This window comes from Vulpes vulpes, chromosome 14 (assembly GCF_048418805.1).
Source record: "Vulpes vulpes isolate BD-2025 chromosome 14, VulVul3, whole genome shotgun sequence".
Taxonomy (NCBI): Eukaryota; Metazoa; Chordata; class Mammalia; order Carnivora; family Canidae; genus Vulpes; species Vulpes vulpes.
Window position 1 is genome coordinate 106,786,633 of NC_132793.1, and position 141,527 is coordinate 106,928,159.

At 49.5% G+C, this 141,527-nt stretch overlaps 5 protein-coding genes and 2 long non-coding RNA genes across 8 annotated transcripts in view; 5 read left to right on the top strand and 2 right to left on the bottom strand.

Moving 5' to 3' along the window:
- Positions 1-741: 741 nt before the first annotated feature.
- LOC112922735 (epididymis-specific alpha-mannosidase-like) lies at positions 742-46,983 on the top strand. Its single transcript, XM_072735174.1, is given in 20 exon segments — positions 742-760; positions 1,538-1,590; positions 2,158-2,304; positions 4,259-4,364; positions 7,383-7,555; positions 8,329-8,417; positions 9,787-9,961; positions 14,448-14,597; positions 14,599-14,647; positions 17,248-17,438; positions 17,501-17,553; positions 19,501-19,692; positions 20,186-20,438; positions 21,575-21,685; positions 21,765-21,967; positions 23,509-23,627; positions 25,523-25,635; positions 26,462-26,582; positions 27,850-27,942; positions 46,610-46,983. Coding segments are annotated over 20 exon segments (2,784 nt in total).
- On the top strand, positions 46,824-48,943 carry LOC112920849 (MORF4 family-associated protein 1). Its single transcript, XM_025999858.2, has 3 exons — positions 46,824-46,953; positions 47,074-47,507; positions 47,881-48,943. The coding sequence occupies exon 2, from the start codon at positions 47,112-47,114 to the stop codon at positions 47,493-47,495; it is 384 nt and encodes a 127-aa protein (XP_025855643.1). The 5' UTR covers positions 46,824-46,953; positions 47,074-47,111; the 3' UTR covers positions 47,496-47,507; positions 47,881-48,943.
- A 30,711-nt stretch (positions 48,944-79,654) lies between these two features.
- MRFAP1L2 (Morf4 family associated protein 1 like 2) lies at positions 79,655-96,201 on the top strand. 2 transcript variants are annotated; one of them, XM_072737520.1, is made up of 2 exons: positions 79,655-80,241; positions 95,988-96,201. In XM_072737520.1, the coding sequence occupies exon 1, from the start codon at positions 79,852-79,854 to the stop codon at positions 80,224-80,226; it is 375 nt and encodes a 124-aa protein (XP_072593621.1). In that variant the 5' UTR covers positions 79,655-79,851; the 3' UTR covers positions 80,227-80,241; positions 95,988-96,201. The 2 variants fall into 2 exon arrangements, with proteins under 2 accessions (XP_072593621.1, XP_072593620.1); XM_072737519.1 differs by lacking the exon at positions 95,988-96,201 and adding an exon at positions 81,006-81,733.
- On the bottom strand, positions 81,130-107,850 carry LOC140595485 (uncharacterized). The gene is made up of 2 exons (XR_011997138.1): positions 107,341-107,850; positions 81,130-85,483 (listed from the first exon to the last, which is right to left on the bottom strand). It is a non-coding gene; the product is annotated as an uncharacterized lncRNA (long non-coding RNA).
- Positions 93,647-96,201, top strand: S100P (S100 calcium binding protein P). Its single transcript, XM_025999846.2, has 2 exons — positions 93,647-93,920; positions 95,988-96,201. The coding sequence occupies exons 1-2, from the start codon at positions 93,783-93,785 to the stop codon at positions 96,135-96,137; spliced, it is 288 nt and encodes a 95-aa protein (XP_025855631.2). The 5' UTR covers positions 93,647-93,782; the 3' UTR covers positions 96,138-96,201.
- A 3,599-nt stretch (positions 107,851-111,449) lies between the features above and the next one.
- Positions 111,450-112,747, top strand: BLOC1S4 (biogenesis of lysosomal organelles complex 1 subunit 4). Its single transcript, XM_025999837.2, has one exon. It carries the CDS (start codon positions 111,465-111,467, stop codon positions 112,191-112,193), a length of 729 nt encoding a protein of 242 aa, XP_025855622.2. The 5' UTR covers positions 111,450-111,464; the 3' UTR covers positions 112,194-112,747.
- A 27,526-nt stretch (positions 112,748-140,273) lies between these two features.
- The window catches only part of LOC140595486 (uncharacterized), a 4,792-nt gene continuing 3,538 nt past the window's right edge, over positions 140,274-141,527 (bottom strand). The window contains exon 2 of the long non-coding RNA XR_011997139.1: positions 140,274-141,527. This exon is cut by the window's right edge and continues 2,800 nt beyond it. This is a non-coding gene — a long non-coding RNA (uncharacterized lncRNA).

Consider the following 141,527-nt stretch of genomic DNA (forward strand, 5'->3'; position numbering starts at 1 on the left):
GCCAACTCCTCAGCACCCGGGCCTCTTGGCCACCCCACCCAGCTCCCTGGATCACTCTGTTTTTCTGCCCCATAGCCCGTGACCCTTCCATCTTCCTTCCTGGACTTGGAGGCACAGTTCCTTCACCCCCTTGTCCAGGTAAGCCTCTGCGATTTCCAGGAGCCCTCAAATAACTGGAGCAGCTCCCCCGTGGGCAGCACCAGGCCAAGGCCTGACTTCCACCACAAGGGCATCCTGAGCAGCACATCTCCTGTTCTCTGGCCTCCCAACCCAGAGCCTGGCACAGAAGCAGGAAAAGGGTTTATTAAGGAATAAAAATCTAAAAATATGTCCAAGGAGCAGCCAGCCCCAGAGCCCAGAGAGGGGAGACCTGCTGTTTGTTACTGAGTACACATGTTGACTCAGACACAGACGGTCACTTTACTTTCCAGATGACTTAACAAAACCTCCAATAGACCAAAACATCTCCATTTCACAGGTCAGAACCCTGAGGCTGTTAGGCAGCAGGGGTTGTGCCCATGCCCTGATCAAGGTGGAGTGAATTGATTCTATGAGGTGACAGGTGGGGTTGGGAGGTGTACTGGACTGAACTTCATACCTTGCACACTGGAGACCACTCAGGTCCTCCAGGGAACAGGGGTCACAACCATGTCATACAATCACCTTCACGTGCACTTCAGGGAGAAAGGCAGAGCTCCTCCTCATTCAGGTTTGAATCCTGCAGCAGCCCTACAAAGCCTCATGGCGGGCCGAGCTGTGGGTGAGGACGATGTGAACCACACACACATAATAGTGTCTAACAGAGTGAATGCTATGACGCAAGGGTGGGAAGCCATGAAGGGGTCTCTGAGAGCCTTTCAGCAAGACAGAGAGGGAAACAGGTGCTTCCCAGGCAGGGAACAGCATGGACAAAGGCCTGGGGTGGGAAAGGCTGGAGGTGCTTGGAGAATGTGGCCAGGCAGCGCTGGTGGAGGGAGGAAGCTGGCTCACTGCAGCTGGATGAACCACAGCAGCCAGAACACGGCAGAGGGAACGGGTCATGAGGATGGGGAGCAGTGGGACCCAACAGCAGCTGCCGGAAGGAATGGAGTCCAGGGGGTGGGGGCTGAGGCCTCCGATTTCTCCAGGATACTGGGCTGGTGACTTGATATTGACACCCAGGCCGCCTCCAGCTCCTTTGTGGGAAGAGGCAGGAAACCCAGTAGAGAACAAACAGTCTCTGGGATTAGGGATTCGGTAACTTTCTGAGGTCATTGCTAAGTGGGCAGCTGGACTCATCAGGAGAGAGAGGCAGCAGGAGGATGTGACTCTGGGCAGTGGGGGAGTCTGGTCCTGGACTCACTGGGCAGCCTCTGGGGGACACTTGTCTGCCTGTGGAGATGGCTTAAGGGGGGAACGAGCTTGCACCCCTCAGTTACAGAGAAGGAAACTGAGGCCCAGAGAAGGTTGGTGACTTGCCTGAGGAATGACCAGGAATGACACGCCCCCCCACCCACTCCTGAAGCCCCTCAGCCCAGGCCCATTCACTCCTTTCAAGGAGCAGGTCTGGGCACCGCCGTGTGCCAGCCTGGAGACAGCTATGAGAAACAGGTGCGGCTGCATCCTGGGAGCCCCCAGCCAGGGAGGGGGGGTGGGCAGGCAGGTGCCCAGGACCAGCCAGGGGGCCAGGGGCAGCTCTTTTCAGCTTCTGGTATCAACACCAGCTCCCCTCATCTCAGCCCAGGCAGGCCCCGAGGGCACCCTAGACCCCCACCCCTGTCACCCCATGGCTGCACTGCGCTGTCTCCACACCCTAAGGGCCCCCTCGGGAAGCTGTCCCTGATCCCTGGTTCAGGCTGGCACATCCTCCCGCCCATGTCGTGTGTCATGGTCTGGAACGTCACCTCTGTCCCGAGAACAGCAGGATCTCAGCAGAGGTGGGAGGGTCATGAGGCCCTCTTAGGCCCAGCCGGCACTGGGTGTCCAGCACCTACAGGGCACCCGGGGTCCTCCATGTGAGCAGCAGAGGAAGAAGCAGAGGAAGAGCCCTGGGCGCATGCCTCCAGGGGGTGGCGGGGCCCAGGGACACGATGTCACTCTGGAGTTTGCTCCTGGAGCCTTGGGGCAAGAGTCCGGGAGCCTCCCCAAGGGCTGGTGTGACGGCAGCCCCCTCCCCAGGAGAGCCTGCGGGCCTATGCTGCCAACGTCTATACCACGGTGGTGGAGCAGCTGATGCTCCAGAAGCAGCGCAGGTTCATCGCCGTGGAGCAGGAGTACTTCCGGCTGTGGTGGGAAGGCATCGCCTCCTACAGGCAGAAACGCCAGGTACCCCCACCTGCAGGGGCCTCCTGGGGGAGGGTGGGGTGCCAGGGGCTGTGTGACTTGAAGCTCAGGCCCAGACACACTGGGCGGTTCCCAGGCTTGTTACCTCAGGTTTGTGCTCAGACCCTTTCCCCAGGACAGGTTGGGGGTTTTTTGGTTTGTTTTCTTTTGTTTTGTTTGTTATAAATGTATTTTTTATTGGTGTTCAATTTGCCAACATATAGAATAACACCCAGTGCTCATCCCGTCAAGTGCCCCCCTCAGTGCCCGTCACCCAGTCACCCCACCCCCCACCCACCTCCCCTTCCACCACCCCTAGTTCGTTTCCCAGAGTTAGGAGTCTTTCATGTTCTGTCTCCCTTTCTGATATTTCCCACTCATTTTTTCTCCTTTCCCCTTTATTCCCTGTCACTATTTTTTATATTCCCCAAATGCATGAGACCATATAATGTTTGTCCTTCTCTGATTGACTTATTTCACTCAGCATAATACCCTCCAGCACCATCCACGTCGAAGCAAATGGTGGGTATTTGTCGTTTCTAATGGCTGAGGAATATTCCACTTACACATAGACCACATCTTCTTTACCCGTTCATCTTTCAATGGACACCGAGGTTCCTTCCATAGTCTGGCTATTGTGGACACCTGCACCCCGATGTTTATAGCAGCAATGTCCACAATAGACAGGTTGGGTTTTAATCAGCCTCGTGGTGATTGGTGTAAAGTGTCAGCCTGGCAAGCCAACCGGGCACTCAGCTGGTGCTGAATGGGGTCACTTCTGACCTCAGCACTCCGGAGGGGCCCTAACCCCACCTCCTGCGTCACTGACCCCACTGACCCCTGGCCCCACGGGCACGCAGCTGGCTGCCCTCCCAGGTGCCACAGTCCCTGAGTTAGTGGGCTGCAGAAGGCATCACAGGCTGCAGGAGGCATCACAGGCTGCAGGGTCACAGAGGCCTCACCCCACAGGGAGGCAGCCTGGGACCCGGCTCCGCCTCAGGCAGGGGTGCACGCTGTGAGCTGGGGGGCCCGCCTGCGCAAATGGGAGTGACCTCCCCCTCCTCGGAGTGGACAGGCCAGATGATGCAGGACAGGAACACCTGGGAGGACGCTGTGGACCTGGTCCCCTCCCTGCCATTCACCTTCCTTCAGAGCAGTCACCAATCGTGAACGTCAGGGAGGCTAGAGACGTGCCCAGGGTAGTAAAGCTGAGAAGGCAAAGCAGAGAGTCAGTCCCCCCAATCAAACTGGGGGCTCTTCACCCTGCAGCCTGTGGAATCCCGAGGAGGAGCCTCGCAATCATGGGCGCGGGCTCTGCTTCTCACACTGGATTAGCTACACTGCTGCATCCGTGTCAAATGTCCTATGTGCAGCCTTACACTATGTTACACTATGGTTATAAGCACCCTCTCCTGACAAGCACAGTGAAGGACCTGGGCCGAAGGCTGCTATGTCTAACTGGTAATTTCAAATGGTTTAGAGAAAACCCTCCCAGGGTACAAGGAGATGGGGGAGCGCTACGGCAAACAGGTGAAGAAGGTTCACAGTGAACCAATCTGCGGAAGGGCTCAGATTACCCGGGAGCCGCTTGCATACTTCTTGCAAGTCTTTCAGAAATTTCAAATTATTTCCACAGCGAAAAGGTAACAGATGTAGATACAGACATGGAGACACAGGAAAAGATAGACAAGGAGGTAGAAACAGAGGTAGAGAAAAGGTAGACATGGATGTAGAGACAGAAGTAGAGACAGAGGTGGACACAACAGAGATCAAGTACAGCCAAGGGCCAGGTGCCGGCGCGGGGGGTGGGAGGCAGTGCTGACCTGCGGCTCTTGCAGAATGAAGGCACGGGAGGACTTTGATGGAGGACACCATGAGACGCTGGAGGCATGTCCCCACAGACCCAGCCCTACTGTGGGGTTCTATCCTGGCTTCATTCTCTCTGCTTGTCACCAAGGTCCGCCATCTCCTGGCCACAAGACGCCTGGAGTTTGTCATCGGGGGCCAGGTCATGCATGATGAGACCGTGGCCCACTTTGATGACCAGATCCTACAGCTCACAGGTGAGGTCCCTCTTCCCCATCCCCCGGATCTCCTGGGGCCTCCAATCAGTCTGGGACTGGGTGTCTGAGCCCAGGTCTGAGCCCCGATTTCCCCTCTGAGCAGGACCCTGAGGCCAGTAGAAACAGGCATTGGCAAGTGGTGTCCTCCTGCCAGTGTTGCTGAGTGCAGGGGTGTGGACATGGACTAGAGACCACATGGCCTGGCGCTGTCCTGCCTCTGCCCATTCCCAATCCTGTGACCCAGGCAAGGGACGTCACCTCCCTGGGCCTCTGTTTCCTCATGACTTAAATGAGTGTGATGGCACTGCCTACGTCCCAGGGTAGTTGTGAGGATCAAATTCGGACAATTCATTAGAGCACTGGGAGTGGAGTCTGTGGTTCCCAGAAAATGAGTAGTGAGGTTAGATGCCATTGCTGCCTTCCCCACCCGTACATACAGGGCCACAGCTCCAGCACGGCCACCTTCAAGCCTTCTCTATAAGCACTGCCACCACACCCTGAGTACCTCCATCACATCACCAGCTCCACTGCCACTACCTGCATCACCGGCCAGCACCGTTCACACCGACAGCGACAACCCCCTGATCCCACGTGTTCCCCTGACGATATCAGGATCATCACTTCACCACCAGCTCTGTGACCGCACAGCCCCATCCACACTCCACGAAACCACGCCACCGCCCCTGCCATGACCATCCCCCCTCTGGGACTTTGACGGCTACCATCATTGCCCCTGCCCCTTGCTTTGAGGCACCTCTTGGCCACGACCAGCCCCCTCTCGTGCCCGCAGGGCCGGAGCATCACCCACCCGCCCTCCCGACCTCCTGCCTCTGGCTGCCTCCCACACCACCTTACTCTGGACCTGACATCTCTCTGCGGGGAGTGGCACCTGCCCGCAGCACCTGGGCGACCAGGAAATGCTGAGTGTGGCCACAGCCCCGAGGATGGCAGCCCTCCCCCCCACCGCTGAGTGGCCCGCTCACTCAGCTCCGCAGCTGGGATCCTCACCGGGGCGGGACCAGGCGCAGGCGCCCAGGGAGAGCTCCACCCCCAGGCAGTCACTGGTGCGAGAGAGCCCGGCCAGGGCTCCGGGCTGCGATGCCACCTGCAGCAGCAGAGGGAGCGGAGCGAAAGACACGTCTGAAAAAACCCGGGTTTTCCCGCCCCAGCACCCCCTCCTCGGAGCCCCTACCCCTGCGGGTACCTCTCTGCCGCAGTGCACGCTGGGGGATGTAGTCCAAAGCTCCTGCTCCTCTCTCATTGGCCAGGATGTGATCATGTGACCAAGGCGCCCTCTAGGGGTGCGGAGGAATTCAGTCCTTTACTGGGATCACAGCGCGGGGGTCGGCGGGGAGGCACGTGCGGTGGCGGCGGGGCCGGGGGCGGCGGGGCCGTGGGCGGCGGGGCCGAGCCGAGCGGCTCTACACCTGCCGAGGCTCAGGGGCGGCTGCGCCCGATCCTCCCAGTAACGGAACACCGTGCCACGAACAGTTAGCACTTCTGTTCACTGGTCTCCTCTTCATTGGAGTCAGGATGCTTGTGCTGGAGGGCCCGGGACCCTGAGCAGCAGCGACTTGACACGTCTTGACCTAAGCACGTCCCATTTACTACACTAGCTGGGATCGGTTTGGAGTCTGGGCAGCTGCTTCATGTTTCCCTGGGTCTCCTGCGCCTCCCCTCCAGGCCCCAAAGGGTGGCCCAGCTCCAGGCATCACATCACCATGTATCCACACTCAAGGCAAGAAAAGAGACGAAGGGTCTTCGTCCTGACTCCCTCTTTTTTTTTTTTTTTAAATTTTTTTATTTATTTATGATAGTCACACAGAGAGAGAGAGGGGTAGAGACACAGGCAGAGGGAGAAGCAGGCTCCATGCACCGGGAGCCCGACATGGGATTCGATCCTGGGTCTCCAGGATCGCGCCCCGGGCCAAAGGCAGGCGCCAAACCGCTGCGCCACCCAGGGATCCCCTGACTCCCTCTTTTTAATGCAGGTGGGAAATCTTTCCCAAAAGCAGACCAGGCTTAACACACCCATCTTTTGGGCTCCACCCGTGGTCCATGCCCACCTCGAGATTCCAGACAGGCTGAGAATGCAAGTATCTGGCAGAAGGGAATAAGCTTGTATTGAGCAGCTGAGTCCATGACAATCCATCCCTTGGGGTGCACATGGCACCCCCTGAACAAAATAAGGATTCTGTGAGTGGACGGGAAGGGGCCACTGAACAGGCATCGTCAGGCGTGGCCTGCTCTGGCTCCCTGTCTGTGGAGAGGGCTGTTCCTCAAGCTGCCTGCCCTCAATGCAGTGATGCTATTGACCATTCCCTCATAATCCCAGGCCCCACAATCCCCAGGTCTTCCCTCCCACTGCTGCTCCTTCCTGGTCTCCTCTGCTTCCTACACACCCACCCTCTGCCTCCTTCCCCTGCTGACCCAGGCCACCAGTAGCTCCACACCAGGTCTATGCCCCCTGGCTAGTCCTCATACCCTCCTGCATGAATCAACCAGGACTTCCTAGCCACCCACACCTGCCAGCAGGCACCCCTCCTGACTTGGCCTGGCCTCTGGTTTGATCATGACTCTTTCCCACAACCTGGGGTCCTGTGGGCCAGCGCCAGCGTCCCCAAGCCTGGGAGTGAGTAATGAGAGGCAGTGTGACATTCTCTTACTCCAGGAGACCTGGTTTCTCTCCTTCAAATGCAGACTGGAGCCCAGGCCCTGGGTTTGCTGACATAGCCCCATAGGTGGGAGACCTGGGGAACAAAAATAAATGTCTGGCATTAGTCTGGAATTTCTTTCCCCTGCAGCACTCAACCTGACATCAGACTCATGGGGTGGCTCTACAGTCGTGAATGAGTACATGGAACATCGGGTGATCCTGCTGTGGCACTCTCTGTGTTAGGCCCTCTTGCAGCACACCCCAGGATGGCACTCCAGCCCCCTGGAAAGGCAGGGGCCCTGAGTGAGCAGGTGGGGAGGGACCACCCTCCTGTCACCAGCAAGGCAGGGCTCTCTTTGCAGAAGGACACGGCTTCCTGTACAAAACCTTTGGGATCCGGCCGAGGTTCTCCTGGCAAATCGACTCCTTTGGTGCATCTGCCACGACCCCCACCCTCTTTGCCCTGGCGGGCTTCCATGCCCACGTCATCTCCCACATCGACTATGCTCTGAAGGACACCATGCAGAACTCGCAGGTGAGCCGTGAGCCACATCCGCTGCTGCCTCTCACCCCTGGTCCTTCCCTCTGTGTGCAGGGCACGTTACCAAGCCCCTGCTGTAGCGAGTATCGTGTCCGGGATTACTCGGGTAATAACGCTCTGGGACAAATGCTAGCTGCGGCCCGCAGCGGTAGACAAAGGTGCAGGTGGGCTCTAGCTGGGCAAGAGGAGAACATGGTCCTGAGCCCCACCTCATGCCACGCTGTGCGTAGAGTTCACTTCCCATGTCAGCTTCTTTCTGCCGCTGCTGACTCTGTGAGCTGCGTGGGGCCCTCCCCATTCCTCCCATGCAGAAACCGAGTCCCGGGGGACTCAGGGAACGTGTGCATCGTCCCAGAGCCAGTGCCTAATAGAACCAGGATTTCCTCCTGCTTTGTAACCCTGAGCAGGTCCCAGTCATGAGAGCAATGAAGAAACAGACCAGAGGATTAGTGAGAGGTGAGCGGCTCCTGTGCCAGGAGGTCGTCAAGCAGAGCCAGAATGAGCTTCGCTGGCAGGCCTTGGTAGAGAGGGTCCTTCCCTGGGGCGGGGGGTAGGGGTGGGGGGCAGTGAGCAAGCAGGCTGGCTCCGACTAGAGGGCAATTTCCACAAACATGGGTGTCTTTGGGGGGTCAGAGGGAATCTAGAGGAGGCAGTAGAGGGGATGGCCCCTGGAACCACTGAGGGAGACCCAAGTGGAGCTGGGGGAGGCAGAACCAGGGCCACCGTATTGCCCCTGGACCATCACTCTGTTCCCTCCGGGTTTGCAGAGGCTGCAGTTTGGGTGGCGAGGTTCCCCATCCCTGTCAGCTCAGCAGGAAATCTTCACGCATGTCTTGGACCAGTACAACTACTGCTCGTGAGCACCTTCCTGGGGAGCCCTGTTCTTAAAAAAAAAAAAAAAAAAAAAAAAAAAAAAAAAAAGATTTTATGTATTTATTCATGAAAGACAGAAAGAGAGAGAGGCAGAGACAGAGACAGAGGCAGGCTCCATGCAGGAAGCCAGATGTGGGCCTTGATCCCGGGACCGCAGGATCATGCCCTGAGCCAAAGGCAGATGCTCAACCGCTGAGCCACCCAGGTGCCCCCTGTTCTATGTAGTCTCCCTGTATTACCTGAGAAACGACTCACCCTCCCATCCACCCTCTTGGGAGTTGATCTAGCTTACACAAAGAGAAACTGAGGCAGGGTCACTCAGCCAGGATCCCAGGGTCAGGTTGGTTTGGACAGCCTGTTCCGAGGCCTCTACATCATGGGTGCAGCCAGGCTGTGGGCTCCTGGGTCCAACCCACTCTGGCCCTTTACCTGGGAGGCTATGGGTAAGCCGGCTCCCTGTCCTTGAACAGGGGAGATAGCAGGCAAGGTGAATGACTGCAGGACCTGGCATTTGCTTCTGTCAGGTCCACTCTGTGCCAGGCAAGGTCTCCAGGGTTTTCCACTGATGTTCTTCATTGATTCTTCATGACAACCATCAGGACATTTATGGATGAGGAGACAGAGGCTCTGAGGATCCAAGTGGCCACTCCTGGAGGCTGGCATGGGGTACCCCTATGTCACCTCATACTGCCCTGAGTGAGGCAGTGAGGACCCCCACAGTTGATCGTAGGGTCTGTGTCATGAGACCGAATTAGAGCCTGAGACAAAAGGGAAAATCTGAATACTGCCCTTGCGCTTGGGGGAATGTTGGTATTCTATTCATCACCATTTGTTTTGCATTAATTCTGAGTTTTGAAATATGACACTGACTTATCTCTATGTCACCTCCTGAGACTGGGCTCCCCCTTACAGTTCGTGCCCCCAGGGCACTGTGCCTCACTGCCTCACCTGCTCCAGCCCTGCTCCAGGCTTTGGACTCGGGTCTGAGGGCACCGTGGTGGCCCCAAGGTCCAGAGATCAAAGGACTCTTCGAGATCGCCAGTGGGAATGCAGTGGGAATGCAGACTGTGGGCTCCATGGAGCGGGGGAGGCAGTGTGGGCCCAGGGAAGGGGCCGTGTTCCAGGCCCCATAGCTGGCAAACTGTGACACATGAATTTGAGCCCCATCTGTCAGCAGAGCTCTTGTCAGCCACCACTGACCTGCCCATCACACAGGGGTAAGAAGGAGGCCTGAGCGCCGGTCTGTACACCCTGAGCTGCCCTGTGGTCTGGCCGCACCTGCCTGTCCTCCTGGACCCCGAGCTGGCTCCCCTCTCAGGGCGGGGCTCCGCTAACGCTTCTCTCCCCTACAGGGAAGGCTTTAACTGGGACAGCACTGCTGTCTTCCCAGAGCCACCCCCAAATAGGATATACCCGAACATGATGGAGCCTGTCACTCAGAACATCAGAGACTATATCGTGGCCCTAGTGAAAAATGTGAAGGCGTGGACCACCTGGTTCCGGACACCGCACCTCCTCTGGCCCTGGGTTAGGCGGGATCCCAGGCCTCAGTGTCCTGACCACAGCCCTGGATTCCTGTCCAGTCTCACCCAACCACATTCTTTCCAAAAAAGTGGGAGGGCCATTGATGGGGGTTGAGAAGGGGCCACTCTGCCTGGGCTGGGCTCAGCCTATTTGGGGAGCCAGGAATTTCAGGAAAGCCATCGGAGCGGGCAGGGTGCTGCTATTGTGCGGGCCATAATTCGAGGCGCCCAGGTGACCCATGTGAACAACTTCACCAGGCTCAGGCTTCGACTACTGTCAACAACTGCCGGCCTCACCTCCTCCCAGCCAGACCCCTATCACTCACATGTGTTCTACAAAACTTCATTTCCTATCTTACTCTCCATGGCAAACTTTCAACAAGGACAATTTAGAGTTACCGTGACTGTTTGGGGCGGGGGGGTGTCTTGTTTTAATGCTACAACTCTCGCTTTTTTATTGAGATAAAGTTCACATATCACAGTGTATTAGTTTTAGGCATGCAACATAAGCATTCCATTTTTGTCTATGTTGCAAAATGATCCCCACTGTAAGTCTACTTAACATCCATCAACATACACAGTTACAAAGTATTTTTCTTGGAATGGGTGCTTTTAAGATCTATTCTTTTAGCAACTTTCAAATACATAATACAGTATAATTAACTAGTCACCATGCTGTATGTTACATCCCCAGAACTTACTTATCTTCAAACTGGAAGTTTGTACCTTTTGACTCCTTCACCCATTTCACCCACTCCCCATCCCTAATTCCACCTGTAAGTGAGATCACATGGCATTTGTCTGTCCTTGTCTGCCTTATATTACAGAGCATACTGCTGTCAAGTTCCATCCGCCTTGTCCCAAAACTGAGATTTCCTCCTTTCTTTGCTGAACATGATTGCCTTGCATATATGCACCACATCTTCCTTATCCACTCATCCACAGATGGACACTCAGGTTGTGTCCAAATCTTGGCTATTGTGAATAATGGGGTAAAAGAACATGAAGAGAGGCGACAGGGTGGCTCAGTGGTTTAGGGTTTGCCTTTGGCTCAGGTCATGATCTCAGAGTCCTGGGATCAAGTCCTGCATCAGGTCCCCACAGGGAGCCTGCTTCTCCCTCTGCTTGTGTCTCTGCCTCTGTGTGTGTGTGTGTCTCTCTCTCGTGAATAAATAAATAAATAAATAATCTTTTTTTAAGGGAACATAGAGGAGCATGGAAATGAACATGGGGGTGCATACATCTTTTCAAATTAGAGTTCTCAGTTCCCTTGGGTAAATACTAAGACTCGGATTGCTGGATCATAAAGTCGTTCTATTTTTCAGTTTTTGAGGGACCTCTGTACTGTTGTCTGTAGTGGCTACACCAATGCACAGTCCCACCCACACCTTTGCCAACACTTGTTCTTTTTAGTTGTTCTGACAGAAGCCATTCTGATGGCTGTCAGGTGATATCTCATTATGGATTTACTTTGCATTTCCCTGAATGGTGAGTGATGTGGATGGAGCATCTTGTCATGCAACTGTTGTCCATTTGGAGGTTTTCTTTGGAACAATGTCTATTCAGGTGTTCTGTTTTTAAATGGTTTTTTGCTTTTGGGTATTGAGTTGTATGCGTTCTTAGATGTTATGTATATTAATTCTTTATCAGGTATTTGATTTTCAAATATGATTTCAAATATTTTCTCTCATTCATTAGGTTGTCATTTCATCTTATCAGTGGTGTCCTTGCAACACAGAAGCTTTTTTTATTTTTATTTTTATTTTTTTAAAAGATTTTATTTATTTATTCATGAGAGAAACACACACACAGAGCATGACGTGGGACTCCATCCCAGGTCTCCAGGAGCACACCCTTGGCTGGCGCTAAACCGCTAAGCCACTCGGGCTGCCCAGAAGCTTTTTTTTTAATGTTTAGTTTTGCTTTTGTTGGTTTTACTGTTGGTGTAAAATTGAAAAAAAAATTATCACTAGACAGATGTCAAGGAATTTTCCCCTTCTGTTTTCTTCTAATAGTTTTATGGTTTTAGGTGTTACATTCAAACCTTCAATCCAGGGCAGCCTGGATGGCTCAGCAGTTTAGCCCTGCCTTCAGCCCAGGGCGTGATCCTGGAGACCTAGGATCAAGTCCTGGGTCAGGCTTCCTGCATGGAGCCTGCTTCTCCCTCTGCCTGTGTCTCTGCCTCTCTCTCTGTGCTTCTCATGAATAAATAAATAAATAATTTTTTAAAAAATCTTCAGTCCATTTTGAGTTAGTGTGTGTGGTGTATGATACATTTCATAATTTTGCATGTGGCTGTCCAGCTTTCCCAACACCATTTATTGGAGAGACTGTCCTTTCCCCTGTGTATACTCTTGGCTCCTCCATTTCAAATTATCTGACCATATATGCGTGGGTTTATTTCTGGGCTTTTTATTCTGTTTTGTTGATCTCTATGTATGACTTTATGCAGATACCATTTGGTACTGATTACCATGATTTTACAACGTAGTTTGCGATCAGAGAGTGTGATGCCTCCAGCTTTGTTCTTTCTCAAAATTGCTTTGGCTCTTCAGGATCTTTTGTGGTTCCATGCAAATTTGAAGATTGTTCTATTTCTGTGAAATATGCCATTTAAATTTTAACAGGGATTTAACTGAATATGTAGATTGCTTTGAGTGGTAGGGACATTTTAACAATATTAATGCTTCCCCTCCATGAGCACAAGATATCTTTCTATCATCTGTGGCTTCTTCAGGTTCTTTCATCAATGTCTTACAGTTTTCAGCATACAGGTCTTTCATCTCCTTGGTTAAATTTCTCCCTAGGTATTTTATTCTTGGGATGCAATTATACATGGGATTGTTTTCTTAATTTCTCTATCCGATAGTTGATTATTAGCATACAGAAATGGAACTGATTTTTGCATGTTGATTTTTTATCCTGCCACTTGACTGAATTTGTTCATTAGTTCTAAGCATGTCTCAGTGGAGTCTTTCAGGTTTTTTATATACCATGCCATCTTCAAATAGTGACATTTATTTCTTCCTTTCCCATATGGATGCCCTTTGCTTCTTTTCCTTGCCTACTTGCTCTGGCGAGGCCTTCCAATGCAATGTTGAGTAAATGTGGACAACATGGGTATCCTTGTCTAGTTCCTAATCTCAGAGGAAAACCTTGCAGCTCCCCACCATGGAGTATGGTGCCAGATTTGGGGTTGTCATAAGCAGCCTTTCTTATATTGAGGCATGTTCCCTCTACGCTCACTTTTTGAGAGTTTTTATCATAAATGGCTGTTGAATATTGTCAGTTGCTCTTTCTGCATCTGGAAGAGCATCATAAAAGTTTTATCCTTCATTTTATTAATGTGATGCATCCTGTTGGTCCATTTGTGGATGTCAAACCATCCTTGATTCCCTGAAATAAGTCCTACTCTATCATGGCATATGATCTTTCTGACAGGTTGTTGACTTCAGTTTGCTAATAACTGTTGAGGATTGTTGCATCTGTGTCCATCAGGGACATCAGCCTCTAATTTTCCTTTATGTGGTTTTAGTAACAGGATAATGTTATTTCTGGAATATGAGTTTGGAAATGTTCCCTATTTTTCTATAACTTTGGAAGAGTGTGAGAAGGATAGGTATTAATTCTTCTATAAATGGTAGAATTCACATAATAATTGGCCTGTTGAGATTTCTATTTTTTCTTGATTCCAGTCTTGGTAGATAGATTATTAGGAATTTATCCATGGTGTTTGACTTTATCTCTTTTTTTTTAAGATTTTACTTATTTATTCATAAGAGACACAGAGAGAGGCAGAGAAATAGGCAGAGAGAGAAGCAGGCTCCCTGTGGAGAGCCCAATGCAGGACTCAATCCCAGGACCCCGGGATCACAACCTGAGCCAAAGGCAGATGCTCAACCACTGAGCCACCCAGGTGCCCTGACTTTATCTTTTTGTTTTGTTTTGTTTTTGACTTTATCTTTTTGAAAGTGAGTTCAAGGTCAGTAAATGTGAGTTGTGGCTGTCATCACTGTCATTCATAATTATCATATCATTAAAATTAATGATGTCGAAAATTAGAAATATAGGTATGTGTTAAGAAAAGCCCAGGAGTGAAATAAGTTAGACAGACAAATGCCCATCCTATGTATTCTCACACATATGTGGGATCTAAGAAAACCAGACTGATGAAAATAGGGATTAGATTTATAATTGCCAGAGGTGTGCGGGTGGGGAGGTGGGGGAATTGGGTGATGGTGTTCAAAAGGTACAAACATCCAGTTATAAGATAGACAAGTACTTAAGATGTAAAATGTGATGAAAGAAGGAAGGAAGGAAGGAAGAAAGGAAGGAAGGAAGGAAGGGAGATGGACACAAGGATGTACTCGGGAGCTGGTGGGGCCTCTCCCAGGCAGAGCGGAGGGCCCTGGATGGCCGAGGGGGGCCGCTCCGCCTGGACTGGGTTCAGCCCCGCAATCACGGGGGTCGCGCTATGGCCCGGCCTGCAGGACTGTGACAAGCAGTTCTTCAACGCGTTGCTGCAGTTCTCCAACATGGACCCGCTGCTGGACTTCATCAACAGTAACTCGCCCAAGCTCGGCATCTCCGTGGAGTACGCCAGGCTGGCCGACTACTTCGCGCCGGTGCAGGCTCCCAACTGTCACATGGCGCGTCCACACCCACGGGGACTTCCTGCCCTATTCCTGAGGTAGGAGCCTGGGCAGGTTGAGATGCAGATCTGGTGCCGAGGAGGGTGCCCACCTCCGTGTCTGCTCTGCCCTGCCCTGCTGATGGAGCTGGTGAGGGTCCCTGGGGCTGAGATGATCCCTGCCCCCACCCCGACCGACATCCTAGCTGCCTCCACACTTGTGCCCATCACGTTGAACCTCTTGCTATTGGCTGCACACAATAGTTTCCAGCTGAGAGTGCTCCACTCCCACTACCCCTATTCTTCCACCTAAATCCTACTTATCTTGCAATGTCACCTTCTCCTTTCCTGACATCAGGCCTAGATCAGGTGGGTTCTTGGTGTCCCGATGGTTATCTTTCATAGTATTTTCAAAATTGTTGGGGAGCCCCACCTGCTTCATGCCTATGTTATTGAGGCAGGGACTGTGCTGGCTCTAGACAGTACAGCCCAAGGGTGAAAGGGACCAGTCTTGGAGTGAGCCTACTCCCTGGCTGCATGCAAGTCCTGGAACCAAACTGTGTCAATAAAATGGAGAGGTTCATGGTGCTCAATCCATTGAGTTGTAAAAATGAAATGAGGCAAGAAAAGCCCTTAGCCTAGGGTCTGCCACAGAAGAAGGGCAAGGAGATATAGCCATTCACAGTTGTGTCATCCCTAGTCCTGTTGGGACAGGTCCTGCCATGCAAATGATCGGTCCATCCCTGTGAGGAGGCTAACTGAGGGCCTGCAGGGTGCTGTGAAGGCAGCCTAGCAGCACTACTCCCAGGCCTGTCCCAACCCATCCCCCATGCTAAGCTCCCTGCACACCCCAGCTCCCTGTCCACAGTCCAAGCTAGAATTAGAATCTAGATCTAGAATTAGATCAAGAACAGCATGACACAGAGCTGAGGGAGCAGAGAACACCATCCTCACCCCACCCCTGTCCTGGCAAATCACTGGGGAACAGTGTTGACCAAACCATTGACCTTCTAACATCTTTATTGCATAAAATGGGAGAGCCCTGGAAGGGTTTCTGTGGTCCTGCTCTGCTCCTGACAGAAGGAGAAGCCAAGGGGATGTGGGGATGCAGTGAGGTAGAGTGGTAAGGGGCCAGGACAGCTTAGGGAGCTGATGTAGCCTCTACTCCCAGCCAGCTACCCCCAGTAGGCCATGGGCTAGTTGGAAAGGTTGCTTAGGACAGGAGGGTTGAGATGTGTGGCCATACCAATCAGACAGGTGGAAAACCAAGGCTTGGAGGGGCCCTCGCATGCTGAATGTTCACCAGAAAAATGTCTGGAGGGGAGTCTGGTCTGCAACACTGACCAGCAGCCAGAGTGCCTGAGGAGGGCCAGCCAGGCAGTGGCTCAGACCCATACCTGGGTTCGGATCACAGTCCCTTTCCTCACAAACTGTGTGGTTTGAGGCAAGTGATGTTACCTTTATGAGCCCAGTTTTGTCATCAATGAAGCGGGTTCTCGAAGGTTTGTGGGGACAGCCATAGGAAGTAGCAGTGTCCACTGCCTCAACCTTGGTGTCCCGCCCACACCCTAGGGTGTGGGCGGGACACTTGTAGAAGGACTCCTCAGCTTCCATTTGCTTATCTTCCCATTTCCTTCCCCTTCCAAAGAGATGCTATGGTGGGCCCTGATACAGGTGGATCTGGACAGGCACTGCCCTGGTTTGCCCATAAGTTGATTTGTTGTCTGTGTGGTGAGAATGTGGGGCTTAATTATTCTGAGAACAGGACAATTTAGACCTTGTGGACGGAGAGCTGGCTAGTGCTGGAGGTAAGAGGATATCCTTCAGTGTGAGTATGGTTACAGAGAAGATGGGAGGAGCTACTTTGATGGATCACAGGGGCCTTAGAGCTGAGGCTGTGGAGAGCCCCTGCCTGACCAGGACACTCAGCCTGCTGGAGGGGCTGTGGACAGCACGTCCACCTGACCCCATGGCCTGCGGCCTTTCCCCGGGCCCGTGGGGCTACCCTTCCTGGTGTCCTCAGGCCGTGTGGGGAAGGTCAGGGAATGGGGACACAGGCCAGCCTGGGAGGAGGCAGGGGACGAGAACAGTGGGAAGAGTCAAGCAGCTTGTGAGACCCAGCCAGGGCCTGGGGAGGCACCCCGCACCCCCTCCTCTCACCAGAGCCCCGAACAGGCGTCATCCTCTGGGTGCAGGTCAGCACAGCAGCCAGGGGATCCCTCAGTTCTCCCCCATTCCAGCTCCCTGGGCTGCCAGTGGAACCCCACTGATTGCAGGCTTCCCTGAGTCATAGGCAAAGGCCTCTGCCAGCACTCAGGGCACGTGCCAGCTGGTGCTGCCTGCTGGGCTCCCACCTCCCCCTGCACTCCTCAGAGGTCTCCCAGGCCCAGGCTCTTCAAATTCCCAGGTCCTCCCTGGACTGTCTCGTCCCCCATCCAGGCCTGGCCCAGCCCAGCCTGATCCTCCCACCTGCCCCAGCCCCCTCAACAGGGATCCGCGGGCCATTCTTGACCTGGCTGGACAGGAGTCTCTGGCTGCCTCTAGAGGTGACCCAAGCAGAGCCAGACCCCAGGCTCCAGTTTCCCCAGCTTTACTGGGCTTGGGGTCTGGAAGCTCCCATGCCAGGGAGACTCATGCCAACTGCCAGCTCTTCTCTCCAGATCCATTTCAGGCCTGGACGGGCTTCTACGCCTCCCGCAGTGGGCTCAAGGCGCTGGCGAGGCGAGCCAGTGCTCTGTTGTATGCCGGGGAGTCCATGTTCACACGCTACATGTGGCCTGCCCCCCACCAGCACCTGGACCCGGCCTGGGCCCTGAAGCAGCTCCAGAGGCTCCGCTGGGCAGTCTCTGAGGTAATGTCACACCTCTCAGCATGACGTCAGGTTGAAACCTCCTGTGTAGTGCACTTCCCCAGCCCCTGGTTGCTAGAGGTCGCTTTCCAGAGGAGAACACTGAGGTGGTGGGTGTGTGTGGACACTGGACCAAGGCTAGAATCACGTCCTGACAACGCTCAGCTGGTGGGTTCAGTAGGCTTTAGAGCCAAAGGGCAGAGGGTAAAGGGCAGACGGGAGAAGCGTTAGTGTCCTGTGTAGATTCAGTCCTCCTCTGCCGGTGGCTTCAGGCTCAGGACTGCCCTCTCTGAGCATAATTCCCTCCCTGGACAATGAGAAATTCATGCCCACCCCAGGGTGGCGAGGCTACCAAATGTGATAATGTACATAAGGTGCTGAGCACGGTGGCTGCCCCATAGCAAGTGGTTCCGATCTTCCGTCTCCACTTGTTCCCACTGTACAGATAGGAAAAGTGAGATCTGAGAAATCCTGTGACTTGTCATACCTAGCCAGAAAGGGTCACGCTGGACGTGACATTGGCATGCTCACCTGAGGGAGTCACTGGCAGATGTGTCACTGGGGTGAAATGGGTAGACCTTAGAGTCCTTCAGAGGGGGCTGGACAAGAGGCTTCACTGGTAGAGCCTCAGCTAATCCCAGTCCCACTCTGGTGCAGAGAACGGAGGGTGCCCAGAGCATCCCAGCAGCACTTCCCGGGAGGCTGGACAGTGGATGTGAAGCAGGGGCGGGTCCCTGACAGAAGTCTCCTCTGAGGAAAAAGAGAAAAATAATTAAAAGACCATGAGGAAAGGTTAAGGGAAATAAATGACAGCCTCAGAAGGAAAAATCTACGTTTAATTGGGGTTCCAGAGGGCGCTGAGACGGACAGAGGACCAGAAAGCATATTTGAACAAATCATAGCTGAGAACTTCCCTAATTTGGGGAGGGAAACAGGCATTCAGATCCAGGAAATAGAGAGGTCCCCCCTAAAATCAATTAAAACTGTTCAACACCTCGACATTTAATAGTGAAACTTGCAAATTCCAAAGATAAGGAGAAAATCCTTAAGGCAGCAAGAGACAAGAGATCCCTAACTTATATGGGGAGAAATATGAGATTAACAGCAGATGTCTTCACAGAGACCTGGCAGGCCAGAAAGGGCTGGCAGGATATATTCAGGGTCATAAATGAGAAGAACATGCAGCCAAGAATACTCTATCCAGCAAGGCTCTCGTTCAGAATAGAAGGAGAGATAAAGAGCTTTCAAGATAAGTAGAAACTGAAAGAATATGTGATCACCAAACCAGCTCTGCAAGAAATATTAAGGGGGACTCTGTAAAAGAAAGAGGAAGTCCAAAGATATAATCCAGAAAAACAGGGACTGAAGAGGCATTATGATGACACTAAATTAATATCTTTCAATAGTAACTCTGAACGTGAATGGGCTTAATGATCCCATCAAAAGACGCAGGGTATCTAGCCACCAACCTCTAAACCATTCATCCATCCATCTCCTTACTTACCCATCTACCCATCCCTCACCCTCGATCTATCCGTCCATCCAACCACCATCCATCCACTAATTTTGTTCATCCATCTATCTAACCACCCACAACCCATCCATCACTCACTAACCCATCCATCTGTCCATCCATCCAAGCATCCTCTATCTTTCTTGTTCATCCATTTATCCAATGACGCAACCACCAATGCTGGCCACCTGATAAGCAGGCACCATTCCGTGGGACGATTCCTCTGGGGCAGCATGACTGTTTCTCGTTGACTCTCAGGGGCCTGTTGTGAGGCCTCTGTCCCCCTCCCGTTTTGGGATCCCCACTGGCCCGTGGAAAGATCTAAGGCAGCTTTGGCTCAGGGGAGGGGCGAGTCCCAGGGGCTTTATCTGAGGCAAGTGCACCCGTGTGACCGAATGGCCTCCTGACTGTCACTGAGGCTCTGCAGAGATCACTTTGCTTCTGGTGGAGGTTGGTGCATAGAGGGCTTCTTACCGGCTTCCAGATGAGAGGACGATGCATGGGACACGTGTGCATGAAGATAATGCTGTGTCCCGTTTCTTGTCTTTGTAGAGGGAGTAACCGCACAGTGCGGGTGACCCAGGAGTTCATGGAATACCATGTCAACAATCATAGTTTGAAGGACAGCATTTCTAATAACTACATATTTACACCCACCCAGTCAGCACAGCGCCCATTGAACAGTGTGGGAATGCAGATTCTGGCGGGAAAGCTCATGCCTGAGATCCGGCAATACTTCTACAGGTGGGCTCGGGCTCCTTGGTGCTCGCCAGCAGGTGTGGGAGGAAATGAGGGTCCGTGTTTCTGCCGGATCCCTGCTCCTGGGCCCGTGCTTGGCACATGGTCCTTCTGGATGGGAGCTTAGGGCATCCTGGCTCCATCACATGTGCTGGACCTAGTACAGAGTGTCCAGGTTCAGAGCTGGGACAGAAACTCAGGGACAATGAGGGGACTCTTGTGTTTTCATGAGAGCACACACTTAAGCCATCCGGGTGAGGCACCCAGCTCCACATTATCCCAGCTCCACATTATCGGGGGGCCAGGTTCTTCCTATTATGTTGATGAGGAATGCTCCCTGCCCCCCTGCCCCCCTGCCCCCCTACCCTGGATGAGGGAAGAAAGGAAGGAGGGAGGGAGGGAAGGAGTGAAGGAGAAGGGAGAGAGAGTGAGGGGAGGGAGGGAGGGGCATTCAAAAGGAACCCAGAGCCTGAGCCACCCATTCCCTATTCTGCACCAGGAAGGTGGGGGACAGGAATCACACATATGCCATCTACTCCCGGCTCGCCCACGTGCCCCTGGCCCAGGGAGCGGAGCTGCCGTGCCGGCGCATCGAGCAGGAGTACCAGGTGGGCCCCTTGGAGCTGAACCGCGAGGCCATCCTGAGGACCAGCACCAGTCTCCACAACGAGCAGGTCCTCCACTCAGACAACAACGGCTACCAGATGCAGCGGAGAGTCTTCCAGAAATACTCGAGCAATGGCATCGCCCGGGTGTGCTCTAGGATGCCTGTTTGCTCTGTGGTCCCGGAGCGATGGGGAGTGGGGGTGGGGTTCCCTGATGGTGCTTTTCCAGAAGACAGGAGGAGGAGGCCCATTGCAGCTTCACCATGGAGCAGCGGAGGCCTCTGGACAAAACTCCAGCAGAACCCCCTTGCCCACGTGTGCCGTTAGGAGTGAGGCCCAGGCTGGGCCAACTGCAGTGTCTGAAATCCGGGGCCACCACATGCGCTGGACTGTCCCTGTCCCTGTCTGTGCCTCGATTTCCTCTTGTGGAGAATGAACGCCTCGTGTAGGGTGTTCTGAGAATCAGGTTGAGTGTGCCTGACCCATGCCAGGTGCTGCTGCAGAGACTTTCCCTGGCAGCTTCTTCCAAGCTCTGAGTGTGGCCTGAAGCCAGATGGGCTCCCACGTCCTAGGCCTCTGACCCTGTGATCCTGGACAAGCTGGGCCGGCCTCCCTATGGCTCCCTGCAGACCCAAGAAAGGGAACAAACCCAGGGCTGTGAGGGTCAGGGGGGACAATCCAGGTGAGGCCCCTGCTGGGGGCCTCCTGTGCCCTCAGTAATCAGTTCTTTTTCCTCCTGAGGGGACCCAGAGGCATGTGTCCCCACCCTGCTCTGCTTGTGAGCTCAGGGCCCTTCGTCCCTACCTGCTAGCCCTTACCTGCTGTGCAGGGGCTGCTGACAGTTCCCATGGGTCCACCCGGGACATCTGGCTCCAGCAGAGCACAGAGCCTGGGGACAGGGGCCGCTCTCCCAGAACACACATGGCCCTTTCTCTCTGGAGCAACTCTCCACCTAGCTCCCCTATCAGGCTGGACCCCACACACCCCCTCATCACTCCTGCAGGACTGTGCACAGTGTGTTTTTGGGCCCTTTGTACTGGTGGGGAAACCGAGCTTCAGTGGGCTTAGTCCCCAACTCATATGGTCAGAAGCAGTGGAGCTGGATTGGAGTGACAGTCTGTTGGTGTCCAACGTCAGAGCCTCTAACCTCTGTCTCCCTTCTCCACCCTGAGCTGGTGCTCTGTGCGTGGGGTGGAGGGTGTGGGGTGGCCAGAGGGGGACCCGGACAGAGAGGCCTTCCTGTCCTCTGCCCCGACCGCCAACCTGGCAGTTTGTGCCCACAGAATTACTACCCCATGGCTCAGTCCGCCTTCATTGAGGACGGCAGAAGCAGGCTGGTGCTGCTGTCCAAGCAGGCACACGGCGTGTCCAGCCAAGGGAACGGGCAGGTGGAGGTAGGAAGTGGGCCCTGCTGGTCACCCAGGGGTGGGAGCAGGTGGGCGGCGGGGCCGGTCAGACAGCTCTTCCCTGCAGGTCATGCTCCATCGCCGGCTTTGGAACAATTTTGATTGGGCTCTGGATTATGATCTCACCCTGAATGACACCTCTACTGTCTACCCTGTGCTCTGGCTCCTGCTGGGACCCCAGTCTCTCACCACCAGCCTGCGTCAGAGGTGTGGGCTAGCGCTGCAGCACCCACCCGTAGTGCTATTAAGAGAGCTGAATGGTAAGGGAGTGTTCACCCCAGAATGAGCCCCCCTGGCTGGGATGGACCTGGAGACCGTGTGGGCCACCATGATCTGGAAACTTTGATCAGAAAGGACCTCAGGGGTCTCTGATCCAAGCCCTCGTTTAATGTGTGGGCAAAGTGTGTGCAAATACTTTCAGGCTTCACCCAAGCTTATACATGGAGTAGCGAGCACTTCTGAGAATCACACAGATTCCTCTTTGTATCCTCTCCCTGAATATCCCTCACTTTCTGCTCTGAGGACTCTTTATCTTCCATAATATGACATGTATGGCTAGATGGCTTCACCCCTAGTAGATGAACATTAAAAGACTTGTTTTATTTGATTTCTGGGTGTGCTGTCACCAGGCAAGGTTAGTTCAAGTTCATGGTCTGATGTGCAAAATTCATGCATTGCCTCCACTCAAAATTCTTTGTTTTTTTTTTAAGACTTTCTTTATTTATTCATGATAGACACATAGAGAAAGGCAGAGACATAGGCAGAGGGAGAAGCAGGCTCCCCGCGGGGACCCTAATGTGGAAGTTATACCCAGGACACTGGGATTCAGGCCCTGATCCAAAGGCAGATGTTCAACTACTGAGCCACCCAGGCGTCCCTCGGTCAAACTTCTTCAGATTTAAAACAGCCTATGTCTTTACAGAAATAATTGAAGATGAGAAACAATAAGTAATGATCATGTGTAAATATGGTTCTCTGCAGCAGCTTTTAAAGAATGAATCATTTAGATACAGTTCGTATCCTTCCCTTAATCCTTGAACTGTTCCTTTCTACTCACTTGAGAGGTTTGGAAGAGAATGTGGTTATGATTTATCCTTGTTTCAGTGTTAGAGCAGGACCCTCCCAGGGCTGTAGAAGCGGGCAGGCTGCTGCTCACACGTGCACAAAACTTGGGCTGAGTGCCTGCTGTGTGCTGCACCCTGAGGATGGGCAAGGGCCAGGCCTCTCCTGCAGGATTTCTCTGAGCTATGGGCTGGGGGGCCATGCTCATACAGATCCAGGCTTCAGGGAGCAGAGGCAGTGGGACTGGGCAAAGGACAGGTCCTCTCCTGGAAGGAGGACCTTGGGTGCTTCTGAGCAGGGGACCAAGGATGACAAAACAAGGGAGGAGCTGGCATCCTAGACCTTGAATTGAAACCGAGGCTCTGTGTGAACCTGCCCTGTGATCTAGAACAAACCACATCACCTCTCTGGGCGGTCGTCTCCCCACCTGTACTTGGAAACAGCTGGACTAGAGATTCAGGATCCTTCCAACTCTTAGACTCTGTGGTGTGGGCCCCTGGACGTGTGGGAGGGAAGGCATTCAGGTGGAAGGATGTCCGTGGGCAAAGGCTAGACGGGGGTGCCCGAGGCGCTTGGACCACCAGGGGCTTCAGGCTGTCCTCCCTCAGGGGCACGCGTTGGCAGGAGCCGGATCGCCCGGAATGGGGGCCAGAGTGTGCACAGCTCCTGGTGCCAGGAGGAGGTGCCGGGCCCAATCCTCATCCTGGCTCTGTGTGTCTGCCCTGCAGAGTCTGCCCAGCTTGTTCCAGGCCCCCGAGGCAGCAAGAAGCCGTGACCCTGCCCCCATGTCTGCACCTGCAGATCCTGAGCATCCCGGGCTGGAACTACAGCTCCAACCACACGGAGCACCTGCAGGATCTCCAGAAACGTGAGCCGGGTGTCCAGGGAACCAGAGTCACTCCTCCCTCCCCATGTCAACCTGGCCCCACGCCCATCACCGGACAAAGTGGGCTCCTCTCAGAGCTGTCCTGGCTCTGCATGGTCCCCTGTTCCCCTTATCTGCCCAATGGGGAGACCCAGGCCCACAGAGAGGCAGTGGGGGGACCGGGGTCCTTCAGTAGGCAGGACACCCAGTCGGCAGGGCCCCAGAGGAGGACCTGTCCACACCCAGTCTCTGAGGATCCCTTCTACCCCCACCACCAAACCCCAACCATCGTCCACCTTTGCCGGATGCTCAGCCTGCCGTGGAGTCTGCTTCCTCAGGGACTCCTCCTGGAGCCCGGAACAACTGAGTCCCACTCGTCCTCTGAACTCAGGAAGCCTGACTATCCGGGGCTTCCATTCATTCACTGAACAAATGTCTCCTGTGCCAGGCAGTGGGTAATCAGCAGAGACGATGGTAGGCAAGGACCCTGGACTCACAGAGTTCTCAGACTAGACAGGGAAGCCGCCAAGTCACCAGCCAGTGACATTAATGTTCACAATAAGCCCCCAGCCCAGCCTGATGGAGATGACACCTGCCATGAACTGACCCATCCTGTTGCCAAAGCTCCAGCTGCACCTTATCTTCCCCTTGGCCCTGTGAGCAGCTCACAGGCAGGGCTGGCTGCCCCGCAGGCACCCTCTTGTCCCCAGAGCCCCACCAGGGCCTGGCAGGCACCAAAGATGGCTCAGTAGGAATCCTCAAATTAAGAAGAAGGGAAGGAAGGAAGAGGCAACAGGCCAGATAACACCATCTGATCCAGTGGATCTCTGGGACCCTGGCACATGTCTGCAGCCAAGTAGCTTTATAACACTGAACCCCATCATCAGGACCCCCCCTTGTCATAGAGGACCCTGGACCAGCAGCCTCTCCTACAAGGAGGAGCATTCCCTTCCCCCTTCTGTGTGTGGCCACACACAAGACAACTGGTCTCCTCTAGACAGCTGGCTCCCAATAGGAGGAGAAGGGTCTGGCCTGGGGGTGTCCCCAGACTCACTGAATGAAGGTCTCTCCACTCTGGGGAACAGTGAGTAAGAGACAGAGGGAGAGGAGCCTCAGGGATGCAGTGAGACACCCCCACTGCTGTCCCCGAGCTCAGGGCCACCTTATGAAGTAGGTATGTGGTCATGGACATCAACGTGTCAACCCCACCCCCACCCCCACCCCCAACAGGACACAGACAATGTGCCCAACCCTCGAGCTGATTCCACAAATACCACCCTGGAACACATCCAAGAGATTTTACAAACCCCTTGTTCTACAGGACCCAGGAGCCCACATTCCCCCGACCCAACACAGCCTCGTTCCTTTCTCCCCTGTGCCACAGGTCCAGTGGGCTCAGCACATGGCCTTTGTCACTGTGGCCACCAGGGTCCCCAGCTGATGGAGGCTATATTCAGCACCTGCTTCCTCCGTCCCTGGGATAAAGAAGTTTGTGCAAGGGCTACATCCCTCCTGTTCCCTGTGCCTTGACCTGGGAGGGTTGAGGCCACACCACAGCACACAGGGGGCAGGGAAGAGCAGTCCAGCAAGCACTGGGAGGCTTAAGGATGAGCCTAGTGAGGAGCACATCAGCAGACGAGGGCAGAGACTTGCAGACACCCCTCAGCATTAGTCTCTGGGTGTGGGGGGAGGCCTTGGAGGCTGCCAGACCTGGGCTGGAATCCTCCATCTGGTGCCCACCAGCTGTGTCTTTGGGCAAGTGACTAGACCTCTCTGAGGCTGGTTTCCTTGTCATCAAGCAGGGACTGGGTCAGCTGCCTCCCAGGGAGGTGGAGGGTAGGAAGTGCTGGGCCCTGACTAGAGGATTGGGGCTAATGTGGGTCTTTCTGTCCCTGAAGGCCATCGAGGGAAGGCCAAGGCTGACCTTCGCCGTGTCCTGCTGTGGCTCCACCACCTGTATGAGGAAGTCGAGGACCCTGTCCTGTCTCAGCCAGTGAGGGTCAATCTGCAGGTAAGTGCCCTCAGATCCCTGGGACAGGCCTCCTAGCTGTGGCCTGAGGCCCAGCAGGGAGACAAGCCCAAGGTGAAAATCCCCTCTGGCAAAGATGTGGGTAAAGAGATGCCTGTGGGAGCTCTGGCTCAACATGGAGTAGGTGCTGTTGGGGGCCCAGGGGCACCTCACCCCCCTCTTCCTGCATTTTTGCTGTTTCTCCTTCCTCTGCTCCCTTGCTGAGTCACATTGTCCTGCTGCCGGCCTTGGTCAGCGTGCTGGCTCTTTGCTTCTGCTCGTCCCTGTGGTCACCCACCGCATGGGCCTCCCAAGCAGATATATCGGCAGAAGCTGGAAAGGTAGAGGCAAAAAGGACCTTGCCCCCCTGTGCTTTCTTCTCCTGGAAGCTTCTCCAGAACCTTCCCACCTCCTGGACAACAGAGGCTCCCTTCTTTCAGGCCAGAATGGGCCACCTGCCTCCCTCCCTGCACAGGAGGCTGGGTCTGTGCTTACTTGGCACAGGGGAGGGATAAGGATGCCTGGCCTCATCCCTGGGGCTGCCCACTGAGCCATACCAGGGAGAAGGGGTCTGGATGCTGGAGGCAGCTCCTGTGTCCACCACCCCCAAGTGTGCTCCTCCATTGCAGTGCCTGGGGAAGCATGTTGATCCCGGCCAGTGTCGTCATCTCTAAAATGGGGACACAGTTCCTGTCTGGGGATCTGCAGTAAGAATTAAGGAGGAAGTGTGTTGTGCCCAGGGAGAGGCTGCTCCACCCCCACTCCTGCTTTACCTGCTCTGATCTGGGGCTCGGGGTAGCTCACTCTCTCTGTGCTCCTATCTCTGCAGGCTGTGCTGCAGGGGCTGGGGTCCCGTGGGGCAGTGGAGGAGCGTTCACTGACAGGGACCTGGGATGTGAACACACTACACCGCTGGAGCTGGAAGAGGCAAGAGCCTCCCCAGAACAGAGGTTTGGGAGCCCCTGGTTCAGGCCTTGCCTGGGAATCCCACCAGCCCGCAGCCTGGCTCAGAGGTTGGGCCGACCTGTTAGATCCAGCCCTGCCCCTTATGGCCTATGGGACCTTGAGCAGGCTCCTTAGCTTCTCTGAATCTGTCCCCTTCTGAATCTACAGAGGTCAGTGTGTGTGTGCATGCCTGCATGTGTGTCCGTAGACCATACCCCCTGCCTCTGTCCTGGCTGAGTCTGACCTGGGAAGCATATCCCAGGGGGTTCTGACATCTGCCATGCTGTGCCTCACACTACACACACACCATCAGCTCCTGGGGAACTACAGGCATTTGGTGCCTCTCGGTCTTTCCCATGCTGTTCCCTCTGCCTGCATCACCCTGTGCCTTTCCCTCTGGCCTGCTCCTACTCAAGCTTCTATGGAGTCCAGGGCTGGATCAGTTTCCTCCTCTGCTGTCCTCTCCCCCTCTTTCCTGTTTGTTATGGATCTTCTCTGTGCACTGCACACAGCATAGTGCCAACTACATAGCTGGACATTTAGTCATGTGGATGGATGGATGGATGGATGGATGGATGGATGGATGGATGATGGATGGATGGAAGAATACATAGATGGATGGGTAGATGGATTGCTAGATGGTTGATGGATGATGGATAAGACGATGAATTGGTGGATTAATGGATGGATGGATGGATGGATGGATGGATGGATGGATGGACGGGTAGATGTGTAGATGGATGAGGATGATAGATGGATGAATAGATGATGGATGGATGGATGGATGGATGGATGGATGGATGGATGGATTGATGGATGGATAGGTCTATGAAAGTGTCAGTGTTTGAATGAGTGAAAAGGATGGATTCACGGACAGACTGATGGATCTTGGATGGATGGATGGTTGGACAGGTGGGTGGATGAATGGATGAAGAAGTTTCCCTCCCATGGTTGAATTTAGTGGAACCCAGTAATACAAAGAGCAGGCCCCACCAGATGACCTGAGGAAGAAAGCTTTAGGCATTGAATGTTACACCCTATGGGGAATGAGGCCCTGTATGGCCAGGACCACCTACCTATTACCCTCATGGGAAGGCAAGAATGCAAGGGAGCCCATGGCAGTGGGAGTCCCAGCAGGAGGAGGGCACCCAAGGGCCTTCATGAAGAAGCCACAACAGAGTGGAGGCAGGTGCGGTATATGAGGGGGCTGCTGGGTGGAAACATCCTGGGGAAGCATGTACCTCTAAGGACAGACCACTTCTGCTCCCCCAGGCAGCTCCAGCTCTCACTCAACACCCCTGCAAGGCACCAAGGTCACCATCTACCCGAAGGAAATCTGGACATTCTTCATTCACTTTCATAGCAGTAAGCCCAGGGCAGACTCTGAGGCCCCAAGGACCCCAAGAAAAGGAAGACGACCTAAGACATAGAAAAGCAGCATGGAGGGATGGGGGATGAACAGCTGCCCACCTGATAGGCTAATATAGAAAATGGTCAGGTTGGGGGGTTTGTTGTGCTTTAAATGAAAATTGCATTATACAGACCCACCCTGTCTCCTCAGGCGCTAGAGCCGGCCTCTGCGATCCTCCAACCTGGGTGATATCTGTACATACATCCACACTCCTCATGCATGTGCAGGAGTCTTCAGGAAGCTCCCATAAGGCAGTGAAATACCCAGCAAGAAAGCAAAGGCACCTGCCACACAGGCCCCATCCCCTCTTACCCAGGCCACCAGTGTTACTTGTGGGCCTAATTTGTGCCTACTGATGGGGTGTAGGGAAGGGTACTTCAAGGTTAGGGGGCCTTCAGAGCCCCTGGGTGGTATGGGAGCCTGGTGTCCATTCAGAATGGCTATGGAAAGGTTACCCCCAGGCCAGGGCAGGAGTCATAGAAAGAGCAGGCTGATCTGAGTCCTGAGCCCCAACAGGCTGGATGCTGAGAGCAGGCGGCAGGATCTGCTGAATTTCTGTTCTCACTTCATGGCTCCTGGGTGGCCCTCCATGGACTGTGTCAGAAATGATGCAGGTATCTGATCTCATGCGACATTCTCCTAGGACAGGGACCTGGGGTGGGAGTTGGAGCCTGAAGGGGATTCCCAGCACCTTCAGCTGCATGAGCTCCTAGCCTCATGGGACCAACAGTCCAGGAGAGTGTCCTTGCCATCAGAGGCAGCCTTAGGGGCCCTTCCTGTGTAACCTCATTGCCATTCCTGTGTGTGCCAGGCTCTGTCCTGGGTACCTGACATGACCTGGAAACCTTCAGCACATTATGTGGTCTGGGTTCCTGACTCCACTTAACTGATGAGAACCATGACTTGGATTGCTCAAGTCCCTCTCGCAGTGTCACTGGGGACTAGCACCCTGGCCCTGGCTCCTTGTCCAGGTGGCTGCACTGATATATCAGGCTGGAGGGACCTAAGATGGGGCCCAGTGGAGGCCACAGCCACACACAGGATGGTGTATCCACTATAGCCTTCTAAGGAGCTGCAGATCTTGAAGAACCTGAAGGAAAGGTGAAAACAGACTCCTGGATGCTGTCCTCTGGAAGGTGAGGCATCTATGTGGCTGCTGACACCAATTCCAGGCCCATGAAGGGTGGAGGAGGTGATACCAATGACCACTTGTGGGCCTGAGTCCAAGGGACCCCTCTGACCCTCAGCTGCCCTAGCCAGGAGCACGGGAGAGAAGTAGGTATGGCCAGAGGATTCTGGACTCATTCCAAACAGAAAGCCACAAAGTCCTGCCCGGGCTGTGGGTGGAGGAGGACTCCAGGCATGGGAAATTTCAGGAGTGTCAGTGGCTCACAGAACATCCCTGACTAGGTCACTTCTCACAGGTTACCTCATCTGGACCCTAGAAGGAGCAGTCAGAGATGACCCACTTTATACCTTAGATGCTCTCAGGATCTGCGTGTAATAGAGGTCCTTCTACAGAGTGAGTCTAGGGCCAGACAGATGCCCTAGACCTCAGACTTCTTTAGATCTTAGAGATAAAGTGCACATGCCCTGTGTCAAGGAATACCCTGCATTGGATCTGGGGCAGTACCTGTGATTAAATACTGCCATGGGCTGAATTATGTCTCCCAAAATTTGTGTGTTCAAGTCCTAACCACCCCCCCAGGACCTCAGAATATGGCTGTATTTGAAGATAGGGTATTTTAAAAGGTCATTAAGGTAAAATGAGGTCATATGGATGGGCTCTAATCCAATCCCTATTTTATGCTATTTTATTTTTAAAGATTTTATTTACTCACTTGAGAGACAGAGAGAGAGAGAGCAATAGAGAGCAATAGAGAGCATGAACAGGGTGCAAAAGCAGAGGGAGTGAGAGGAACAAACTCTCCAGTAAGCAGGGAACCTGACACGGGCTGGATCCCAGGACCCTGGGATCATAATCTGAGCTAAAGACAGGCACATAACCCACTGAGGCACACAGGCGAGCCCTCAATCCTTATTTTAAAGGGAAATTAGGGGGTGCCTGGGTGGCTCAGTCGGTGAAACATCTGCCTTTGTCTCAGGTCATGCATGATCCCAGAGTTCCAGGATGGAGCCCTGAGTCAGGCTCCCTGCTCCCTAAGCAGGGAGCCTGCTTCTCCCTCTCCCTCTGCCCCTCCCCCTACTTGTTCTCTCTCTCTCTCTCTCTCTCTCTCTCTCTTTCTCAGTCTCAAATAAATAAATCTTAATGGGCGTCTGGGTGGCTCAGTGGTTGAGTGTCTGCCTTTGGTTCAGGTCGTGATCCCAGGGTCCTGGGATTGAGTACCACATCATGCTCCCTGCAGGGAGCCTGCTTCTCCCTCTGCCTATGTCTCTGTCTCCCGTGTGTGTGTGTGTGTGTGTGTGTATCTCATGAAAAAATAAATAAATCTTTTAAAAAAAAGAAAGAAAGAAAGAAATCTTAATCTTAAAAAATATATATTAGGATGCAAACAGAAGAATGACCATGTGAGGACATAGGGAGAAGACAGTCGTCCACACTGCCAGGAGAGAAGCTTCAGAAAGACACCAGCCCTGCCCACATGCTGAGAACGTCCAGCCTCCAGAACCCTGAGACCAAACTTTTGTTGTTTAAGTCTTCAGCCTATGTGACTTTATTCTTGGGACCCTGGCCAACTGACACAAACACTGATATTTATGCAGTGAAAATATGATTTTCACAGTAAATGGAATAATGTAAGTGCTACAAATGTCCTCACATCATCTCAGCCAAGGTTTGCCATCAAAGGAAGTAAGAAGAGATGTTTCCTTTTCAGAGCTTTTTGAGTTTCAGAATTGCAACTGTGTAAGTGTGTAGCTGTAAGTAAACGCATCATTGACTTATAGGAACTGCTAAAACATGAAGTGTATTTAGTAGCTCCGCATCACTGTCCAACTTCCACTTGTATTGCTTTTAGAGTCTTGAGTAAACAAATCTCTCCAGGTACCACCAAGGAAGGGCAGATACCAGAGGGACCCAGGAGGCTGGTAACAAGGCCAGTGACAAGGTGAGATGGTATGGTGAGTATCAGGCCCTGATGGGCCCTGTGCAAAGGAACCCACTGATTGGCTTAGGAAAATGTACTTGACACATCTTTGAGGGAAAAGCAAGTTTCAGACCACCCTCGTATTTGTTTCCCAGGGCTAACGTTTCAAAGTACCACAAGCCGGTGCGCTTAAAACAACAGAAGTGACTTCTTTCATAGTTCTGGAAGCCAGAAGTCTAAAATCCAGGTGTCAGCAGGGCCACGCTGGGCCCTGGAAGTTCAAAGGAAGGATCCTTCCTTGCTCTTTAGCTTGTGGTAGGTCCAGCAATTCTTGACATTCCTTGACTTGTAGATGCATCCCTCCAGTTTCTCCAACACTGCCATGCTCACAGGACCATCTTGCCTATGTGTCTCTTCCTCTCTTCTTACAAGGACACTAATCATATTGGATGAACGTGATTAATCCACCCTACTCCAGCTTGACCTCAGTTGATTACTTCTGCAAAAATCCAATTTCCAGATAAGGCCCTGTGCATCAGGACTTCAGTGTATCTTTGTAAGGAACACAATTCAACCCAGTACAACCCTGGATAGTACAGTTTGTGTCTCTGTGTGATAGATATGTATAGAGAGATCTCCAGGTACCAAAAGGTTTTGGGAGATCCCAGCAAAAATTTCTCAAAAATACCCAAGATCTTTGTTCTCAGGAACAGATGGGACTAACAGATTATGACCATTGCCCTTGAGCGTTATTCATTGTTCATGATAGCTATAAATTGTAGGTAACCTGAAGATCCATCCGCAGCAGCATGGATAAATAGAGAGTGCAGTGGGTCTCAAAGTGTGATCCCAGGACCAGGAATATCATCATTACTTGGGAAGCTGTTAGAAATACAAATTATAAAAAAAAAAAAAAATTATCAAGGTGCCTGGGTGGCTCAGTCAGTTAGGCATCTGATTCTTGATCTCTGCTCAGGTCTTAATCTCAGGGTCATGAGTTCAAGCTCCGCATTGGGCTCTACACTGAGTGTGGAGCCTACTTTTTTTAAAAAAAAATTTTAATGAAAAAAAAAAAGAAATATGAATTATCAGGGGCTCCTGACTGCCTCAGTCAGAAGAGCATGTGACTCTTGATCTCTGGGTCATGAATTGGAGCCCCACATTGAGTGCAGAGATTACTTAAATAAATAGAACTTTTAAAAAAAGAAAAGAGGGACACCTGGTGGCTCAGTGGTTGAGCGCCTCCCTTTGGCCCAGGATGTGATCCTAGAGTCCCGGGATCAAGTCCCACATCAGGCTCCCTGCATGGAGCCTGCTTCTCCCTCTGCCTGTGTCTCTGCCTCTCTCTCTGTGTCTCTCATGAATAAATAAATAAATCTTTTTAAAAAGAAATACGTATTTTAAAGATTTTATTTATGTATGAAGGACACAGAGAGGGAAAGGCAGAGACACAGGCAAAGGGAGAAGCAGGCGGAAGCCTGATGTGGGACTCGATCTCAAGATTCCGGGATCATGCCCTGAGCCAAAGGCAGATGCTCAACCACTGAGCCACCCAGGCATCCCAAGAAATACACATTATCAGGTCCTCCTCTAGACCAAATAAATCAGAAACTCTATGGTGGGCCCAACAATGTGTTTTGACAAGTTTTCCAGGTTATTCTGATGCATGCTCAAATTGAGAATTACTGACATAGAACAATCAAAATGAATTAACTATATTTGCAGATGACATGATACTATATACAGAAAACTCTAAAAACTCTCCCAAAAATCTTCTAGAAATGATAAAGGAACTCAGTATGGTTTCAGGATACAAAATCAATGTACAGAAATCTGTTGTGTTTCTGTACACTAATAATGAAACAGCAGAAAGAGAAATGAAGAAAACAATCCCATTTACAATTGCACCAAGAATAATAAAATACTGGGTGCCTGCGTGCGTGGCTCAGTGGTTGAGCATCTGCCTTTGGCTCAGGTCTTGACTCCGGGGTCCTGGGATCAAGTCCCGCATTGGGCTTCCACAGGAAGCCTGTTTCTCCCTCTGCCTATGTCTCTGCCTCTCTCTGCGTCTCTCATGAATAAATCATCTGTAAAAATAAATAAAAATAAAATACCTAGGAATCAGCTTAACCAAAGAAGTGAAACACTTGTATTCTGAAAACTATAAAACACTAATAAAAGAAATTGAAGATAACACAAAGAAATGGAAAAACATTCCATGCTCATGGATTGGAAGAACAAATATTGTTAAAATATCTATGTTACCCAAAGCAGTCTACACATTCAATGCTATCCCTATCAAAATACCAACAGCATTTTTCACAGAGCTGGAAAAAACTACCTAAAATGTGTATTATGCCACAATATACTCCAAATAGCCAAAGCAATCATGAAAAAGAAAAACAAAGCTGGAGGCATCACAATTCCAGACTTCAAGTTATATTACAAAGCTGTAATGATCAAAACCGTATGGTACTGACACAAAAATAAACACATACATCAATGGAACAGAAAAGAGAAATAAGCCCACAGTTATATGGCTAATTAATCTTCAACAAAGGAGGAAAGAAAATGCAATGGGAAAAAGTCTGCTCAATAAGTGGTGTTGGGAAAACAGAACAGCAACATGCCAAAGAATGAAACTGGATTATATTCTTTATCCACTCACTACAATAAATTCAAAATGGATTAAGGACCTAAATGTAACACCTGACACCATAAAATTCCTAGAGGAGAACACAGTAATTTCTCTGACATCTCCATAGCAACATTTTTCTAGGTATGTCTCCTAAGGCAAAGGAAACAAAAGCAAAAATAAGCTATTGGGACTTCATCAAGATAAAAAGTTTCTGCACAGTGAAGTAAACAATCAACAAAACTAAAAGACAACCTACTGAATAGAAGATATTTGCAAATGACATCTGATGATAAAGGTTTAGTATTCAAAATGTATAAGAAAAACTGATACAACTCAAGACCCAAAAAACCCCCAAATAATCCAATTTGAAAATGGGCAAAAAATAATAATAAAATAAAAATTAAAATGGGCAGAAGATGTGAACATACATTTCTCCAAGACATACAGACACATGAAAAGATACTCAATATCACTGACCATCAGGGAAATGCAAGTCAAAACTACAATATCACCTCACTCCAGTCAGAGTGGCTAAAAACAACAACACAAGAAACAAGAAACAACAGGATGTGGAGGAAAAGGAACACTCATGCACTATTGATGGGAATGCAAACTGGTACAACCACTCTGGAAGACAGTATAGAGGTTCCTCAAAAAGTTAAAAATATCCTACAGTGCATTAATTGCACTACTGGATATTTACCTTAAAAATACAAAAATACAAAAAATTAAAAAATTAAAAATACAAAAATATTAATTCAAAGGTATATATGCATATATATAACATATATATATAAATAAACACATCCTATGTTTATTGCTGCATTATTTACAATAGCCAAGACATGAAAGCAACCGTCTATTGATTGATGAGTGGATAAAGAAGTAGGAAGAAGTGACATATAGATATATAGTTTATTCAGCCACAAAAAAGAATCAAAGTTTGCCATTTGCAACAATGTGGATAGAGCTAGAGAGTATTATGCTAAGCCAAATAAGTCAGTCAGAGAAAGAAGAATATGATTTTACTCATATGTGGAATTTAAGAAACAAAACAAATGAACACAGGGGGGAAAAAGGAGGGAGAGATAAACCAAGAAACAGACTCAACTATGGAGAGCACACTGGTGTTAACAGAAGGAACATGAAGGGGGATGAAACAGGCGATGAGGATTAGGGAGTGGACTTGTGATGAGCACTAAGCATTGTATGGAAGTGCTGACTCACTATTTTGTATATCTGAAACTAATATTACACTGTATGCTAACTATGCTGAAATAAAAATTTAAAACTTAATTTAAAAAATGAGTGAGCTATACCTACCTGCATCAACATAGGTGGATCTCCCATACATAAAATATTGAGTAAAAGAAGCAAGAGACAAAGGAGAAACTATGATTCCATTTATACAAAGTTCAAAAATAGGGGGAACCACTATATTATTTACTATTGCATTCAGAGCCAATAAAACAATAAAGAAGAGCAAAGATATAGCTAACCAAAAGTCACAGGAAAGGTTACCTCTGGGAAGGTGGGTAGCAGGAGGACTGAATTCAGAAGAAACACACCAGAAGCTCTGGAAGTGTTGGCATGGTTTTATTGCCTGACCTGGTTGATGTTTATATGTGCATTTCCTTTAAAAGCATATATTAGGGCAACCTGGGTGGCTCAGCGGTTTAGCGCCACCTTCAGTCCGGGGCCTGATCCTGGAGAACCAGGATCAAGTCCCATGTCGGGTCTCCATGTCGGGTCTCCCTGCATGGAGCCTGCTTCTCCCTCTGCCTGTGTCTCTGCCTCTTTCTCTCTCTCTGTTTCTCATTAATAAATAAATAAAATCTTTAAAAAATAAATAAAATAAAATAAAATAAAATAAAATAAAAGCATATATTATGGGGATCCCTGGGTGGTTTGGCGCCTGCCTTCAGCCCAGGGCGTGATCCTGGAGACCCAGGATCGAGTCCATGTCGGGCTCCCTGATTGAACCTGCTTCTCTCTCTCTGCCTCTCTCTCTCTGCCTGTGTCTATGTCTCTCTCTCTGTTTCTTTCATTAATAAATAAATAAAATATTTTAAGTATATATTATGATAATTATATATATTATACACAATACTGCATATATAAAATGTTACATATATTCTATATATATATCGTGCATATATACATATATTGTTATGTTCACAGAAACTATTGAAAATGTTGAAAAGGGGCGCATTGTTGGCTCAAGTGGAGGAGCAAGTGACTCCATCTCAGAGTCATGAGTGTGAGCCCTACATTAAATGTAGAGATTACTTAAATAAAAATAAAACTTGGGGCACGTGGGTGGCTCAGTCTGTTAAGTGTCTACCTTTGGCTCAGGTCATGATCTTGGAGTCTTGGGATTGATCCTGCCGTCTAGCTCTGGGCTCAACACAGGGTCTCCTTGGGATTCTGTCTCTCCTGCTGCCCCTCTCTCTCTCTCACCTTCTTAAGTAAATAAATAAATCTTCAAAACAAAACAGTGAGTGTTTTGTTTTGAAGTGCCACCTCTCAATGGCAGGTACAGAATGGAGTCACTTGTGCTAAGCCCACATCACCAAATGAAGACTTAACACCTAATTTAATTACAGTTTCAGCTTCTTCCAGCAGTTCTGTCTCAAACCAGTCAATCTGGAATCACCTGGTCAGCAGTGACCAGTGAGGTCATCTGCTGGATGGGTCCATGCTGTCCCCTAAAGGAAGATGAGCTTACCTCAGACAATCCACTCTGCTGGTAACTTCCTTGTCTGGCCCTTTCTGCCTACACAAATCTTTCATTTTGCACAGCTCTTGAGAGTCTTTCTGTCTGCTAGATGGAATGCCGCGTGATTCATGAATCATCATAAAGCTTGTAAGAGCTTCAAAATGTACTCAGCTGAATTTTGGTTTTTAATGGATTGCTTGCTGATTGGACTTTATTTCTTCTCTCTTTCATTTACTGTATTGTTTTCTTTCTCATTTTTTCTTTTCTTCTTTTCTTTTTTTAAAGATTTTATTTATTTATTCATGAGAGACACAGAGAGAGAGGCAGAGACATAGGCAGAGGGAGAAGCAGGCTCCCTGCAGGGAGCCCAATGCAGAACTTGATCCCAGGATCCCGGGATCATGACTTGAGCCAAAGGCAGATGCTCAATCACTGAGCCACCTAGGTGCCCCATTTTTTTTCCTTTTCAATTGGTCAAGCTTTCGTTTTATTCTCTCTAGTCGTTTCAATTTAATCTCAGTTATTTCCTGAGATTTTTGTCCTGATAATCATGAATAAATCTGTATTTCTTTATTGGATATCAAAATAAAATAATCATTATACTTCGCTACCGCACAGAGGTCTTTGTCACCTATGCTCCTTCCTCCTCCTCCTCCTCCCAGATAAGATAAAGCCTGTGGGCCATGTTAACATCCCCACTCTCTCTAACCACTTCTGAAAACCTCAGGCTTCAGTTCAGGTCTCAGAGAAACAAGCAAAAAAGAGACCAGAAGAAGTACGGCAGTCTGTGCTCTTGTGGGCCAGCAAGTGCAAATAGCAAAGAGAGAGGAGTCCTATCCCTCTTGACATCCTTAGAGGCATACACCAGCCTTCTGCCAACCCTGGGAATGGGGCGTGACTTAACCTCTGAGCATCAGTCTCTCCCAGGACCACAAGTGTTTGAGCAGCTGTAATGCCCACCATCCCACATCCCACCCTTCCCCGCTCACCCCAGTGGACTTCCAGGCATCCAGAGAGGACTCTAGGACTCATTAAAGATGGTCTGTGCTGCAGGCTCCCTCTGGGTCCACAGCATCACCTCCCCGACAAGAACATCAAGAAGGATAAAAGATCCCTCTTCCTGCCTTTCCTCAAGGTTCAGACCCAAGTCATATGACTGGGAGTTCCAATGTTTCCCCCCATGGCCTTGCCACGTGTCAATGGATCCACAGCAAATGGTTATTCAGTTTCCGACTTGGGGAAAGTCAAGTCCCCACATAATCTATCTAGCTGAAACTGCCTGGCATTATGCTGTCAAGGCCCCTGGAGCTGCCACATTGGACATGAACCTATTTGCAGACCTGCATCTTTGAATTTGCTAATCTGAACAGATGGAAAAGAAAAATGTTATAGATTCTCCTGGGGGTACAAGGGGTGTATGTGTGTAGAGTAGTAGAAGACCAAGGATGAGGCATTAGGAGGCAAGCAAAAAGAATGCAATATCTATAGGGGATTTAAAAACAATAATAAGGGATCCCTGGGTGGCACAGCGGTTTGGCGCCTGCCTTTGGCCCAGGGCGTGATCCTGGAGACCCGGGATGGAATCCCACGTCGGGCTCCCGGTGCATGGAGCCTGCTTCTCCCTCTGCCTGTGTCTCTGCCTCTCTCTCTCTGTGTGACTATCATAAATAAATAAAAATTTTAAAAAATTTTTTTAAAATAAAAATAAAAATAAAAACAATAATAAGGACAGCCTGGGTGGCTCAGCGGTTTAGCGCCGCCTTCAGCCCAGGGCGTGATCCTGGAGACCCGGGATGGAATCCCACGTCGGGCTCCCGGTGCATGGAGCCTGCTTCTCCCTCTGCCTGTGTCTCTGCCTCTCTCTCTCTTTCTCTCTCTCTCTCTCTCATGAATAAATAAATAAATATTTAAATAAATTAAAAATTAATTAAAAAATAAAAATAATAAAACCGACTAAATCTGTCTGCTTTCTGTTATCACTATGTACAGGCAATTCTAAACAATGTCAGTGATAAAATACCCCTCCCTCAAAATACAACCACTGCAGTTAGTGTTGAGAATATATATGAGGTGGGCTGAATAATGCCCCCAATGATGCCCAAATCCTAATCCTGTAAACCTAAGTGCCATCTTAAGTGCCCAAAGAGATTTGCAGATAGGATTACACGACTGATCTAGAGATGGCCAGTTTATTCCAGATTATCTGGATGGACCCCATGAAACCATAAGGTCCTTATAAGAAGAAGGAGGATCAGAGTCCAAGAAGAAATCGAGGTGACCACAGAAGCTAGAGGCTGGGGACAGAGGAGGCGCTCCAAGCCAAAGAACTTGGGTGTCTCTAGAAGCTAAAATCTGGCCAGGAACCAGATTCTCCTCTGAAGAGGGAGAGGTTTGAGGCCATGATGACATCTTGATTTACACTTCTGATCCCAGGTTTGTAATATAACAAATGTGTATTGTTTCAAATCACTAAAGTTGTGATAATGTGTTACAGCAGCCACAGGAGATGAATACAATATGTGAGCCTCCAATTAGATCATCCTAATGATTTTTCCTTTTATAAACATTTATTCTACATAGAAGCTGATTCAGAGGCATCCCCACTTCCATGGGAACAGAAACTCCCTGGATAGTGGGATATTGGAATTGTCTCTATCGGCTGTTCATTAATATCCTCTATTATGTCCCTTATCATAAACCAGTAAATATGAGTGTTTCCCTGAGCTCTCTCTGCTATTGTAGCAAATGTAAGGAGGGGGTCATGGGAACCCTGATTTATAGTTAATTTGTCAGAAGTACAAGTAACAACCTGGAATTTTTTATTGGTGTCTAAAGTGGGCACACTCTTACAGGATTGAGCCCCTAACTCGTGGGATCTGACGCTAAATCTAGGTAGATGGTATCAGAATTGAGCCAAATTATACGACACCCTGCTAGTGCTGCAGGAGAATTGCTTGCTGGAAACCCCACATATAATGGTGTCAGAAGTGAAGCAAGGGGGAACCCTGGGTGGCGCAGCGGTTTAGCGCCTGCCTTTAGCCCAGGGCGCGATCCTGGAGACCCGGGATCGAATCCCATGTCGGGCTTCCGGTGCATGGAGCCCGCTTCTCCCTCTGCCTGTGTCTCTGCCTCTCTCTCTCTGTGACTATCATAAATAAATAAAAATTTTAAAAAAAAAAGTGAAGCAAGGTATTGTAAGTGTGGATAGTAGTGTGAGAGTAATGGGGAAACACGTTTTTCATTACAGATTAGTCTAGTAGGAAAATAATTTTTTTAGGATTTTTTTTTTTATTTATTCATGAGAGACACAGAAAGAGAGAGGCAGAGACACAGGCAGAGGGAGAAGCAGGCTCCATGCAGGGAGCCCGACGTGGGACTCCATCCCGGGTCTCCAGGATCACGCCCTGGGCTGAAGGTGGCGCAAAACCGCTGAGCCACCTGGGCTGCCTTAGGAAATAATTTCATGTAACTAAGTGTCTAATGTTAGCACATAGATTTTAATAAAATATAAATAAAACCAAAAGGCACAATTTAGAAAACCAGTAAATTATACCACTGATGTAACATTTTATTTTCTTAATACTTTAATTTTGAAACAACAATTTTAAAAGGCAGAATATATATATATGTATATGTATATGTCTTTTTTTTAAGATTTTAAGTAATCTCTACACCCAGTGTGGGGCTTGTACTCAAGAGTTTGAGATCAAGAGTCTATGCTCTACAGACTAAGCCAGCCAGACGCCCCTTACCCATATTTACTGGTTTATGATAAAGGATATAATAAAGAATATGAGTGAACAGCCAGATAGAAACAAGAGTTCCAAGTACAGGAGCTTCTGTCCTCATGGAGTGGGGATGTATCATCTTCCACATGTAGATGTGTTCACCAATCCAGAAGCTCTCTGAACCCATAAGATTGAGATTCTTATGGAGGCTTCATTGACTATCCAGAGTCACATCATTAGAAGGAAAGACATACCTATCACCCAGAAAATTCCAAGGGATGTAGGAGCTCTGTCAGGAACCAGAGTCAAAGACCAAATATTAGAACAGTAGTTTTTCCTAGGGCTCTTATCACTTAGGATTTTAGGAGCTCTGTGTCAGGAATCTGGGACAGTGACTAATATATAGATTTCCCACTATTTCACAAATCACAAGAGCAAAGATCAAACCACTAGGTAGCCATCAAAGCTATTGAGTAAAAAGTTCTGCTTGTTTTTCTTTTGGGAATTTGGAGGAACTTGAAACCCTTTGTGTTGTGAAACCAACAATTGGCCCATAATTACTCTTAATTTCATTAGGAAATGAGAAGCGGGCACCTTGAAAGGCACTGACCCCCATGGAGTTCAATAAAGAAAATTTTTAAGCAAAAGAGGAGACAATTGAAGCAATATCTGGATGTATTTTGGAATAAGAAATGCCCACAATATCCCAAATAGTTTAATTTCACATTTATTACTGCAAATAATTTGCCATAGAAAGTAGAGGATATTAAAAATTATCCTTCCTGAAGACTATCCACTGTAAAAAGACAGTTTTTTCAATAAATGGTGCTGGGAAAATTGGACATCCACATGCAGAAGAATGAAACTGGACCACTCTCTTACACCATACACAAAGATAAACTCAAAATGGATGAAAGATCTTAATGTGAGACAAGATTCCATCAAAATCCTAGAGGAGAACACAGGCAACACCCTTTTTGAACTTGGCCACAGTAACTTCTTGCAAGCTATATCCATGAAGGCAAGAGAAACAAAAGCAAAAATGAACTATTGGGACTTCATCAAGATAAGAAGCTTTCGCACAGCAAAAGAAACAGTCAACAAAACTAAAAGACAACCTACAGAATGGAAGAAGATATTTGCAAATGACATCAGATAAAGGGCTAGTATCCAAGATCTATAAAGAACTTATTAAACTCAACAGCAAAGAAACAAACAATCCAATCATGAAATGGGCAAAAGACATGAAGAGAAATCTCACAGAGGAAGACATAGACACGGCCAACAAGCACATGAGAAAATGCTCCGCATCACTTGCCATCAGGGAAATACAAATCAAAACCACAATGAGATACCACCTCACACCAGTGAGAATGGGGAAAATTAACAAGGCAGGAAACCACAAATGTTGGAGAGGATGTGGAGAAAGGGGAACCCTCTTGCACTGTTGGTGGGAATGTGAACTGGTGCAGCCACTCTGGAAAACTGTGTGGAGGTTCCTCAAAGAGTTAAAAATAGACCTGCCCTACGACCCAGCAATTGCACTGCTGGGGATTTACCCCAAAGATACAGATACAGTGAAACACCGGGACACCTGCACCCCGATGTTTCTAGCAGCAATGTCCACAATAGCCAAATTGTGGAAGGAGCCTCGGTGTCCATCAAAAGATGAATGGATAAAGAAGATGTGGTCTATGTATGGAATATTCCTCAGCCATCAGAAATGACAAATGCCCACCCTTTGCTTCGATGTGGTTGGAACTGGAGGGTATTATGCTGAGTGAAGTAAGTCAATCGGAGAAGGACAAACATTATATGGTCTCATTCACTTGGGGAATATAAAAAATAGTGAAAGGCAATAAAGGGGAAAGGAGAAAATGTGAGTGGGAAATATCAAAGAGGGAGACAGAACATGACAGACTCCTAACTCTGGAAAACAAACAAGGGGTGGTAGAAAGGGAGGTGGGCGGGGGGTGGGGGTGAACGGGTGACGGGCACTGAGGGGGGCACTTGATGGGATGAGCACTGGGTGTTATTCTATATGTTGGCAAATTGAACACCAATAAAAAATAAATTTTAAAAAATTATCCCTCCTGAAAAGGATTACAAGGGAAAAGAGGGGAACTGAGTGGGAAAAATTAGAGAGGAAGACAAACCATGAGAGTTTCCTCACTCTGGGAAACAAACAAACGGTTGCAGAAGGGGAGGTAGGTGGGGGGATGGGATAACTGGGTGATGGGCACTAAGGAGGGCACTTGATGGGATGAGCACTGGGTGTTACACTATATGTTGGCAAATTGAATTTAAATAAAAAATGTAAATTTTAAAAAGTTATCCCTTCTGAGTGTCAAATATGCTAGGTACTCCACCAGGAGGGAGAAGAGAGGGCCATAAGCCTCCATCCCATTAGTTTCATTACCCAATCCTGCCAGCCTCCACTCGGAAAGGGGATAAGGTGGGGCTGGCTGGTCTCCAGGTCCTTGAAGTGCAAACAGCTTAGGGTTCCTGGAGTACCTTCTCCCTTAATGCCCCAGGAGAGGTGGGGCTCCAGTATCCTGAAAGTACTGATGTCCTCTGGCTTCTCAGCCAAGCATGCAATGGGGTGCAAGAGCAGGAAAACTAGGCTGGAGGGAGGCCATCTGCTTCTGAAGTTATGGTGGATAGAACATTCTAAAACGCTCTTCCGCCACACCCAAAGGCTGCAGAGATTACAACAAACTTTCCTTTAAATGCATTGCTGAGGTTGCAAGAATGTAAGAGAAATCCCCAAAGGTGGCCAGGAGGGAAATGAATACTAAAACCAAATGCATGAGCAAAGATCAAATCCAGAGCTACCAATAGCAGAAATGTGGGGGATGGGAGACTAGGTCTTGGAGGAGTTGAAGCAATCATGCCATTGAAAGTCTTCCAACCTGTGCAAAGGTACTAGTTATATATTATGGTTATAGGTGAAAACAACTAACAAAAATATAAATATAAATTTGAAACAAGAATTCTGAGAATTTGTAATTATGAGATTCCCCTCAACCAGATTTGGAGGTTTGTGCCCAACAGAAATAACCACAAATCCCTGCTGGAGTAGCTTTCTCAACCAAACCTGTTAGGATTCCCTCAAATTAAGTTCAGTCAAATATTATACACACATACACAGAGGAACAAAACACCATGAATGAGTCACAGGAACAAAAAGCAACTGATATTGGAATTATCATATATAAAATATAAAATGACTTTTTATGAAATATTTAAAGAAATGGAAGGTGACTGAAGGAAAAAAAAAAAGGGCAAGAAACAAAAGACTATCAAAATTAGCCAGGCAATGCTAAGAACATCCCTGGATTCTATCCACTACACGCCAATAACAGCCCTTCCCCCACAAGCCGTGCCAGTCAAAAATGCCTCCAGACATTGCCAAATATACTCTGGGGGACAAATCACCCTCAGGTGAGAACATCCTGTTCTAAAGCAAGGTACATACAGGATCAGATACTATAGAAAACAGATAACTGAGCAAGCAGCAAAATCATATTAAGATTTTGAAATGAGGGTGGGGGTGACTGGATGACAGGCACTGAGGGGGGGCACTTGATGGGATGAGCACTGGGTGTTATTCTATATGTTGGCATATTGAACACCAATAAAAATAAATTTATAAAAAAGATTTTGAAATGATAAGGAATTATGTCAAATCTAAGAAGCCATCAATTTTTAAGATTTATCCTTCTTTTAGGTAATGCTAAAAATGTGAATACAATTAAAATGTGAATCAATTTTTTTAATCATAGCAAATGGGGGCACCCGGGTCCCTCAGTGGCTGAGCATCTGCCTTTGGCTCAAGAAATGGTCCTGGGGTCCTGGGATCAAGTCCCACATTAGGCTCCCTGCAGGGAGCCTGCTTCTCCCTCTGCTTCTGTCTCTGCCTCTCTGTGTGTGTCTCTCATGAATAAATAAATAAAATCTTTTTTAAAAATCGAAGCAAATGAAAGATGCAGCACAATTTCAGAAAATTTAAATGTGAAAACAAGTTGCAATGAGAATCTGTGAAAAATAGTACTTTAATAAAACAAAAGAGAAAGAAAAAATAGCCAAGCAGACTTGGGGGTGGAGGGGAACCTTCCTGAAACTTCTATTGATAAGAATTATATGAGGATTCTAACCTCTGTGCAAGTGAATAAAATATCTGCATGTGTATATGTGCGTGCAAAAAAGTGATAGAATTACAAGAAGTTAAATCCATCAACATAAAGACATCATTGGTAGGTCAAACGGACAACACATTAACAAGGTTATAGAAAATATGAAAAACACTATTAACTTCTCATTTCATTCATTTAGCAAATGGTCAAAGATCCTAAGGAGGTGAGAGCAGACACTCACGCTGATATCTGAAAAAAGAGCCTTGTTAACCTTGAAAATAACACTACCAGTTATTTTACCAGCAGAAAATGGGTTCACTCGGGACCAGCAGAGAATTACAACCCAGGACAAGAAACCTGTGGCAAAACCATAGGTTAGCACCCACAGTAAAAAAGAACACTTTTTTATAGAGGAAAGGGGGAGTTAGGAGGGCTGTTGTAAACAGGAAATCCACTGGAGTAAATGGGGAGTTTGAAGTGTAGTGGCTTCTTATTGGCTGGACTGTTGCTAAGGGAAGAGGTAAGCCCTTCTTCCTCCTGCCAAGGACAGTAGTAGTAGGTTAAGTAGATCCACCTGCAAGGTTTCTTGTGCCTCTTCCTGTTGGATTTGCTATTGACAAGGAGACCATGAGAGCTCACCTTGCAGAACCTGATTCAGGTTTTAATGAGGTTTTCCCTTCTTCAATTTCACAAGGCCAAATAATGCTTCGCTGTCTGGATTACCACAGTTTATTTTTCCATTCACCTCTTAAAGGACACTTTAAGGGGCACTGGATGGCTTAGTCTGTTAAGTGGCTGCCTTTGGCTCGGGTCATGATTCTGGGATCCTGAGATCTGGCCCCACCTGGGGCTCCCTGCTCAGCAGGGTGTCAGCTTCTTCCTCTCTCCTCTACTTGTACTCTCTCTCATGCTCTGTCACTGAAATAAATAAATAAAATCATTTTAAAAAACTAATAAAGGACACCTTAAATCCTCCTAGGTTTGGGCAAGTATGAATAGAGCTGCTATAAACATCTTGTGCAGGTGTCAGTTTTCAAGTCGTTTGGGGAAATACCAAGGAGCACAATTGCTGGACCATATAGAAAGAGTATGCTTAGTTTTATAAGAAACTGCCAAACTGTCTTTCATGGTGACTGTGTACCATTTTGCATTTGTACTAGCAAGGAATGAGAGTTCCTGTTGCTTCACATCACATCCCCACTAGCATTTGGTGCTGTCAGTTTTCTGGATTGGGTTTTTTTTTTTTTAACAAGAGTGCAATGGTATCTCTTGTTGTTGTTGGAGCTATATATTTTTATGCATACAAAAACACTTATGAGGGATGCTTGGGTGGCTCAGCGGTTGAGCATCTGCCTTCAGCTCAGGTGGTGATCCTGCGGTCCAGGGACGGAGTCCTACATCAGGCTCCCTGCATGGAGCCTGCTTCTCCCTCTGCCTATGTCTTTGCCTCTCTCTCTCTCTCAAATAAATAAATAAAATCTTTAAAAAAACCTGATGAGCTAGCTGCCTCTGATATACTGAGGAAGCCCAAAAGTTGGATTTCTAGTAAAGCAACAAAAGATAAGGAATCTGACAAATATCTAAAATATAAGGACCTTACATGTGTATATATTTGGTATTTACAAAGCATTTTCATGACTATTGTTTCTTTTCCCCCTTAACTCTTGCCATAGTCACAACTAAGATTTGTGCAAAACAAAAGCCAAAGGCTCCGCACTTGTGCAAGCTGGATTCCTCAAGTTTTAACTCCTGTTTTATGACCCCATCCACAGGCTAGAAAATTATCATTTCTCAAAATTGTTTAGTAGGGTTTAAAAAAAAAAGATTTTGTTTATTTATTCATGAGAGACACAGAGAAAGAGGCAGAGACATAAGCAGAGGGAGAAGCAGGCTCCCTTGGACGAGCTCAATGCAGGACTTGATCCCATGACCCCCCGACCACCACCCAGATGAAGGCAGATGCTCAACCACCGAGCCACCCAGGCGCCCCTTAAAGCGAGTTTACTAGCACGTGCCAAGCTGCGCCCAGGGCTTCAGGGACACAGACCCCCAGAGGACCCTCGACCGGTGGTGACACCTGCAAAGGCTAGCCAAGAAAACCCTCCTCACATCCCCCTGAGCTTTGGGTCTGGCGGAGCCTCGGGATGAAGGTACCAGAAGGGGCCTGGTACCCTGGAGCGAGGGGGGTCCCGCCTGGTGAAAACACACGCAGGCATTTCCGACTGTAAGCCGAAGATGACGGGAAAATGCACTTTCCTGACAGCTCAGAAGGGTTTGCCGCCCTACTAAAACACAAGGGGCTATGGGTGTTAGAATGGGGATGCCACGGCCTTTCTATCTTTGTTTATTGCAGGAAGGGCGCGTTTAAGCCTTAAAAAATATATGACTGAGTGCTCCAGAAGCCCTCCAAGAGGAGGGCGCGCCCAGAACGGCTCACCCCAAAAGGAGGGCAGCGCAGGGGCGCGACCTAGGGGACAGTGGCAAGCGCAAATCAACCACAGTGCGCGCCAGTACGTGCGCGCTCGCGGCCGCGCGGCGTGGTTGCTCCGCCCATCCTCCGTCGACGTGCGCGCGCCCGCGCCTCGTTCCACGAGCGGCGTGACCGTAAAGAGGCACGGCCGTGTCGCGAAAGGGGCCGCAACGCGCAGGGCGCTGGTTGACGGCTGGGACTCCATTTTGTTCGCGGCTCCTCTCCTCGTAAGTCGCTCGTTTCCGCGGCTCCTGTGAAGCGAAAAAAGTTTAAAAAGGGTAAAAGTTTTCAAGGATTTTCTGGAACTCTGTCGGTAAGCCTAGCGAGTCTCCATTTTCTCTCCGCAGCAGACGTCGGTAAGCGCGGTTCCGGAGAGGCAGAGAGGATGCGGCCCTTGGACATCGTCGAGCTGGCGGAGCCGGAGGAGGTGGAAGTGCTGGAGCCCGAGGAGGATTTCGAGCAGTTCCTGCTGCCGGTCATCAACGAGATGCGGGAAGACATCGCCGCCCTCACCCGGGAGCACGGCCGAGCCTACATGCGCAACAGGAGCAAGCTGTGGGAGATGGACAATATGCTCATCCAGATAAAAACGCAGGTGGAGGCCTCGGAGGAGAGCGCCCTGAATCACCTGCAGAATCCCGGCGACGCGGTGGACGGCAGAGCGGCCAAGAGGGGCGAGAAGGCGGACGAGAAGGCCAAGGAGATCGCGAAGATGGCAGAGATGCTGGTGGAGCTGGTGCGGCGGATAGAGAGAAGCGAGTCGTCCTGAAGGAGGAGGGCGGTAAGGCGGGAGGGAGGCGGCGCGGGGGGGGCAGAGGCCGCGGCGCGCTCCGGTTGTGCCCTGCGTGTGAGCAGGGCGGCCGGAGTGTGTCCGGTTGCACCCGGGAGCCGCGGTGCCCTGCAGAGCCACCTGTGCAGGCCTTGAGGGAGGCAGAGTCACGCCGGGGCCGCCGAGCCTCGGCGAGGAGAGAGAGGACCAGCCGAGGGGAGCGGTTGTTGGGCCGTTTCGGGGTTTGCCGGAAGATCGGAGTGGGTGGGGGGGGGCGTCCTGCATGTTTGAGTTGGTGAGGGGTTTTGATTCGTTTGGTTTTCTTTTTCAGAATTAACCTCTTTAATGACGGCTTTCTCCCCTCTACTCCCGAACTGTGCTTTAGGTTTACAGCCAACGGATTCTGGTCAACTGATGGGAGATTGGCTGACATCCTTGAGAAGCTGAAACCAGAGAGCCTTTTGTTTTCTCTCTCTCTTCCCCCACCTCCCCCACCCCCCACCCCACCCCACACTCTGTCCTCACTTACACTACGTTTTTGCTATGGTCTGTGGTTGGTGACCTCAAAATAAGTTTTGACTGTTAAATGTTTTTGTTTGGGAAAGTAACTTTTATTTGGAAGATGCTCTCACATGAGAATTAGGGCCGAGATTGTAAGCTCTTGCAGCAGTGATGTTTGTTCTTGGGCTTTGGTGATTTCTAGGTTTTGAGGTGCTTTGTGCTTTCTTGTGTGACTTGATATAGCTCCCTGGATCTTTGAGTCTGTGTCACATGAGACTCAAGAGTTGGAGTCTTCCAGCTCTGGAGGTGCTGAAGGAGCTGCTTACTTCTGGAAGATTCCTTCATGCAGCAACTGCTCAAGAAGCTGAAGAAGAAGGGACCAGACTTCAACTGGGAATGTGAATGGGGTTGACCTGGCTAGGACTGAGGAGTCGAAAGGAGGTGTGGAGGATGATAATAGTGTCTGTATTTTCCGGACTTTAATTTCTGTGTGAGACCAAAGGAGAAAAGATGTATTTTGTTCAAAATTTAAATTTTATGTGGCGCACTATCTGATGTAACCTGTCTGGTCAGTTTATTTGGACAACCCAACTCAGTTTTATTTGATATGGAACCTAGAATAGACAAGATCTTGGTTTTTGTACAAGTTGATGTAATATTCTGATGCATTTCAGGGGATTCACAATGGAAGAGATATTTGCAAAGGCTCTTGAGGGGCTGGCTGGGAAAAGAAAGGAGGACTGTCTGCATTGGACCCTAAACTGGACAGGGACTAGGTATTTTTGAGGTTGATAGGTGTCCTGCTATAAGTTCATTTGAGTAGCAGACCTGACAAAGCATTTGAGGTCAAAACCCTACCATGTGTAATTAAAAAAAAAAAAAACAAAAAAAAAAAAAACATGTTAATAAAAGTATTCATTTGCTTGAAAAGACAAAGGACCTAAAAACTTATTGACTAAAGTTTTATTTCTCTCAAAATCTTTCTCATTGATTGTCATCATTACCAAATGGAGGATGAATTTCTTCTAGTTTTTGACACTCTCAGCCTCTGGTCATGGGGAAGATTTATCTCTGCATGCTAGTATCTACATGTTGATCAAAAAAGGGCAGACTCAGTTTCTAGTGTAGGAAGGAACCTCTTGTAATCCTGTGGTCTGGGGCCATTGCCTTCAGACAGGTCATAGTACTTGCAGTCGCCTAACCTAAAAAACTGGAACATTAGCCCTCACATTAGGGAATGCTATGGTAAGGGGGGGTGTGGACCACACCACTCCCAGCACCTTCAGATATGATGCGCTTACTCCTCAGCTGCTAGAAGTGTTGCTGACAGATGGCGTGTAGCTGGTCAGCCCTCCAGAAGCACCTCTGCTTAAGAGTAGCCTTAGCTGAGGTCATGCCCCCTTTCCTGGGTGGCCCATATCCAAGGACTCTTTGCCTCTTGCTACAAGCTGGGACGACTTTGAAGGGCATCTCTGTGTGAGCTGCCTGTGGGGTCTGCTGAGGCTGTTTCTAGGGCTGCTTCTCTGCCTAGTCTAACAGGCCTCCCATGGCGCCTAAGCCCTAATAAGCAACCTGCACTGACTGTTAAATGTTTTTAATGTAATTTTCATCTTGAAGTCTGCTTCCTGGGAAGCCCAATCAGTAAGTAAACACTAAAACAGTAGGAAACCATGTGTCCCAAGCTACATGTCCTGTCTCTGGAAGAGTTAAGAAGCACTTCAGAGCAGATAACTGGGGAACTTGGCTTTGAAAGATGTACTGCTGAGAAACTGAAGAAAAGAACAGACATCCAGGCTCAAGGAACTGAGAAAATGTCAGAAGTTCCAAATTGTATGGGTCTTCATAAGTGGATAGGATGAAATTAGGAACCAGGAAACAACAGCCACCAAAAAAGTTTAAACTTGTAATTTGCTAAGACTAGGAAAATAACATTGGTGCAATACTAAGTAAACTACAGACTTATGATTTCACCAGTTTTTCAGTAATGCCTGTTTTTCTGTTTCAGGATACCACATTGCATTTGGCTAGTTAACTTTTAAAATGAGTAATATGGGGACACCTGGGTGGTTCAGCATTTAAGCGTCTGCCTTCGGCCCAGCATGTAATCCTGGAGTCACAGGATCAAGTCCCACATCGGGTTCCCTGCATGGAGCCTGCTTCTATCTATGTCTCTGCCTCTCCCTGTGTGTGTTTCTCGTGAATAAATAAATAAAATCTTTTTAAAAATAACTTAAAAAATAAAAACTAAAATGAGTAATACGAATGGCACAAAATTCAAAAGCTAAAAAAGTGATCTGTTGCTGTCCCCATCTTCCCAGTTGTCTTCTAGGAAAACAACCATTTACCAGTACATTGTATACCCTTCCAAATATGCATGTTTGAGCATATACATATGTAACTCTCCAACCTTGGGTTGGAAATTTGAGTTCCTTTTTGTTTTTACATAGATGGTAGCTGACTGTATAACCTGTGAATGTCCTTTGTGTGTGTGTTTTCATCTATATGGTTTGACAGTCTTACCCTATCTAAGCTTATAGGTCTGTGTTCTTTTTTCTAGTAGCTGCATGGTGTTCGCTGTTTATTGTCCTATAAATTGTGAAGTAGTTAGATAATCCTTAGAGGTGTGAGAACTTTCGTCCTAAATTACTTAGTTCCTTATCCTTGTAAGCAACCAACTCCAAGGTCCCCAGCTCCTGGTCTATCCTGGATAGACTTCAATTGGAACAATCAAATCTGCATTTTCTAAGCAGAGGATGTTTCTGAGAGGCAGTCTTACAGGATTGTACAGTCACATCATTGAGTATGACCAGGGTTGCCAGAGTTTTTTCTTCTATATCTGTATGTCTTTTATGAGCTCCAGGCTCTCTGTCCCTTTCTTGGCTGTCCTTCAGAGTTCTGGTCACAGCTATGCAGAAAGGCTTGCTGGGGTCCTTGGCCAGGTTCTCTCCCTTGCATAGCCTCCCTAAGCTGGAACCTATCTTTGTTCAGATGTTTCCAGTGTGCTATTAAAGAAACATGGGGCTTGTGGGAGCATAGAGGCCTGGAAAGGCATCTGAGAGGAGATAGGCAAGATACTAGGTAACAGAAGTTCTGATAAGAAATGGAGGCAAAGTATGCAGAATGTTCACAATCTGCTGGTCTCACGCCTTACCCTGGGTAAGAATCAGGCTGGGAAAACAGTAGTCAGTCCTACAGAGGCTTGTGCATCTAGATGTTTCATCAGCCGACATGACCCCGGGGAAGAAAGCAAGTTTAATTCCAGTAGACATGCCAGGACTGACAATAACCAAGGATACAATCAGCACTTGGGGACAAGCACTAACAAAAATGACTCCGGGGGCGCCTGGCTGGCTCAGTCGGTAGAGCATGCAACTCTGGATCTCAGGATCATGAGTTTAAGCCCCACATTGGGTGTAGAGCTTATTTAGAAAATAAAGTGGAAAGTTACTTTAAAAAAAAAAAAATTACTTCAATGAAGGGAGGACATTCCAAGGAGTTCTTAACCTTACTGAAGATAAAACCTTAGAGTCCTGGCTGCCATGGAAGAGGGGGACTGGGAAACAGGAGATTTGGCTCCCAGCCATCCTGCTACTGCTCTCTGTGTGATCTTGGGCAGATACTGGCCTGAGTTTATTTCCTGCATGGGTGTTCTGCGTGACTTCCAGAACTAAAGCTCATCTGGAGCAGAATGCTTAGGGGCCATTAGTAGGATTGAACTTCTAGACCCCTTGTGGTGAGTGGAGGGCAGGGGCAGGGGGCTGCAGAGAGGGAGAATGAGAGACTATTTCTAGCCAGTATCTTGTGAGGGAAAGTAGCACATGTTGTATCCAAGCCAGAATCTCCCCACAAGAGACCCTCCAGAGTTGTCTCCTCTGTGGCACAAGGACCAGCAGCACTCAAAATGGTGGTTGGGGGATCCCTGGGTGGCTCAGCAGTTTGGTGCCTGCCTTCAGCTCAGGGCGTGATCCTGGAGTCCCGGGGTCAAGTCCCACATTGGGCTCCTTGCATAGAACCTTGCTTCTCCTTCTGCCTGGATCTCTCTCTCTCTCTCTCTCTCTCTCTCTCTCTCTCTCGCCTCTCTCTCTCTGTCTCTCTTTCTCTCCCCCTCATAAATGAATAAAATCTTAAAAAAAAAAAAGTAGTGGTTAGTCATCAGCCTATGTTCCTTTGATACGTGTAGTTGCCCTGCCAACTTATGATGAACACATAGCATGAACAAGGAAGAACTTAGTTGTTTTAAGCCCCCAAGATTTGGGGATTGTAATGGTCATATGAGCCACACTAAGGTGACTGATGCTTGTACTTTGACCCTTTCTTCCTCTCCTTCGGTTTGATGCAAGGGTTGTCCTTCCTTCTCTCTAGTCCTAGAGGCTCACTTGTTTTCACATCCCTCCTACTTGCTCGGGGCTTTCATCTGCAAACAATTATCTTTCTCACTCATTCATTTGTAGCTGTTCACTTTCTTCTGCCCTCAAACAACTCCAAGGTGAAAGAGCCCAAATTCAAGTCCCTGGTCCTGAAATCTTCCCTCTTCCACGCAAGAGATAAACATGGTTACCTGGTTAGCACTGTGACCAGATAAATAAACCCATCCAGGGCTTCCTTCAGTTCTGCCCAAGATAGGTGAGAGCTTCACCTAGTCAATTCTATTTTGATGCCCATAATGCTCTGCAGTTCCTTTGTCCAACCCTTTTCTGATGCCCATAATGCTCTGCAGTTCCTTTGTCCTGTTTACATGCCCATTCCTTCCTTTTTTTTTTTTTTTTAATTTTTTTTTTTTTAATTTATTTATGATAGTCACAGAGAGAGAGAGGCAGAGACACAGGCGGAGGGAGAAGCAGGCTCCATGCACCGGGAGCCTGATGTGGGATTCGATCCTGGGTCTCCAGGATCGCGCCCTGGGCCAAAGGCAGACGCCAAACCACTGCGCCACCCAGGGATCCCCATGCCCATTCCTTCCTTCAAACTCCATGATTCACAAAAATCCTCCAATCTCTTATTCCCAAAATCACCCATATACTTTGCATCTTCAAAGAACATTTCTTTACCACCTGTAGCAGCTGCAACTAGACTCCCCCAAGCCCTGGGCTTTCCTGCACCCTTGTTGGTGGCAGTCCCTAACAGCACGCAACTGATTAAGAGCTGTGTTTTTGACAGAGGGGTAAAGTGAGGGGAAAAGGAAAGAAGGCGGAAACGGTTAGAGTTTTGAGGAGGATATCGTCACAGCAATGGATGGTATACACTGAAGGGATAGGTGGGGAAATGAAAAGGAGGAGATCTACAAGAGAAACTAGCTGTTAAAGCACATTGAGGGGTCAGTGAGGTTAAAAAGCAAAGGTGCTGGTGACTATAGTGCAAATGTCACCTAGGAGGATGGGGCATGGTAAGGAAGGAGGAGGGCTGAGCAAGTACTGAGCAATACAATACAATTATTGTATTGGGGCAATAACAAGCCCTAAGTCACCCTTGGGAGCAAGCGGCCAAGGGACATCGAGGAGCTCATCAGCTCTGGGGAGGCCGAGGGCCTGGGGCCCCCAGTACGGGATGGCCATGGAACTCATCCAAGATGATGCCAGGACATGGGGTGGAAAGGAAACCCAGGAGCTGGGTGCCAAAGTGTACAAGGAATGAGAGTGATCCAGTGTGGGAGGAGGGTTGGAAGATGACAATCTTCCAAGGGGGTGGGGGGTGGGGAACAGAGGGTGATGAGCAGCACGTACGCTAAAGGAATGCCGCTTTAGACAAGAATGAGGACGACAAGTGGTATAGCAATGGCCAGGGGTAAGGCCGGCCCCCTCTCCTGACCGAGGCACGTGGAACATGAAGAAACCAGCAGCTTACCCTTCATGGACCTGAGGACCATTTGGCACAATTCTCTGGGGACAGCCCAGCAAGGAGCAAGGTTGGGCTGGAGGGCAGGGAGCAGGCAATGGCCCACCAGTTCCTACAGGACCAAAAGAGGATTTGGGGGTGGAGAACATTATGGGAAAATTGTCCTTAGAATCATGCCCTAGGCTGATTTCTACTTGGTTCATCAGTGGGACAGATGGGGTGATGAGCACGGTAAATTTAGTTCTGAATGTAGCCTGAGGGCAGATGGCCATGGCCTTGGCATGACCATTACAGCAGAGCCAAAGTAGTAGCAGCTGGAGGTTGTCAACTATGCTTTCTACAATAGCTTCTTTGAAGGAGATGTGAGAGGCCATCATTACTGGTCATTTGGGGTTGAAAATGGCAAGAGTTTCTGCAACCCAAACTGAAACTGTTGTGAGAAATGGCTATAGATGGCCATGGCTGGCTCAGTGGGTGGAGCATGTGACTCTTGATCTGAGAGTCCTGAGATAGATGTGTGTATATTAGGGAGAGAATTTATATATACAAATTAAATTTTAATTTTTTTAAATTTTAAATTTTAAAAAGGAGAGATGGCTCGAGAAGAAGCCATCTTAGAGATGAGACAAGCCTGAGACCCCAAGGTCTCTCTCAAGCATGTTATTTTTTTAAGACTTTATTTATTAATGAGAGATACACAGAGATGCAGAGACATAGGCAGAGGGAGAAGCAGGCTCCCTGTGGGGAGCCTGATGCAGGACTCGATCCCAGGACCCAAGGACTACGACCTGAGCCGAAGGCAGACGCTCAACCACTGAGCCACCCAGGTGTCCCTCAAGTATGCTCTTTAAAGGTTCTTCCCCAGATAGCAGGTGCCATTCAAGCAGCAAAGACCAGATTACTACTGTCACCCTCTTATCAAAGCCACTTGTTCCACATGGGCATCAGTGAGATAGTAGGGGAAGGACAGAGCATGGGGATCAGTTAACAAAAAACTAGTCTTGACAAGATTTCTGTAATGTGCTGTAATTACATGTACATTGGAACTGGCTGAAAATAAACAAAACATCTAGGGATTTTGAGGAAATTATATTGACAAAGAAATTCCAAGCAGGGTGTGCTAAAGCCAGTGGTTGTTCAGCCTCCGAAGGACCTGATGAGCCCCACATCTACAGCAGCAGGAAACAGGCTTCCAAAGTGGCCCTGCCCCTGGAAGGGTGCCCCTCCTAAAGCATATGTCACGTGTGGCCTGGTAAGATAATAGACAAGTAAGAGCCTCTCTGAGTAGCTCCTCCTGGAGACCAAGACCAGGAGGGACTAAATGGGCTCAGCTGGGCACCGTGTCCTCACTCTTGTCTATGGCCTCCGATGGCACCTGGAGGCCAGATGTACTGTGTGCTCCAAGACAGAGAAGCAGAGATGAAAGCTGTGGTCCTGGGATCCCTGGGTGGCGCAGCGGTTTGGCGCCTGCCTTTGGCCCAGGGCGCGATCCTGGAGACCCGGGATCGAGTCCCACGTCGAGCTCCCGGTGCATGGAGCCTGCTTCTCCCTCTGCCTGTGTCTCTGCCTCTCTCTCTCTCTCTCTCTCTCTCTCTCTCTCTCTGTGACTATCATAAATAAATAAAAATAAAAAAAAAAAAAAAAAGAAAGCTGTGGTCCTTTTACAGCTCAAAGATGTTCACTGTTCAAGGTGCTACACCATCACTTCTACAGTATTCTGCTGGTTAGCAGCAAGTCTGTCCACACTCTGGGGAGGGTAATCAAGTTCTGTCACCAGCCTGCCCCCCAAACTCAGGAAACTTCTAGTAGAAGCTTCTGCCTAGCTGTCAATCTTACCCTTTAGAAACAAGCTAACAGACTGCTGGGACAGAAGAAGACACATTTGAGGAAGACAGCTGCTCAGATGAATCAGAAAGTTCCAGAAGTGCCCTACAGTTACCTCGACTTCGTTATAATATTAAAATCCCATCTGAATACTCATCCCAAGCAGTAATAGGGAGTCAGTGCTCTGGAGATTATTTCTCCTCACCTTCTTATTTGTACAAAGAAAGATGACCTTGGGAGGCAACTCCCCCAGTGTGGTCTCTGCCTATAACTCAGCGGGGAGTAGAACTATGACAAGAGAAGGAGCAAATGAATTGTGGACATGTTTCTTTTTTTAAGATTTTATTTATTCATGAGAGAGGCAGAGACACAGGCAGAGGGAGAAGCAGGCTCCCTGCAAGAAGCCCGATGTGGGACTCGATTCCAGGACCCCAGGATCATGCTCTGAGCCGAAGGCAGGTGCATGATCAACGCTCAACCGCTGAGCCACCCAGGCTCTACATATTTCTTAAATGATCACAACTATTACTGTTCTATTCCAGTGATAGTTTTTTTTTAAGATTTTATTTATTTATTCATGAGAGACACCGAGAGAGAGAGAGAGGCAGGGACACAGGCAGAGGGAGAAGCAGGCTCCACACAGGGATCCCGACACAGGACTTCATCCGGGGTTCCCAGGATCAGACCCAGGGCTAAAGGCAGCGCTAAATAGCTGAGCCACCCAGGCTGCCCCCAGTGATAGTTTTTTAAAACATCGTAGATTTGAAAGAATCTAAAGGTAAATCATCACTGTTAGTAGTAGAGTTTAGTATGGTTTCTAAAAACAAAATCAATACATGAAAGTCAGTAGCGTAGGGCACCTGGGTGGCTCAGTGGTTGAGCGTTTCCTTCTGGATCAAGTGATCCCCGGATCCTGGGATCAAATTCCACATTGGGCTCCCCTCAGGGAGCCTGCTTCTCCCTCTGGCTATTTTAATAAAATTAAAAAAAAAAAAAAAGGAAAGAAAGAAAGTCAGTGGTGTTTCTACTCAGCAAGAAGAGAAAATATATTTTCTAAAAGGTGTCATTGGGCAGCCCAGGTGGCTCAGAGGTTTAGCGCCGCCTTCAGCCCGGGGTGTGATCCTGGAGACACCGGATGGAGTCCCACATCGGGGTCCCTGCATGGAGCCTGCTTCTCCCTCTGCCTGTGTCTCTGACTCCCTCTCTGTGTGTCTCTCATGAATAAAATTTTTAAAAAGATAAATAAACTCTTTTAAAAATAAATAAATAAATAAATAAATAAATAAATGGTGTTATTGAGTCCATCCATAGGTGAATGGATAAAGAAGATGTGGTATATATACTCAATGGAATAGGACAGGGACATTAAAAAAAAAAAAAAAAAAGAATGAAATCTTGTCATTTGCAACAAGATGGGTGAACCTAGAAGGTTTAATGTTAAATGAAATGTTAGTCAGAGAAAGACAAATACCATAAGATTTCTCTCATATGTGGAATTTAAGAAACAAAACACATGAACAAAGGAAAAAGGAGATAAACAAACAAACAAAAAAACCCTCAGCCTCTTAACTATAGACAACAAACTAGTAGGTGCCAGAGGGGCCGTGGGTGGCAGGATGGGTGAATTACATGAAGGGGACTGAGAGCACACTAACTGTGATGAGTACAGCAAAATGTACAGAATTGTTGAATCGTTATATTGTACACCTGAAACTAGTATAACACTGTATATTATTTACACTGGAATTTTAAAAATAAAAACTCAACCTAACTACCTCTCAAAAATAATAATAATAAAATAAGAAGTGTCATTTATAATAGGACCAAAACAATTTTTAATGGTGTATTATTTTCTTAGGGAGACTGTAATTGGCCACAAATTGAGTGGCTCAAAGCAATAGAAATTCATTCTCTATTTAAAAGGCTGGAAATCAGAAATCAAGGTATTAGAAGCCTCCCCCCCTCCCCCCTTTTAACATGTCAAAGACAGACTCTTTCCTTGCCTCTTCCAGTTTCCAGCGACTTTGGCAATCCTTGACGGTCCTTGAATCAGTTCAATCCCTGCCCCCATGTTGTCACATAACCATGTTCCCTGCGTGTTTCTCTGTGTCTTCACATGGTCTTCAGGTAAGGATACCTGTCATTGGATTTAGGGCCCATCCTAATCCAGTATGGCCTCATATTAACTAATTACATCTACAAAGACCCTTTTTTTTAAGATTTTATTTATTTATTTGAGAAAGAGAGTGCAAGAACAGGGAGGAGGGGCAGAGGGAAAAGCACACTTCCCCCCCCCACCAGCAGGGAGCCCACTGAGGGCTCTATCCTAGGACCCTGAGATCACTACCTGAGCCAAAGGCAGACTCTTCATCAACTGAGCCACCCAGGGGCCCCATAAAGACCCTATTTTCAATAAGATCACATTCTAAGAGGCAGAATACAGATGAGTTTGAAGGGAGAAACATAATTCAACCCAATACAAATGGTGCCTGGGACAATTTTAACAAGACATATGGAAAATCTTTCTGCACAAAATTATAAAATTATAGTGAAATACATTACAGAACTAAATAGGCTGACAAAATTGGCATTCTAATTCTTTCCCAAATTGGCCCAATGAGATGAGTCAATCCAATCCCAAAGAAATCTCATCACGTGGGTTTGATTGTTTTGGTCAAACTTAAAAAAATAATTGAAAGTCAGAACAAGCAGAAAAGCCAGGACATTCCTGAAGGAGAAGCAGGTGGGGGGGGCAGGGGCCTTGTAATACTTAGCTAGATATCAATACTTACTATAAATCTAATTTAGTAATCAAGTCAATGCAGTGAAAGCCCAGAGATGGAGATCAATGGAACAGAAACAGACACAAGCAAGTATAGAGACTTGAGACCTGACAGGTGTTACATTGCAGACCAGAGGGGATGGATAAAATATTCAGTAAGTTGGGCTGGGATAACTAAGCACACATACAGGAAAAACTGCAATCAGGTCCCTGCCTCAAACTTCATTTCTAGCTGGATTACTCACATATGAAAGAACAAACACTAATCTTTTAGAAGATAATGTAAAAGAATAAATTTTTATGACCTCAGGGTAGCCAAGGATTTCTTAAAATAAAACCAGGAGGAAAAGGGCATTAAAGGAAACCTTGATATTTTGTCTTCACCAAAGCTAAAATATTAACTTGTACAAGAACGTTTGGAACAACATTACTTATAATAGCCAAAAGGTAGAGACAACCCAAATGGCCATCAGTGGATGAATGGATAAACAAATTGTGGTATACTCATGAGTTAGTATTGAGCCATGACAAGGAATGAGTACTGATACGTGCTACAACTTAGATAAAAACTCGAAAATATTATGCAAAATGAAAAAGCCATATACAAAGGCCATATATTGTATGATTCCCTTTTTAAAAATCTTTTTTAAGTTTATTTATTTTTGGGCCACCCTTTCGGGACCCCTTTCACTTCTGAGAGCTTTCTCTGTATCTTCACTTAATAAACTTCTATCCCTTTACTCACACACACACACACACACACACACACACACACACACGTTTATTTTTGTTAGCAATCTCTACACCCACCGTGGGGCTTGAGCTCACAACCCTTAGATCAAGCGTTGCATGCTCTACGGGGGCACCTGGATGGCCCAGTGTGCTGACTGTCAGAGACCCTTGATTTTGGCTCAGATTGTGATCTCATAGTTATGAGATGGAGCCCCACATCAGGTTCTGCACTCAGTACAGAGTCTGCTAGGGATTCTCTCTCCCTCTCCTTTTGCCCCTCCCCCCACTCATGTGTGCATGTGCAGGCACATGCATATAGTCACACTCACTCTCAAATAAATAAAATCTTTTTTTAAAAAATGGGGGGATACGCCTGGGTGGCTCAGCGGTGGAGCACCTGCCTTCGGCCCAGGGCGTGATCCTAGAATCCCGGGATCGAGTCCCACATCGGGCTCCCTGCATGGAGCCTGCTTCTTTCTCTCCCTATGTCTCTGCCTCTCTCTCCTTATCTCATGAATAAATAGAATCTTTAAAAAAAAATTAAAAAGTTGCATGCTCTACTGACTGAGCCAGCCAGGTGCCTCTGTATGATTCCTTTCATACGATGTCATGGACTGAATTGTGTGCCCCAAATTCATATGTGGAAATCCACATCACTCCCAACATGACTGTATTTGGAGACAGGACCTTTGTCTCAGTCCACTGTAGCTTTTGCAACAAAATACCACAAACTGGGTAGGTTACAAGCAACAGAAACTTATTTCTCACAGTTCATGGATTTGAAATAATCTAAAGATAAACCGTCAGGGCAGCCCGGGTGGCTCAGCGGTTTAGCACTGCCTTCAGTCCAGGGCGTGATCCTGGAGACCCGGGATCGAGTCCCATGTTGGGCTCCCTGCATGGAGCCTGCTTCTCCCTCTGCCTGTGTCTCTGCCTCTCTCTCCCTCCCTCCCTCCCTCCCTCCCTCCCTCCCTCTCTCTCTCTCTCTGTGTCATGAATAAATAAAATCTTAAAAAAAAAAAAGATAAACCATCAGCATTAGTAGTAGAGTTTAGTGAGGTTTCTAGAAACAAAATTGGCTGGGAGTCCAAGATCAAGGCACCAGCATGGCTGAATTCCAGTGAGGCTCTCTTCCTGGTTCATAGCTGGTGACTTCTTGATGAGCTCTCATGGGGCGCAAGGCAAAAGTGAAGGTGAACGCATTGGGAAGCTCTTTATAAGAGCATTAATCCCATTCAGCAAAATCTCATTATGTCACCCTGATGACATAAGCCCTTCCAACGGTCCACCTCCTAACACCATCACATTGGGAACCAGGATTTCAACATAGGGATTTGGTGGGGGGTGGAGAAGGACACGACATTCAGATCATAGTAGACTTTAAAGAAGTAATAAAGGTTAAATGAGGTCAAAAGTGTGGAATTCTAATCCAATATGACCTGTGTCCTTAAAAGAAGAGGAAGAGACACCAAGGATGCTGGGGAGCTGAGAAAAGGCTATGTGAGGACATAGTGGCAAGGTAGCCACCTGCATGTGAGCCAGGGAGGAAGGCCCAGAAGAAACCAAATCTGCCAACACCTTGGTCTTGGGACTTCTAGCCTCTAGAACTGTGAGAAAAATACATCTCCGTTGTTTAAACCACCCATTCTGTGATACGTCGTTGTGACAACCCTAATAGAGTGGTATATATGATAGATCCAGAATAGACAAATCCATGGACACAGGAAGGGGATTGATATTACCAGGGGATGAGCAGAGGGGGAATGTGGAGTAATCACTGAACAGTAACGGGTGTTTTGGGGGAGTGATGGAAAAGTTTTAAAACTAGAGAGAGCTGGCGATTGTGCAACACCATGAATACACACAATATCACTGAATTTTACACTTTAAAGTGATTAATTGTATGTTACATGCATTTCGCCTCATTTTTTTTTTAAACTAGAGCATTTGGGACACCTTGATGGCTCAGCGGTTGAGCATCTGCCTTTGGCTCAGGGCCTGATCCCGGATTCCCAGGATCGAGTCCCGCATCCGGCTCCTTGCAGGGAGCCAGCTTCTCCTCCCTCTGCCTGTCTCTGCCTCTCTGTGTCTCTCATGAATAAATAAAATCTTCAGAAAAACAAAACTAGAGCATTCAAATCCACAAAGACAGAAGTTAGAACGGTGGTTGCCAGGGGCTGAATAGAGAAGGGGGAGTTAGTGTCTAACAATACAGTTTCAGTTTGGTAAGAGGAAAAGTTCTGGAGACAGAACTGGTAGTGATGGTTGCACAAAAGCGTGAATGTGCTCAATGGCACCAATCTGTCTACTTTTAAGTGGCAAAAATGGTAACTTTCACGTTATGCATACTTCACCATAATTTAAAATATTTGTTAAGATTTTTATTTATTTATTTGAGAGAATGCACAAGGAAGAGCAGAGTGGGGAGGGAGGACAAGCTGATTCTGCACTGAGCTCAGAGCCTGACATGGGGCTCGAAACCAGAACCCGGAGATCATAACCTGAGCCACCCAGGTGCCCTTAAATTATTTTTTTAAGATTTTATTTATTTATTCATGAGAATACACAGAGAGGAGAGAGAGGGAGAGGCAGAGACACAAGCAGAGGGAGAAGCAGGCTCCATGCAGGGAGCCCAACGTGGGACTCCATTCCGGGTCTCCAGGACCACGCCCTGGGCTGAAGGTGGCGCTAAACCGCTGAGCCACCCGGGATGCCCTCTAAATTATTTTTTAAACTAAAATTTTACATTTAACAAGGGACCTTAATCAAGGTGGGAGGTTAAGCCTACACTTCTCAATTTTTCTGTAAACCTAAAACTTTAAAACATAAAGACTACTTTGAAAAAATTGTTAAGCATCAATTGAGAGAAGATATTTGCAGCACCTACCTTGGCCAGGGGTGGAGGAAGGGTGGAGGAGAAAGACTCCAAAATGTATGAAAAGAGAGCTCAGAGAATAAGGTTGTGGCAAGTCCATGAGTGTTTTTATCCACTTTCCCCCATCCTTAGGCTCAGGATAGACTTTTTTTTAAGATTTTATTTATTTATTCATGAGAGACACACAATGAGAGGCAGAGACACAGGCAGAGGGATAAGCAGGCTCCATGCAGGGAACCCGATGTGGGACTTGATTCCGGGACCCCAGGACCATGACCTGGGCCAAAGGCAGGTGCCAAGCCGCTGAGCCACCCAGGGATCGCAGGACAGACTTTTTCCTAACTTCATCTAACCGTTCTGCAGACCAAGTTTCAAGCCCTACTTCCAAGCAGACCCTCCCTCTCCCTCAGCACTAGTTTTCTAAGGATGCTATAAAAAATTATCACAAATTTAGCAGCTCAAATCAACACAATATATTATTACAGTTCTGAATGTCAGAAGTCCAGGTTGGTTTAGCAGGTTTCTGTGCTCTGGGTCTGACAAGAACAAAATCAAGCTTTTGGTAGCTGACGAGGAGGCTCTTGGAAGAAACCACTTCCAGGCTCATTCAGGGGTGTTGGCAGAATCCAGTTCCGTGTTGTAGAACTGAGGTCCCTGTTTCCTTGCTGGCTGCCAGCTGGGGGCCACCCTTAGCTCCTAGATGCCTCCCCCTTGTCCTTGTAACACAGCCACTTGCGTCCCAGAACCAGCAGTAGTACAGCAAATCATCTTCGGGCTTTAGATTTGCCCCAAATCTCCCAGCCAGCAAGTTGTGAAGCCAGGGTCCGAATCCCCTAACATCTTAGAGCCAGCGTCAGCCTGTCCGATCATCCCATGCTTGCAATTCTGACTCCTCCTTTCTTTTTCTACCACAGCTCTCTGAATCCAACCCAAAACATTCTCTGCTTTTACGGGTAGCCATGGGGCCCACTTGATGATCCAGGCTCATCTCCTTATTTTAGGACCCTTTTAAAACGACATCAGCAAAGTCCTTTTTACCGTGTAATATATTTATAATTACAAAATAAGTTATATAACTCCGCACATAATCACAGGTTCCAGAGATTAGGATACGGACATTTTGGATGCCTGGGTGGCTCAGTGGTTGAGCATCTGCCTTAGGCTCAGGTCATGATCCTAGGGTCCTGGGATCAAGTCCGGAGTCGGGCTCCCTGCAGGGGGGAAGCCTGCTTCTCCCTCTGCCTATGTCTCTGCCTCTCTCTCTCTGTCTCCAATGAATGAATGAATGAATGATTAAAAGGATATGGGCATCTTTGGGGGCCCTGTGCCTATTATGCTTATGCCTCCCTAGACGTCTTGGTGTCCGACCCCACGAAGTACAGGTGGGCACACCGACGCCCAGAGGGCCATCTCCGGGCTGCTCCCTGACTTGCCCCAGGTCTCCCAGCCAGCACGTTAGGAAGCCAGGGCCCAAATCCCAGATCTAACTGCAGCACTTTCCCTCAACCACCAGATACACAGTCTACAACAATACCACTTGCAACTGTACTGCCTGCCGCTTCTTTCAATCCTCCGAGGGACCTTCACGCCCATTTTCCCAGTTGGTCGTTTCAATCACCCTGACAGGTATTCAGAAGTGGGACCGCCGGCTTCACCTGATCCACTGGAAAGCTCAGCCCAAACCTGTGGCACCTGTGGCACCTGTGCCGGCGGGACCACCCCACCCCCACCCCCGCCGCCAATCTTTCCTTTTAGTCTGTCTGGGGACCACAGGCCTAGAACAGAGGGTGATCCACTTATGCCCCCCGCCCCCAAATAGCACGGTAAGGCAAAAAAAAAAAACCAAAAAACCCAAGTCTGAAGCCCCGCTGGGCGGCAGGCCCTGGGAGAAAGGCGGGGACACAGCGAGGGGCGGGGCGGATCGCAGCCCTGGGGGGCCCAGGGTCGGAAGACGGCTTCTGCAACGCTGGGCTCACACCTCCGCCTGACGACCTGACCCCCAGGGTCTCGGCAGCGCAGAGCCACGGCCCGAGCCGACGGTTCGCACCTGCGGGAACCCGCCCGCGACCGCAGGACACCCGGCCCCGGCGCCAGCGCATCCCTCGGTCTTCCCGCCGCGGGCGCGGCCGTAAAGGGGGCCCCTTCCGTCGCGAAAGGGGTCGCAAAGAAACAGGGCGCTGCGCTGCCGCACGGCGGGGAGGCTGTGCCGCACGTGACTTCCGCTCTTTGAAGGCGACAAGTGTGGGGACGTTCGGTTAAAAAGTCCACGAAACTCCCGCGCCCGCTGTTGCTCAGCGCGGCTGCGTTCCGGCGGAGCTCGGCCCTGCGCCCGGGGCTCGCTGTCGGGCCAACGTGCAGCGCGGCTGGGGCCAGACCCTCCCCGCCAGCCCCGCGCGCCCCCACCCCGCGGGGCGTCCCCGCCCTCGAGCGCGAGCACCTGCGCGCGCACCTGCGGGCCCGCGGGACAGCTCCAGCGCGGGGTGGGCGCCCCGCCCGGCTGTGCCGAAAGGTGGGCCGAGATACAGGGTCGCGCGCTCTTCGGGAGAATGATTTTCTTTTCTTTTCTTTCTTTTTTTACTTATATTGATCTTTTATTTTATTTGGGGAAGAAGGAAAATAAATTTGTGAACCAATAAATGAGCACAATAATTCAGACATCGAGGATATGTCTAAGACTTTCAACTATATTACTGTGTCAGAGATTATTGGAGAGAGAGACAATTAGAGGAGGCTTTTGGAGGAGGTGACATTTGAGCAGAGAATTAAATGTTAAACAGGAGCCAGCCATGCAAAAAATCTAGGGAGAAGTATTCCAGCTAGAGAGAACAGCAGATATAGAGGCCTTGCTGCTGTAATGAACTTGCGATGCACCAGGGAGAGAGAAAAGGCCAATGTGACTGGATATAGTGAGTGTGTTAGGGAAGGAGAAAGACAGTTGAAGATGAGGTAGGATAAGTATGCAGGGGCAATTTAGCAGGGCCTCATAGACCTTGGTTAGGAGTTTGGGATTTCTCCGAAGCGTAACAGATAACCAAAAGGGGATATTAGGCCAAGGTGATATAACCAGATTTATGCTTTGGACTCCTTACTTTTGCTTGTGGGTCTGTCAATGTGAATTTTTAGTGACTAAAGGGGCACTTTTGTATGCAGAAAAGCATGTTTATACTAGTTTGATTTTTAAATTAATGTTTGTTAATGTTAGATATTTTTATTTTTTTAATAAATTAATTTTTTATTTATCAATTTTTTATTTATCAATTTACCAACATACAGAATAACACCCAGTGCTCATCCCGTCAAGTGTCCCCCTCAGTGCCCGTCACCCATTCCCCCCCACCCCCCGCCCTCCTCCCCTTCCACCACCCCTAGTTCGTTTCCCAGAGTTAGGAGTCTTTATGTTCTGTCTCCCTTCCTGATATTTCCCACACATTTCTTCTCCCTTCCCTTATATTCCCTTTCACTATTATTTATATTCCCCAAATGAATGAGACCATATAATGTTTGTCCTTCTCCAATTGACTTACTGCACTCAGCATAATACCCTCCAGTTCCATCCATGTTGAAGCAAATGGTGGGTATTTGTCGTTTCTAATGGCTGAGGAATATTCCATTGTATACATAAACCACATCTTCTTTATCCATTCATCTTTCAATGGACACCGAGGCTCCTTCCACAGTTTGGCTATTGTGGACATTGCTGCTAGAAACATCGGGGTGCAGGTGTCCCGGCGTTTCATTGCATCTGTATCTTTGGGGTAAATCCCCAACAGTGCAATTGCTGGGTCGTAGGGCAGGTCTATTTTTAACTCTTTGAGGAACCTCCACACAGTTTTCCAGAGTGGCTGCACCACTTCACATTCCCACCAACAGTGTAAGAGGGTTCCCTTTTCTCCACATCCTCTCCAACATTTGTGGTTTCCTGCCTTGTTAATTTTCCCCATTCTCACCGGTGTGAGGTAGTATCTCATTGTGGTTTTGATTTGTATTTCCCTGATGGCAAGTGATGCAGAGCATTTTCTCATGTGCATGTTGGCCGTGTCTATGTCTTCCTCTGTGAGATTTCTCTTCATGTCTTTTGCCCATTTCATGATTGGATTGTTTGTTTCTTTGGTGTTGAGTTTAATAAGTTCTTTATAGATCTTGGAAACTAGCCCTTTATCTGATACATCATTTGCAAATATCTTCTTCCATTCTGTAGGTTGTCTTTTAAGTTTTGTTGACTGTATCCTTTGCTGTGCAAAAGCTTCTTATCTTGATGAAGTCCCAATAGTTCATTTTTGCTTTTGTTTCTTTGCCTTCGTGGATATAGCTTGCAAGAAGTTACTGTGGCCAAGTTCAAAAAGGGTGTTGCCTGTGTTCTCCTCTAGGATTTTGATGGAATCTTGTCTCACATTTAGATCTTTCATCCATTTTGAGTTTATCTTTGTGTATGGTGAAAGAGAGTGGTCTAGTTTCATTCTTCTGCATGTGGATGTCCAGTTTTCCCAGCACCATTTATTAAAGAGACTGTCTTTCTTCCAATGGATAGTCTTTCCTCCTTTATCGAATATTAGTTGACCATAAAGTTCAGGGTCCACTTCCGGGTTCTCTATTCTGTTCCATTGATCTATGTGTCTGTTTTTGTGCCAGTACCACATTATCTTGATGACCACAGCTTTGTAGTATAACCTGAAATCTGGCATTGTGATGCCCCCAGATATGGTTTTCTTTTTTAAAATTCCCCTGGCTATTCGGGGTCTTTTCTGATTCCACACAAATCTTAAAATAATTTGTTCTAACTCTCTGAAGAAAGTCCATGGTATTTTGATAGGGATTGCATTAAACGTGTAAATTGCCCTGGGTAACATTGACATTTTCACAATATTAATTCTGCCAATCCATGAGCATGGAATACCTATTCTACTAAAGCTGCTTGGAAAGATAGAAAGAGATGGAGTACTTCCAAATTCGTTCTATGAGGCCAGCATCACCTTAATTCCAAAACCAGACAAAGACCCCACCAAAAAGAATTACAGACCAATATCCCTGATGAACATGGATGCAAAAATTCTCAACAAGATACTAACCAATAGGATCCAACAGCACATTAAGAAAATTATTCACCATGACCAAGTAGGATTTATCCGCGGGACACAAGGCTGGTTCAACACTCGTAAAGCAATCAATGTGATTCATCATATCAGCAAGAGAAAAACCAAGAACCATATGATCCTCTCATTAGATGCAGAGAAAGCATTTGACAAAATACAGCATCCATTCCCTTTTTTTTTTTTTTTTTACAGCATCCATTCCTGATCAAAACTCTTCAGAGTGTAGGGATAGAGGGAACTTTCCTCGACATCTTAAAAGCCATCTACGAAAAGCCCACAGCAAATATCATTCTCAATGGGGAAGCACTGGGAGCCTTTCCCCTAAGATCAGGAACAAGACAGGGATGTCCACTCTCACCACTGCTATTCAACATAGTATTGGAAGTCCTAGCCTCAGCAATCAGACAACAAAAAGACATTAAAGGCATTCAAATTGGCAAAGAAGAAGTCAAACTCTCCCTCTTCGCCGATGACATGATACTCTACATAGAAAACCCAAAAGCCTCCACCCCAAGATTGCTAGAACTCATACAGCAATTTGGTAGTGTGGCAGGACACAAAATCAATGCCCAGAAATCAATGGCATTTCTATACACTAACAATGAGACTGAAGAAAGAGAAATTAAGGAGTCAATCCCATTTACAATTGCACCCAAAAGCATAAGATACCTAGGAATAAACCTAACCAAAGAGGTAAAGAATCTATACCCTAAAAACTATAGAACACTTCTGAAAGAAATTGAAGAAGACACAAAGAGATGGAAAAATATTCCATGATTTGATTTTTTTAAAAGATGAGACTTAGGACAGCCCCGGTGGCGCAGAGGTTTAGTGCCGCCTGCAGCCCAGGGCGTGATCTTGGAGACCCGGGATCAAGTCCCGCGTCGGGCTCCCTGCATGGAGCCTGCTTCTCCCTCTGCCTGTGTCTCTGCCTCTCTCTGTGTGTGTCTCAATAAATAAACAAATAATCTTAAAAAAAAAAGTTGAGACCTAAAGGTCAGCAGTAGAACGATAAGAGGTGCAGAGCTGCCAACTGGCTAGGGGGATGGAACCAAAGAAAACCCTAGGCTATAAAGCAGAATTCCAGGGAGGAGAGCAAAATTGGAAAGTGTGAAACAGAAGTCCACCATTGAATGTCCCTATGTTTTGCCAGCAGTTTTGAGCGTTTCGCTTGACCAGAGGTGTCGTTCTGCACCATTGCACCTCTATCCCCGCACAGTGGAGTCTCACAGGGGTCAAAGGTTAAAGCAGTCCAGAGTGATCTGAATGCAACTTCCCTGAAACAAAGGGCAGCAGACTTTTTAAAGGCTTGGGTGTGCTGGGGAGAGGCACTGAAGGGTTAAAGGCGGAGTTTGGTCCATGTGACTAGGCCATCTGGATTGGCTCGCTGGAGCACATCCAGAGAATCAAACGTCTGTCTTCATGGCAGGGGCCCTGGTGCCAGCTGGACTGGGCACCCACCCAAGTGAAGCCCTAACCTGCGCAGACCAAGAGTGAGGCCAAAGAGATGGCTTTCAGGTGCTCAAGGAGACTGTTTCGGGTGGTAGTAGAAGATTGACACTTCAGAGAGTGGAAAGAGGATTTATAAGTGCAAGCTCTCTAAAGTAGCTGCTATAACAGGGATCTCAGGTGCTTCTCTATCTGTAGGTTTTGGTTGGAACAAATAGCAGATTTTCCCAGCAACTTTGAGCTTTGCCCCTGTAGGCACTTTAGGGTGGGGTTGGGGCTGGGGGTCTTGTTCATCCTAGGGATACAGCCTTAAGATGCTGGAAGCCATGCTAGAGTTTGGCCAGGTGTCTGAATGCCAGGGTTCGAACAGAGTGGGTATGGGCCAAGAGTTCTACAATCCTCACAGGCAACATCTTGATAATAAATTTCTCCCAATTGCCCAGGAGGTTCAGCATCAGACTCTGGTTGACTGGTTGGCTGACATCCTGGAAAAGTTGAAACTTGAGAGCTTCTTGTTCCCTTCTACATACACCACTAAATCTGCATCTAATCTATGTGGTAACCACTGTAGGAATACAGATGGTCAAACATATTCTGTTCTGGAAAGAACTTTTACTTGGGAAGGGCTTGCAAGGCAGCTTGAGTTTAGACTATAAATCGATGAGATGGTTATGGTTTTTTCCTTGGAATTTCTCAATGTTTGTAAATTTGGCTGTTTCGGTACATGTTACTGCCTCCCATGTGACCTAATCGCTGCTGGAAAACTGGGCCAAGCCAGACCCTGTCAGTTGTCCAAGAGTGGAGTTGCTGATGGAGTCCCACCTGCTTCGTTGGAAGAAGGCTGGCAGACGTTCTGTATGCAGTTTAGAACTTGTCATTTCTCTGGGAGAGAAACAACAATTCCCTCTGAAGTTAAATCATATTATTGGCCATATAATGTGAACTCTTAGGAGAGTTTGGACAACCTGGTGAGGTCTGATTTGACCTGAAACTCAGAACATGGTTCTGTTCTTTTTTTTTTTTTTTTTTAAGATTTTATTTATTTATTCATGAGAGACACAGAGAGAGAGGCAGAGACACAGGCAGAGGGAGAAGCAGGCTCCCTGCAGGGAGCCCGATGTGGGACTCGATCCCAGGGACCCGGGATCACACCCTGAGCCGAAGGCAGACGCTCAACCGCTCAACCGCTGAGCCACCCAGGCATCCCTGGTTCTGTTCTTCTATTTCCTTTGTAGTTTGGTTTAAGGGTCACCATCACTAACAGCTCCCCCTAGTGCATTTTTGGCACTCTGAGGCTTGAAAGGATAGGAATTTGCGCTGAGGGTCTGGAAAGAGTACCATGGACCTACACTGAACCGGCACCACTTCATCGGCTGTCACTTGTCTAGTTATATTCATTTGAATTACACACCCCACAGGGATTCAAGGTTTTAAAACACCACATGTAGGGGTGCCTGGGTGGCTCAGTGAGTTAAGCATCTGCCTTCAGCTCAGATCACCATCCTGGGGTCCTGGGATCCAGCCCCACTTCAGACTCCCTGCTCAGTGGGGAGTCAGCTTCTTCCTCTCTCTCTCTGCTCTTCCCTGCTCATGCTCTCTTTCTCTCTCTCTAAAATAAATAAAATCTTTTAAAAAGTGAGGGGGGAAAATAAATAAAAAATAAATAAAAAGTGAGCAAACTTTCTTTCTTCTTTCTTTCAAGACTGTATTTATTCATGAGAGACACAGAGAGAGACAGAGACACAGGCAGAGGGAGAAGCAGGCTCCCCGTGGGGAGCCTGATGCAGGACTCGATTCCAGGACCCGAGGATCATGCCCTGAGCCGAAGGCAGATGCTCAACCACTGAGCCACCCAGGCATCCTGTAAACTTTCTGTAAAAGGACAGATGGTAAATGTCTTAGGGGTTTAAGCCCTATGGTCTCTGTCTTAACTTCTCAGTTCTGCCATTGTAGCTCAAAAACATCCATAGATAATTCCTAAACTAATGGGCCTGGCCGTGTTTTCAGTAAAACTATTTAGAATGATAGGAGATGGGCTGGACTGGGCCATGGGGTGGGTGTCAGTCTGAGTTATGAAAAGACCACAGATTCCATCTTGGATGTCATCTCTTTCTCTTAGGATTGCTTATCCTGGGGGAAGCTAGCACCATGTCATGAGGCCCATGTAGTGAGGGAGTGATGCCAGGCGACAGCCATGAGTCTTCTTAGAAGCAGATCACACCCCCTTCCTTGGGTCAGGTGAGATTTAAGTAGCCCAGCCGACAGCTTGACTACAAACTACAAGCTCAGTTGAGAGCTCTTAGCCGGATCCACAGAAGCTATAACATGACAAATGTTTGCTCTTTTAAGCTTCTAAGTGTTGTTACGTAGCAAAAGATCACTAGGAAACCTTTGACAGTTCTCTAGGGTTCTCAGGCAGTCGGGGTAGAGGACTAAGCTTCGTACCTCTTCACAGATCACTCACTGAACACAGGCGCCCCAGGAGGAGCATCGTGAAGTTGAGTGAGGCAGCATCTTCCGTTTGGGCAGCGTCTGAAGATGAGTGTCAGTGTGGACTGTCTCCATGAAACTCTCATAGTAGGGGGGCCTGGCTGGCTCAGTGGTTAAGCGTCTGCCTGCCGGCCCAGGGGGTGATCCTGGGGTCCTGGGATCGAGTCCCATATTGGCCTCCCTGCGTGGAGCCTGCTTCTCCTTCTGTCTGTATCTCTGCCTCAATCTCTCTCTCTCTCTTTTCTCTCTCTGTGTGTCTCATAATGAATAAATAGGGAAAGAAAGAGAAAGAAAGAAAGAAAGAAAGAAAGAAAGAAAGAAAGAAAGAAAGAAAGAAAGAAAGAAAGAAAGAAGAAAGAAAGAAAGAAAGAAAGAAAGAAAGAAAGAAAGAAAGAAAGAAAGAAAGAAGAAACTCTCACAGCAGCTAGGATTACAAGATCTTCATTTCTGAAGGGGGATCTGAGCCACATTTCCTAACGTCATGGAGCTCCAGACCATCCTGGGCAAGTGCACCAAGATTTGCAGATGCCTCCAGCACAGAGTCTGGCTTTAATGTTCACATTCACTGAGTTACCTGCTGTTTCTATTCCATTTGGGGCCTCTGAGGAGTCCACACTTTTTTCCAGCTCAACGTTGCATTTAAACAGATCTTTATTTTAAACATTTATTTGGGCGGGGGGGGGGGGGGGGTGCCTGGGTAGCTCAGTTGGTTGGGCATCCGACTCTTGATTTTGGCTCAGGTCATGATCTCAGGGTAGTAGGATCATTCTCTGTATCGAGCCTGCTTGAGATTCTCCCTCTCCCTCTGCACCTCCTGCTCCCTAAAGAAAAATTAGGGGTGCCCGGGTGGTTCAGTCAGTTAAGCATCTACTCTTGGTTTCGGCTCAGGTCATGAGATCAAGCCCCACATCGGGCTCCACACTCAGTGTGGAGTCCACTAGAGATTCCCCCTCTGCCTCTGCCCTTCCTGCTAGTGCTCTCTCTCTAAAATACATAAATATTTTTTTAAATAATAAACTTATTTAGTATTATGGTTTTGTTTCGGGGGTGAAGGTTTTAGGAAACCTAGCAGTGAGTCCTACCAAAATGTAAACTTTGTGGGCATGGGAACTTTGGTTTGTTCACTGTTTTAGGTCCAGAGCTTAGAATATTTGTTGAGTTAATAACCTGTTTTACTGCCCAGGGAGGAAATGAGCAAGCTTTTTGAAACAGGCTCTAAAAGATATGAGGTCCTGTGATTTATTATAAGCCCACATCCCATTCCTAGAAAAAGGACATTCTTGGCTCTTTCACCCTTTCCATATCCTGAGCCCCAGGAATCCGTCAAAACTGGCGAGGGAAACAGTGGTAGATAGAACAGACCAGAAAAGTAGGGTAGGTCTTGCCCTTACCCTCCTTCCAGTGGGTGAGATGGACCACAGGCAAGTAAATCTATGCCATATTTTGTGCTGGCTACTCTGATGAAAGGTTGAACAGGGTCAGAGGTTTGAGCTGGTTTAGGTCAGGGAAGGCAGGCTTCTCAGGGAGTCGGCCGGGAGCTCAGGAGGGTTTTGCAGGGAGAGAACCCACCGCAACCCTGAGAACCCCGACTCCAGCCCCCAGCGGATTTGAGGGTCACGGGGAAGTGGAGCCAGGAGAGGGTGCTGTTGGGCTGCCTGCGGGCGGCAGGGAAAGCAATTAGTCAGCTGATTCTAGCTGGGTGGCCGTGGTGCAGGCTCCTGAGAAGGGGAAATGCACAGAGGAGAGTCGCTTCCTGCTCTTGATGTATCAAAGCCTTCCAGGGCCGCCCCTGCGCTGGCTGACCACCTCCCACCTCTGCTGGAGTTTGCACCAGCGCACAGGCCTTGTGCTGCCTGTAGAGGGCTTTTGTCCCTGTTCAAGCGGCTCCACTGCAGCTGAGATGTGCCACCAAGTCCAACCTGAAGGGAGTAAGAAGTGGAAACAGTGCATACCTACAACTCCTGAAAAACGCGAGTGGATAGGCACAGGTTCAAGGGAGGGCCTTCCCTTTCTAAGCTGGGGGACATGATGGCGTGCCCTGTGCTGGGGACCCCATGCAGGGGGTGGTCAGGCCGTGGGAAGCATGGCCAGCCCCAAGTCTCTCCCTGGGCTGGCTGCTCCAGTGCCTGCCTCCATCCTTCACGGAACTGAGGGTCTTTGTGGCTTCTGGTAACCGCTCAGCCACATGAGATGCCCCAAGAATTCTTACCTCCTAAGGCTTCTCAAGCCACTGAGTGGGAAGGTACAGCACGGCCATCGGCACTGCTGTAACCTTTCCCTGGGGAGCACATGCCATCAGCAGGCAGTCCAAATCCACCCCCAGGGCCTCTCCTACCTTCCTTCCCCAGCCAGAGTCCTGAGCTGGTTGTGCCAGGCCACCTCCAGACCAACTGAGGGGCTCCTGCTGTGGTCTTGGGATGCATGCCCCCTCACCCCCCACCCTGCCTGTGTCTTCTTGTCAGCTCTTCATGGGTGTCTCCTCTTCCCTTCTCCTGGATCAACCCAACTTCTCTGTGAGATGCAGGATGGAATGATACAGATTTACGCACCACTCTTCTTACAAAACCCTTCCCCGGTACTTCCTGGGATGATGATGTGAAACATAGGTGAGAAACAGACACAGACTCCCAGCTTTCTGGATACATTAGCCATTTGCCATTCTCCTGCTTTCTGCTCCAGTGGCAGCTCCAGTGAGCCTGGTGTAGGGCCTGCTCCCCATCACGGTGCTTTACTCCCAGTTCAGAATTCACAGTGCACTTGGGTTTCGCTTCCGGGGGGTTCCCACTCCCAACCCTGAACTTCACTGCTCGGTTACTCCTGTGGGTTAAGCCATGTGGGTAAGTGCAGTACATCTCCAGATGGGCCACCCTGCTATCTGTTGACCATTCAGAGGCCCTGGGTTGGTGGCACATCTTGTCTTCACCAAGTCCGTTCCAGGTGGACATATGGATCCTGTTCTCCATTGGTAGTCCTTGCTTGCTGCCACTGTGCCCTGTTGTCCCTTCTGCCCTCAGTTCTTCCTTCAGCGCCAGCCCTTCTCTCTTTGAACCCTAAAACTGAGCTCCTTCACAATGTCAACAAAGCCGCCCTCCTCCATCCAAAGTAGGGAGCGATGGGAAGCCAAGGGGTGAGAAAATCTCTTCTGTAACAACTTTTTACTATTGTGAATGAACATGAAGAGGAAAAGACAGTAAGACCTGTAGAATGGAGGCACTGTCACTCCAGATTTGCTTTAAAAAAAAAAAATAAAGATCTTAGGTATTTATTTATTTACACAGGGGAAGGGAGATAGAAGGAGAAGAGAAAATCCCTAGCAAGCTCCATGCTGAGTACAGAGCCTGACACAGGGCTTGATCTCACAACCCTGAGATCCTGTCCTGAGCCAAAATCAAGAGTCATGGACACCTAACCGAACTATGACAGTCAGGTGCCCCCCCACAACGTTTTTATTTAATAATCCATATTTGCTTTAAAAGAAATCACGGGTGTTTAAAAGACCCCCTGTGAGAGGGCAGGTGGTACACAGGGGCTTACGTCCCAACGCTATGGAAAGAACTGGCGTTCTCAGTTATACCGTGCTCATGTTGCTCCTTCCTCTGTTCTAGGTCACACACCATGAGGTATGACTTTGGAGTGACATTGGTGGCAGGTCACCAAGTTAGGTGGAGAGAAACCAAGGCCTGGGGTTCCTCAGGTTCAGCTTTCATCGTCAGAGATTTTGTCAGAACTTTGGTTCCCATGATGGCCACACCTGGTGGTGTGATTTCCACAAACATGTGACATGACAAGGCAAAAGAGACTTTGCAGCTCTAATTATCCAGGTGGGCCCACTGTAATCCAATGGGCCTTCAATGCAGAGAGCTGGAGCTTGAGAGGAAAGCCAAGATATTCAAAGCACAGAAAGGATTCCATGCATGTTGCTGGCTTACAAACAGGGACCCAGTCCTACGAACCCAAGCAACTGTGGAGTCTGCCGACAACCTGAATGAGCTTGGGAATGGTGTCTTCCCCAGGGTCTCCAGAAAGTAAGGTGGCCCAGGTGACATGAGCAGAGACTTTAGCCACACTGGACTTCTGAATTTAAGAGTGTGAGATAATAAGTGGGTGTTTTTTCAAGCTGCCAAGTAGGTAATTTCAGCTTTGTGGCAGAAGGTACATCAAGCCCTCACCAAACTGCAGCTTCTGGCCCTCTGTTCTGGTGGTCTCTTGCTACATAACAGATCACTCTAAAACTGAATAGGTCGGGGAATCCCTGGGTGGCTCAGCGGTTGAGTGCTTGCCTTTATTTAGCCCAGGGAGTGATCCTAGAGTCCCAGGGTCAAGTCCCACATCAGGCTTCCTGCAGGGAGCCTGCCCATCCCTCTGTGTCCCTCATAAATAAATAAAATTTTTTTTAATTTTAAAAAATAAAACTTAATAGGTCAAGAATTTGGAGGACTCAGTCCAGCATTTTGGGCTCAGGGTTTTGCGGAATTGCTGTCAGGGTTGGCTGGGCTGGCGTCATCTCTAATGCTCCTTCACTTCATGTGCCTAGTGCCTGGGCTTGGAAAACAGGAAAGCTGGGGCCTGTGGGGCATCTCCTTGGTTCTCTCCCAATCATTTGTCCAGTGTGGTGGCTCTGGGTAGTTGGAAAAAAAGCTGCAGTCACCTGGGCCATACTCTCTTAGGTGGCCACAAAGACCCATCCAGATTCCAGGAGAGGAGACATAAGATTCTTTTTTTTTTTTTTTTAAGAATAAGTTAATATATATATATATATTTATTCATGAGAGGCACAGTGATAGAGAGGCAGAGACATAGGCAGAGGGAGAAGCAGGTGCCCTGCCGGAAGCCCAACGGGGAACTTGATCCCAGGACCCCCGGATCCTACAGTTTGCAAGAGATCTATCTTGAGATCCTCAGCAGGCCTTTTGTGTGTTTGAAAGGCCCTACGATGGGGATCCTTGGGTGGCTCAGTGGTTTAGCACCTGCCTTCGGCCCAGGGCATGATCCTGGAGTCCCAGGATCGAGTCCCACATCAGGTTCCCTGCGTGGAGCCTGCTTCTCCCTCTGCCTGTGTCTCTGCCTCTCTGTCTGTCTCTCATGAACAAATAAGTAAAATCTTAAAAAAAAAAAAAAAAAAAAAAAAAAAAAGGCTCTATGAAGCAACACCATAAATCTACCTGAGGTTTTAACACAGCATTTTTAGTCATGCCTTTAGGTCTCATCTTTAACCTTGTTTTCCTGACAGCAAGGATTTAATCTCTGTCCAGAGCCCTTCCTTAATGTTAGCACTGTCTGCTATGCAGAGAGGCTGGGAATGAGAAACCCAGCAAACCCAGCAAGTCCTGGCTTTTTTATATGTAACAGATGTTTCTCCCTCTTACATTCTACTATAAACAACTAGAAGAATCCAGGCAACTTTCAACACTGCCTTCACATCTCCTTAGCTTGATTATACAGTTCTTTAGGTACATGTTATCTTTTCCACTTTTCTTCAGGTTGCCAAGTTCTCTGCTGCTGTAACCAAGAAAGATCCCCTTTCTTCCAGAATCCTCAATGTGGTGTGATGTGGTCTGCAGCTGGCCATAGCAATGTGATCTTGATTGTAAAATGTAAAGTTTGGGGAACATCATTTGTGCATATGGCAGTGATATCTAAAACTGGCTATAGTGACAGATGACTTATATATTTTTTAAGATTTTATTTATTTATTCATGAGAGACACAGAGAGAGCAAGAGGCAGAGACATAGGCAGAGGGAGAAGCAGGCTCCATGCAGGGAGCCCGACTTGGTATGAACCACATTGGGTATGTCCCCAATTACGTAAAATTTCCTCAACCTCATCTAAGGATCCCCCCAAATCTCCTCTAGGCATGGCATTTGGCTAGAAGTCTGATACCTTGTGATCCACACCAGGTTTAAATATGGCTTTTCATGGCCCAGAGGCCTATGAACTTTTGAAAAAGACAAGTTCTTGCCCTATATTTTAGTTCAGACTACTATAACAAATATCATAGACTGGGTGGCTTAAGGCGACAAACTATTTCTCACAGTTCTGAAGGCTGGAAATCCAAGATTGAGGTATTGGCAGATCTGGCATTTAGGGAGAGCCCTCCTCCTGGCTTGTGGACAGCTGCCCTCCCACTGTATCCGAGAGAGAATGAGCTAGCCAGTTCTCTGGCGTCTCTTCTTCTAAGAGCACTAATCTTATCATGGGGGCTCCACCCTCATGACCGAACTACCTCCCAAAGGACCCACATCCAAATACCATTTGGATTAGTGTTTCAACATATGAATCTGAGGGGGGGGGGGGGGGTGGCCAGCAAACATGCAGTCTCTAACAGCTACACAGAGCCAATACACCGAGGTGATGGGGCAGGACAGTGCCCATTTGTAAGGGAGGCTGAATGGTGGCAGTAACTGACTTGCAGCAATGTTGACATGCTGTGGGGCAAATATCGTCTGGTCTTTCTACTTTAGGATAAGGAATATTCCTTGATTAGGTCTTGGCCCTGCAACCTACAAAAGCTTCACTAATGCAGGTGTTGGCACATTTTTTCTGTAAAGGGCCAGAGAACCAACTTTTTTTTTTTTTTTTTAATTTTATTTATCTACTCATGAGAGACACGGAGAGAGGCAGAGACACAGGCAGAGGGAGAAGCAGGCTCCGTGCAAAAGCCTGATGTGGGACTCGATTCTGGGACTCTAGGATCACACCCTGGGCCCAAGGTATGTGCTAAACCGCTGAGCCACTCAAGGATCGCCGAGAATCAACTTTTTTAGGCTTTGTACATCACATACCTTCTGTGTCACTTTTTTTTTTTTATGTATGTATGTATGTATGTATGTATGTATGTATTTATTTATTTATTTATTTATTTGAGACAGAGAGAGAGAGGCAAAGACACAGGCAGAGGGAGAAGCAGGCTCCATGCAGGGAGCCCAATGTGAGACTTGATCCCGGAACCCCGGGGCCAAAGGCAGATGCTCAACCACTGAGCCACCCAGGTGTCCCTCCTTTTTCTTTTTTAAACTGCTCCTTAAATATGTGAAAAACATTTAGTTCAGGGCTGTAGTTTGCTGACCCTGCCTTTATCCGTTGTCCTCCACAACACGTGTCTGTACTCTCCAACATGTTCTCTCTTCTCCATCACACTTCTTGGTCACTTCTGAAGACGGCATTGAAAAAGATGTCAGTTTTGGCTACTGAGCCTACTTTCTGCTGATAGAAAATTGGGAGTCTAGAAGCCTTTATACATTTTGAACAGCCTTGAGCTTTCTTCAACTAGGGTGGCAGCACTTTTGCTAATACGACTGCCTCAAAAACTCAGTAGATTTCCTATGTATTTTATTGTTCTGCTCTTGTACCAAAAGCCGGGCAATTCTTGTTATGTTTAGCTCTCTAGACTTCCTTACTGCTACTTTTGTCATATATGGCTGCTGTGAGATCAAGCTCTTAGGATTCCTAGGAGCCTATGCTAGGCGTAATTTTAATACGGCTTCCCGTGAGCCATATTATTGCTCTCTGGTATCACTGTGAACTCAAGTATTACTCCTGTGACTATGTTACATTATACTGCAAAAGGATGATTACTCAGGCACACCTGATCTAATCACATGAACTCCTTAAGTAGAGTCTTCTCTGGCTAGGAGCAGACAGTGATGTCCGGGTTAAAACGATGAGGACTGGACATGATGCTGCTGCCTCTGAAGAGGGGCCACGTGCACGGTAGAGTAGCCTAGAAGAGACGTGACCTCTGGCCAACCCACAAGGAGGGTCTCCCCAATATCACCTGCTAGAGGTGCACAGAGTGAAAAGCCTAGAAATTTACCTCGTCCGTCCCACAATGACAATGGGTGCATTAAAAAATATCTTTGATGGTAGCTACACCTGTAGTGAGAATAGCCTAATGTACAGTTGCCAAATCACTATACACCTGAAACTAATGTAACATTGTGTCAACTATAATTTAAAAAAAAAAAAAAGAAATGCCGGGGAGAAAAAACGATACATCAGCACTTACTGAGCTCTTTCTGTATGCCGAGGCAGGGGAGGGTTCTGCGGAAACCACCCAGAACCTGCCTGCAGAGCCTGCAGTGACAGGGACGGGCTCACACAGCCTGATGGAGAATGAATCATTCCTCCCGAACGACCGCGCGAGGGCGCTCCTAGCGCCAAGCCGGGCGAGGCGATGCCGGCCGGGATCAAGCGAGGCTCAGTGAATCCCACGCTCCAGCAGAAGCCGGGCGGGCGGCGGGGCGGCGGGGCGGGGGGCGGGGGGCGGCGGGGCGGCGGGGCGGCGGGCGGCGGGGCGAACCCGGCCGTGAACATCCGCAGCGCACAGCGCGGCTGCGGGCGGGGCCGAGAGCCACCGTGCCCGGGAGCCCAGGGCGGGGAGCCGCCGGCGCGCGCACCGAAGCCCCGACGCCCAGCTCGCCCCCTCGCTCCTCGCCGCAGCGAAGGATCCCTGCAGCGCGGACCCGGCCGGTTCTCGGGGGCTTGAAACGCTAGTGAGCTGGACCCGGGGCGACGTCCGCACTCCGCGAGCGCCGGCACGCACGCACGCACGGCCGGCCGCAAAGTAGCCCCGGCGTGCCGTAAACGGGACGCACGTGAGCGCGGCGCTGGCAGACGGCAGGGGCCCCATTTTGGACGCCGTCTCTGCTGCGAAAACTCGGCGCAACCTGTTGCTCCACACGGCGAGCTCGGCCCCCTACCCGACGCTCGCCGTCAGCCGCTCGGCCTCTCGCGGGCCGTGAGCCGGCCGCCGGGGCGGGGACGGGGGCGGGGGCGGCGCGATGCGGCCCGCGGACGCGGACGAGCGGCGGGGGCCGGAGCAGCCCTGCGGCCGGCCCCCGAGCCCCCCGAGCCCCGGGCGCGCCGCCGCCCGCCGGGACGTCGCCGCCCTCCAGCGCGAGCACGTGCGCGCGCACCTGCGGGCCCGCCGGAAGTTGCTGGAGGTCGCGAGCCTGCTGGACGAGCTCCAGAGCGAGGTGGACGCCTCGGCCGAGGGCGTGCTGGGGCCCGGCCGCCGCGCGGGCGGCGAGGCGGAGGAGCGGGTGCTGAGGCTGTGCGAGAAGGCGGAGCGGAAGGCCGCCGAGGCCGCGCTGATGGGGCGGAGGATCGTGGAGCTGCACCGGCAGATCGACAGCTGCGGCTGCGGCTGCGCCTGACGGACGCGGGGGCGGGTACGTGCACGTGCGGGGCGCCGGGGGCGGCTGGCTGGACCCGGGCTCGTGCAGCCCCGCCGCGGAGCGCCCCGCCGGGCGGATGGACGCGGGGTCTCGGTTTTACGTTGGGAATTAGCCGCAAGGCGTTTGGTGTGTTGTGAGCCGTAGAGACCGCCGTGGGGAACGTCTGCAGAAGGTGGGCCAGCCCCCTCCGCCGGGTGGAAGCAAGCCCGGGAGGCGAGCTGGAGGAGCGTGAATGCAAGTGCAGGACAGGACTTTTCTTGGTGTGATGAGGTCGGAGCGTTTCCTACGACCCGAGAGCAGGCGGTAGCATTCTGCACAGTTGTTTGCGTTTGTTTGACCCCAGGATACGAGTTCTAGAATTTAGGTTGTGATGATGATGATGAATTGCCCCACTTGTACTCCAGCTTATCCGCTGATGGACTCCGTTCAGCTGGTAAAGAGGACTGACCGGAGAGGCTTCATGAAACCAAGAGTCTTTCACTTTCTCTACGATGTTTTCACACGTTGAATACTAAGTCTCTAGTATTATTCTGGGAAGAGGATTTCAGTATTGTGTATGCGGAGATGATTATGATTATCAGGTGTATTGAGTTTAGAGAAGACAGCTTCTAGGTAAATACTGTTACCTAAGGGAATAGGCCTAGATTGTAGGCTGCTCTGACTTTATTGTCTTTTTAAAGTTCCGACGTATACTCTTGTGCTCTGCTTTTTTTTTTTTTTTTTTTAAATGCTTCCTGGAATTTGGGGACACATGAAAGAGGCTTGAGGTCAGATTTCTGCAAGAGAGAAGACCCTGCCTGGCTGCAGCTGCTGAAGCAAGAGCCCAGACCGGTCAAGGATGCGGATGCTGCTGCTTTGGATCAGATTGAGAAGCCCCTGGGGCTGTTGGGCATGGAGATGGATGGCATCCGCATTTTGGGATTCTGCAGTCTCTCGTATCAGAGGAGGAGAGCTGTGGTTTTTTTCTTTTCTTTTCTTTTTTTCTGTTTGCTTGTTTTTTGGTTTTTTGTTTGTTTTTTTTTTTTCCAGAAATGTAATTTTTCTGTGGCATGTTAACTGGTGCACATCATGTAACCTGTCTGGTGAGTAACCTAGAATAGGGGATGAATTCTAGGTACTGTGTGTATTGGCTGACTTCAGGGTAAACCATTTTGATATAATCATGCATTTCAGGAGCTTCTCTGCCACAACTGCATGTGACATCTACGTGATCTGGAGGGCTTGGGTAGAAGAGCATGGAGCTACCAATGGTGGGCCCCAAATTGATAACAGGTAGCATCTTCCAGGCTTAGGTGGTACCCAGCTTGGGTCCTCAGAGCAGACCCCAAAGGGGTTGAGAGCAGAGCTCTAGCTTCTTACTATAAAGTTCACTTGCCTAGAAAAGAAGCGCTGAAAGCCAGTTTTTAGAACCTTTGTGCAAATAACCAAAGCCATTGACTTGGCCAGGAAAAGGTGAGATAAATAAATTGTTTTCAGAATGAAAGTTTCCCTTTGGTTGTCGTTATTGTCAAATGGGTGTCCGGTGCTTCCTATTTTGGAATGTGCTCAAAAGCCTGTAGGCCAGGGGAAGGTTCTATCTGTGGGCACTGTAACAGGACAGAAAAGACAGAGCAGGAAGGGGCCTCTGGAAAGCATTTGGTCTGACCTCTGCCTCCAGGGGGCTGAAGTTCATTCAGTCCCTTAACGTTCACTGTGACCGGGTGCCACTCCAGATTCTGCTGGATGCTAGGAGTTTCTAGGAGGGGTGATCCCATGGGTTAAGACAGGTCTGTAAACAGAATCACAATACAGTGCCCCCATTGGTGGTATTTATATATCCCACATAAATTGAGTACCGACAGGTGCTGGGGGTGCATCAGTGAACAAAGTGCTTATACGCTTGGATTTGACGTTTGTAAGCTTAGGATAGTGCCTCATTGTGCTAAGGCAGGAAAAAATTCATATATATCCAATAGTGGTAAGTTCTTAGAGAGAAGGGGGTATTGGGGAGGGAGGTGTTGCTGTTTGATATAGGGTGGTCGAGTGACATACCTGATATGGTGATGTTTGAGCAAGGACGGATGTGTGTAATATACACAAGGATATCTAGGGGAAAAATGTTCTATGCTCTCGGTGGGTGGGACAAACAGGGCAGAGAGCCGAGGAATAGCAGGAGACACAAGTGGTTTGGGAGAAAGTGGCAGATGGTGAGGTCAGAAGGGACAATCGTTCTGACTGCAGGTGACACGGAAATGAAGCTTTAAGCAGAGGAGTGGTGGGACCTGACCAGGAATGAGGAGATTCACTGGCTGCTGGATTAAGAATTGAAGTTGAGGGCGGAGTGAGGAGCAGACAGCTGGGGGTCCTGGGGCAGGGTGGTCCCTGCAGGCACCGGTGGGTGCATGGTGTTCTGAAGGCATTACTGAGAGATGATGTGGATGTGTAAGGATCCAGCTGTGTCCCGAGGTTCAGGGCCTGAGCACCTGTTGAGGGTAGCCATGTCATTTGTTGAACTGGGGCAGTTTTGAAAGTGAAAGGTGGCCCTAGTAATGATATGGTTTGTGGTCCCAGGCCTGCTGCAGGTGGCCCAGGAGATGTTGTACCCTGTGTTTTTACTGTGGTGGGAGCACTGAAGAGGGAGTCCACTGAGCATTGGGGGTGTGAGAAAGCTCTTCAGACCCAGTGTCTCCTGGTCTGGACCCAGAAGTGTGAGCTCAGCCCTGAACAGCACCCCAGGCACAGGGAACAAGTGTTCTGGAACCCACCCTGGGAGCCTGTCAGTAGGTAGAAATGTGACATGATAGAGGGGGGTTGTGGGTTTTTGCAGGGAGCGGGAGGTAGGAGGCATGCTTGTAGCCATCTGCATGTGACTTGGAAGAGTTTAAACTTGATCCTGTGTTTGCCTGCTTCTCCACCTGGGGTCTTTGTGCTCTGGGCTGCACCTGGATGTGCTCTCAGTTCTTCATACCAAGAGATATACTGGTATATTCTGAATAGTCAAATGTTTTTGAATGTGTGACAAGAAAAAATATAGTTTTTTTAAGTTTTTGAAATGACCTACCACTCGCTAAAAAAAGTCTCACAGTTGGGGCTGCTTCTGGCTCTGTGCCGAGCCCCTAAAGCAGCACTGTTCAAATGTAAAGTACCTCTGAAACTCTGGGGTCATTTCAAAATGCAGATTCTAGTCCTGTAAAGGACTTAATGTCATGTATTTCTTACAAGCGCCCACATGATGCCTGTGCTGCTGGTCAGGGTACCACGATTCAAGGAGGAGAGGTCTCTGAGGTAGTGGTGGTTAGCTGGAAAGGCTTGAGCAGGTCAACAACACTGTGGTTTAGGAAACTCGCGTGTGGTTGTGGAAGGTGGACGAGGCAAGGCCTGTTAGGTGAGGGTAGAGATTCCACCTCCATGATTGTGCAGGGGAGAACAGAGGACCTGGCCTACCTCCCTGCCTCTGCTTCATTTGGCTGCTCATGATGTTTGTCACCGTTGGAATTGCAACAGCCAATGGCCTGTGGGACCAGCCCCCCAAGTTTGGAGTCCTTTATTAGAAGGACAACTGTATGTTGTGCTCTGGCTTAACCAATTAATGATGCTAGGAGCACCGTTGGTGCAGCTGAACAGAGCTGGGATTGCTGGGGCTGAGGACTGCACACCCCTTCCATAGGAGCCGCAGTTTCTGAGGCCCCTGTCCTGGCTGTCCCCGCAGGCTGGATCATGGGTGACAGCAGCAGTGTCAAATGGAGAGGGGTAGTGGTGAAAATGGGGGGGATTCTTGGGAGTCCCCAGTTTTTGAGTGTGAGGTCTTTGTTAAGGCAAACATCCTTTTATTTACATCTTAAAATCCATTTCCCTTTCTAACTGGCAGTGGTTAGTATTATCTTTGCTTGCATCAAACTCCTGAGGAATAAAGTCAGTCTCTGGGATGCAAATGGGGTGGAACAGATCCAATTCTAAAATCACTCAAGGACCCGAAAGTGTCCCATCTGTGCTGTCGGCCCACAGCCATGTTCCTACAGCTCCTGTCCAGGGGCAGGCAGCACATTGGACGTCTGGAATGAGAAAACAAAAGTCTGGGATCCCTGGGTGGCGTGGCGGTTTGGCGCCTGCCTTTGGCCCAGGGCGCAATCCTGGAGACCCGGGATCGAATCCCACGTCGGGCTCCCGGTGCATGGAGCCTGCTTCTCCCTCTGCCTATGTTTCTGCCTCTCTCTCTCTCTCTCTCTGACTATCATAAATAAATAAAAATTAAAAAAAAAAAAAAAGAAAACAAAAGTCTATTAGAAGCTACTTGGGGTTTGGTACTGAACATACATTATCTAATTTTCAGAAATTTGAGAGGTCATTTTATTGTCCTCCTTGTTCAGGTGAGGATGCAGGGGCTGCAAAACCCCCAGGAATCGCTCTGGAGGAGGAGCTGGCTCTGTGACTCTGGGCCACCAGAAGATGATGGTTTTGCACTCTCTTCTCTGAGCTTCCTTGGGGCTTGACGTTCCAGTTGTCTAGAGTTCATGTCAAGTAACCACTCATCCAGTGGACAATTTCAGTGCTGGCCCTCGAGGCAGAGCTTTGAAGGCAGGTGTGTCTGGCCTCTTCCTAGGCTTTGGGAATTTAAGGGGAGGCCCAGCTACCCTGGGACTTTCACGTGAATCCTGCATTAGGACTAAGTCTGTTTAGACAGCAGACAGTGGCTGGGTTCCAGACAGGCCCTGAGACACATTCCCCAGCTGCGAAAGGTACTGAGCAGATGAAATCCACCTTTGGTACTCCCGCATGGTCATCTGGTGACACACTCACCCACGTGGATTGAACTGCATGGTACGCCCTGTGACTCCAAGGACAGAGGAGTTCCTTAATGTGCTCCCGTAGAATATGCCTGCCTGACGAAGCAGTCCTCTGTCATGCTCGAGCTGTCAGCTGGAGCCAGGCTTGTTGGACTCTCCGATGACCGGCTGTCCATTTTCCCCTTGGTATTCTCCCTTAGTAACTTTCTGGCATCTGTCTGAGAATTCAGTTATCCCTTAAACCAAATCCCAAGTCAGGACCACAGACTGCAAAGGACAAGATGGGCAGACTTCTGTAGTTTCCCACCTCCGACCTTCAGTTTCTGCAGTTTCCCACCTCTAGCTCCTGGGTGTTAGGCTGCTTCACTGCTCCAGTCAGGTAGGCTGTTCTGCTGTTCCCTAGCCATGACAAGCACGTGCTGGCCCCAGGGCCTTTGCCCATGTTGATGCTTCTGACTGGGGCACTCCATTACCTGAAAGGAGTAAAGATGGTGAGGGAGAATGGGGAGCACTTTGAAGGAGTTCTGCTGTGGAGCAAAACAGAGGAATGAGGTGAGTGGGGAGTAGCTCGAGCGAGGGTTTCTTCTTTGATGTGTGACATGGGGAAGGCACCTGCTGATGGGACCACCCTGGTGCATAGTGGTCCCTAACCCCCTGGCTCTCCATGCCTCTCTCCTGCCCTCCAGCCTCTGATTGAGTTAGCATAAACTTCCCTGCAGTTCTCTCTTAAGCCACCAGCCAGAGGTGCATCAGCACTGATCTTCCATTTCTAGAACATTGCCTTGGGGAGCACTCAACTGCAGCCCACATGCCCCTTCCCCAGCAGCCTCCCTGCTTCCCCCTGAGAATCCTGACCTCCACGGTGCTGGAGACCTCCAGCCCTGTGGAGGCACTTCTGATACACCCTGCCCTATCTCACCGACCCCTCCTGAAGCAATCTACTTGATTCTGAAGTTGTGCTGGGTGAGAATGGGTTTATGAGCCGTGATCCAGAGGCCTTCCCCCCCCCTGCCGCCCCCCAGGTTTCCTGGGAAGGTGACCCGAAGAGTCCACACAAATGGCAAGGTTGTGGCTTTCTGGTGGAACAGCCACTCACTTGGTGATGACAGCGAGCTCACCACCGCTCTGCTACCCCCATCCCCTGGGCAGCCCTCTGCTGACAGTCCAGAGGCCTCATCATTCAGGAGGCTCAGGCGTGACCTGCCCTGCCCCAAATGCTACCCAGCAGGTGCCTTCGGCTGGTGAGATGTGCAGGCCGGTCAGCCCTGTAACCAACAGAGGTCGCTGCAGAGCATATCTGTAGAGGGTGTCAACAGATCCCTTCTGTTCCTTCTGCCCACAGAAGCGTAGCGTAGCGCTCTGTTTCAGCTGTGCTTGGCAGACCATGAGGTCTCACAACCGCTCAGCCTCAGTCCACTCACACATTCACCCAGTGGCAGGTTAATGGAGGAAAGACGGATGATTAGACAGAAAAAGTTTGAATGTGAAAGGCCAAGGCATTTGTGGCTGGAGCACCAGGGTGGAGGATGGCAAGTGTGGGAAGAAGGAAACTTGGTTGGTCTGTTTAGGTCCGGACAGCCGTGTGCCTGGGGAAACGTTAGCTGGCTTTCCTCACCCAGGCGTGGGGAGTTTCACAAACATGTCATGAGTTGCAGAATCTGACCAGATGCTGGCCCTCACCATGACCATGACCCCTTCAGTCTTGGCTTCGGATACCTCCATCCCTGTCCTGGCACCACCAGGACCTTTCCCTTGGTTGGGCTCTGGACATGGAGGATGGGTTGGACTCCCTACCCCAGCCATATGGACCTTCCAAGCCACTGCTGGGGCAGTGCTGTGGATCCAGTGTCATTGGAAAGGAGGCCCTGGGGGAGGCTGGAAGGATGGGTGGAGACCCAGGAGGCCAAGAGGATCAAACCTCTGAGCACTTGCTGGGAGGGGCTAGGTGGAAATATAAGGTGCAGATCAAGGCCAACGATGGAGGGTGGTGCTTATGAGCCTAAAAATGGTGTCACTGAATGCCTCGTGCGATGCTGGTTCCTAGAAGCTGAGGGTACATGGACATTTTTCTGGAAGGAATCACAAGCAACTGTGTTAGTGCTTCCCTTGGAGTGGGAAACTGGGGGCCTGGGGAAGGCAAGCTTCTCAGTCTTGATGTGTGCCTTCTAGTCTTGCTGGATTTTCTAAGCCTGCTCAGGAGCACTGTATTTACCTGTTAATGTCAACAAAAGTTAGCTGAGTAGGGTCCACTATCTTTATTGGTTGCATTTTACACTTCCCTATATTTAAAACACAGTCCTAAAATTATAAAATAAAAATTTTAAAGACTAAAGGTCAAATGTTAACAGTCTTAAAAACATCCAGCCCTGTGGCCTGTGGTCTTTCCTGTGAGTCTCGGAAGGAAGCCTGGGGAGCCCTGGCTCCTGGTGGTAGCAGTTTCAAGTCCCAGTTGCCATGTGCTGGCTGGGGATCTCTGTGAGCCCAGTTCTCTCTGGGCTCAAAATGAAATCTAACAAAATGGAAACAAAATGAATCTAAAATGTGCCCATCGCAATCGTGGCCACTGAGGGAATGGGTTGTGGACTCACTTTCATTGTGTCTCCACAACACCCTGCAAGGCTGGTGCCAGCCTGACCATGCATGCGGGTGAGGACTGGGTGCAGGGGTGGAGGTGCTGCAGCCTCCAGACCCACCTCTCCCTCCCTGTGCTACCCTGCCCACCGTCCTCCCTTGAGGAGGAGCCCCTACTTCAGGCAGGGCAGGGGCTGCTGACGAATCTGAGATTGGGGAGTCAGCGGCCGGCCTCTCCTCAGGCTGGCAGGGCTACCCCACGGGGTCAGATTGTCTAGTTTCCAAGTTAGGAATAGAAAGCAGAGACTTAAGGAATTGGCTCACACAGCTGTGGGGATGTGGCAAGTCCAAAATCACAGAGTAGGCCAGTGACGAGATTGGAATAAGCACTAATGTCACAGTCTCGAGTCCGCATTCTACAGGCTACCCAGAAACAAGCAGGGTGTCTGTCATAGTCTTGAGTAGACTTCCTCTCTCTCCTGGAAACCTTGGTCTTTTCTCTGGAGGATGTCAATGGTTGGGGTGAAGCCCACCTGCAGAATGGTGGGTCCTCTGCCTCACTGAGTCCAGTAAGCAATGTCTTCACAGGAACATCTAGACATGTAGAACCACGCAGCTGGGCCCTGTAGACTAGCCAAACTGACATTAACCATTGTGGCTGTTGGCGGGCAGCCTGTGGGTGGGATGCTGTCCCTCTCCACTACAACCCTTGGGGTGATGCTTCATCTCCTCTTGAGGAGAGAACTGGGCTCACAGAGGTCCCCAGCCAGCACATGGCAGGGGCAGACTCAGACCCAGCCCTGTCTTACCTGGGCCTCGGCTCCCCCACTGCGCCTCAGAGAACTCGGCATGGACCTTGACACGGCCCTGGTGGATCTAGGAAGTGTAGTGTGGGGACAGGCGGCAGGGAAGACCCCCTGTGCTTCTGCTTAAGACAGAGACCTGGGGCGGGGGGTAGGGGATTCATGCTAATGTCAGGAGGATCTCCTGAGAGAGCCATTTGAAGGGCATTAACACATTATAGGGTCAGCCAGGCCTGGGTTTGAACACAGAAACGTGTCCTGAGCGCCCTTTGTCTTGGCCAGCCTGGACTTTTATTCTTATCATCCCAAACTGTCCTGGGTTTTCTGATACCCATCACTTGCAAGTCTTGACTCGCAGAAGAAAACAGCAGTTTCCTGAGGTGTGGCTCTGGAGGAGGCCAGAGGTGAGCCCTGTGTGCTCTGGGCTGGAGGCTGTGGGGCTCCAGCCCTCCTGAGATGGCAAAGAGGGTGGGCTTTTTCTCTCCATCAAAGCCCTTTGGCAGCATTTAGCTGAGGCAGGAGCTGGAGTTAAGGGGCTGTGTGGTGGGAGACCCCAAGGATTTCAGGCTTTCTCCAGAAGGTAGGAGAGCAACAGGAAGAGTCTCCCTCTGAGGCCCCACAAAGGAGCCACCCTGCTGACACCGTGATTTTGGACTTGCAGGCCTGTGAGAGAAGCAGTTTCTGCTGTTCTCAGCACCTAGTTTGTGGGCATCAGCCCTGGGAACAGAGCCTGTTGGGAGTGCTCTCAATCACAAACCCCAAGAATCCACATGGTGGCATCACAGCTGCTACTGATCCGGGTGTCATGTCCAGACCTCAGAAGGCACCAAAGGGGGATGGGGGGGTGGTGGCAGGTGGAGTCCTTTTGCTTTCTAGACTGAAGAAGGATTTGCAGGCGGCTGCGCCGGAGCCCAGGGCTCATTGCCCCCTTCCCCGGGAGCCATGTGCCTAGGCTTGAGACCAGGCCCCTGCCCCTGCGGCTCCGTGGTTTGAGACCCCTGACACTCAGCTTGTCCTCGAGAAACTCATTTTCTCAGCTCCCCCCACCTCCTCCCTCAGCAAATATTTGATACATTACCGTGGATAAAAACGGTTTGATACCAGGGCTGTTTGTGCAGTGAAACTGGAGAGGAGCCTAGGCTAGCTCACCCATGTCATCGCCATGAGCCACGGTTTCCCCATCTGCAAAGGATGGATCAGAGGGTGAGGCCCCTCCTCTTCCTTCTCTCTTCACCCTGTTGAGGCCTCTCCCAGTTCCCCCATGTGCTTTGGGCAGGGGCTGTGGGACTCCCCAACCGGCATCCCTGGAGGGCTCCTTACTCTGCAGCTTCCTTGCTGGCCTCCCTGCCTCCAGCCTCATCCTCCTCATCCAAATCTCATACCAGCTGCTGAGTTAGCCTAAAAGGTAAATCCTACCAGATCTCTTTCAGCTGAAAACCCTCCAAGACCCTGAGTCTCTAGCTGTGTGGCCAGCTGGCAAGCTTTGGACCAGCACAGCCTCATGAAACTGCAGCTCTAGGGCAACAGGGCCCTGAAGCCAGCATTTAAAGTCACTGAGGAGCTCCGCTGTGCTGCAAGGGCTAGGAGCCCCAGGCCTCTGGGACAGGGCCCCAGCGAGGCCCGCCTGCAGGGCCTTTCCTGCTCGGTGTCCTATTCCCTCCACAGCTCCTCCCCAGCTCTCCAAAGCGGCAGTTCTTCGTGTCTCTGCTCTCTGCTGCATTCACCATCCATCCCATCCCATCCCCACGGGGCTGGCTCTTGCACACCTGCGTCCCGCTGCGGGCTTCCCATCATTGTCTAGGTGCTGCCTGGGCCAGGGCCTCCTCGCCTGTGCACTCCCGCCTCCCTGTTGTGGGCCTCTGCCACCCAGGCCCTCCAGAGGCCAGGGTGTGCACCCCCCCGCAGCCGGGAGTAGTGGGGGTGGGGAGGGAGGGCTGGGAGGACTCAGAACTTGCACCAACATGGTTTGGGACCTGTGCTGACCTGGGGCCACACACGAGGGGCCTTCGGTCATGTTTGCTGAGCACAAACATCCTTCTCAGGGGGACCTGGACTCGAGAGTCAAGCTCACAGTTCTGGGGTTTCCTGGGGCAAGTCCTCCCCACACGTGCCTTTCCCCAGAGCTCCTGGACCCACAGAGCCATTTCCTCAGAAGTAGGACAACATCCTGGGCTTCTGGAGAGTGGGCAGCCTTCTGTCTCAGGGTAGGGCCTCCCGGGTGACGATCACCTGGGCCCCTCTGTCTTTCTCGGTGGTTCCTCTTTGCCCCGCGTAAAAGCTCGTAATTCCACTTCTTCATCTGGCCTCTGGTGCTAGATGTGGGAGGGCCCGCAAGCAGAGGTCTGGCCCTATGGTTATGGGGAGCATAAAGTGGGCTGGGCGGAGGGGGGGCGGTCTGTGCCAATGCAGGAGCACTTTTCTCTCCCAGCTCACCCTGCTCAGAAGAGCCATGCTGGTTCCTTCCCAGTAAGCTGGGGGCTGGGCCTGTGGAGACACAGTCTCCCAGATCTGTGACCCCAGTCTGCTTCCTTGCTGACCCTGGAGGCCCCCCAGAATCGCCATGCTATAAAGGAGGGCCTGGCACCAGTGATCTTGGGGCACTCAGTCCCAGGGTGGGAAGAAAAATCACCCTGCAATGGTCAGGGACAGAGAGGTGTTTCTGCATGATGCAATTCACAGTTGCTAGGAAAGAAACGAGCTTTCCAGAGTGCCTGGGTGTCTCAGTTGTCTGCCTTTGGCTCAGGTCATGATGGGGGGGAGGGTGTCCTGGGATCTAGCCCCGCCCCCCCAGGCTCCCAGCTCAGCAGGGAGTCTGCTTCTCCCTCTGCCTCTGCCCTTCCCCCTGTTCACACTCTCTTTCAAATGAATAAACAAAAAACTAGCTTTCCAGATGAATGCAGTATAAAAAAAAACAAAATCCAACTCTGTACATTTGAAGACTTAATTAGCTTTGTTAAGCGATTCAGGAACCAGATGGCCCCCCAAGTAGCAAGTAGATGGGAGCTCCCAGAAGTAGTACAAAATGGAAGGTTTGTATAGAAGAGGGAGAAGGTCATTTTAAGAAGAAGGTCATTTAATACAATCCAGTAAAACCCTTGTCCTGAGACCCTTCAGATGCATGTCGGTGGGTCATAGGCTTGGGGGATGATTGCCAACATGGATCTTGGGAGGTAGAGATGAAGGAAGTTTCTAAAAGAATTTTATATGTCCCAGTAGACTGACAGGATCCTGGGCCTGGGCTAGGCTTGCCTTTTGCCCTCAGTATCAACATCGAGGCACCTGAGCTCCTGGAGGAATGTCACTCGACCTGTTTCAACTTCTCAGTGGGCTGTAGGTAGTTTTTCTTTGTAACAGCAGTTTCTGTTAAATGTTTAAGAGTGAAGAGCTGGTCTGGGAGGTTAGCTGTGTCCCGTCGTGTCACCACCATGCATCTGCTATTGAGGGGAGCGAGCTGCTTAGTGACCTTCATCCCCGCATTTCTTCCACCTGTGTTCACTCTACCAGTGATAATCGAACCACTTTTTTTTTTTTTAATGCCTACAAAGATCTCCACCAAGAGAGGTCTTTGAGTGACCTTGCCTTGACTTTTGCAATGATTTTGAATACAAAATGTTGGAAAAAAAAACCACACACTCATCACTAAATGTTCTGGGGTGGGGGAGAAGCATCCTCTTTCAGCAGGGAAGGTGACTGTGCTTTGAGAAGGCCAGGGAGGACCAGCGCTCCGCAGGTGCTGCACTGGCACCCCGCGCCCCGGCTCCAGGGAAGCCCTGTCCTAGAGAGCACAGGCCGGCACCTCCTGGGCCCCTCCTGGCCCCACGCCGGGCCCCTTTCTGTGCCAGGTCTTCAGCCAAGAGGGTCTGGCAGCCTCTCCCGTTCATCAGGCTGCTTGGTGCCCACTCTGTGATCCTGCCTTGTCCTTGGGCCCAATTTGTCTCCCAACTGCCTCACCCCGGGGCTGTAGCAAGAGTCAGGAAGTTCCCTCCCCATCCTGACACCTGACCCAAGTTCCTCATCCCTGCTCAGACCGGTAAGCCCTGGCCTGCCTGCGGCCAGAATCCCCCCAACCTGTCTGCCTCCTCAGTAATCTCCCACTCTGTGACCCCCACTGACTCTGCTCCTGAACATCCCTGCCAGCTCTGCTGTGAGTGGGCGCTGAGCCAGTGTCCCCACTGTTGGGATAGTCATGAGCCCTGTTGCAACAGCCCTGAACACTTACTTCCCTTTCACCAACTGTCACCACAGGGCCTCTGACACCCTTTCGTGGTGCTGCAGAGGCTCCAGGCCTCGGAATTCCCTCTGGAGGCTCCCCCCAGCTCCCTCCATCTGCTGGGGACCCGGAGTCTCATCCTAAGAGGGACTTGCCCAGCACAGCAGAGTGGGCTGACCATATCTGCTCCCAAATGACCACCTGCGGGGCCACGCTGAGCCTCCTCTGCAGGAGACCTGGGAAAGGCAATGTGTCCAAACGAGAAAGGACTGGTGGAAGACGGGCTGCTTCCCACCAGTGCCAGGCTGGGGCTGAGCCCGCTGCATGGCAATGGCTTTATCTCCCTTCCACCGACCCCCAAGCTCTGTCCAGGGGCTCCCTCTGCCAGGCCCTGCAGGCATCTCCAGCAACAGCCCCATGACCTATGCCACCTCTGGGGAGCGAGGGAGGGGCAACTCTGTGCTCCCAGAGTCCTGGCTTGGTCACAGCCTGGCACTGTCCATCAGGAAACAGAGACAGCCTTCAGGTCTGGAAATCACATGACCCCCCTAGCCCCCTGCCCCCAGCAGGGCACAGGGAGATAGTAAGAACAGGCAGGGGGTTCTGAGGAGCCTGGCAGAGCAGGCCAGGGTGGCCCTTCACCTGCTTGGGGGACTAGCAGTGTCTGCTGTGGGTTTGGGGAGCGGGACTGAGGCGCCTGTCCTCTGGAAAATCCTGCTCTTTCGTCCATTCCCTCAGGCGGCCTTCCTCAAGCTGGGCCCCTGAGTGCCAGGCCCGCCTCCTCCACTGCATGGGGCCAGATGTAACCGGATAGGACTGCTCCATCCATTCCTTGCTCATTTAACAAATGCTCGCCAGGCACACCCCTACTCCACAGACCCCCTTGTCCCCTGACCCTTGCTCAGTAAATCAGTGATGAATGACCCCAGGACACACGGAAGCACAGGGAAATGTGGGTGCCGTGAGGTGCAGGCTGGGGGGAGGCTTTGGACAGGAAGTCTCTGTGATGCATTTCTTCAGAAGTGAGCAATGCAGAACAGGGAGGGGCAGGGCAGGGTTTGCTGCTTGGTCCGCTGGTCGCACCCTCTGTCAATAGAGGCTGGCCTTTATAAAGCTCCAGAAAGGCTCTGGGGACGTTTCCTCCATCACGCCAGCTCCCAGGGGGAAGGTGGGTCCACATCCAGCACCATGACCGAACTGGAGACCGCCATGGGCATGATCATTAGCGTCTTCGCCCGGTACGCAGGGGTGGAGGGCAGCAAGCAGAGCCTGACCAAGGGGGAGCTGAAGGTGCTCATGGAGAAGGAGCTTCCAGGCTTCTTGCAGGTGAGGGCCCACGGAGAGGGTCAGGGAGGACAGTGGGAGCACTGACCTGGTGGGGGCACGTGGGGAGGGCAGGGAGGACAGTGGGCCGGCGGGCAGGGAAGGCCCAAAGGGCTGCATGGCTGAACTGCCCCCCACCAGGGCTAGAGCCTCTGGAAGGAGGAGCCCCCCCCCACCCCAGGAATGGATCGGCTGCCCTGGGGGAGAGCCAGGAGCAGGTGTGGCTCCTGGGTCAGTCCTTGAAACCTGGAGTTGGAGCAGCAGTTTACTTGCTGCCAGAGTGGGGGAGCCCAGGGGGAGAGCTGGGGGTGGGGTGGCAGCCTGAACTGGGCTGCAGGACTGGGGGGGATCCAGGACCCACGGTGAGGTTGGGTGTGCTGGCCCCTCACAGCTGCACCCCTCTGAGGCTGCTGGCCACAACCACTCCTGCTGTTCCGTCTGCTCTGGCCGTCCTCCCAGCATTCCCGGGCCTGGTGTTAGTGGGGCTGACAGGGGTACAGACGCGAGGAGGTCCCACCCTGGCACTTTTCTGCCCAAGGGAGGCCTCCTCTGGGGACCTCAAAACAGAGGCCCCGCCCTCCTCTGCCTCCTCCCTTCCTGCTCCCACTCCTCCTTTCCCCACTATGCTCCTCTCTGTTCTTCACCCTCCAGCTGCTCTCCTGTCCCCTCCTCCCTCACTTCCTCCCCTTCCATCCTCCCTTCTCTCCCTTTCCCCTTGCTCACCATCCATCTCTTCCTCTCAGACCGGGAGCTCTCAGCTCCAGCTTCCCTTCTTTCCCACTTCTCCCCTCCCCCTCCTGGCTCCCCTGGAACCCACCAAACCCCACTTACCTGCCCTCTAATGGGTCTACCCTGAGCTGATTCTTAAAAATGGAAGCCTAAAAGTTTCAGTCTTCAATTCAAACACAGTCTTTCAATATGTAAGGGCAGTGAGGATACAGTTCTTTAAATGAAGTTTGTTTTTGTCTACTATAAATAACGTGTTTCTGGTAGAAAATGTAAAAATACAGAAATGTGGAGGCAAGAAATCCCCACCCAACACACTCTCCCTCTCTCAGCCTTTTCCCTTTGCAGGAGCTGAAAGCTGATGTGTGTCAAACCCTAGAGATGCAGTTTAATTTCTTTTTGAACTTAGAGCAGAGTCTCAAACTCCAGTGCTCACAGAACGCCCCTGCCCGGGGTGGGGGTGGGGGACTGGGCGTGGGGACAGATGCTCTGATAAACTGCCAAGTTTGAGTCTAACCTGTGGGGATTTTAAGCCAAAAGTTTGGGGATTGCAGGAGGGGCAGAGGCAAGTGGCTTGGGAACACAATTTGAGAACCAGTGGTTAAGGGGGGGATCCTAACGAAGGAACTTGGCAAAAGCAGGGGCTCAGGGCTCCCGTCTCCGGGGTCCAGCTGACACGGAAGCCCAGCCTGGGGTGCAGTCAGAGCTGCCATACTGGGGGGTGGGCTGTTGGCTACAAATCTCAGGAGCCCCAGTGGGTGGCTGTGGGGCACTGGGCCAGGGACACCCCTGCACCGGGTGGTCCTTGGTGAGGCCGCGCACTGGGGCAGACTCCCATAGACTGCCTAGAGCCTTGGCATGCACACGCACGCACGCACACACACCCTGCCCACTGCCCCCCGCCCCCGGGTACCCAGGGAGGGGGAGCTCTGTAGCCCCAACTTTCCCTGCCACCCCCCCCACACACATCACAGTGCCCAGGGGCTCTGCAGCCCCAGATTTCCCTGTGTCCGGGCTGGCCCTGAGGATCAGAGGCTCACTGCCTAGGAGGGTGTAGAACACAGGCCCCCATGTGATCTGGTGAGGTGACCCGGCAAAGCTGGTGGGTACCCCCTTTACAGCTTATCAAAACAGTCCAAAGGACACCCTCTCCCCAACTGGCCAGTGAGACACACGCTGCCTCCTGAGCTGCATGACGCAGTTCTGACCGGCCCTAAATTCAAGGGTGGGTCCCAGCAGCTCGCAACTGCCCAGAGCCCCGGGACTCGGGCCTCAGTGTCCCCAACGCCCTCACCCCCATCCCGCCCCGCCAGCAGTGGCGCTGACCCCGGCCTCTGTCTCTAGACTAAAAGGGACAGGGACTCCGTGGACAAACTGCTCAAGGACCTGGATGCCAACGGGGACGCCGAAGTGGACTTCAGCGAGTTCATCGTGTTTGTGGCCACGCTCACGGCCGCCTGCCACCAGTACTTCGAGCGGGCGGGGCTCCCCTGATGCCCTGCAGGCTGGCTTCCAGAACCCTCTGGGCCAGCATCAATAAAATACTTGTGAAAAGCTCCCCTTCTGGTGGAAATGGATTATTTCCTGACCCCTTCAGCGCCCCCACCCCAACACAATGAGTCCGTGGATTTGTCACTTCGTGCTCCTGCCCAGGGGGGAGATGGAGAGGGTAGGATGCGGGTCAGTGGGTAGGGGGCTACCTCCGGACTGCCCCCCGTGCTCCAGTGGGCCGAGGCCCCGCTCCTGCTTCTGCGGGTGGGTCAGCACCCTGAGGGTGCCACCCTGTGCTGGACCCTCAGAAGCCCGGGGGACAGTGGGCCAGCCACTCCTCAAACCCCCGCCCCTCTGTTTCTCCAAACGCATTTTCAAGTCACAGCTTTTTAATGCACTGATACTAGGTTTGGGGGTTTCGGTTTTTGCCAAAGGCTGTAAAACACAGTTAACAGAGAAGAACTGAATGATACGAGGGGTGCCTGGGTGGCTAAGTTGGTTGAGTCTGACCTCAGCCGGGGTTATGATCCCAGGATGGTGAGATCAGTCATGGGAGGGGCTCCCCACTGCGCAGGGAGTCTGCTTGTCCCTCCCCCTGACCCTTCCCCCCTACTCGTGCTCCCGCCAATGCACTTGCGGTCTAATAAAATCTTGAAAAAAGAAATGTATGACCACTGAGGGCTAGAGTCCCTGCTTAAGTCTGGTCCTTACGTGTTTTTCTAGCTGCCTGCCACTCTGTTTGCAACATGGGACACTGCCTTTAGAAAGAAAGGACGCCGGTGGCACAGCGGTTTAGCGCCTGCCTTCGGCCCAGGGTATGATCCTGGAGACCTGGGATCGTGGAGCCTGCTTCTCCCTCTGCCTGTGCCTCTGCCTCTCTCTGTGTCTCTCATGAATAAATAAGTAAAATCTTAAAAAAAAAAAAAAAAAAAAAAAAGAAAGCACGTTTAGAAACATGCCCAGGTGAGGTCGAGGTCGTGGGTGTAAGTAAGGCTGGTAACCGGACCTGGTTTTGAGGCGCCCATCACCTTTGCAATACCAGCAGCAGAGGTCTCCCCTCGGCTTTGAAGTCATTCCCACCGGAGCAGAACCCCCGGCCGTGCTGGGGCAGCCCCGGGGGGGCAGCACGGGCCCCGGGCGAGCAGCCAGCAGGCGCCCTGACCCCGGCCCAGAGGTCCTGATGCCCCAGGGCTGCGACCCCCCGGATTCTGGGACATACGAGACCACAGCGCTTAAGCCACATTTAGCCAGTATCAGCCCCAGAACCACCCTGTGGTGCATACTTGTCCTTTGTTCTGTCTGTTCCACATCTGCACCCCTCATCGCTTGTGCACCTTGGGCCGCAAGTCTGTCTAACCGGTCTGGTTGAAAATACCAGATTCCTGCAACAAGTGTTGTCACATGACCTGGAACCCACCAATCGGAGTCACCCGTGCCTAGACTGACAAGAGCTAGTGATGCTAAGGGAGGGTTCAAGGAGCCAGGTCTACTCAGGCAGGGTAGAGGCAAGGTGTTGGGGCAGAAGCAGGTATGATGAACTGAACCGTCCTGAGCTCAGAGGCAAGGCAAAGTTCCTCTCCGTCCAGTTCTGCAGTGTGGGCTGTTCCTGGAAGCGGCACCCTGAACCTCTTCCTGAGCCCTCCCCGTGCTTCTGGAAACTGCCTTACCTGTCCCGGGTCAGCTTCTGTGCCCCTAGGAACCCTGACCGATTTCGTCCATAAAGCTCTCAAATTCGTTATTTGAAGGCAAAGAATGTGCAACAGCAATAGTTACTGTAATAGTTAATAATTTTAATAACTATTCCATATATAATAACACATTACCATATATAATAACAGTAGTGACTTTATTAGTAATTCTTAACCAAAAGGAAAAAAGGCAGACTTTTAAAAGGATGAATCTGGGGCAGCCCAGGTGGCTCAGCGGTTTAGCGCCGCCTTCAGCCCAGGGCCTGGTCCTGGAGACCTGGGATTGAGTCCCGTGTCCGGCTCCCTGCATGGGGCCTGCTTTTTCCTCTGCCTGGGTCTCTGCCTCTCTCTGTGTGTCTCTCATGAATAAATAAAATCTTTTAAAAAAAATGTGGAAAATTAAAAAAAAAAAAAAAAGAAGGATGAATCTAGAAAGAACTTCCTGACAAATTCAGAAACATTGTTGGCTTACAGACCTGGTTGCCTTCTGCTGTTCATGATAAATACTGAGTAAAAGATAGAGACTTGTGGCTACATTTCAGAGACAACATTGAGCTTTTATTTATTTATTTATTTTTTATTTATTTATGATAGATTCGATCCCGGGTCTCCAGGATGGCGCCCTGGGCCAAAGGCAGGCGCCAAACCGCTGTGCCACCCAGGGATCCCAACATTAAGCTTTTAAAAAGGTCTTGGGGCACCTGGGTGGTTCAGTCAGTTGAGCATCTTACTCTTGGTTTCAGCTCAGGTTGTGATCTCAGGGTCATGAGATCAAGCCCCATGTCAGGCTCAGCAAAGAATCTGCTTAAGATTCTCTCTCCCTCTGACCCTCCACCCTATGCTCACTCACACTGTCTCTCAAATGAATAAATATTTTTGGGTTTTTTAATTTTATTTTATTCATTCATGAGAGATACAGAGAGAGAGAGAGAGAGAAACAGAATACAGGCAGAGGGAGAAGCAGGCTCCATGCTGGGAGCCGGATGTGGGACTCGATCCCGGGACTCCAGGATCAGGCCCTGGGCCGAAGGTGGTGCTAAACTGCTGAGCCATCCAGGGATCCCCTGAATACGTATTTTTAAAAAATAAAAAGGTCTTTAGCGTTATTTTATTAATCACTTTAGAAATGTTCTAAATTTGGAAACTTACGGAAATCACAAGCTTACAGAAGTTAGAGTACAAAGAATTTAATTTTTCAGAAGGATCTGAGAATAAGCTGCTGACATGATCCATCAGCCCGAGTACTTGAGTATGACTGTCCCCCTACAAGGCACTCTCCTACAGAATCACAGTGCAGCCACTGAGATCAGGAAATGACATGGACACACGACCACCAGCCCATCTCAAGACCCCATTCAAGTTTTGCCAATTGTTCTAATAGCGTCTTTTATAAAGCAAAGGATCACGTTTATAGCAAACACGCCTCACTGCTGCATTTAGTTCTCGTGTCTGTTTGGTCTTCTTCAATCAGGAACAGTTCCCCAGTTTCACAGACCTTCGTGAGCTTGACACTTTCGATGATTATAGGTTATTTTGTAGAGTTTCCTTCCATTTGAGTTTATCTGCTGTTTCCTCATGACTCAGGTCTGAGTTGGCAAGAAGTGATTCTTAAGCACTATCACTGTTACCACCACTGTTCTGATGACCACACTGCATCCTGTTTGGCAGCGGGACCCATTCAAGCTGGGCTCTGTGTTCTGACCTATCCCAACCTTGTCTGAACACCCCTTGCTTTCTATCACAGCAAGGTATCTGGATACATCTTATGCTCTCCCTGCCCTGGCTCTAGAACTGACCATTTCTCCAAGCACTTCTAGTTCCTTTTAGTGGAAAAGCAGTATTTAGAAGGCAAGATGACAGGGCGCCTGGGTGGTGCATTCTGTTAAGCATCTTGGCTTACAGATGCTTGGTGCACTCATGGTCTTGGCTCATGTGGTGAGGTCAGGGTCCATCAGGCTCCGCACTCAGCAGGGACTCTGTCTGGGATTCATTTCCTCTGTGTCCCCCATCCCTCCCTTCTGTGTACATGTGAGTGCTCTCTCTCTCTCTAAAATAAAATAGGGCACCTGCGTGGCTCAGACGGTTGTGTGTCTGACTTCAGCTCAGGTCATGATCCCATGGTCCTGGGATTGAGCCCTGCATCAGACTCCCTGCTTAGCGAGGAGTCCACTTCTCCCTCTGCCCCTCCGCTGCTTGTGCTCTCCCAAATAAATAAAATCTTTAAAAAATAATAAATAAAAATTAAATTAAATTAAAAAGCCAAGATCAGAGAGCCAGGTATGCTCATTACTACTGGGGTGTCACTGCTTCCTGACGCTTCCAATAGGCAGAATGTGAGAATATTTGTGTGTACATTAATTCATATACGCACATTATGGTTCTACATAGTTGTATAATATATACATAGAACCACAAGTTCACTCAGATACCTCTAACTTCAATCCAATACCACGGAGTTCATTCTGGCATTCTTTTCTCATATTTCTCTCCCACTGCTGGCACCCCTTTTCCTGCATGGAAAACTTTTCCCTGATAAGCCTCTGATAAGCCCTGATAAGCCAGTCAGACCCTGAATGCACACCCTCTCACCCCTTGGGCTGAGTCACATCACAGGTCTGGCCTCCTCTATGGATGCCCTCCTTACCCCCTTCAGGCTCTGACAAGCTGCACGGAGTTATCCCCATGTGTGGCTGCTCCCCTCACTCGACTTGGGCTCTGACCCCTGACCACCTTGGGGACTCCTAACCCTGCCTGGGTTTTCATTTCCCAGGTTGGGTTTCCCTCCCTCCAGCCACCCTCCATAGATGTCTTCACCCTGCTTGGAGGGCTCTGACCCCTATGCCAGGCTGCCCCTCTGTAGGGATGTCCTCTCCACCCTGCCCAGGCTGAGCCCTGACATGGGCCACTGTGGCTCCCTATTCCTCACCAAGACATCTACACCGGGCTGTTTGAGTGTGTAGTCTGCCCTCATTTGGTGATTTTATATTTACAAACTTACCTACTCAGTAAAATATATTTGTAGCCCCAAAATCAATACTCGTGGAGCTTTCCTGGTCACTCACTGACATGTGCAGCTGAGGAAGAATGACGTGGAACCCTGCCTTCTTGTTTCTGCTCACCTCGTACAAGTGTCTTTCTCACAGTCTGCATTTGGGAAGTGGAGGGGTTGTTGGTGACTTCAGTTTAAAATGGGCTGCAAGCCTAAGTGCTGAAGTTCTTCCCAGCATTTCTAACCACAAAAATAGTGAAGTGCCTTACAGAGAAAACACGTGTGTTAGATAAGATTCCATGAAGCGTGGGTTACAGTGCTGTTGGCTGGGAGTTCAACATTAATGAATCAAAAATATGCTAAATAAGGTATCTTCAAACACAAACACATATAAAACTAGGTTTTTTTTTTTTTTTAAAGATTCAATTTATTTATTCATGAGAGACAGAGAGAGAGAGAGAGAGGCAGAGACACAGGCAGAGGGAGAAGTAGGCTCCATGCAGGAAGCCCAATGTGGGACTCGATCCTGGGACTCCAGGATCACACCCTGGGGATGAAGGCAGATGCTCAACCGCTGAGCCACCCTGACATCCCAAAACTATATTATGTATTGGTCGGTTGATGACAATGTGGCCAGACCCTGGCAGAAACCTAAGCGTGCTCATCCCTTAAAGGCAGTGATCCATATTTGCTAACTCAGTGCTCATGGTGTCTTTACCACAAATGACAAGCACCAACTGTCTTCACAGACATGCACACAACTCTAGGAATTGCATCCAACTGGCAAAACTGCAGCCCTGCACATTCCGAGTACCTACATTCTCTGTGCCCTCACGCAGGGAGTGGAGTGTGAAGACCCCATACCCTGAAGCTGCAGAGGCTGTGTCCAGACAGCAGACATTGACAGAAGTAGGAGTTAGAGTCTGTAAGAGGTAAGAGGAAGGCTAGTCACAAGGAAGATGAACATCTTAAATGTGAACATTTGAGGACGAGGGAGAGGGCTCACTTCTGGATAGTGACAGAGGAAAACCAGAGTGAGCCCACGCTGAGGGATGGAGAAATCCTTGTACATATGAGAAATATATATGGGGCGCCTGGGTGGACTCTTGGTTTCTGCTCAGGTCATGATCTCAGGGTCGTGAGATCACACCCCACGTTGAGCCCCGAGTCAGGCTCCACACTCAGTGCAGAATCCTAGAGTTTCTCTCTCCCTCTGACCCTCCCACCGCCCCCTTCCTGCAGCACATTCCTTCTCTCAAATAAATAAGTAAATCGGAAAAAACAAAAACAAAAACAGAAAGAACTAACTACATATTTCGAATGAATGAATGTCTTTAGCACTCATCCCTAGGTAACATGCTACCAATTTCCCCTGCTTACCATTATCTCCAGCACTAGAATGAAGTTCCAGGGGCAGAACTTTTGGAATGTCCGTTCACAGCCCTCAATGCCTAGAACAGCGTCTGATACATAGTAGGAGGTAAATAATACCAATAAGTAAAGACTTGTGCAGCAAAATGAATTTTGGAAATGGTTATAAGCAGGGACTCAACGTAGCCCAATCTGCTGCTGACTGTGAAGGAGAGGGACTGGCAATAAGACAAGCAGGGAGGCCAGTTAGGAGAGCACTGTGCTAGTGGTCTAGGGCAGCTGGAGGGAGTTGGGGGAACCTAAGGTACAATCTGGCAAAGAATCGATGTGTGTCAGTGATAGTGAGGAAGGGGGAAGAGATTGCTGAGGAGGAAGGAGGAATCAAGGACACTGGTTTCTGGCTGAGAAACTTTGGGTTGAGTTATCTGCCCTGGTAAGCAGACACAATATTTTTTAAAGATTTATTTTAAAAAATTATTTATTTATTCACACACAGAGAGAGGCAGAGACACAGGCAGAGAGAAAAGCAGGATCCATGCAGGGAGCCTGATGCAGGACTGGATCCCAGGACCCCAGGATCATGAGCTGAGCCAAAGGCAGATGCTTAACCACTGAGCCACCCAGGTGCCCTTTTTAAAAGACTTATATATTTATTTTTGAGAGAGAGAGAGAGAAAGAGAGAGCGAGCAAGGGAGCACACAAGAGCATACAAGTGAGAGGGAGAGGGAGACAAGCAGACTCCGTGCTCAGCATGAAGTCCAACTCAGGGCTGGATCCCATGACTGAGAGATCATGATCTGAGCTGAAACCAAGAGTCAAGTCAAGAGTCAGATGCTCAATCGACCAAGCCATCCAAGTGACCCACAATTAAATTTACATACCAAATTGGTACACATTCATTCAATGAGCATTGAGTACCAACCATATGGCCAATCAAGCGTTGGTCTTTGTGCTAGGAATTTAGCAGTAAACAAAATTCCTGTCTTCAAGGGACTGACATTCTATAGGGAGAGGTCAGGCAATACACAAATTAATCATCATGTGGCAGGTGGTGAGAAGAAAAATAAAGGAGCATAGAGAGTAACAGGGACGGCCGTGTTGTTTTTAAAGAGGGAACATGGGGGCCTCTCCGGTAAGACAACCTGTAAGCAAGAAACTTGAAAGGTGGCCTAGTGAGCTACGTGGATAGTGGATAATCACCTGTTCTCAGAAGAAACAGAACTCTGAGAAGTACCGCAACAAAACATGAGTGAAGATTCAGGCATCACAAGCCAGCTGCTGCAAGTGGTGGCTGGAGAATTTCCCAAGCCTTCTGGAAGAGAACACAGAATTTCAGACTCCACAGCAAAGAGTTTGGGCACGACAGGCTTGTCCATGACAAATGATTTCAGAGCTGCTGACAGAAGGCAATTCAAATTTTTTTTTTTTTTTTTTTTTATGATAGTCACACAGAGAGAGAGAGAGAGAGGCAGAGACACAGGCAGAGGGAGAAGCAGGCTCCATGCACCGGGAGCCCGACGTGGGATTCGATCCCAGGTCTCCAGGATCGCGCCCTGGGCCAAAGACAGGCGCCAAACCGCTGCGCCACCCAGGGATCCCGCAATTCAAATTTTCTAGCTGACTTAGAAGTTGTTTGAATTCCACGGATATGCAATCCAATTAGGGGGAAATTTATGAGTTAAAATAGGAAATCCACACAAAGCCCTGTATGCCTCTATGTTACTCTGCATCACAAGCATGAATGAAGACCATCAGCCTGTCACTGTAGTGCTCTGCATTACAGCCAAGGGTTTAAAATGATTCGGAAGACTTAGGGCTCTGACCATGAAGGAGGCTTAGCATCAAGACCTAGGATAATGAAGAGATGAAATGTACTCCAATGAAGAAATATAATCTGTGGTCAGTTAATCAAGAGGAAGCATGCATACACTGTGTACATCTATATACCACACACACACAAGTGCAGCAAGTTTTTCACCCTCAATGCATCTATTTCTAAGGGGCGCCTAGAGGGGCACTGGGGGGCTCAGCAATTGAGTCTGCCTTCAGCTCAGGGCATGATCCTGGGGTCCTGGGATTGAGTCCTGCATTGGGCTCCACATAGGGAGCCTGCTTCTCCCTCTGCCTGTGTCTCTGCCTCTCTCTCTCTCTCTCTTTCTCTCTCGAATAAATAAAATCTTTGAATGAATGAATGAATGAATGAGACGCCTAGGTGGCTAAGTGCGTAGTGTCTGGTCTTTGGTTCAGGTCATGATCCCAGGGTCCTGGGATCGAGTCTCACATCAGGCTCCCTGGCCACAGGAGTCTGCTCCTCCCTCTACCCCTGACCCCACTCATTCTCTCCCCGCCCCTCTCTCACACAGATAAATAAAATCTTAAAAAAAAAAAAAATCAGTGACACAACTTATAACTAAATTTCCTGAGTCAAGGTCCATAATATCCCAAAGAAGAGGTGCTTCTTCAGCCAACTCCTGGAATTAAGAGACCATGGAGCAACTAACCTGCAATGTACATCAACAGGCCCCTATGAACCCCCCCAGGGCTGCAGGTCAATCGTTCTTGAGCTTCTGATGCCCCCACTGGCTTCTACTCTCAGAAGTTGTACTGAGCGTTCTAGGGCAAGTTCCAGTCCCTTCCACATAGTGCTGAGTCCCTCCTCCTGCTCCCACATCCCTGGCCTCGGCTGGAAAGAAAGCACGTTATGCCCCCTGAGAGACTAAACACACTTTCTAGCATGATGAGGGGCAGGGGCTGGGACCAGGCATCTCTGCTGAGAGCTGAGTGTTTTGTCATATTATCCCCACGGCAGCTGCCATGAGCAATTCTCCCTCACAGTTCCAGGCTCACAGAGAACCCAAACTTCAAGCAACTTGGTCCCACATGTGGATGGGCAGCAGCACTGAAAGGAGCGTGTCCATTTCAAAGGAAATTTATTAACACACACAGGGGCCTTGGTCATCTGAATGTCACCTTTTAAAAAAAGGTTTTTGGGACATCTGCTTGGCTCAGTGGTTGAGCATCTGCCTTTGGCTCAGGGTGTGGTCCCAGGGTCCTGGGATGGAGTCCCACATTGGGCTCCCTGCATGGAGCCTGCTTCTCCCTCTGCCTGTGCCTCTCCCTCTGTATGTCTCTCATGAATAAATAAATAAAACGAATAAATAAAATCATTTTTTTTAAAAAGGTGTTTTATAGATCTTTGTTTTGCAAGGCGAATGAGCACTTAATTTATCACATGTCTGACTTCAATCTCAAATCTCGGTCAGGTCTATCCTGATAAACTAGAAGGGACTTAATGGGTCCTGATGATGCCTCTTCCTCTCTCCAGTGTCCCCAGGCTCTTTGTAGATGGTCTGTTTGATTTGATAGTCGAAACCCTTGTTAACTGAGGGCATTCCGACAGTGAAGCGTATCCTATCATTCTCTATTCCAACTTTTTTTTTTTAAGATTATATTTATTCATTCATTAGAGACACACACACACACACACACAGAGAGAGAGAGAGAGAGAGAGAGAGAGAGAGAGAGAGAGAGGCAGAGACACAGGCAGAGGAAGAAGCAGGCTCCATGCAGGAAGCCCGATGTGGGACTCGACCCCAGGGACTCCAGGATCACGCCCTGGGCTGAAGGCAGGCGCTAAACCATTGAGCCACCCAGGGATCCCTCTATTCCAACTTTTATTTGGGGCCAGCGACGTTGTCTAAATAAACTCACCTGATGGGTGATACCACATACACCAGACGATATGCCATAAGACATAGCTCTATTCCTGTGTCTCACAGGAATCAAAGTTCCAAAATACACACCCAACCATCTTCCAACTGCCTCACAGTTTTTCCCAGTGTTCCCCAAAGCAGTCTCACCCCAACACTGGGCACCAGCCACACCCAAGCAGTGCCTTCCAGGCACCTCCACTGGTAGAAGATTCTGGCCCCACATCTACAGATGTCCCAAAGTTCCAGACGACAATCAGGTCACATGGCACCAGCAAAACACAATGTTGGCCACGCCCAACATTTTGAACACAGCAAAGTAACAAGAACGAACGTGGCCACTGAAACAACTCTGCATTAAGCCCCATTTCCATTATGAGAGTATTTCCCATACAGTTATTCTTCAGGAATCAAATACACTGGACGATCTAAACCCACATCAGGGTCACCAGCTGATGCCAACACCCATCTTGTTAGGTCAGATGAAAGGACAAACATTAGAGGTCTTATCGTCCCCAGGCACAGCTGGACGGGCCAGGAAACACACAGACCCAGGTCCAAGAGCTGGAATGCTTGCTGATCATTCAAAGGAACGTGAAGGATGCAACCCCACTAGTTTATGCACATACAAGCAGCTGATCAACACTATCCTAACTACAGAATCACCAGATATACTTAATCCAAAATCTCCAACATAAGAAATAAAGACATTTCTTAGATTCCGAGTCTCTCGAGAGCAAACAGACTGACCTCCATGGGACCAGAATAACTAAGTAACATCTGTGAACACGACCTGACTTTACCTCCAATCCATCAACTGTGTCCACCTTGTCAGCAGACCCCCGCCCCAAATTTTGCCCTTAGAAACCCTCACTTGTAAGCCATTGGCAGTTTGGGACTTGGAACATGAGCCCCCTGTTCTCCTGGGTACCACGCCAAGGAACAGCCTATCTGGCTTCACTGCAAAAGCTCCATGTCAGTCTTTTACTGACTTACTATGCTTCCAAGGGACGAATTCTCCTGCCCTAAGGGAGACTGTTACATGTGGATTAAAAAACACAGAAACAGGGGTGCCTGGGTGGCTCAGTCGGTGAAGTGTCCACCTTTGGCTCAGGTCATGATCTCACGGTCTTGGGATAGAGCCCTCAGTGGGCTCCCTGCTCAGTGGGCAGCCTGCTTCTTCCTCTCCTCCCCAGTTGTGCTATCTCTCTCAAATAAATAAGTAGTGAAATCTTAAAAAGAAAAAAAAACCTAACAGAATAAGACAGAATTAAAAAAACAGTAAACAACAAGCTGTTTCAGCATCCTTGAGGGGGGCAGCCCATCCCTACCAGATGACCAGAATCCATCAGCTGTGAAGGTAAAGCACAACTGGAAGAAATCTGCCATCAAGACCCTGAATTTCAGATTTCTGCAGTGGTGTTAAAAAAAAAAAAAAAAAAACTTACCCACAAGAATGTCACTTCTTTCAGACTAGGTCCTCCGACGCATCTGTCTTGTAGAAGAACCTGGGCATTTCCGGCCAAGGCCTACAGCCTCACACTTCTCCGTTTCTTTCCCTGTGTTCTCACCCTCCCCTATTCTGCTGCATGGGCCAGATTTTCTTTGGTCTCCCCAGCACCACCCTCCTTAGCGCCTAGGCGGCTCTACCTCCAGCAGCTGTCCCTTTGGAAGGGGCTTTTCAGTTTTCCAAAGACGAACCTGAAGTCATTCTAATTTTTCTCTAATGACCAGCGGAGGTTGGGGGCAGCCTCAAAAACCATGAACTCCTAGCCAAGGTAGCACGCGCTCATTTTCCTCTTGACCTCAACTTTGCTCCCACTGCCCAATTCCTGACACAGTAGGACTGAGGCTTCGCCGTCACCCCTACAACAGGACCACCACCCCGGAAGCGGAAGCTGTTTAATCGGGCCACTGCGGGGGTACTTGCAGCCATCACCGGGGTGGGCGTGTTTGCGGCACTTTCACGACAAGGCCCGGCCTCTTTACGGCCACACCTGGGCCCACTCCTGTGTGCGGGTGCGCGCACGCAGAGGGACCCTGCCTCGGGCGCGCGCACGTCCTCCACCACCTGCTTCCCGCGCCCTGCCCTGCCTCCCTTCTCCAGTCAGCCTTTGGGAGCCTGGTAGTGCTTTGATTACCTCCTCCGCTAGGGCATCCCTAGGCTTTTTTCTTTTAATTTATTTTATTTAAAAAGATTTTATTTATTTGGGGCACCTGGGTGGCTCAGTGGTTGAGCATCTGCCTTTGGCTCAGATCATGATGTCCGGGTCCTGGGATGGAGTCCTGCATCGGGCTCCCACGGGGAGCCTGCTTCTCTTTTTTTAAAAAAAAGATTTTATTTATTTATTCAACAGAGAGAGAGCACAAGCAGAGGGAGAGGCAGGCAGAGAGAGATGGAGAAACACGCTCCCTGCGGAGCTGGGTGCCCGATGGGGCTCCATCCCGAGACCCTGGGATCATGACCTGAGCTGAAGGCAGACGCTCTACCAATTGAGCCACCCAGGCGCCCCTTTATTTTTTTTTTTTTTTAAGTGAAAGCAATTCTCCCTCCCTTGAATTTGAATAAGATGGGCTGATGCTTACTGCTCTAAGTGCTTAGATTAGGAACACGTGGGTGGCTCAGTGGTTGAGCATAGGCCTTTGGCTCAGGTCGTGATCCCAGGGTGCTGGGATGGAGTCCTGCTTGGGGCTCCCTGCAGGTGCCTGTTTCTCCCTCTGCCTGTGTCTCTGCCTCTCTCTCTCTCTCTCTCTCTCTCTGTCTCTTATGAATGAATAAACTTTTAAATCTTTTTTAAAAATGTTGAGATTAATTCATTTCACCTCACAATGGACCTTTAGATGAAAAACTGGCTAAAATCATGCTTAGGTCAGAATTTGAACCTGAGCTATTTTGGGTCTCCAGTCGCTGCCCTTACCTACAGCACATGCTCCCTCTTCTGAGACAGGCCCTTACGTCAAAAACCAGGGATCCTACCTGGCCTTTTCTCTGTAATCCCCACCCCTTCCTCCCAGATTTTTGTTCTGGGGGGATGTTTCTCCAGATGCCTCGGGTGGCTCTGGTCAGTAGTTTATCTCTCTTTGAGGTAGGGGAGCTGAAGGGAGTCCATTTTAGAAAGGCTCTATCTCTGCTATTTCTCTGCTAGGTCACAGTTACTCTTGGTCTATATTTTGCATCTGAATTAACCAAAGAAGCTATGTTCCCACTTCAAAGGGGAAACAAGAAAGTTAATCTTTCTCTGAACTTTTGTCCTAAGCCCCCAAACACCTGATAACATCTACAAAGAGGCAGATCGCAAACATGTTCCAGGGCGTTAGTCTTGAACGAATCTTAGCTGATGCTGGCATCAATAACCCCTACCTTCAATGATTTATAGAATTACACCTATTATTCACCTGCCACTTGCTTTTGATCGGGCCCTACCCTGGATTCCTGAAGGAACATGTATACTAGACTTCTTTCCAATATAGGCTCATCACGCTCCTTTCCTTTCTGAGTCTCCTAGACATGCTGTCTGCTATTATGTCACTCACACTATTCAATAAACTCTGTTTTTACTTTCTCTGGTTCACATCTCATTTCTGTCCTGTGCAAAGTTGGTCTTGCAGGGCACCCTCTGTGGATCCTTGGATCCAGCCTGCCTGCATCATCTTCATCAGACTGTGAGCAACCTACGATAAAGGACCACTTCCGATTAAGCTCTGTCCTTAACCCCTCCTGGCAGCCTGGACACAAGTAGGGCCTTAGGGAATGTTTTAGAGAGAAGGCCTCCTTTCTGAAAATGTAAGAGCCTCTGCCTACTGGAGGTTCCTTGAGGACAGGTTCTGGTCTCGGTCCCCACCACCTACAGGACCTGCAAAACAGCATGGGCCCAGTAAATGTTGTTTCAATATTCACTTAAAAAGTTATTGAGCACCAAGAGTATGCCATTGTGAAGTAGATGGAGTCTGTTTCCAGGCTTGTTCAACTGGTGCCATAATAGCAGTACTTTGGAGGGATGCTGTTTGCATAGTGCCACACATCAGAGCTTCTATTTTTCCAGTCTCATAAAGACCGGTGATCCCAGCCTGAATCTCTGTCAGTGGGAAGATGCATAAGTGAGATGATGCGCAGGAAAGTGTTTTGCAAATACCAAAGCACCAGTAGATGTAAGTGGTGATGGTTTTATAACTATTATGACAGTGAATAGAGGTTATTTGATGCCAAAGGTATTGGAGTCAGACACATCCTGCATTAGGTCCTAGTCCCTCCAATTACTTGCCTTGGACAAGTTGGTTAACTCAAATACATATCTCTGCGTGTCAATTACCACCTGTTGCACTAGGGTAAGCATTGGACATATGATCCTTCATGATCATCTTATAATCCTTATAGTCCATAATAATTACATGATATAGTTTGCCCAATATTTTATATCTTGTATCCTGAGTGTCCTCTTTCACGCTCCAGATGTTCCTGGTTTGATGAATTGGAATTTCTTAAAATTATCACATGTTCATCAGAAGACATCATTTAAGAGAATGAAAATGCAAGCCACAGAGTGGGAGAAGATATATGACAAAGGACTCATATTCAAACTGTATTGAGAACTTCTATAGGTCAATAAGGAAAAGACAAATAGTTCAATTTAAAAATGGACAAGACTTGAGCCAGCACTTCACGGAAGAGAATATCCACAGGGCCCATAAGTATATAAAAAGGCACTAAAGTTCACGATTCAACAGGGAAATGCAAATCAAAACCACAATGAGATAGTACTCACTATACATCCAGTAGAATGTCTAAAAGTGAAAATATTGACAATACCAAGTGTTGGGGAAAATATGGAAAGAAGCTGAGAACTCTTTTTTTTTTAAAGATTTTATTTATTTATTCATGAGAGAGAGAGAGAGAGAGAGAAGCAGAGACACAGGCAGAGGGAGAAGCAGGCTCCATGCAGGGAGCCCGATGTGGGACTAGATTCTGGGACTCCAGGATCATACCCTGGGCCAAAGGCAGGTCCTAAACTGCTGAGCCACCCAGGCGTCCCAGAAGCTGAGAACTCTTAAAGTCACCAAGAATAGCAAGGTTTCAGGGACCATACTTTTATTTTTCTCCTCTTTCATTTCAATATAAGCAGCAAGAACAAACTAGGGATAATAGGATGCTCTTCATGGGTCTTGGACATGTTCTATATCTTGATCCGGGTGGAGGTTCCAGGATTGTGTGAACATATGCGAAAGATGCACTGAGGGGGCACCTGGCTGGCTCAGGGGTTGAGCGCCTGCCTTTGGCTCAGGTCGTCATCCCAGAGTCCTGATTCCAGTCCCACATCAGGCTTCCCACAGGAGCCTGCTTCTCCCACTGCCTAGGTCTCTGCGTCTCCCTCTGTGTCTCTCATGAATAAATAAAAATAAAATCTTAAAAGAAAAAAAATTTGCGCTGAGGATGTGCGCATCTTATATCCTGTTACCTCTTCGCATTCTAGAGTCCTGCGGGTGAGCGCTGCGCGTGCACGAGCGCCCAGGGGCGGGGAGAGACTGGCGCGCGCGCGTCCGCGAGCGGAAGCCCGAGGCGGGGGGCGGTGCGCGCATGCGTGCGGAGGGGCCGGAAGGAGAACGGCCGGGCCCGGAAGCGGGGCGGGCGGCCCGGCCGAAGCCGGCCATGGAGGGTCGTCCCGCCGGTCGGGCGTCGCCGCGCGAGGGGCCGGCCGAGGAGGAGGCCGAGCTCCAGGGAGCTGCCTGGAGCGGGGACAGCGGCAACGTGTCCCAGAGCCACAGCAGCGCTTCGGGGCCGTGGGAGGACGAGGGCTCCGAGCTGGGCGCGCCCGGCCGCGACCTGCCGCTGCTGCGCCGCGCCGCCGCGGGCTACGCCGCCTGCCTGCTTCCCGGAGCCGGGGCGCGGCCCGAGGTCGAGGCCCTGGACGCCAGCCTGGAGGACCTGCTCACCAGGGTGGACGAGTTCGTGGGCATGCTGGACATGCTGCGCGGGGACTCGTCCCACGTGGTCAGCGAGGGCGTGCCTCGCATCTACGCGAAGGCCACGGAGATGCGGCAGGTGTACAGCAAGATCGACCGGCTGGAGGCCTTCGTGGCGATGATCGGCGCCAGCGTGGCCAGGATGGAGGAGCAGGTGGCCCGGGCGGAGGCCGAGCTGGGCGCTTTCCCCAGCGCCTTCCGGAAGCTGCTACACACGATCGCCGTGCCCTCCTTCTTCCACAAGGCGTCCTCCGGCAGGCCCCAGCCGGGCGCCTACGAACCGCCCGTCCTGTTCCGGACCGAAGACCACTTTCCCTGCTGCAGCGAGAGACCTCAGGTCTGAGTCCGCGGGACGGCGCCGGTCGGGGGGGCTGCCTGCTGCACACCCGCGTGCCTCGCCGCCTGCGTGATTGCGTGTGGTTTTCCGTGTCTTCCGAGCCGAAACGAGGGCGGCCTGGTCGGGGGGTCCTCGGGGAAGCGAAATGAACCAGCTCATCGGGGCGCTGCGGCATTACGGTTCCTTTTATGGGTTTTACAGCTCGGCCAACAGTGTTCACCTTTCCAGAGTTTCTATATTTTATACACTTAAGAAGAACTGCTGAGGTGTTCAGAGCCTTGTTATTTCCATCCTAATGGCGATTCCATTTTCTGTAGCTTAGTTTCAGGGTAGATGGTAAGTTATTTCACGTCCTATGAAGCTTTTCACATCATGGGCCGTAAACGGAAGGATCATACACTTTCTGAGAAGATGTATTGATTTATTGCAACTAATTCTGAAGTTGAATTTGACACTGGGGCCTCAGAATCTTAATTTGTCCACGGCAAACGTCTGTGGTTGCTAACATTTTTGGCTTATAACTTAAATATTAATAAAAATTCTAACTTTTATCGGAAAAAGCTTTTCTTCTGAAAAGGACTTATTCCCTTTTTTGTTTGTTTGTTTGAAAATAGACCTGTTGCTCATGATTTTAGGGATAAGGAAAAGTGGCTTGGGAGTACCTCCTTGAGGATGTGAAAAATGTGAAAAGACTCAGCTACTATTTCACAGAATTTTATGTTTCTTTCAAAGTGAATAGTTAAATCACACGTGTGAATGACCAGTGTTAGGATTTTTGTCTTTTTCACCGACAGCATAGAATCTTGCAGTTACAACAGGCTTTGATCTTGATTTGAATCTTAATCTGTATTCTCCATTGGTCCTCACAGACAGTAGACCTCAACTATGCACCCAGCTTAGGGTGTTTTTGTGGCATTTATCGAAGATCTCAGAGGCTGACAGGGCAGGTATAGCCTCCCTTAGCTGTGTACATCATGATAAATCCGATAATGCAATCTGCACCTTAGCTTTCATGGACCTTCCATATCGCACATTTACAGTTTTTATTCAGGAAGCTCATTGATGACAAAGAATCTCTGAATTTAGAAGCTGAAAGCACATGTAAGTTACATTTAATACTGGCCATCACTGGGAAGTAATAGCATATCCCTATGACGTCACTGAATATGAAAATAGCTTTCCTTTTAAAAAAAAAAAAAAGATTTTATTTATTTATTCATTCATGAGAGAGACAGAGAGGCAGAGGGAGAAGCAGGCTCCATGCAGGGAGCCCGATGTGGGATTTCATCCCAGGTCTCCAGGATCACGCCCTGGGCTGAAGGGCTGAAGGCTGCGGTAAACCACTGAGCCACCCAGGCTGCCCCTGAAAATAGCTTTCTTATTTAATATCCATGTTGCTAAAATGCCTTTTTCTTTAAAGGACAATCTCTCTTTTTTTAAGATTTTTATTTATTCATGAGAGACAGAGAGGAAGGCAGAGACATAGGCAGACGGAGAAGCAGGCTCCCTGCAGGGGGCCTGATGCAGGACTCCATCCCAGGCCCCTAGATCATGACCTGAGCCAAAGGCAGACGCTCAGCCACTGAGCCAACCAGGTGCCCTAGCTAAAATGCTCTTTAAAATTGTGGTTAAGGGGCACCCTGGGTGGCTCAGCTGGTTAAGTGCCTGCCTTGGGCTCAGGTCCTGGCCCCAGGGTCCTAGGATTGAGTTCCATATTAAGCTCCGTGCTCAGCGGGGACTCTGCTTCTCTGTCTCCCTCTGCCTGCCACTGCCCCTGCTCATGCTCTCTATCAAAGAGCAAAATCTTTAAAAATAAAATAAAATTGTGGTTAATATTAAAAAGCAGGTAGTAATTAGGGCAGATTATGAAAAAATTAGAATTTTAAAGCTGAGATTTGATCTCTGCATAATAAAAACTCTAAATTCCAGAAAGCATTAAGTTCACAAGTATGCTAAAGAGTAACACTTTATTAATATATAAAGAACATATAGTACTTATTTACTTTCATTATCTATAAAGTAAACTGGGTTGAGAACATTAAAGTATAATAACCAGTAAAAGAATGAAATTCAGCTTGACATTTTTTTTTTTTAATATTTTTTTAAATTTATTTATGATAGTCACAGAGAGAGAGAGAGAGGCAGAGACACAGGCAGAGGGAGAAGCAGGCTCCATGCACCGGGAGCCTGATGTGGGATTCGATCTCGGGTCCCCAAGATCGCGCCCTGGGCCAAAGGCAGGCGCCAAACCGCTGTGCCACCCAGGGATCCCCAGCTTGACATTTTTTAAAGTTAATCACATATCATTTTCTTTTTTTTTTTTAATTTTTATTTATTTATGATAGTCGCACAGAAAGAGAGAGGGGGGGTGGGGGCAGGCTCCATGGACTGGGAGCCCGATATGGGATTCGATCCCAGGTCTCCAGGATCGCGCCCTGGGCCAAAGGCAGGCGCCAAACCGCTGCACCACCCAGGGATCCCCACATATCATTTTCTGACAATACTTTAAAAAACAAGCCCTGGCAGTACCTCGCTGGCTCGGTGGGAAGAGTGTGCAATTCTTAATCTTGGGTTCTGAGTTTGACCCCCACGTGGGATATAGAGATTACTAAAAAATAAACTTATGGGGCAACCCAGGTGGCTCAGCAGTTTAGCGCCGCCTTCAGCCCAGGGCCTGATCCTGGAGACTGGGATCCAGTCCCACATCCAGCTCCCTGCATGGAGCCTGCTTGTCCCTCTACCTGTGTCTCTGCCTCTCTCTCTCTCTCTCTCTCTCTCTCTCTCTCTCTCTCATGAATAAATAAAATCTTTAAAATTAATAAATAAATATTTTATTTAAGATTTTATTTTTAAGTAATCTCTACACCCAACATGGGGCATGAACCCACAACCCCGAGATCAGGAGCTGCACACTGTACCAACTGGGCCAGCCAGGCACTCCAAATACAAACTTAAAAAAAACCCTGGTTTAGATGACAACTTACATGATTACATGTGCAGCTTATCTCTAAGCAGCCTTGGGTTCTGAAAACTCTTGTGGTCACTTGTTCTTGAAGGTTCTAAATAGAGAGTGCAGGGCCTTGTTTGGAATGGGGGACTCGAAGCTGGTTTGCATAGTGTGGGACAAATGAAGCTCCTTTGTCTCAAGAACCAGGGTTGGGGGAGCCAGGCACACCCCTGCTCTGGCACTGCTACCCTCAGACCTCCTGGCTCCTTCCTCCACTATCCCTGACCAACTGGAGATTTAAGGAAGGTCATTCTCACTCTAATAAGTCAATAAAATTTGGGGGGGACACTAGTTTTCATCATGGGTGACCCCAGCAGATTCATCTCTACTGCTGGGTCTGGAGCTCCCCCACTTAATAGAAGAATAAACAAGGACGGGGTTTAATAAAGCTCGAGAGGAGGTACCCCACCAGTCTCCAGGAGTCCATCTGTTCTTCACTCCCACACCTGCTTATAGAGCACAGCTCTGCTTAGAGTGTCTGGGAGTCCATAGGACCTCCACCTAGTCCAAGGGCAGCCTCGGGCATCCGGGAGCCAGTTTATGAACACTCATGAAACTGGGTACTAATGAGCTAGTCAGTACCTTGTGGCTTTTCCTCCTAGCCAGAACTTTGAGAAACGAGTCTTGGACCATGTGTAAGGAGGTGGATCCATTCAATGTAAATGGAAAAGTGCAGATAGAAAAGTGGATGGCTCAGTCCGTTTTGGTTTTTTTTTTCCAAGATTTATTTATTTATGATAGACACAGAGAGAGAGGCAGAGACACAGGAGGAGGGAGAAGCAGGCTGCATGCCGGAAGCCTGACGTGGGACTCGATCCCGGGATTCACGCCCTGGGCCAAAGGCAGGCACTAAACCGCTGAGCCACCCAGGGATTCCCTGGATGGCTCAGTCCATTAAATGTCTGCCTTCAGCTTAGGTCATGGTCCCAGGGTCCTGAGATCGAGCCTTGCTTTGAGCTCCCTACCTGGGTTCACTCACTGTCTCCCAAAACAAAACAAAAAGTGCAGCTCGTAGATTCAGTCCGGTGTGAACCTGCTAACTGTATGAACTAGGACAGGCTAGCCATATCCCTAAATGGCCAGATGGAAAGAACCACAAGGCTCCCCAGTCTCCCAACTACTCCACCCTCGTGGTACACAAGCAGCCACAGACCACATGTAGACAAATGTGCAGGGTGTGTGCAAATAAAACTTACAAACAGGTATTTCTTGAAACAAAAGACCTAAGGAGAGCAAACTAATAATGTTCTGAATTTAAGATTTTAAACTACTTTGGCTGCCTCAAAAGGAAGCAGCACATGGGAAAGCATTAGTTGGTTAGGTTTTTTTCCCCACTGCTGGTGAAAGCAAATAAGGAGAGCTGGGCTCAGGACAGCAGAGAGGGAGCCCAGGTCACCAGCTGTCTTCAGACCTCAGACAGTCACAAACAGCTGGAGGCCACCTTAGGTCTTACCTGCTTCGAGACCCACCTTCTTTATCAGAAACAAAACTTCATGGACTCTCACACAGCAGTGTCTTCTAAGGACTTCAGCTTAGAATGATTTGTTAATAGAGCTAACGGGGCTCAGTTGGTTGAGTGTCTGCCTTCAACTCAGGTCATGATCCCAGCATCCTGGGATAGAGCCCCCGTGTCACACTCCCTGCTCAGCGGGGAGTTTGCTTCTCCGGCTCCCTCTACCCCTCCCCCTGCTTGTGCGCGCGCTCTCTCTCTCTCTCTCTCTCTTTCTCAAAAAAAAAAAAAAAAAAAATAGAACTGACATCCAACTCATCAGTATGACTACAAGGACCACCCAGAACACATCCCAAATGCACCAAATGTCCATACCACAGTTAACCCATCTCACCTGGGCTGCTCAGCAGCTTCTTAAGTGGTTTTCTGCTTCCTTCAACCCCTCTCCAAGCCACTCTGCACACAGTAAGCAGCAGCCAGAGGTGTCTTTAAAAACCACAGGCCAGGGATGCCTGGGTGGCTCTGGCTGAGCGTCTGTCTTTTGCTCAGGGAGTGATCCTGGGGTCCTGGGATGGGGTCCTGCATCAGGCTCTCTGCAGGGAGCATGCTTCTCCCTCTATGTTTTTGCCTCTCTCTCTTTGTTTTTCATGAATGAATAAATAAAATCTAAAAAACAAAAACCACAGGCCAGATAGATTGCCTGATACCATCATTAGCTTCTCTCTTTTTTTAAAAATTTTATTTATTCATGAGAGAAACAGAGAGAGAGAGAGGCAGAGGGAGAAGCAGGCTGCATGCTGGGAGCCTGATACAGGACTCGAGCCCCAGGCCAAAGGCCGGCCCTAAACCGCTGAACCACCCAGGGACGCCCCCTACCATTGGCTTCTGGAGACATTAGAATAAGATCTGAATTCTGTTCTATGGCCTGCCACACCCTACAGGATCTGGCTCCCACCCCTGCAGTGACCTTGACTTGGGCCTCCTCTCTCCCCTTGCTCACACCCCTCCAGACTCTCAATCCTGAGAGGTAGCATGGTCTGCACCCCCCTCCCTCTGGCAGGTGTGGGCTCCTTCAGGCCTGCTGCAGGAGGCTGTACTGACAGCAGTAACATCCTTCAGGCCGCCAGAGTGAACCAATGGCCAGGCAAAAACCGGGTGCCCCACAAGGATCAGGAGGCAGAAAGGTGAATACAGTAATTCAGTCAAGTGTCTGCTGGGAACTGGAGCACCCAGGGAGGACTGAAGACACCAAGGAAAATAAGACCTGATTTTTCTTCTTCAAGAGCCCGATGGGCCAGCAGGTGAGCGGGTCAGATGGCCACTCGGTCCAATCCCAGGTTCAGGTAGGCTCAGGATTGAATTTGTTAATTTGGTACAAGCTTTCCTGGGCGCTCTAAGAGGGCCACTTCTCCATTGTGCCCCAGGGATGTTGATAGAGAACTTCCAGAACTACCTTTTCTTTTTTTTCTCTCTCTCTTTTATTCATTTATTTGAGAGAGAAATGAGCAGAGAGAACGGGAGAGGGAGAAGCTGACTAGCCACTGAGCTGGTAGGCTGATGCAGGACTGGATCCCAGGACCCCAGGGTCATGACCCCAGCCGAAGGCAGGCGCTTCAACAACTGAGCCCCCTAGGGCCCCCCAGAACTATCTTTCTGAAGAGACTGCTTCATGTGCCAAAAGGTTAAAAATCCCTTTCCAAAGCGGACCTCCACGGTGAGCTCCAGCCATAGGGAAGGGAATGCATCTTAGAATGAGAGATTCCCCTTTGTGTCTTCATCCCCGAGGGAGGCGAGCCGCGGGGCGTCGGGTGGGCCCGGCCGAGGCTGGAGGCGGAGGCTGGAGGCCGGAGGCCGGAGCTCCGGGGCGCGTCCCAGGCCCGGCCCAGGCCCCTCCTGCGGACCGGCACCGGCTCCGGCACCGGGACCGCGCAGGAGGCTGGCCGGGGAGCTGCAGGAGCCGCGCCTTCCCGGCAGGGGGCGCCGCCGCAGCGAGAAAGGCCGCCCTGCAAGCGGCCGGTCCCGCCCCGCCTTCCGCAGCTGCGACCCCGGGTCGGGCCGTGGGGCCCTGGAAGCTGCAGGATCAGAGCCCTCAGGCCCGGTCCCTCCCGGGGGGCCCGCAGTGGGGCGGGGGGGGGCCGCGGCAACACCTCAAGGCTGCTCTTCTGGCCCGGGGTGCGTGGGGGGGAGGTGGGCTAGGAGCCGCCAGTGGGCAGGGGGCACATACAGTGTGGGGCAGGGGCGGCAAACAGCGGCCCTGCCCCGTCCCTCACCCTGTTTGCCGTCCTCTGCGTCTGTTCTGCACCCAGAATGAGCAGGCTCCTTTGTTGATGCGCCTGTCCGTCTGTCTGCCTGTTTCCCCATTACGGCCGGCCGGCCTGGAGCTTGGCCTTTGTCGGCTTGGGGCGCCCCTGAGTCCGGGGTGCCTGGCCCAATGGCTGGCCCAGAGCAGGCCCTCCCAATGTGAGGGATGCACGGAAGACGCACACTGGAGGTGGGCAGGCGGTGGGCAAGGAGGAGCCTGCAGCTCATATGGCCCCCGGAATCCAGTTCCCGGTCCTGCCAAAACCAGGAGACCTATTGCAGTTTTCTCGGAGGGGAGAGAAAGGCAGACTGCTGTCCCAACACACACAAAGTCCCTGTCACTGCTCCCAGGTGGGCTTTCGTGACAGCATGTTGTTGCCTGGGACTCTGCTCACTGAGGGAAGAGTCTGCTGGGTGGGAGATCCAGGGCTGGGAGGTCCCAGGCTGGGAGGCGGAAATTAAGAGTAGCTGGCACAAGCGGAGTCCCCCGTGCCAGCAGCACTACTGCTTTGCAAGATGGTTAAGTTGGAAACCTAAGTGTTCTTGTCTTCTTTCTTGCTTTATTTATTTTTTTTAAGATTTTATTTTTTAAAGATTGTATTTATTTATTCATGAGAGACACACACAGAGAGGCAGAGACACGGGCAGAGGGAGGAGCAGGCTCCATGCAGGGAGCCAGATGTGGGACTCGATCCCTGGATCCAGAATCATGCCCCGAGCCGAAGGCAGACGCTCAAATGCTGAGCCATCCAGGCATCCCCAAGATTTTGTTTATTTATTTGATTGAGAGAGAGAGACAGAGGGAGAGAGAGCATGAGCAGGGGGAGGAGCAGAGGGAGAGGGAGAAGCAGCCGAGCAGGGAGCCTGACTCTTGGGCTTGATCTCAAGACTCCAGGATCATGACCTGAGCCCAAAGGTAGTTGTCTCACCGACTGAACCACCCAGGGTCCCCTTAATTGATTGCTTTAGTTCAATCATTGTTTTTATTCTTTTAAAAAGAATTGCTGATAAAATAACACGTAACATATATTTACCATCTTAACCATTTTTTGTGTGTCCAGTTCCGTGCTGTTTAGCACATTCATGCTGTTGTGCAGCCACCACCACCGCCCATCCCTAAAATCCTTTCCTTGCAAGATTCACACTCTGTCCCCATTCAATACTAATCCGCACACCCACCCACCCCCAGCCCAGGCACCCACCACCTGCTTTCTGCCTCTGTGAACCTGACTGCTCTCAGCACCTTATGTGACTGCAGTGCTACAGTGTTTGTCTTTTTGTGACAGGGTTCTTTTGCGGGGAACAATGTCTTCCAGGTTCATCCATGTGGTAGCAGGTGTCAGAATGTGCTTCCTGTTCAACATCGGGTAATATCCCATTGTGTGTCTGGACTACATTGTGTTCATCCATCCATCTGCTGATGGGCACTTGGGTTGCTTCCACCTTTTGGCTGCTGTGAATAACACTGCTTTGAACGTGGGGGTATAAATATCTCTCTGAAACCCTGCTTCCAACTTTTTTGGGTAAATACCCAGGAGTGAGATTGCTGGATCATTATGGCAGTTCCATTTTTTTTTAAGATTTTATTTATTTATTCATGAGAGACACACACACACACAGAGGCAGAGACACAAGCAGAGGGAGAAGCAGGCTCCCTGTGGGGAACCTGAGCTGGACTCGATCCCAGGTCTCCAGGATCACGCCCTGAGCTGAAGCCAGTGCTAAACCACTGAGCAATCCAGGCTGCCCCAATAGTTCTAATTTTAACTTTTTGAGGAGCCTCCACACTGTTTTCCACAGCGCTTGCACCATCTTTTACACTCCCATCAACAATGCACAGGGTTTCGATTTCCCCACATCTTCACCAACCCTTCTAATTATTAGTTTATAATGGCCATCTTAGCAGATGCAAGGTGGCGAGGGGGTGGAGAACATTCCAGCAGTGAGAATTGCAGTCAGTACCCCATCCCCCTGTGTTCTTGGTTCACCATCAAGCCTCCTGCCCACCTTTCCTTCCCCCCGGTAGGGGTGCTGGGCGTGAGCCTCAGGCACCATTTCTTAGTGGCAGAGTTACTGAATTATAGCCACCACCCCTGGGCAGATTCAGCCCGGTGTGCCATGGCAATGGTCGCAACAGCTGGCTGCTCTGGCTGCCTTCCTGACGGTGGGCGGGAGGGCATGTGGAGAAGCTCTTGCCCACATGGACAACCCCATGTCCACTGCAGCCACATGGGGAACATGCCCCTGGAAATTCTTAATACATTGTGCAAGACCAGTGAGATTGGAGCAGGGCCTTCTCAGGGTAGATGGGTTTCCTTTTGTCGATTTTGGATTGAATTTGCTCTTCTTGGGGATCCCTGGGTGGCTCAGCGGTTTGGCACCTGCCTTTGGCCCCAGCCATGATCCTGGAGTCCCCGGATTGAGTCCCACATCAGGCTCCTTGCATGGAGCCTGCTTCTCCCTCTGCCTGCGTCTCTGCCTCTCTCTCTGTGTCTCTCATGAATAAATAAATAAAATCTTAAAAAAAAGAATTTGCTATTCTTCTTTTTTCTTTTTAAGATCTTTTTTTTTTTAAGATTTATTTACTTATTTATTTATGATAGAGAGAGAGGGAGAGAGAGAGAGAGAGGCAGAAACACAGGAGTAGGGAGAAGCAGGCTCCATGCCAGGAGCCCGACACGGGACTCGATCCCAGGACTCCAGGACCGCGCCTCGGGCTAAAGGCAGGCGCTAAACTGCTGAGCCACCCAGGGATCCCCTTTTTTCTTTTTAAGATCTTATTTATTTATTTGACAGGGAGAGCAGGAGCGGGATGGGTGGCCAGAGGAAGAGGGAGAAGCAGACTCCCCGCTGACCAAGGAACCCAACAGCAATGTGGGGCTCAATCCCAGTGCCTTGGGATCATGACCTGTGCCAAAATCAAGAGTCAGATGCTTGGGCAGCCCCGGTGGCACAGCGGTTTGGCGCCGCCTGCAGCCTGGGGTGTGATCCTGGCGTCCCGGGATTGAGTCCCACATCGGGCTTCCTGCATGGAGCCTGCTTCTCCCTCTGCCTGTGTCTCTGCCTCTCTCTCGCTCTCTCTGAATGAATAAATAAATAAATCTTAAAAAAAAAAAAAAAGAAGAAGAATCAGATGCTTAACCGACTGAGCTACCTGCACCCCATTTTTCTGCTTTTCTAATTTATGAGTTGAATGCTACCAGCCTCCCTCTAAGAACTGCTTTTGCTACAATTTATATAAGTTGTGTTTTCAGTTTTACCCAGTTCAAATATTTTCAAGTTCCTCCTGATTTCTTCTTTTACTCCTGTGTTGAGAAGACTATTGTTTGGGACACCTGGGTGGCTCAGTGGTTGGGTGCCAGCCTTTGGCTCAGGTCGTGATCCTGGGATCCAGGATCGAATCCCACGTCGGGCTCCCTGCGAGGAGCCTGCTTCTCCCTTTGCCTGTGTCTCTGCCTCTTTCTCTCAGTCTGTATCTCATGAATAAATAAATAAATCTTAAAAAAAAAAGGGGGGGGGGGGAGACTGTTGTTTGATCTCCAAGAATCTGGGGTTTTTCAACTATCTCTCCATTAAGACTTTCTAGCTTACTTCCACTGTGGTCTGAGAGTACACACTGCATGGATGCCATTCTTTTAAACATAACGTGGCTCCGGCAAATGTTCCACAGGAGCCTGAGAAGAATGTGCGCTCTGCTGTTATTAGATGAGGTCGTCTCAGTGTTTTTCATTTTTAAAGCCATCTTTAGGGGTGCTTGGGGGACTTAGTCGGTTGAGCCTTCAGCTCAGGTCATGATCCCAGGGTCTGGGGATGGAGCACCACGTCAGGCTCCCTGCTCAGCGGGGATCCTGTTTCTCCCTCCCCCTGTGCCTGCCGCTCCCCCTGCTTGTGTTCTCTCTCTCTCTCTCTCTCTCTCTGTCCCTGTCAAATAAATAAATCTTTTTTAAAAAAACACTTTTTTATTTTGAAATAGTTTTAGGCTTGCATGGAGGTTGCAAAAATAGTTCAGGGAGCTCACGTGTGCCCTTCAGCCAGCTCCCCTCGGTGACACGTCTTACATAACCGCTGTGCAATGATCGACCCAGGAAATTGACATTGGCACCATCCACTAACTGAACGCAGCCCTTATTCGGATTCCTCCTGCCCTTGGGGGCACTTGCTTTTCCCCTTTGTACCTAGTTCTCTGTAACCACCGCCCCAGGTACAGATCTGTTCCATCGTCCCAGAGAACTCCCTTGTGCTCTCTGCCTGCTGGTCACCCCCTCCCCACTCCAACCCCTGGCCACCACTGACCCACTCGCTCTCGGTATGACTAGATATATTTTTAAAATTTCAAGAGCGGTATATAAATGGAATCATCTAGCATGTAATCTGAGACTGCCTTTGTTCACACAGCCTAATGCCCTTGAGATGAGCCTAGGTGGTCTCATTGCAGGGCCGTTCCTTTTGTTCTTGACACTGTCTGTCTTCCCATCTAGGGAAGAGGCCTCGACCCATTTCCTGAACCCCCTGGCTTCCTGGCTCCCACAGCCTGAGTGCTGTGCTCCAGGCAGCAGGACCCTGGGCCGTGAGCCCCGGGCAACCTGTCTCCGCAGCCCCAGTCAGTGCAGACTCTGCCTTGTGCTGTGCCCCCTGCTCACATTCTCTTGCTCAGCCCCGCTGGATGAGTACCCAGCTTTCAGATGGGAAGCAGAAGCACAGATGTCATTCGCTTCTAATCTGGCTGTGAGCAGAGATGCCCTGTGTGCCCCAGAAAGCCACTCCAGCACACACCCACCTGCGACTGTGCCATCCCGTTCCCCATGTGGGACACTCCCCATTCCCACTCCCAGGATGGCCTGGGATGGAAAGGATCTTTGGTAGCAGATGTCATCCATGCTGAGACCTAAACCAGGAGAGGGAGGCGGCCAGCCCGTGATGAGGGGAAGAACAGCTAATGCACAAGGGAACAGCAATTGCAAAGGCTCTGAGGCAGCAACAGGCATGGCACCTGGTGTCTCTCCGTGAGGTTTAGGAGTGAAGACAGGGAAGGAAGTCTCTGATATCAGGTGTTAAGGATTTTATTTGTGGGGATTCCACTTCCTAGTCACTTGTCTTGACTTTGGCTGGCTAAATCTGGGGCAGTGACTGGAGAACATGATCCTCACATGAAGAGAGAGTACAGAAAGCCACACTCAGGTGAAGATATGTGTACATGCATGCATGTGTGTGAGACACACTTCACTCAATCCCAAGACAGGAGTGTGGGGGCTATAGGAGGTGTCAGTGGGGTGGAGGGGTGGCTGGATCTCCTGAGAAGGCAGAGAGCGAAGAAGGAGGCAGCGGGGGTGAAGCCACTAGTGCCTGGTTCAGGGGCCAGCCTATGTGGCTTCAAATTTCAGCTCACCTCCATCTTGTTACATATGAGAAAACCAAGGCCAGGCAGAGGGAGGAAACCCACTCAAGGCCATGCCCCTCGCCCTTCACCGTGGCACATGCTCCCCTTCCACCCCCCATGCTGCCTCTTCGTCCCAGGTTACCCATTGAATGTCGTGCTTTCTTATATTTCTCCCAGTCTCGGTATCTGGTGAGAACAGCCACAAAGAAAAAGTCACTGCTAGATGGAGACACATGGACAACTGCTGGCAGACACACGTAGCTTTCAGACTCTCCCAGACTTTGAGATGAGAGGCCCAAAGAAGTCAAGAAAACTATCCAAGATCACATAGACTGAAAGTGGTAGAGATGGAAGTTGGACCAGAGTAGATGGCTTCATTTAAAATGCATCCTTTACTGATTCATTCAACAAACACTGTTTGGGGTGTGTAATGTGCACTGGGCACACTGGCCCACTGGCCAGTAAGACCCAGGCCCTGACTTCAAGGGACACTGAGGAAGAGTGTGCTGAAGAGTCATCTTAGTCATCACAAGAAGAAATCTTGGCATTCTATGTGAGGTCTGGAGTAGGGGTAGGTAGTCAGGGATGGCTCCCTGGAGGGAGTGATAGCTGAACTAAACATTACAGGGTGAGTCAAAGCTTTCTAGAGAGAAATGGGAGAGGAAGCACCCTCCAGGCAGAGGGAACAGCATGTGCAAACACACAGAGCAGAGATGGATTTGGAGAGCACATCATACAGTGAAGTCATCATTGTAAAATGAACTAGTGAAAAATCAGTTAGGCATATGAAACTTTACATTTTTTTTTTTAAAGGCCAATATGAGACAGGAGCAAGAACCTGCAGGTGGGCCATTGGTCTGACTCCTGCAGGCCTGCAGAGCATGGGCATCTTGCTCTGTTGATGGTTGACTAGGTAGCGGGAGCCTCTGGGGCCTTGACTCTTTGAGGCTAGTGTAAGACAAGGAGCAGGAGGGGCCTCTGAAGCCACTTTAAAGACTGTGCCTTCATCCCAGGGACCATGGGAGTCACTGCATAGCCACCTTGGAAAACTCAGAGGAAGTTACATCCAGATACCCTGTAGCACTCAGCAAGTAAGTCCAGTCAGTGCCAAGCTGCCACCAGTGACCCCAGAGATCTTTAAGGGTGTCACCAACAGGGGGTCACCTGAATGACAGGGCAAGTCCACACCAATGTGCACTGATCCCACTCTGCCAGACCTGCCAAGGTTCAAGAGTCTGCCCACATGTCCTAGGAGGGGCAGGACCCATCACTCCATTTCCCAGATGCCAGTGCGTGTTCTCAGGCCATGTGTCCCCAGACATCCAGCCTCTGGTCACTTCTCCAGAGCTGGCGTCTGGTCTTGCACTGGACTCAGGGCTGCTGGACTGGGTGGCACCTGAATCGCCTGAAATAAACCCTGGTCCTACCCTCACTCCTTACATGGTGCCCCAGACACGTTTCCCACCAAGCAGTCTCTCCGCTTGGGTCCACCCTCTACTTGCCTCCATCTCTGTGGATGCTCACTCTGAGGGAAGCTGGCTGCCATGCTGTGAGGAAGCCCAAATTAGCTGACACAGAAGGACCACATGGGAAGGCACCCATGGGGACAGCCAGTATCAACTGCCCCACATGAATGAACCCTCAGATGATTCCTGATGAGGCCCCAGATGACGTGGGGCCGAGATGAGCCCAAATCCCCCACCCCTGGAATCTGTTAACAAATCCTTGTTTCAGGAAGTCTTTGGGTGATTTGCCCCATAGCCAGAATAATGGGACCCGCCACCCTACCCTTGAATGGGGAATGGCTGGTAGTGGGATGGATGAGTTATCAACCCCCCTGTGATAAGCGCTGGGCAGGGGAAGCACAGGGGCTGGAGGGCCAGAGCCTTGGCGAGGGTAGAAAACCTGCCAGAGGGCAGCCTGGGTGGCTCAGTGGTTTAGCGCCACCTTCAGCCCACGGGCCTGACCCTGGAGACCAGGGATCAAGTCCCAGGTCGGGCTCCCCACATGGAGCCTGCTGCTGTCTCTGCCTGTGTCTCTGCCTCTCTCTCTCTCTCTGAATCTCTATCTCTCATGAATAAATAAATAAAATAGAAAGAAAGAAGAAAGAAAGAAAGAAAGAAAGAAAGAAAGAAAGAAAGAAAGAAAGAGAAAAAAAGAAAGAAAGAAAGAAAGAAAGAAAGAAAGAAAGAAAGAAGAAAGAAAGAAAGAAAACTTGCCAGAGGAGCAGTCAGGGGAAGGATTCCAGCAGAGTAACCGCAGGGGCAAGGGCCCAGAGGTGTGAACCCAGTGTGCTGGCAGAGCTCTGTTAGCGGGCCAAGTCCAAAGTCGGGTGAGGCAGGGGGTGAGGGCAGAGACAGGGCAGCCTTGGAATCTGTCCTGCAGCCTTGGAATCTGTCCCCGGGGAAGCCTACAGGAGGGGAGAGGTGGGGCAGATTTGATTGAGATCCTCTGGGGACCACACTGGGGAGGAAGAGTTGGGAGGGTTCTGGTTGGAGGTGGGTGAGCAGTGAGGAGGTTATAGCCCCATAAACCTTGGGCCCCCCTTCCCCAGGCAGGTGGGTCTGCTGTGGGGCAGAGAGGTTCAGCAGGCCCCTGAGCTTCCCTGCCTGCATCCCCCCCTGCTCCTTCCTTGTCTCTGGGCCTCTGCTACTTTTCCTGCCCACCAGCCATCCAGGGACTGACCCAGCTCCCTGAGGCCCTGATCCCATGAAAGAAATGCCACAGCCTGAAGAGCACTCCTGCATTGGCAGAGGGCACCTTGGGGCTTATTTCCCCAAAAGTTGCTCTAAGTGAGCCTGGCTGTTCCCAAAGCCAGCTCGCCCTACGTGTCCCGATCAGGTCAAGCTTCTGGATTGGCCCTGGAATGGTCAGACAACACACACACACACACACACACACACACACACACACCAATGGTGAAATGCACAGGCCTGGGGCTGGGCAGACCCAGTTCCATCCCTATTCCATTATTTACTCCTCGGACCCTGGCCAAGTCACTGGTATGCTCTGGCCCCAGTTGATTCCTAGGGGCACCTATTCCTAGGGATCGTGGAGAGCAATTGAGCTGAGATGTCGAGGCGCACGGAGGCTCACATGGCATCATTCCCGGACCACCGTCCTTCACGTGGGAATTCAAAACACGTTTTAGGTCCCAGGGGAGGGAAGTGCAGGAAAGGAAGACGTGCGTCCGTGTGTGAATCCCTCCCCGGGAGGCGAGCTGCCTGCAGACCGTAAAGGTAGACTTGCTGGTTCTCTGGGCGCTCGTGGCTCCGCGTCCGGCCCCGCTGCCCTCCCAGCCCAGCCTCACAGAGGTTGCAGATGGATGGGCTTGGCATGCCCCCCGTTTCAGGCCGTGCCGGGCCTTCCCTTAATAAAGACCTGTTTCTTCCTGGCTGTGCTCTTGGCCGGGCGATTGAGGGCTCAATGAGCTTCTGAGCGCCCAGCCTGCCCACCCTTCTGTTTGCCCACGGCGTCCTGTGGAAAGCTCACAATGTGGCCCTGTTCTCCTGCCACACAGCCGCCAGCTCCGCAGGCCTACCCGGGAGGAGGCTGTGCCAGCCGGGGAGGCTGCTTTTGCCGGTTTGCAGGAAGACGAAGGCACCGTGTGTGGCCGGAGGCGGGGCACGTCTTCATTGGCAGCCCCTTCAAATTAAGGGGTGATTTGTTGTGGACAAGACACATGTTCAGCAGGCAGACGGCCCTGGAGAGCGGGCTTCCCGATCATGCCAAGCTCACTCTGGTGCTGGGCCTTTCCACGGGCTGATCCTCTGATCCTTGTGGGGGTTGCTTCCTGGCTCTCCTTCACACCTGAGCGTGCGTGAGTGGGTCCTCCCTGGACCAGGATCGGCCCCAACTGAGTGCTTGACTCTATCTCAGGGCCCAGTTTGATTTTTACCCCCATGTCAGTAGCATTTGTCTTGTCCCTCTAGAGGGTATCCTTCAAGAGTCAAGTTGCTGTGTCTCTTGATCATGGCCATTCCCCAGAGCCCAGCACAGAGCCTGGTTCACAGAAGGCCACAATCAAGATTTGTTAGATGAATGAATGAACAAACCATCCACTGTATTAAGAAATCAGCCTGTGAGTCCGTGAAACCATGATTCAATGGATCAATCACCGAATTCATGAGGTCAGGGCACACAGGCAGGAAGCCTTTCCTGATGTGTATATCTTTAATCGCCTGATCATCCCCACTGGCCTCTGAGCCCTTTGGGGGGCAGTGCTGGGGCCAGTTTCCTGACCCGGGGTACCTGGACCCACAGCCACTGCTGGGCCAGTGCACACCATCCCTCCGTGAGTAGTGATTGAATGAAGAAGCTAGGGCCCTTCACATGACCTCTGATAAATTTGGGGGGGTCACCCTGGTTTTGCTCCATCTCAAGATCTTTGTAGCCACTATTCCTGGAGTTCTGCTGCCTGCCCCCTTCACATGAGGAGCGTCCTCCTTGGGGTCTCAGCTGGAGCGGCCCCTTCTCAGGGCAGGTTGTGCTCACTCAGCACGTGCATAGCTGATTCCGCGTCCACTACACAGCTCAGGGCAGCGGGCCCAGATCCAGCACACGATGTGCCCACAGTGACAGAGTTTGTTCGAGATACAGGTGCTCTATGGATTCCTGTCCTCCATTCATTTATATGACAGCTTTTTATCCAACACCCAGTGGGAACAGAAATGGAGCTGAAGCTGCTGAGTGAAGAAATATGTGCTTCCTGGAGCGGGGACGGGAGCAGGAGGACAGAAGAGCCAGACCACCTGCTCCTCAGGAAGGGGTGGTATGGGAAGGCTCCCTGGGGGAGGTGAGGTAACTCCACTTGGGTGGAGTCCCAAGAAAGGAACTGCCCACTCAGGTGGGGGGTGGTGTGGGAGCTGCAAGGTCAGCCCTCCAAGGGGATGTGGAGCTGGCCGCAAGTTCAGCAGGGCTTATGCGAAGAAGACTCCTCACTTGATTTTTTAAAAAATATTTTATTTATTCATTCATGAGACACACACACACAGAGAGAGAGAGAGAGAGAGAGAGAGGCAGAGACACAGGCAGAGGGAGAAGCAGGCTCCATGCAGGGAGCCTGATGTGGGACTCGATCCCAGGTCTCCAGGGTCACGCCCTGGGTTGAAGGCGGCACTAAACCGCTGAGCCACCCAGGCTGGCTTCCTCACTTCATTTGCTCCGCATTTTCGAGAGCCAGTGGTGGAAGCCCAAGAAGACCAATTTCATTTCAAAATTGGGCAGAGCCACACAGAGATGGAAGGAGCTGCCTGAGGAGGGAATGAGAGGATTCTGTTCCTTGGGGTATATAAGCTCTCTAGGGAGAAGGATGAGGGATTCACCTAGATGGGAAAGCTGTAAAACGCCAGAGAATCCAGAGAATCTATAGGGTCTAACACAGGCAGAGGAGGTATTTATTAGATGGTACCAACATGCTACTCATACAAATATACATGAAGAAGATTGTTATAGTTTGCTTATAATGAGAGAAACTCTGTGCCATAAGTTCCACTTTTATTTTTTATTTATTTATTTTTAAGATTTTTATTTATTTACTCATAAGAGACACAGAGAGAGAGAGGCAGAGACACAGGCAGAGAGAAGCAGGCTCCTTGCGGGGAGCCCACTGTGGGACTCAATCCCGGGACCCTGGGATCACACCCTGAGCCGAAGGCAGACGTTCAACCACTGAGCGACCCAGCCTCCCCATAAATTCCACTTTTAAAAAGTCATTTAGAGGGACGCCTGGATGGCTCAGTGGTTAAGCACCTCCCTTCAGCTCGGGGCATGATCCCAGTGTTCCGGGATCGAGTCCCACATCAGGCTCCCCACGGGGAGCCTGCTTCTCCCTCTGCCTGTGTCTCTGCCTCTCTCTCTTTGTGTATATCTCTCATGAATAAATAAATAAAATCTTAAAAAAGAAAGAAAGAAAGAAAGTCATTTAGAAAGTCATCCTATGCAATCAACATGTGTACATTCAGGATTTCCACGGGCCCAGTGCTCGCTGCAGTCCTGTATCTAACACTAACATTGGAAACGGCCTGAAAATTCATCTACGTGTTTTTTCTGTCTCCCCTCTGGACTGTGAGCTCCAAGGGGACAGGCCCTTGGCTGTCTTATTCACCACTCTACACACCTCTGGTGGGTGCAAGAGATACAGTGTAATCTGTTTCTTTGTCTTTCTTTTTTTTTAAATGATTTTATTTATTTATTCATGAGACACACACAGAGAGAGAGAGGCAGAGACACAGGCAGAGGGAGAAGCAGACTCCCTGCGGGGAGCCCGATGTGGGACTCCATCTCCAGACCCTGGATCATGTTCTGAGCCAAAGGCAGATCTCAACCCTGAGCCACACAGGCTTCTCCCTGTAAACTGTTTCTAAAGAGTATAATCCCAGGGGCACCTGAGTGGCTCAGTTGGTTAAGTGTCTGCCTTCAGCTCAGGTCATTAGGATCATGACTGGGATCCAGCCCTGCATCAGGCTCCCTGATTAGTGGGGAGTCTGCTTCTCCCTCTCCCTTGGCCTCCCCCTGACTTGTGCTTGCTCTCTCTCCCTCAAATCAATAAAATCTAAAAATAAATAAATAAATAAAAATAAAAGGCATAATCCCATTGATGAGAGAGAGGTACATCAAAATATTAACAGAGTTTTTAGGTGATGGGATTAAAGGTAATATTTTTCCTCTCCCTTACATGGTGCATTTTCCATATTATTTATAATACACGTGTATTATGTTTGGAATGTGAAAATTTTTCAGAAAAAAAATAGAATAGCAGAGTGAAATTGGGGTACAAAAATAGTAATTGCGGGGATCCCTGGGTGGCGCAGCGGTTCGGCGCCTGCCTTTGGCCCAGGGCGCGATCCTGGAGACCCGGAATCGAATCCCACATCGGGCTCCCGGTGCATGGAGCCTGCTTCTCCCTCTGCCTGTGTCTCTGCCTCTCTCTCTCTTTCTGTGACTATCATAAATTTAAAAAAAAAAAATAAATTAAAAAAAAAAAGTAATTGCTTCCTTTGCTGAGAATGGATATTTAAAGTCAAACTGGGAAAATAAATAAATAAATAAATAAATAAATAAATAAATAAAGTCAAGCTGGGGTAGCCTGGGTGGCTCAGTGGTTTAGGGCCACCTTCAGCCCAGGGTATGATGCTGGAGTCCCGGGATCGGGTCCCGTATTGGGCTCCCTGCATGGAGCCTGCTTCTCCCTCTGCCTGTGTCTCTGCCTCTCTCTCTCTCTGCCTCTCATGAATAAATAAATAAAATCTTAAAAAAAAAAATAATAAAGTCAAACTGAATTGAGTAAGACTTGATCTGAATGTCCCTAGTGGCTCCTCTCACCATCTGGATGGGATCCCACAAGAACTATCCAGCTCATTTGGGTGGGAAGAAAATAATTTTCAGTTTCACATTGGCCACCCTGAAAGCCACCCCCTCTCCTTCAGGTGGCCTATTTATAGCTTCCTTTGGGTGCGCAGACGTGACATTTATCTGGGCAAACCAGGCGTCCACACTCTGGGGTTCCAAAGCCACTTCTGTTCAAGGCAGATAACAAAACACAGATAAGTCTACCAGCAGGAATCTGCCTTTGAATTTGCCTTCCAAAACAAGCAAGCTCTCTTGCTGTTTAGGGCGAAACAACCTGTTTTGAATTGCTCAAGACACTGAAATAGCCTTCTCTGTGTACAGAGAGCTAAAGGAATTCTGCCTCCATGTGAGGCTTCTCGGAAGGATAGCAGCCACTGCTGAAAATCACTGTCCACCACTTATCCCCTCAGGAGGTAGAAAGCTCCCCGCCACTGGAGGTGTGCAAGCCAAAGCTGGGCAACTCTTGTCAGAGGCAGTGTAGCAGGAATTTGAGTGTCAGATTAAAGGCAGTGCTATGAGCTGAACTGTGTGTCTCCGGAATCCACTCACCCCCACACTGCAGAATGTGACTGTATTTGGAGATAGGGTCTTTCCACAGGTAATCAAGTTCAAAAATGAGATCATGTGGGTGGGTCCTCATTTAATCTGACTGGTGTCTGAGGTAGCCTTGGAATGTAGGTGAGGTCTGGAGCTGACGACCAAGAAAATTCTTGACACGTCTTATGTCTTTTGTACAAAACGGTGGTTTTATGAAAGCTCTGGGAACAGGACCTGGGGGCAGGAAGAGCTGCTGCCCCAGGTTGTGAGGGGTGGCTGATTATATATTGGGGAGTTGGGAGTAAAGAAAAAAAGGAGATTTCTAAAAAAAAAAAAAAAAAGACTTTCATATGTTAAAGAGGAAACCTAGGAGATGTTAGAGGCCTTGTCATTGTCTGGTTAGGGTTGTTTTTTCTTCTAGCAAGGCATTAACATGAAGACAGTAGGGAGCTTCCTGGAGGAACCCTACACTCTGGCTGTCTCAAGGGCTTGTCACCAGGCTGCAGTTTAAAAGACATTTAATTATATCTCCATTTCCTTCTGGAAGTTAGGTTATTGATAAGAAAGCTTTCTCTCATAAATCACTAAGACATTTGTAAACTGAGGGAGACTTCTAGCCTGCAGGATGGTAATCTTTATAAATTAACCATTTGTTTTTCCTTCCCTTAGCTTTAGGGCAGCCAGGAGCACCTGAGAAAGGTCACACACATCCCACCTGGGACTTGGGGGCTGGGTAGGGTTGGAGGTGTCAGTACGTGCTCTGCCCTCAGCTTGCCTTCTGTTCCTTCATCAGTGTCCTTATAAGAGCTTAGGACACAAGCACCCACAGAGGGACAGCAATGTGAGGACCCAGGGAGAAATGGCCATCTGCAAGTCAAGGAGATGGGCCTCAGGAGAAAGCACCCCTGCTTACACCTTGACCTTGACTTCTGGTCTCCAGAATGTGAGATGCTGTATGTCTGTTGTTTAAGCCACCTGGTCTGTGGTGTCACATATAGCAGCCCAGGCAGGGTGGGTACTAGTGCATCCACTGTCCAGATGAGAGAAGGTGCTCCCAAGGGAGAGAAGTGATACGTCCAGGGTCTCACACTCTGTGATGGCTAATTGGGATTCACATCTGGGAAAGCCTGACATCCTCCCCCAAAGTGTTCGTTTGTACTTAGGATTCTCTACAATTGGACACTTTAGTAGGACTTTGTACAGAGCCTAGGATAGTCTAGAGAAGGAGGGAGACTAGCTGGCTTGGGGCAGGTCAGGGAAGGCTTCCTAGAGGAGATGCCCCATAAACCAGGACCTAAAGGAGTAAACCTCCAGCAGGAGAGAAAGGGGACCCTCACCCTCTATGACAATGACAGTGATGCCATAGAACTTGCCAACCCAACAGCCTGCTCCCAGGAGCTAATGCATAGGGATGTCCCATTGTGCCACCCAGAGAGAAACACAAGCCAACACCACCTACCCTACACAATAGGTTTCAAGATTCGTGGACCAAAGAGACCCAACTTCTAGTTCAAATCATGGCCCTGCTTCTTTCTGGCTGTTCACTCTTGGAGAAGTAACACTACCTCTCTGAAAAATTGTTACAAGTAAACATACTTCGCAGGATGCCTTTGCTCCTCAGATACATGTTTTGAGCATCATTTATTTATGTGCCCGGCCTGCTCTCCGCAGAGGAAAGAACAAATGTCAGAGTAGAGTGCTGCTTGTGTGGATATATGGGTCTAGTGGATGAGGGAGCAGTAGGGCAGCTGAGGACAAAGCACAAGCTGACACCTCACAACCTCAACCCCCACCCCCCCATGCACACACTCCTGGGTGGGATCTGTGTCACATTCTTACAAGGAACTCCCAACTATCTTATGTTAATACTTTGCCAGAGGGAAAAACAACCTTAGCTTGATAATAGCCATGCCTCCAGGATCCCGAGAGTTTTCTTTAGCAGATGAAAATCCTCTTGGACACCTCCCTTTTTCCTCACCTTCGCCAACTCCCCAGTCTATAATCACCACCCCTTACAGCCCTGGGGCAGCAGCTTTTCCTGTCCCCAGGGTCCTTGTCCGCATGCTTTAATAAAATCACCTTTTCCCACCAAAGATGTCTCAAGTAAGTAACTTTTGAAATTAGGGGGCACCTGGGTGGCTCAGTGGTTGAGCATCAGCCTTTGGCTGAGGTCTTAATCCGGGGTCCTGGAATCAAGCTCTGCATCAGGCTCCCTGCCAGGTGTCTGCTTCTCTTTCTGCCTATGTCTCTGCTTCTCTCTCTGTGTCTCTCATGAATACATAAATAAAATCTTAAAAAAAAAAATAGAAAATAAAAGAAAAGAAAAAGAAATTAGGAAGAGTGAAACCTCCAACTTTGTTCCATTCAGGATTCCTTGAGATTCTACATGAATTTCGGCTAGATTTTCTTATTTCTACAGAAAAGTGTCATTGGGATTTTCATAGGGATTGCATTGAGTCTGTACATTGCTTTGGGCAATACTGACAGTTTAGCAATATTAAAGATAAGAGGTGTTTTTTTTTTGTTTGTTTGTTTTTTTCCCCCGTAACATTTAGTCATGGAGCTGCTGTGAAAACCAGACTGGCAGATCCTCAAAAAGTTAAACATAGGTGATCCAGCAATTCCACTCCTACGTATATGCCCCAAAAGAACTGGAAGTAGGACTCAAACAGATACTCCTACACAGTGTTAAACACTATTCACAATGGCTAAAAGATGGAAACACTCAAGTGTATATTGACAGATGAATGGACAAACAAGATATGGTCTATCCATAAGGTGGAATGCTGGATAGCATTCCTGCTATCCAGAAATATCTATCATCTATCTATCTATCTATCTATCTATCTATCTATCTATCTATCTTTTGGTTCCTGCACCAAAAGAGTAGAAAGGGTTAGGAGAAGTTCATAATGATAAACTTATGAACACCTGCTACAACATGGATGCACCTCAAAAACATTATGCTGAGTGGAAATAAGCCAGACAAAAGAAGAAATACTGTATGATTCCACTTGTATGAGGTCCCTTGAATAGGTAAATTCATGGAGACAGAAGTAGAGGGAAGAGTGGGGTCTAACCTTTTAATGGTAGAGTTTCTGTTCAAAACAATAAAAAAAATTCTGGAAATAAGTAATGGTGAAGGTTATATAGGATCATAAGTGTACTTAATGCCTCTTCTGCTGTCCCTGCACCAACATTTCTCTGCTCCAGGAGGGTTTGGTGGGGATGCCTGGGATTCTAAGACTGTACCTCACAGAAGTGAAGCCCTAGGGTTCGTGTGCTGTCATTGTTCTACTGAGTCATTTATTTTCATATGTCCCAATAGAGTTGGACTTGACATTCCAGCTTTACGTCAAAAGGATGTTGATGTCTGGTTATTTTCACACCTACACAATTATGTGGGAAAATTTCTGCAATGTTATGCTGAAATAGAACCTTAACACTATTTATGCTCTTTTACCCAGTAAGCCCATTTGTAGGAAACATTTGACTTACAAAAGGGCATTTCTTGGAGTATCATTTGCGATAGCACAGAGCCGCCTATCAGGAGGGGACCTGGTAAGTGAAGAATGATTACCCCCCACTTGCTGTATTTGCATAGGTCAGTCAGCAGTGAGGGCTGTGGACAGCTGCCTGATGGCTTCAAGGGTGTGAAAGAGATCGTAAATGAAAAAAATCAAGATTTGTTATGATTCCTATGTTATGTGTAACCCCTATTAAGACATGTAGCATTAAAATATTTTCATATTTTTTAACACCTTGAAAAAATTCAGTCCATGATTTTAGGTGAAAAAGACCACAAAACTGGAAAAGCTGGTGTGAAGTCATGTAGGATACAATTGTGAGAAATAGAGTAGCTTAGAAGAAGCCTGGAAGGAAGAACAGCAACTTGTTCGTTGCATCTTTAAGTTGTGGTATAATGAGTCATTTCACTTTCTTTCCTACCTTTTTTTCTCTTTTGGTTTACATCTTAGCTACAGGGAAGCTGTACAACCAGTGTAATCAGAAAAAAAGTGCTTTTTAATCTTTTTTGTTTTTAATGGTGAGGCAGATTGAAAAGTTCATCAAAATGCAAATAAGTGCTTGTATTGGCGTGAGATAACAGGCGATTTTTTTCTTTCTTCTCCTATTTTTAAGAATCTGGTTTGCAGGCAGCCTGGGTGGCTCAGCGGTTTAACGCCTGCCTCCAGCCCAGGGCCTGATCCTGGAGTCCTGGATCAAGTCCTACGTCGGGCTCCCTGCATGAAGCCTGCTTCTCCCTCTGCTTCTGCCTTTCTCTCTCTGTCTCTCATGAAAAAATAAATAAAATGTTAAAAAAAAAGAACCTGATTTGTTTTATTGTATTACTGTTATAATAAACTCTATGTGCTTGTAACTTTTATTTATTTATTTATTTATTTATTTATTTATTTGCTTGTAACTTTTAGTGCATTGAATGGAGTCTCTTCAGCAATGACCTTCTCACCACCCCGCCCCGGCCCATTTCCAGGTGACTGGCGCCTTATCTCACCTGTAACAGCAGTGTGCAGTTGACAGCAGGAAACAGGACAGTAAGTGAGACCAGGGAGCCTGACGCCCCACCCCACACGTGGGCTCAGTGGAGGCCTGGTCCTCCTCCCAGCCCCTGCCCTGCTCAGAACCACCCTCAGGGCAGGGAGGATGTGCACGAAGGCCATCCACTTCCCCACAGGCCAGGCCAGGATGCCTTCTTCTCCACCTAGATGCAAACTCCTGAAAACACTGGTGCAAGAAAAACACTAATGATAAGTGAAGAGTTCTGCCTTCAGTAAATGTCACAGCTGAACCAGCGCTGTGGTTCATCAGCCCTGCGGTTCCTGCACCAAAAGACTAGAAAGGGTTGGGATTCAATTTAGAGTTGCCAACTCCGTTCCCCTTGCTCCACCGAGGACATTTTGTTAAAACTTTTGTCTGGAGTCACTACGGTTTTCTTAAAATTAAAAAAAAAAAAAACATTTAGGGGAGCCTGAGGACCTCGGTTGGTTAAGCCTCTGCCTTTGGCTCAGGTCATGATCCCAGGGTCCTGGGATCGAGCCCCATGTGGGGCTCCCTCCTCAGCAGGGAGTCTCTCCCCTCTGTGCTCTCTCTCAAATAAATAAAAATAAAAAACCTTAAAAAAAATTAAACATAGGAAGAACTTAAGTCTCAGAATAGGGAAAACAAGAAAGGACAGTTGTCCACCGCATACTGGTGTTTCCAAAATTATTTTGTGAATGACATATCTTAAAAGTTTGTTCAGAACAGCTCACAGTCTAAATAAAAAAAAAAAAAAAGGGATCCCAGGGTGGCGCAGCGGTTTGGCGCCTGCCTTTGGCCCAGGGCGCGATCCTGGAGACCCGGGATCGAATCCCACTTCAGGCTCCCGGTGCATGGAGCCTGCTTCTCCCTCTGCCTGTGTCTCTGCGCCTCTCTCTCTCTCTGTGTGTGACTATCATAAATAAATAAAAATTAAAAAAAATAAAATAAAATAAAATTAAATTTAAAAAAAAAAAAAGGGATCCCTGGGTGGCGCAGCGGTTTGGCGCCTGCCTTTGGCCCAGGGCACGATCCTGGAGACCCGGGATCGAATCCCACTTCAGGCTCCCGGTGCATGGAGCCTGCTTCTCCCTCCGCCTGTGTCTCTGCCTCTCTCTCTCTCTCTCTCCGTGACTATTATAAAAAAAAAAAAAAAAAAAGAACAGCTCACAGTCATCATCAAATGACTGGACACACAACGGTGGTCTATTCATACAATGGAATATTATTCAGTCAGGAAAAGGAACAAAATCCTGCCACTCGCTACAATGTGAGTGAATCTCAAAAACATGTTCCAGGATGCCTTTTATATAAAATGTCCAGAATAGGCAAGTCAATAGAAACAGAAAGTGGATTGGTGGTGGCTGGAGGGATGCCAGGGGCTGGGAGGAGGGGAATGGGTGTGACTGCCACTGGGTCCAAGGTATCTTTCGAAGTTCAATACATATGTTCTAGAAATGGAAAGTGGTAATGGTGATGATGAGGGAGCAGAAGGCAAGCTGAGGGCAGAGCACGTGCTGACATCCCGTAGCTCCTGCCACAATCCCAGGTGGGATGTGTGTGACCTTCCTCAGGCGCTCCAGGCTGCTCTAAAGCTAAGGGAAGGAAAAACAAATGGTTAATTTATAAAGATTGCCATCCGGCAGCCTAGGAGTCTCCCTTTGGCTAACAAATGTCTTAGTAATTTACAAGAGAAAGCATTCTTATCAATAACCTAACTTCCAGAAGGAAATGGAGATACAATTAAATGTCTTAAACTGCAGCCCCATGACAAGCCTTAAGTCAGGCCAAGTGTAATGTTCCTCCAGGAGGCTCCTTACTGTCTTCAGGATAATGCCTTGCTAGAGGGAAAAACAACCCTAACCAGATAATGGCAAGGCCTCTAATAGCTCCTAGGTCCTCTCTCGCATATGAAAATTCTTTTAAAAACCTCCTTTTCTTCCTTACCTCCAACTCCCCAGTATATAATCAGCCTCCCCTTGCAGACCCGGGGCAGCAGCTGCCCCAGAGCTTTAATAAAACCACCTTTTTGCACCAAAGACCTGTCAAGAATTCTTTCCTGGTCGTTGGCTCTGGATTTCCCCTAAAATGGATTTCATTTTATTAATTTTTTTGAAGGGGAGGCAGAGAAAGAAGGAAGAAGAGAATCTTAAGCAGATTCCACACCTAGTGTGGAGCCTGAGTGGGGCTCAATCTCATGACCCTGAGATCACAACCTGAACCAAAACCAACTGAGCCCCTCGGGTGCCCCTGGATTATATATTGTAAAATGACAGGTTTGCTTGTTTTAAAGATTTTATTTGTTCATTTGAGAGAGAGAGACAGATCACAAGCAGAGGGTAGGGCAGAGGGAGATGCAGACTCCCCTGTGAGCTCAGAGTCTGACATGGGGTTCGATCCCAGGACCTGGAGATTACGACCTGAACCACAGGCAGACGCTTCACCATCTGAACCACCCAGGTGCCCAAAAAATGACAGGTTTTCTGTAATAGAAATTATATCTCAATAGAAACTGCAATTTGAAAAGTGAAAGTAGGAAAAAAGTTTGTGAATGTATAAAAATTGACAACCTTAAGTCATCCCGTGACTATCTTGTCGTGGCCTGACTGCGCGCGTCCCGAGCTGGCTCTGCTCCCGAGGATTTTATAAGCTGCTACAAACCCTTTTCCACAGAGGTGGTTTGACTGAAGTGGAAGCCAGAGAGCTCACTTGTGCGAGCCCTCCTTGGTGGAGGGCTGCTGGGATGGGGTCAGCCCCCCCTTCCGATCTGCCCTGGACTTGGACGAAGGTGGAGGGAAACGGGCCAGGCCCCCAACAGGGCTGCTGCCCACCGCGAGGGCCATCCACGTGGCAATGGCTTCTGCAGGTGGTGGGTTCTGCCCCTTGTGCATGTCTGTGCCTCAGTCCCCGGGAAGCTCCCTCTGCATTGCCCGCCCCCCATAATCCCTAAGCTCTGCTCTGCTCACGATACTGCTTAGGAGTGGATTTGGGGTGTGTAATGAGAATAGGAAGCTGAGTGTCCCACCAGGCCCCATGAGGAGCAGTGAGATAACAGGCAGTGGAGCCCAGGACATGGAAACTCCTCATGGGAGGTCTCCACGGGGAGGGGCCCCAGCTGTTGTCTGGGTTGTGGGATAAATGCAGGATGGGCAGGATCAGCTCTAAAGTGGGGATGTGGGGAATCCCTGGGTGGCTCAGCGGTTTGGTGTCTGCCTTCAGCCCAGGGCGTGATCCTGGAGACCCGGATAGAGTCCCAGGTCGGGCTCCCTGCAGGAGGCCTGCTTCTCCTTCTGCCTGTGTCTCTGCCTCTAGCTCTTTCTATATCTCTGCCTCTAGCTCTTTCTGTGTCTCAAATAAATAAATAAATAAATAAATAAATAAATAAATAAATCTAAATAAATAAATAAATAAAATGGGGCTGTGGGACCCTCACTGAAGCCCCAGATGGTTCCAGTTGTTGGACCCTGGCTCACGGGTGCCAACGTGTCCCGGCGGACGCCCCAGAGACTCAGACCCCAGACAGGCAGATGCAATTAGCAAGAGGGTTTATTGGACGTTTGCGCAAACGGGCTCTCCGCCTCCGAAGAGGAAGAGAGCCCCGATTAGCAATTACAGGCATCTTTTAAAGGCAAAAGAAAAAAACTCGCTTAAAGACAAAAGAACCGCGGGAGTCACATAGCATCCAGGTTGATTTCTCAGAAGGTCAACATGAACCTATTCAGGGACATTCCAATCAGGGTGTGGGGGGAAATGGTTTTCTTATCACAAACAGAATGCTTTTTGTTGCTAAAACTTCAGGAAGGCACCTGGATGGGCTGCCTCTGGATTAGGGCTGGCCCTACTTACAGGGGGGGGTTTCTTCATTCCCTCCTCTTTGTTTGGGCTGATTTTAACCTTAAAATCTTAGGGAACATTTATTTTTTTCAGTTTGGAGGGCCCAACATTGTTAATACCAGAGCTTGGGTAATGGACAATTTTTCTCGGATGAACTGGAGCAGCCGGTTAAGGATGCAGGGGCCGAAAGTTAGCAGCAGGAGCAGGATAACTAGAGGGCCCATAATGGTAGAGATTAGGGTGGTCAACCAGGGAGACTGATTAAACCAGCTTTTAAACCAGCCCTGCTGGGCCTCCCGGTCCCTTTGTCTTTTATTTAGCCTATCCCTGAGTTTGGCCATGGAGTCTCTGATGACTCCAGAATGGCCTGCACAGAAACAGCATTCCTCTCCCAGGGCCGCACACAGTCCTCCCTCTTTCAGGAGTAGTAAATCCAAGCCTCTCCTGTTTTGAAGTCCTACTTCTGAAAGTGAGGTGAGGGACTGTTCTAACTTAGAAACGGACTGCTCTAGTGCCCATAGATCCTCATTTACAGCTGCCTGGAGTTCTATATAACGTCGTGAGCCCTGGATCAGAGCAGCTGCGCCAGTACCCACCCCAGTAGCGACCCCTAGTCCCAACATAACGACTAGGGTTAGGGAGACAGGTTCGCGCCAAAAACGGGTGGGATGTTCATCATACTGATTTTCTAGAGTTTCAGCAGGGTGATAGAACACCCTGGGTATGATCTGCACCATGACACAGAAGTCGTTTGAGCTATTTAGAACCTTAGCTGACACACAGGGGGTGAGGCCTTTGTTGCATGCCCACCAAGTTCCCGGCTGGGGCTCCAGGTAAGAGTCAGTCCCTAAAATCGGGGCGGTAGTATTGCAGAGTTCCTGGTAACCCCGGGTGAGTATAGTTAGCCTTGACAGTGATGTAATCCCAGGAGGAGGGCCTCTCATCCTG

What these genes read in the sequence shown, in the direction of transcription:
- LOC112920849 (XM_025999858.2), top strand. Translation starts at nt 47,112, where the DNA reads ATGCGGCCCTTGGACATCGTCGAGCTGGCGGAGCCGGAGGAGGTGGAA.
- BLOC1S4 (XM_025999837.2), top strand. Translation starts at nt 111,465, where the DNA reads ATGCGTGCGGAGGGGCCGGAAGGAGAACGGCCGGGCCCGGAAGCGGGG.
- MRFAP1L2 (XM_072737520.1), top strand. Translation starts at nt 79,852, where the DNA reads ATGCGGCCCGCGGACGCGGACGAGCGGCGGGGGCCGGAGCAGCCCTGC.
- S100P (XM_025999846.2), top strand. Translation starts at nt 93,783, where the DNA reads ATGACCGAACTGGAGACCGCCATGGGCATGATCATTAGCGTCTTCGCC. An exon ending in AGCTTCCAGGCTTCTTGCAG is followed by an intron (nt 93,921 to 95,987) that starts GTGAGGGCCCAC and finishes CTCTGTCTCTAG; the next exon opens with ACTAAAAGGGACAGGGACTC.